Raw genomic sequence first — 144,179 nt, forward strand, 5'->3', positions numbered from 1 at the left:
TTACGAAGATCATGCCGCTTTTGCGAACCTGCCCCTCTTCGCATTTGCGAAGTTTTTGGTTGCATTTGCGAAGTTTTTGGTTGCATTTGCGACCATGGCAGAGATGGCTAGCCTTTGTATTTGCGATGGTTTTGTTGCATTTGCGACCTTCGCATTTGCGAACAAGACTTAGCTTTATGGTGCGAGAGCTTATTACTACGACACTTAACTTTATTTCCCTCATTTCCCACTTGGTCTTAGGCGATTTTTAGAGCATTTTGTGGAGGTATTTCTTCAACATCAAGAGGTAAGTGATCCCTATCAATTCTTTAGCTAAATACGTGAATCTTAGGTAGATTTAACACAGAAAAATGATGAAATTAATGGGGTTTTGAGGAAAGCCTATGGTTTTGGTAAAAAAATGAGATTTGACCACGAAATTGGTTATGTAATTAAGTAAAATTATATATTTGAGTTCGTGAGACTATGAGTGATATTATCTTCGAATATTTTTGGAAACTAGGCATATGGGCCCGAGGGCGAATTTTAAGAATCTTTCAATTTGGGTTGGGTAATAGCTAAATTATGAACATTTAAGAAAATATTGATTCAATTATATAATATTTGACTAGTTTCGGATTATTCAACATCAACTTGGGGCTTTTACAGCAGATTAGTGGACCGGAAGTGAGCTTGAAAACGAGGTAAATCCCTTGCCTAACTTTGCAAGAGGGAACTCATCCACTAAGGTGTATCTTTGTTATATATTACTTGTGTGGGAAACTACGTCCACATGAGGTGACGAGAGTCTGTGCATAGATATATTCCATGATATGTCCATGTAGACTTAAATCCACATCATGTTTTTAATTGTACTGTTGTGTTTATCATGCGTATTACGTATCTTTAATAGGGTTGAAACTAGTGATTTTAATGTTGCAATTATCAACTTAGCCTTCTTACTGTGGTAAATTGATGAATACTTAATAACTATGAAAAATCCATGTCCTCTCGCATCGGAAGTACTTTCGCGAGTGAAGTAAACTTCTATACTCTAATGGGATCGGGTCATTCACCTCGGCAGCAGAGTAACACCACTCTTATGGGATCGAGTCGTTCGCCTCGGCAATATGGTAACACCACTCTTATGGGATCAATCGTTCGCCTCACCAATATGTGTCACAACCCAAAACCATCCATTGTGATGGCGTCTATTATAGAACTAGGCAAGCACACTACTTAGACATTCCCAACACTTTAAAGATTTGAAAGATACGGAAGCAGATAAGTTTAAGAAAACCTTTTTAAAAGCAGAATAAGAAATCAAAACTCAATACAAAATCTCTCCCAAAACCAAGGCGTCACCGAGTATATGAGCATCTACATAAAGATATAATCTAGTACACCATCTAGAAAACAAAACTGAAACATAAAATTAAAGATAAGGGGGGAGAGTCAATGTCTGCGAATGCCAAGCAGCTACCTTGATGATCTCCAAAGGTCCGGACTCCATAACTCAGCAACCGCTGTGAACGGAAGCACCTGAATCTGCACACGAGGTGCATGGTGCAGCGTGAGTGCAACCAAATTAATAAGTAACAAATCTAACTTTTGGACTGAAAATAGTGACGAACTTAGCAGGTACAGTTCAATAAAAAAATAATAGTACAAGTCAACAGTTAAACCCAATACAAGATAGATCAATTGTGAATGATATGAGGAATATGACCTCTCTACATCTACATGCAAATGCACATGCTGTATGTGATGCACCACACTGAAAGTCTCGTGTACTCACACTCTCAGAATACTTATTCACTCAGTACCGTATATGGCCAATCCAGTCCAGGGAAGATCCATTCCAGATATATACACATCAACTAACAGTTAGTCACTCAGTACTGTATAAGGCCATTGAATCCCAGGGGAAGATCCATCCCCAAATATAAATGATTCGGGAAAAATACATGCTCAGGGAAGGTATATCCCTCAATAAAAATTAAGTGCGTTCACTCGGGTGTGTACAGACTCCGGATGGGCTCCTTCAGCCCAAGCGCTATAATAAGCCAGATCCAGGCATATATCTATAAAACCTATTGCAGCGTGTAGATCGATCCCATAAATGTCACTCACAATCAGTCCCTCGCCCTTACTCAATCATCAATCTCTCCAGTCTCTCTCTCTCTCTATCGGGCTCAATATATCGTGAAACTATCCCAAAAACATGATATGATGTATTAATAAATAGCAACATAGACTGAGATATGACATGCAATGAATAAATATGACCGAGTACAAAATTTCAATGTAATCAATAAGTCAACAGCAAGAAACGACCACTATGGGTCCCAATAGTAGCAGCATATAGCTTAAACATAATTTCTAGCATGATTGACAGCTCAATTACTTTATCAAATGATGAAAACATGTATATTAATAAGATAAATCCGCTATACAGTTCCATCTAATCGACAAACTCACAGTTCTTATAGTGCACGACCACCACTTTGCATGTACGTCACCTCAACACCAATCATATAACACATAATCCAGGGTTTCGTACCATTAGGACCAAGTTTAGAAGTGTTAATTACCTAAATCTGAGCAAATCTCTATTCCAACACACCTTTGCCTTGCAAAACGGCCTCTGAATCTAGCCACAAACAATGCGGTACAATCAAAATGGGCTAAAGAAATCAATTTCATAACGAAATACTAAGCTATTAATCACAAGTCAAAAGTCGACTTAGAATCCGCCTACCGGGTCTACAACTCAAAATCTGATAAAAGGCACAAAACCCGAAATCCCATTCAACCACGAGTCCAACCATATCAAATTTACCAAAATCTGACACCAAACCAAACTTTCCAAATCTCTAGCCTCATATTCCCAAATGTCACCTCAAAACCACACAATCTAGATGGTAAAATTAATGGGGAAACAAGATTATTGAATAAAATGAGCACAAGTTACTTACCTCAAGAAACCCCTCGGAAATCTCTTAAAAGTAGACTAATCCCAAGCTTGATATGTTAAAAATGGTGAAAAAGATAGAACCCACATTTTTAATATACTGCCCAGGCCTTCTCGCACCTGCGGCCACTTACCCGCTTCTGCAGTATCGCATAAGAGACAATTCTCCAGCTTCTTTAGTTTCCTCTGCTCCTGCGGCTGGGCTTCCATAAAGCTGCTTATGCGGACCCAGCTCCCATCTCCACAAGTAAGTGTGTGACTCCGTATGAGGACCTCTTTCTCTTCTGCCCACTCTCCGTTCACACGGTTCTCAAAGCAGAGGAGGAAGGGTGGGCAGCAGGTACCACGAGCCCTCTGTCCCATACATCTATCCAGAAGCAAGTGTAGTTCACCGGTTCCACCTAATGCTCCTATCTCTCGACAAAGATCGTGTGAGTGTGCAGTTATGCTTCGGATGCTTCACCATAGAATAGATCGATCCAGTTCCCGTTCTTTTCCGGTGCATTCACTTTATATCTCCGACACACAAAGAAGGATGCGGTGGGAAGGAAGTAGCCCTAGCCTCTGTCCGGCCGATCATTCCGCTGGCATCTTGCATTCATGCCCCCGTTTGATTGCCACTCGGGGATGTAGTTGTAGATAGGTTAGTCTTAGTGGGTCGTTGGCTCCACCTATTATCTCCTTCTATGACATGCTGTTATCGTCGCCATATTCCATATGTCACTTATTCATCTCTGCCTCGCTGCGGGTCAGCACCTCCGAAAGAAACGGAGGACTTCATTCAGTGACCTCGCGATCGCCCTCTGAACAATCAGAATAAGGTAAAGCTTGAAGATAAGTTTTGTACTGAATTAATTTCTCAGTACCTCTAACATTTCCGCTTCTGCGCTCCCATCACCATATCTGCAGCCACATAGGTGCGGTAATTCCCTCGCACCAGACATTTATGGTTTTGTATACAACCAAAAGCGAGGAGACAAATGTCTTAGAAAGATCAACATTAGACTTGGGATGATTCATCACGTTGTGAGGAAATGTGAGGCCAAAAGTATTTACGTTCTCGCTTGCCCTTTTGAGTGCCTCTTTAATTTCTTATTGAATTCTATCATATTGTCGAACGACAATAACTATGCCTCAATATCAAGCAGGTTGAGATTGGCTATATAAATTCTTACTATATAGCTCCATTTAGGCTTGTTCAATCTAATAACATATGGCCTAACTGTATTAGTTAAAAAATGAAAACACTAGGCTCTACTTTATCATAAACAACAACATACCACATATAAGGTCTCACAAATAAGGTCTAGAAGGATAGTGTGCACATAGCTTTATCCCTATTTTGTACAAGTAGAGAGGCTGTTTCCGATAGACCTTCGGTTCAATGCAAGCATGCATAATCACAACAGAATAGAGTAATAAAAAAATCAAAGAAGCAATAACATCATGAACATAATATAAAAACTAAAACAAAATCAACATCAAGTAATAATAGAAATCTAAGAATATGGAAAACTAGAATAACGTAACGTTAATACTACTGGAATGAAAGAGACGATGCTCGACTGCCTACTACTCTTCTACCCTAATTCTAGACCTTCACACCATCCTATCAAGGGCCATATGATCGGTAAACTGATGATGCACCAATGTGTCATAATTGTGTCCATGTTGTAGATCCACAACAATGTATTTTTCATTTTCCTCTTCATCATCTTAGACTTATTGTACATGTACAAAAATTATTTCTTGGAAAAATATTATTTCCACAAACACACATAAAAAAGATTTTTTTCGAAATAGTATCAGATATTCAGATGATACCCCTTACCAAATCGTCTTTGCCTCAAACATACATTTCTACAAATAAAATAGAAGTTGTAATCTAATAATCTCATAATGCAGATTGTCTACGACCAGATCCAAGAGCAATTGATTGGGATATTCCTCTTTGATTCTTCTTTTGGTTAAGTTGATAATACACTGAATTTTCATATTTTCCACCCCCACTTGTTGATCATATTATATGAATTATTACACAATGATATAATGTAAGGTAATTTTTGATGCAAAGAAGAACAATTTTGAATGCTTACAAATATGAACTCTTCTTTGTCTGGAATTTGGAGCACCAAATATTCTTTAAATGGCTTAAAAATCATGTTGAGTTTCTCATCTTTTACCTTCTCAAGAGTTGGAGGGTACCACTGACAACAAACTAAGTAGCAATATAACTTAGTTTAAGGTTCTTCTGTAATGATTTAAATAAAAAATTGGACTAAATCCATTCTAATGCACTTCTAGAGTAAAAAATCCATCAAACCATAGTTAGCATAATTCTATCATTTCTTTCTTATTTTTCCTGGAGCCGTATGATTGAAACTAATCTCTTTACTTTTTTAAGGTAAGGATAAGGTCTGCATAGACATTACTTTCCCCAAACTTTACTTATGAGATTACATTAGGTTTGTTTTTTGTTCTTTCTCATTTTCGTAAATCTTTGCACGACTCAATACTTCCTCCAGTCACGCAAATATCAGTTGTTTTGACAAATTGATTTTGTTCCAAAATATATGAAGTTTTAGAATAATAAGAAGTATTTGTTACTTTTCTTCTTCGAATTCCCGTTACTGTTTCAATTAGTGGAGTTTTAATTAAGTGAAAAATTTAAGAGAGACATCGGTCTAGTTCATATACTCTTATAATTAAGGCTATTAGATATCTTTCTTAAGTGTATACAATAACCTTATAATACAGATAACACGGACTAGATGTAGCATAATATATTTAAATTGGGTTGGTGATAATAACAAACATGAATGTGTGATGTGTAATGTGTGATGTAGACAGGGAACGCGATGCACGAAATATTCCGTTTTCACAAAGCATTCGGAGAAGGGCCACCCCCATAGGGGTTCGATGTAGACACCTACCCTAAAACAAGCATCAATGGTTGCTTCAACGACTCTAACCCATGATCTGCATGTTATACAAAAATACGTTACTGTTTCTTTAAGGCTCCCCTCAAGAGGAAGAGAAATATACCTTTGAAGAATTATCCTTGTCAATTGTGATAGCCCGTATGCCCTTATAAATGAAAAAATAAACTCAACCAATTAGATTCAAAAGGGAGATATTATTACAATTCAACTTTCTTAATACAAATTATTGAGAAATATGTACATATTTAATTACCTCATAGATATCGCTAGATATGAAAGTCTAAATTCTTGCTTGAGGCATTCAGACAACGTTAGTTTTCTTCCTTCTCGAATCTAAAATACTTGAGATTATACATAATTAGGTTACATATAAGATATTACATATAAATTTTTTGAATGAATGTGAGTGGTAACCTACACTAATATAGTGCAAAATATTTATATTGTCAATGTATATAATTAAATCCTTTGGTCTTCAAAATGAATAGAAGTCAAAGCAAGTATATTTTATTTTTGGAGCCCGGTACTGGTCTTATATGTGATTTAAGTTGAGCCTGTAAAATTTGGTAAGAAACAGAGGTCATATGACGTGATTCGGAACCTTAGTTGTAAAATTTGAAACTTTGAAAGTTTTTGCGCTTTTCTTTAATTTTGATGCTAAATTTATAGTTGTTGATGTTATTTTGGTGATTGAATTGCACGAGCAAGTCCGTATGATGTTTTTGGGTTTGTGTGCATGTTTGGTTTGGAGCCCCGATGGCTCGGGTGAGTTTTGGTTAGGCCACAAAGTAGAATTTGGACTTAGGAATTTCTAGTATGTTGCAGGTATGCAGGCTTCGCAAATGCGAGCCCGCAAATGCGAAGTCTTATCACAAATTTGAAGATGACGTGGGCTGCCATGGGTCGCAAATGCAACGTGTTTATCGCAAAAGCGATATCGCAAATGCGAAGGCCCCTTCGTAAATGTGAAAATGCCCTGAACTCCCCTGTGTAACAAATGCGACAACCCTATCGCAAAAGCGAGTTTGCAATTGCAAAAGTTAATCGCAAATGCGATGATAGAAATCTTCTAAAGGGTTCAAAATTTCGTACCCTGGTTGCAATTGCGACATCTGCAACCTGCAAATTCATAACTTAGCCGAAAATCTTTCATATTTCAAACCCTTTCAAAACCAAAACACTTTTGGGCGATTTTTCAAAGACAAGTACTCTTCCAAATCAATTGCAAGTCATTTCTAACTCGCTTTCTTCAATATTTAACATCTTTTCTTATGGTTTCAACTCAAATCAAAGGTTGTCATGGGGGGAAATTGGGTGTTTTGGGTAGAACCTAGGTTTTTTAAATATTGGGGATTTAGACCTCGATTAGAGGTTTAATTTCAAAACAAATTATATATTTGGATTCGTGGGGGAATGGGTAATCGGTTTTGGTTCGAACCTCAGGTTTTGACCATGTGGACCCGGGGGAAATTTTTGACTTTTTGGGGAAAACTTTAGAAAACCTATTTTCATGCATTAGAATTGATTCATTTAGCATTTATTAATATAGTTAGGTAACTTATGGCTAGATACGAGTGAATTGGTGGTGGAATCGAGAGGTAAAACGATAGTTGAAACTTGAATTGTGTTCATGGCATCGAGGTAAGTGTCTGGTCTAACCTTAGCTTGAGGAATTAGGAGTTGTGTCCTATTTGCCACGTGTTAATTGTTGAGTACGACGTATAGACACGGTGATGAGTATCTATACGTTGGTGTCAAGGATGCCCGTAAGTCTTATACTATGATTAATGTGACTCCGTTTGTATTATTCATAACTTATGTGATGATTTCTATTATTGAGCAAAGCTTGTGGAAGTAATATTGGTATTTGAATATTGAAGAGTGTTGGCTCAAGTTGTAAAATGAATTGTGGAAGTATAATTGATGATTGAACCTTATAAAGCATTGACTCAAGTTGTGAAGTAAATGTGAAAAAGAGAAGAGTATTATTATATTGTCTCCCTTGCCGGGATGTCGTTGCTTTTAATGCTATCTTCCTTGTCGGGATGTTATTGCTTTTGATATTGTTCCCTTGCCAGGATTCGATTGTTGTATCATTGTTCCCTTGTCGGGATTTTATTGTGATTTTATTTATTTCCTTGACCAAATTGCTTTGGAGTACTCACATTACTCCCTCCACCTCGTGTGCAGATTCAGGTATATCGGAACCCGGTAGCGTATGTTGATTGTTCAGGCACGAAGCCATCAAAGTTAGCAAGGTGGCTGCATGACATTTGCGCTTCCTTCCCCTCATTAGTGTTACTATGTTTAGTACATTTTTAGACTTTTGTTATACTCAGACCTTGATAGTTGCTCATGACTAGTGACACCCCGATGTTGGGCTGGTATTTTATTCCGCACTGTTATTTCAGGATTTTATTGTGAAACATTATTTAATTAAAGGCTTAAAATGACTCTTAAGGCTTAAGGGGTTAATGTGAGTGTGGTGTCGACTGGCCTTGTCTTCACGAGAGGCGCCATCACGACCGGGCCGATTTGGGGTCGTGACAAGTTGGTATCAGAGCCTAGGTTACATAGGTCTCACGAGTCATGAGCAGGTTTAGTAGAGTCTCGCGGATCGGTACGGAGACGTTTGTATTTATCCTCGAGAGGCTGCAGAACCTTTAGGAAAATTTTGAATTCTTAAATTCTTATCGTGCGTCCTTGATTCATCTTGAAAAGTAACTCTTGAAATTCCTTCCACGCATTCGTATATGCGCATGAGCGCTCAGTATCAGATATGCCTTGATGGTTTGTGATTACTGATCGAGGGGTGAGATATGATCTCTGTGAGTTTGATGTTGGGCCAGTCTAGAGGACTTGAGGCTGGATCTTTGCCTATGGCTTGAGCACCGAGGTGCTGATTGTGTGAGCAAGTGTTTTGAACTTATATGTGCGGTATTGTCCCTATTAGTAGAAGTGATGGCTGTCAACTATGCGATGAGTATGTTGGTACTGCGAGAGGTATCTATATGACTTGGAAGTGATGAGGAAGGTCTAATGGATGATAGATGAACTATTAAGTTTTTGATTTCTATTGTGGTTGGATGTGTAGCCCCGAGTTATGGGTGCGTGAAGAATTTTTTCATTTCTCCTAGTTGGAGTGAAGTAAATTTCATGTTGCGGTTTGAGTTCAGACTCAGGAAGATTAAGTGACTATGTAATGTGTATGACAGTGGAAGGTATATAGAAATGTTATATTGAGGCGAAGCAGGCGGGTTGTCTCCTGCGGTGTTCTGAGATTGTGTGATCCTTATTCTGTCTATTAGAAGATCTCATTCACAAGTGAAACATGTGTTGAAATTTAAATTTGGGTCACTTAATAGATTGGGCTTAACTGTTACGAGAGTGAATGCGAGATTTGCATAGAGTTAAAGTACCCAATGGTCGGTGTTCCAAGAGCTTATGAAGGACTGAGTCTAATCTCACTATGGTATTATGGAAGCAATAAAGTATGCGCGTTATAAGTTATGGTGTGTGTTTTGATCTATGGCTTTGAGCCAAGTGGGGGAGTCCGCTATTGAATAGTTGATTGCACGATTATGAGCTCTAATGGTTCTAGTTTGAGTCGTATTTGTGAATTAGTTATGGCTCGAGTAAAGGAAATTTCAATAAAGGTTATGTTATTCCTTATGGGTGTATGAGCTTCGGGGAATGACTTGAGTTGTGGTTGGTAAGGAATGCTCGGTGCATAGGGTAGGAAGTTGCTTGGTTATATTGAAATGAGGTCACATTCTGCAGTGTCGGAGCGCAAATGATGCACAGGTTGTTCGGTTTGTTTAATCAATCTAACTGCGGTTTGAGTAGAGCGGATGCCTCTAGATAATGGTCCTATTGTGTTCAAACTTTTAAATGCAATAATTGGAGGCTTTCAAGTTGTACTTATGGATTGAAATTGAGTTTTCCTTGGAAGAGGTCAAGACTTGTGGTGTTTTCTATATTAGTTGTGGGATTCTATGTATTAATATTAGTAAGTAACGGATTTAGATCCGAAGGAAGTTCTTTAGAGCGAAGTATTTCGAATGTAGTGCTTTTGGGAATATTTAAGAGAGAATATCAAGATGAAGATAAATCAGAAGGAAATTTAGATAGATGGGGTAGCTTGATAGTAGACCGAATCGGTATGGTAAGGATATGATTAATTCCTGGTGTGTATTCGAGGTAATAAGTTCTTTCAGGTATTTTGCGGCGATGCTCTTAAGTTTTGATGGCTTGCTTAGCTTGGTTGAGTTAGAAGGATTCAGTCCTGACCTGTCTGATTTGTGCAAAGGTAACTCGGAGAGTTCTTGATGGTTTTTACCATGGTTTGGAGATGTATATTTTCTGTGGGCATGTGGAGCATGGGATACATAGTGATTTTTCTTCTAGATTGGGACCAATAGAAAGTTCTTGACCAATTTAGTACGTAGATGTTTGTGTCTCGGAAGGTAGATGAAGTTCACATGTTATCCTGAGATGGTATGGCATATGTGGTAGGTTGTGGAGGATTGACAATTGCATGTGGATTTGGAGATGGAAGTTCTCATATTCAGGCTATGTTGTGGTTGTGGATCATATGTATCAGCACTGTTTAGCGACAATTGGGATTTGGAGGCCCGAGTGGATCTTTCTTTGCTTGGCATATTAGATTTTGGATGTGATGTTGGGGTTTAGACTGGTTGTCTCCGTGTTGGGTTATTCCGTACTATTGCGCTTGGGGCTATGCCGGAAATGCCACGGGTTGAGTGGCGAGGTGCGTCGGATTATGTTCTAGTGAAGTGGTTTATATTTCAAGGACCTAGCGGACGACTGGGAAGGATTGCCTTTCTTAATTGAGCCTTCGTGATGGATGTCAGTGTAGAGGATTCTACCACTGATTCAATTCTGGTGTTGAGGGACTCTACGGATGTGTTTCTTATGGTCGGGCATGTCGCCGGGTAGGGTTGTTGATTTCGGTATTGACTTGGTGTCGGGCACCGTATCATATGACTCCGATAGGAGTTATAGTAGTGGAAGGAGCAGCTTCAGGCTTCCTTGATAAGGAGTTTGTTGGCAGGCCAATGTGGATGCGTGTTCTAGCAGAATCGACTTAGTTGGCCCCAAACTATATTGTTGAGGGACAGGTTGATGCGACCGTTATTAAGCTTACTAGTGATCTGGGATATCTATAAGTTACCTTCCTGTGTTGCGAGACGTTATGATTTATTTTTGGTTATGGGAACATATGGTGCGGTTCTATTAGGGTACATAGTAGAAGTTGATCGGGAAAAAGTAATTGGTTGTTGCTCGGTGGATAATAACGTATCAGTTACGTCCTATCGGGTCTGTGTGGTGTATGTTATTTGCTTCACCGTGAGTATGATGAATTGCTTTGGTTCCAGATATCAAATTGTGCGTGGTTGTCGATTTCGAGCATAGTGACTTAAGGTGGTTCCATGTGGAGCAGTGTTTAAATAAGGTCGTGCATTGCAGTGAATATATGTGGAGGTATGACCTTGTAGGGTAGATTCGTGTGTTCTGTTCCTATGATATGAGATGGGTTCTTAGTCTTGTGTTGTGGTGGTATTGGTGATCTTGAGGTACAACGTTTTCATTTGAGTATGTTCGGACTGTTGCTTATTGGTGCGTGTATTATGCAAGTTGTGGCTTAGGCCTATATTGTTGTGTCATATCACCAGAGTGGTGTATTGGATTAGAGGAGATCCTCGGGAACATTAATGAATACAAACGGATTCGATTTCAGTATATCGGGAGGATAAATATAGAGGTTCGGCTCAGAAATTTGCTATGGTCCTTGCCAAAGGAGAAGTGGCCTTATGAATGATTGATCTGAGAAATGGTTATGGTTTATTGCATGTTTCATTTATCATTAGCAGTATATGGAAGTGTTAGAATGAGACTTTAGTTGATAAGATGTTTCCTATTGGTATTTGGTTGTTATGTACAACTGTTATGATTAGAAGTTATCGCTGCTGGTGTTTGAGTTATGTGGTATATCATGTGATTGCACCTGAGATAGCGGATATGGTTTGTTATGGCTTGTTTGGAGTTATTCACATATAGATGTGAGATTCTGATCTTGTGACTGATTTCAGAAGTAGAAATGTGGTTCTATGGCGTATGGGTTGGAATGGGTTTTGAAATTTTAGTTGCATGTGTTATCGGACCTATATGAGATAGGGTGACGTGGGATCACCCCCGGGTATATGCAAGGTGAGGTTATTCAGCGATTGGTTTGTTTTTAGAACAACTCCGGGCACGTTCTAGGACGAACGTATATTTAAGTGGGGGAGGATGTATCGACCCGACCGATCATTTTGAACTTTTGCACTTTGATCACCAGTCTTCGGGCATGACTTGCCTCGTGTATATATTATGCCTTATGTAAATCATTGGTTTTGATTTTTAGAGTAATCGGAATGAATTTGGAAGAACAGTTCTCAGTTTGAAGCCTTAAATTTGAAAGGTTTGACCAAGAGTTGACTTGTTTGTATATGATCTCGGAAGGGAATTTTTATGATTTGGTTAGCTCCGTTAGGTGATTTATGACTTAGGAGCGTGATCGAATTGTGTTTTTGAGGTCCATAGATAATTTTAAGCTTGAAATGTCGAAAGTCGGATGTTTGAAGTTTCCGGTCCGATAGTGAGATTTTTATTCAAGGGTCGGAATGAAATTTCGAAAGTTGGAGTAGCTCTACAGTGTTGAATATGACTTGCTTGCCAAATTTCAGGTCATTCGGACGAGATTTGATAGACTTGTTGAGCGAAAGCATAATTTAAGAGTTCTTGGAGTTCTTAGGCTTGAATCCTATGTTAAATTGGTGATTTGATGTTGTTGTGAGCATTCCGAAGTTTTGAGCAAGTTTGAACGATGTCATGTGATGTATTGGTACAATTGGTTTGAAGTTCCGGAAGTTCCGGGTAGGTTCCGGGATGTTTTAGTGCGAAAATCATAGTCGTAGCAGGTCCAGAAGGGTTACAGGCCCCGGAACTCACCCACGCGGTCCGCACAAAATGAAGTGCGCCCGAGATGAGTGCAGTGCGGACCGCACAAAAGCGGGCGTGGGCGCGGTAGGCTTCGCGTGGACCGCACAAAAGTGGGCGCGGCCGTGGTGAAGAACCTTCCCGCTGGTCCTACTTTGGAAGCTCATATCTTTTATCTACAAGGAATTTCGAGGTGATTCAAAAAGGAAAGTTGTAGATCTTTGTGAGTAGTTTCCATAAACGTACAGATATCATAATTTAGACATCTGTAGCGAAAGCTATGGCCAAAATACTAAATCTTGTCACTGCAAAGGAAGGCCTGTGCGGTCGCGATTGTTTTTGCGCGGACCGCACTGGATTGCGCGGAACGCGGTCGATTTGGTGTGGCCCGTGGAGGCTGAACCCTGAGAAATACTCTATAAATACAAGGTTTTGGAGTTTATTTAATATTTTGACCTAGAGAGTTCAGATATTGGCGATGTTTCGAAAGTTTTTCAAGAAATCCATCGGGGTAAGTGATTTTAACTCAGATTTGGCTAGAGTACATGAATCTATCATTGAATTCGTGATTTGGAATGGAATTTGGGAAAGAAATTGTGAAACCTTTCAAAAATATAAAATGATAATTTGAAGGACCAAATGGTATCGGAATTGGATAATTTTGGTATGGTTAGACTCGTGAGGGTATGAGGATTCTGAAAATGTAAATTTTACCCGATTCCGAGACATGGGCCCGAGGCTCGGGTTTTGGTAATTTCGGGAATCATGCCCTTTGTTGATCGTTTTCGCTTGGGCTTTGCTCCCTTGGCATATTGTGATGTACTCATTCTGATTTTGGATAGATTCAACGCGCGTGGAGGCCAATTTGAGGGGCAAAGGCGTCGCGAGCTAGAAATTTCGCCGGTTCGAGGTATGTAATGATTGCAAATATTGTCGTGAGGGTTTGAAACCCTGGATTAAACATCATTGTATTACTTTGAGGTAACTTACATGCTAGATGATGAGCGTGGGGTAGAGCACCGCTGTGAATTGTGACTTAGTCCATCCCGAATGATTAAATTAAATGCGCATTTGATAGTTAATTGTTTGATGTTATTATAACTGTTTTGGGCTGTATGCCATGTTTAAGGCCTTGTGCCGACTTGTTGAGACTTTTAGGGGCATTTTACTATTTTTTCTCACTCTATTTGTTTGAAAGCACAACCTCAGTCATGTTTTACCTACTTATTGCTCAAATCTAGCTTTATCACTACATTCTTAAAAATGTGGAAACTGTTTTGGGCTGAGTTCCCTGTTTTACTGATATAGACCGAGGGTCTGATTGTGAGATTGATGAGTGAGATATACCGAGAGTCTGATGGTGAGGTAAATGATTGAGAGAGGTCGAGGGCCAAGCTATGAGTATTATATATCTATGGATCGGGCTGCATGCCGCAACAATATACATACATATATATGGATACGGATCGGACTGCACGCTGCATCAATGCTTATATGGGTCAGGCTGCGCGCCACAGCAGTGTTATACTGACATTGATATAAGGCCGAGGGCCTAGATTTGATGCCACGAGATGGCTTTATATTGCTCTTGGGCCGTAAGGGGCCCCTCCCAGAGTCTGCACACCCCCAGTGAGCGTCGTCGACGAGATATATGGATCGGGCTGCAAGCCGCAGCGATATATGGATCGGGATGTATGCTGCAGCGGTTATTATATGGTACCTATTGAGTGTGAATACTGAGTGTGAGTATTTATTGGTAACAGTTGAGTCACGAGGGATAGAGAGGCTAGCCCGAGGGGCGATAGATATATATACTGCATATGAGTGATGCTTTGCCTGAGAGGCCTGTTTATGAACTCATTGATTTCGCTCCTCTTTAAAGTGAGTTTCTATCGAATATGTTGATTTGGTGACTGTTTTTCACTCATTTTTATATTAAGCCTCTGTCGAAATGTTGAACAAATATTTTAAAACACCTTTTATTTATACTAGGGTTTATGAGATGTTCAAAAATTAATCACTGATTTGGCATTGGTTATTTCCACTGAGATTTTCAAGTTAAGAAGTGTTTATGACTACTGTTTTGCCCGAGGGGTTGTTTTACGAACTATGCTTTGTCCAAGGGTGCCGATTATGGCTTTAATCACTATTTTTTTAAAGGGCATTGAACCCCTAGTGAAACTACTGGAAAGTATTTCAAAATAATTTGTACTAAAAGTTGGATTTTAAAAAGGGAAGATTGACTCATATTATGATTTAAAAGCCTGTTATGTTTATTGTGCCTAATGTGAATGTGGATTCATTGTTTCCTACTGCTCAGCCTTTATTTACTCTTATTACTTACTAGGTTGGAGTATTCACATTACTCCCTGCACTCGTGTGCAGATTCAGGTATATCGGAACCCGGTAGCAGGTGTTGATTGCTCAGGCGCGAAGTCATCAGAGTTAGCAAGGTGGCTGCATGACGTTCGCAGCATCGCTTCCTTCCCCTCATTAGTGTTACTGTGTTCAGTACATTTTTAGACTTTTGTTATACTCAGACCTTGATAGTTGCTCATGACTAGTGACACCCTGATGTCGGGCTAGTATTTTATTCCGCACTATTATTTCGGGATTTTATTGTGAAACATTGTTTAATTAAAGGATTAAAAATGACTCTTAAGGCTTAAGGGGTTAATGTGAGTGTGGTGTCGGCTGGCCTTGTCTTCACGAGAGGCGCCATCACGACCGGGCCGATTTGGGGTCGTGACAAAAATATTCCACATTCACATAGGGTTTGGAGAAGGGCCAACCCCTATGTAAACACCTACCCTAAAGCAAGCATCAGTGGTTGCTTCAACGACTCTGACTCATGTACAAAAATGACGTTACTGTTTCTCTAAGGCTCCCCTCGAGAGGAAGAGAAACATACCTTTAGAGAATTATCCTTGTCAATTGTGAAAGCCCGTATGTCCTTATAAATGGAAAAATAAACTCAACTAATTAGATTCAAAAGGGATATATTATTACAATTCAACTTTCTTAATACAAATTATTGAGAAATAAGTACATATTTAATTACCTCATAGATATCGCAAGATATGAGTTCTCAATATGTTTATTGAAAGTCTAAATTCTTGCTTGAGGCATTCAAACAACGTTAGTTTTCTTCCTTCTCGAATCTGAAATATTTGAGATTATACATAATTAGGTTACTTATAAGATATTACATATAAATTTTTTGAATGAATGTGAGTGGTAACCTACACTAATATAGTGCAAAATATTTATACTGTCAATGTATATAATTAAATCATTTGGTCTTCAAAATGTATAGAAGTCAAAGCAAGTTTATTTTGGTTATGAAGCCCGATACAGGTCTTATATGTGATTTAAATTGAGCCTGTAAAATTTGGTAAGAAACAGAGGTCATACGACGTGATTCGGAACGTTAGTTGTAAAATTTGAAGTTTGGAACTTTTTGAGATTTTCTTTAATTTTGCTGCTAAATTCAGAGTTGTTGATGTTATTTTGGTGATTGGATTGCACGAGCAAGTCCGTATGATGTTTTTGGGTTAGTGTGCATGTTTGGTTTTGATCTCCGAGGGCTAGGGTGAGTTTTGGGTAGGCCATGGATTGAAATTTGGACTTAGGAATTTCTGGTATGTTGCTGGTTTGCAGGCTTCGCAAATGCGAAGTCTTATCGAGAATGCGAAGACCACCTGGGATGCCATGGGTCACAAATGCAACGTGTTTATCGCAAAAGCGATATCGCAAATGCGAAAGTCCCTTTGCAAATGCGAAAATGCCTTGAACTCCCTAGTGTCGCAAATGCGACAATCCTATCGCAAAAGCGAGTTTGCAATTGCGCACGTTAATCGCAAATGCAATGATAGCAGTCTTCTGAAGGGTTCGCAATTGCGAACCCCGGTCGCAATTGCGACATCTGCAACCTACAAATTCATAACTTAGCCGAAAATGTTTCATTTTTCAAACTCTTTCAAAACCAAAACACCTTTGGGCGATTTTTCAAAGACATGTACTCTTCCAAATAGATTATAAGTCATTTCTAACTCGTTGTCTTCGATATTTAACATCTTTTCTTATGATTTCAACTTAAATCAAAGATTTTCATAGGGAAAAATTAGGTGTTTTTGGTAGAACCTAGGTTTTTAAAATTTTAGAGATTTGGACCTCGATTTGAGGTCCGATTTCAAAACAAATTATATATTTGGGTGAACGACCCGAATTTTCGTTCTATGAATTCGCATTTTCGTTCAACGGCTTAAGACCATGAGAAGCTTCGTAAGATGCATCATGACTCACATGTATGGTCGAGTTTGGTTTTCGTAAGATTCAGAGTTAAATTTAAAGAAAACAAATCTTATTTTTGAAGCTCAAATGGAAAGAGTTGACCAAAGAGTTGACTTTTGAGTAAATAACCCCGAAATGGAATTTTAATGGGGTTAATAGCTTCGTATGGTGATTTCAGACTTAGACGTGTGTCCGAATTTGGATTTGGAAATCCACATGACAATTCGGCACATTTCAGTGAAATAAGAAAGTTGGCGTGTTCTAATTATATTATCTTATATGTGGAAGAGATCTATTACCATGATGGATACCAATTGGATATTATAGCAAGTGCATGAGGCGTACTAAGATATATGGGGGCTAAGGAAAGTTCTAAGTCTAAGCCAAGTTGGAAAATTACATAATATACAATATTTTGCAAATGAGTACGCACAAGACCTCACTTTGGATGAGCATATATACGTGGATATAACGATATGCATGATGAATAACCTATCAAATTAAATCTCTGTGAGTCTAGTTTCTAGTGAATCAAACCGTTCATCATTTGGAAGTGTATACAGAAAGTTATGGCCATTTTACCGGACCTGTGTCATAACCACGACCACTGTGAATTAGAAGTTTTCTGCCTGTGAACGCGGCAGGAGTGCGGCAAAGCACGTAAAATCCCTGTAATACCCCTGGGCAGTATAAAACCGAAGGGGTCCGAAATTTCTTCCATTTTTGGTCATTCAAGCACGGATTTGGGCGATTCTAAAGGGGGTTTTCACGATTTCGACTTGGGTAAGTGTTCTATATCCGGAAGTGATTACATTTCATGAATCTATATCAATATTCATCGTTTATTTCGGATTTGGATGAAAGAAATTGTGGTTTTTGTAAAGATTTCCAAAAATGAAAATTTAGGATTTCAAAGTCCATTTGACATCGGAATTCGATAATTTTTGTATAGTTGAATTCGTATCGGAATGGGTTGTCGGATTTTATGAGTTTCGTCGGGTTCCGAGACATGGGCCAACGGGCAATTTTTTAGCTAAATTTCAGATTTTAATCCGGAAAATTTGTAAATTCATATAGAATTAGTTCATATGATTCGTGTTGAGTATTTTGAATTGTTTAGGACCAGATTTGAGAATTTCGGGCACAAATTTGTGAGGCAATGGCTTGTTGAAATTTTGAATTGGTTGCAAAGCGAGGTAAGTGTTTGGTCTAACCTTAGCTTGAGGGATTAGGAGTTGTGTCCTATTTTCTATGTGTTAATTGTTGAGTACGACGTATAGGCATGGTGACGAGTATCTATACGTTGGTGTCAAGCAACCCGTGAGTTTAATACTATGACTAATGTGACTCCGTTTAGTATTGTACATGCTCTATATGATAATTTCTATTGAGGAATATGACTTGTGAAAGTATTATTGTTAGTTGAACATGGTAGAGCGTTGGCTCAAGTTGAGATTTAATTGTTGAACATAGTAGAGGGTTGGCTCAAGTTGAGAATTGAATTGTTGAACATTGTAGAGCATTGTCTCAAGTTGAGAATTGAATTGTTGAACATTGTAGAGCATTGGCTCAAGTTAAGAATAGAATTGTTGAACATTATAGAGCATTGACTCAAGTTGTGAATTGAGTTGGAAAGTAAACGTGAAAGAAGAAAGGAGAGAGAGAATCATGATATTGTCTCCCTTTCCGAGATGTTATTGTTTTGATATTATTTCCCTTGTCGGGATTTGATTGTTGTACTATTGTTCCCTTGCCAGGATTTTATTGTTGTACTATTGTTCCCTTGACGAGATTTGATTGTTGTACTATTGTTTCCCTTGTCGGGATTTGATTGTTGTACTATTGTTCCCTTGCCTGGATTTTATTGTTGTACTATTGTTTCCCTTGCCGGGATTTGATTGTTGTACTATTGTTCCCTTGCCTGGATTTTATTGTTATACTATTGTTTCCCTTGCCAGGATTAGATTGTTGTACTATTGTTTCCTTGCCGGGATTTGATTGTTGTGCTATTGTTCCCTTGCCGGGATTTTATTGTGATTTCATTTATTTCCTTGCCCTTATTTCTTGTGATTGTTGTTTGGATGAGGAAGAGTGTTAAAGAACGAAAGGTGATGCCATGTATGATTTTGTGAGGAAGAGTGTAAAGCATGAAGGGTGATTCCGTGCTGCACGATGTATAATTCCGTGCTATTGTATGATTTTGTGAGGAAGAGTGTAAAGCCCGAAAGATAATGCTGTGCTGCACGATGTACAATTTCGTGCCAATTATATTGATTTCATGGTGAGGATGAGGGCAAAAGAACAAAGGGTGATGTCGTGTAGTTTATATTGATTCTTATGGTGAGGACGAGAGTAAAAGCACGAACGGTGATGTCGTGCACTTGTCCTTGATTTTTCCTGATTCTAGTTGAGCTATGTTGCCCTTTACGTTTATTTACTAATTTTCTGTTATTACTTGATTTTAGTTCGATGTTATAGATTCTCTTATCCTATTTGCCTTGTGTTTGTTTCTTAGGTGAGGAAGAGTGTAAAACACGAAGGGTGATGCTGTGTATTGTTTTGGTGAGAGAGTGTTAAAGCACGAAGAGTGATGCCATGTATTATTTTGGTGAGAGAGTGTTAAAGCACGAAGGGTGATGTCGTGCACTTTCTGTTTGATGTGTTTACTTGTTATTAACAATTCAAGTGTATTAACTGTTTAGATCCCTTTACTGTTGTGATCCTTTGTGTTGGAATCCATAGTGTTTACAATACCTCGCCTTATTTATACATATATATACATTCCATTACTTCAAACCTCAGAAATTGTTACATTTTTAACTCAATTGATTTCTCAACTAAAGTTTCCTTAAATCATTTGAGGTTGTACTTTACTTAAAAAGGAATTTCTAATATGTTCTGATCTATTGATTTCTCGTATTAAAGGTAATGATTCATTCGATATTGTAATTTAATTGAAAAGGGTATTTTCTTTATCAAATGATTTCTAAAAATAACTTTATCTTTTCTTGTTGATTTCCTAATTGGGTTGGAAGCTGTACTCTACTTTATATTAAGTAAATGAGGCTCTTTGAATATTATTAATTGCATTCAATTATGGACCCTATGAATTGAGTAACATGAGAATGTTGTTGCAAAATGCGAGACAGAAACATGTGGGCACAAGGTGCTGGGAAAAATATGATGATTTTTATTAATGACAGATTATGATATAGGCACGAGGTGCCGGGGAAAATATTATGATTTTATTTAATGACAGGTGAGTTATCCGTGCGGTTGTGATATAAATAAGGGCACGATGTGCCGTGAAAATATGAAAGTGGGCTGAGACCTATATTATTTATGATTGTGAAATGAGGCGTCACAAGGTGACCTTTACTCGAAAGAATTATATTCGAAAGATGCTTATTTGAAAGATATTTATTTGAAGGAAATATATTCGAAATATATTTATTGAAAAGCATATTATCTTAGAGATTATTACTTGAAGGATTTATAGGCAAAAGATTTATATTTGAAGGACTTGATTAATTGATCGCACTTGTATTTATTATTTGTTGAGAAACATTTATGGTGTTCTTGTTGCCTGCTATTTATATTAATGGTTGATCATTGTTGCCATCATTGTTATCTGTTTCTTATTATTTTTGTATGCTATATTGCACAGGTTTATTTGGTAGTCTGGTCCTAGCCTCGTCACTACTTTGCCGATGTTAGGCTAGGCACTTACCAGCACATGGGGTCGATTGTGCTGATACTACACTCTGCACTCTTTTGTGCAGATCCCAATGCTGTAGACTTCGGACCATAGTGGGATTGATGTTTCTTGTTCATCAGGCAACCCGAGGTAATCCTGCAGGCGTCCGCAGGCCTTGGCGTCTTCTTCTATCTATTATTCCTGTTTCTTTCATGTATTTCCAGAGACAGTGATGTATTTATCTTTTTTTTACTACTCCTAGAAAGGCTTATGACTTGTACTACCAATTTTGGGAATTGTAATTTGTTTAGAGTAATTTAATTTAAAGTTAGTAAATACCCATATTATTACAGTAAATGTTAGGCTTACCTAGTTTAGAGACTAGGTACTATCACGACTTCTTGGAGGGATTTTTAGGTCATGACATTGGGTTCGTGGGGGAATAGGTAATCGGGTTTTGGTTCGAACCTCGAGCTTTGACCATGTGGGCCGGGGGCGATTTTTGACTTTTTGGGGGAAAACTTTATAAAACCTATTTTCATGCATTGGAATTGATTTATTTAGCATTTATTGATATAGTAAAGTAACTTGTGGCTAGATACGAGTGAATTGGTGGTGCAATCGAGAGGTAAAGTGGTAGTTAAGACTTGAATTGTATTCATGGCATCGAGGTATGAGTTTGGTCTAACCTTAGCTTGAGGAATTAAGAGTTGTGTCTGATTTGCTATGTGTTAATTGTGGAGTACGACGTATAGGCATGGTGATGAGTATCTATACGTTGGTGTAAAGCATGCCCGTAAGTCTTATACTATGATTAATGTGACTCCGTTTGTATTGTTCATAACTTATGTGATGATTTCTATTGTTGAGCAAAGCTTGTGGAAGTAATATTGGTATTTGAATATTGAAGAGCGTTGGCTCAAGTTGTATAATAAATTGTGGAAGTATAATTAAAAATTGAACCTTATAGAGCATTGGCTCAAGTTGCGAAGTGAGTTGTGAAGTAAAAGTGAAAAAGAGAAGAGAATTATTATATTGTCTCCCTTGTCGGGATGTCGTTGCTTTTAATGCTATCTCCCTTGCCGGGATATTGATGTTTTTGATATTGTTCCCTTGCCGGGATTTTATTGTGATTTTATTTATTTCCTTGCCCAAATTGCTTTGTGATTGTTGCTTGGGTGAGGAAGAGTGTTAAAACATGAAGGGTAATGCCATGCATTGTTTTGGTAAGAGAGTGTTAAAGCACTAAGGGTAATGTCGTGTATGATTTTGTGAGGAAGAGTGTAAAAGCACGAAGGGTGATGTCATGACGCACGATGTACAATTCCGTGCCATTTATATTGATTTTATGGTGAGGACGAGAGTAAAAATACGAAGGGTGATGCCGTGCACTTGTCCTTGGTTTTCCTGATTTTTGCTGATAATTGAGTTATGTTATCCTTTACGTTTATTTACTGATTTTCTGTTGTTTCTTGATTTTATTTTGATGTTATTGATTCCCTGGCCCAAATTGCTTTGTGATTGTTGCTTGGGTGAGGAAGAGTGTAAAAGACCAAGGGTGATGCCTTGTACTATTTTGGTGAGAGAGTGTTAAAACATGAAGGGCGATGTCATGCATTGTTTTTGTGAGAGAGTGTTAAAGCAAGAAGGGTGATGCCGTGCACTTGTCTTGATTTCCTGACTTTTATTGATTACTGAGTTATGGCTTCTCCACGTTTAATTGTTGGTTTTTTGTTGATACTTGTTGTACCCCGCAGCATGATCCCCCCATCCTATCATCAATTGAGCTGTGGTAATCCTTATATTTATTTGTTGTTCTTATGTTATTATTCGATGTCCCCGCAACATGGTTCCCCCCTCCCATCCTTAATTGTACAATTCTGCTTTTATTTTCCGTTGTATATGATTTAACTGCACAGGTTTATTTGGTAATCTGGTGCTAGCCTCGTCACTACTTCACCGAGATTAGGCTAGGAACTTACCAACACATAGGGTCGGTTGTGCTGATACTACACTCTGCACTGTGTGCAGATCCCAGTGATGTAGCTTTTGGACCCAGTGAGATTTGCTGCCTTCAGTTCATTCGGAGATCCAAGGTAGTCCTGCAGGCGTCCGCAGGCCCTGACATCTCCATCTATCCTTTCATCCTCTTTCATTTATGTATTTCAGAAATAGTGTTGCATTTATTTCTCGGACCTTGTTCGTAGTATTCCTAGACCATCTGTGAAGTTGTGATACTAGTTTTGGGTAGTCTTTGTTTGAGAAATTGTATTGAAAATATTTAAATGGTTTTATTTGTTTCTTCCGGTTGTTTAAATTCCACTGTTTATAAACTGTTGGTTCATAATTGTTAAAGGATTAAAAATGAAAAAAGGTAGATAGTTCGAACGGTTGGCTTGCCTAGCTTTCACTAGTAGGTGCCATCACGACTCCTGAGGGTAAAAAATCCGGGTCGTGACACTTTTGCACATGTTTTTCGTGTGCAGATCTAGGTACCTCCTACCAGCCTCGCTTTTAGTTGCACAGTCGTTGCTGCTCCGGAGGCTTCAAGGTACATCTGCCGCGTCCGCAGACCTCGGAGTCCCCCTCTATCTCCTTGTGTTGATTCTTCCTTTACTTCTTTTAAACTGATATGTAGAACTGTAGAAAAATTCTTAGAAGCTTGTGACTTATGGTGTTCCGGGTCTTGGGAGAGTTTTGTGTTTATTTTTAGAGTTGGTTATTGTACATGCCGAGCAGCATTTCTATCAATATTTAATTACCTGTTGCAGTTAGCTATTAAATTTATGCTTTCATTTTTATTATTCCGCAAATGTTAGGCTTAGCTAGACGTAGAGACTAGGTTCCGTCACAACATCTTACGAAGGGAGATTTGGGTCATGACATTGTGTTTACATTGTAGATCCACAACAATGTATTTTCCATTTTACTCTTCACAATAACAAACATTTATCATCTTAGACCTATTGTACATGTACAAAAATTATTTCTTGGAAAAATATTATTTCCACAAACACGCATAAAAAGATTTTTTTTCTGATAGCAGTATCAGATATTCAGATGATACCCCTTACCAAATCGTCTTTGCCTCAAACATACATTTCTACAAATAAAATAGAAGTTGTTATCTAATAATCTCATAATGCAGATTGTCTACAACCAGTTCCAAGAGCAATTGATTGAGATATTCCTCTTTGATTCTTCTCTTGGTTAAGTTAATAATATACTGAATTTTCATATTTTCCATCCCACCTGTTGATCATATTATATGAATTATTACACAATAATATAATGTAAGGTAATTTTTGAAGCAAAAAAACAACAATTTTGAATGCTTAGAAATAGGAACTCTTCTTTGTATTGAATTTGGAGCTCCAAATGTTCTTCAAATGGCTTGAAAATCAAGTTGAGTTGCTCATCTTTCACCTTCTCAAGAGTTGGAGGATACCACTGATAGCAAATGAAGTAGCAACATAATTAGTTAGTTTAATTAGGTTCTTCTGTAATGGTTTAAATAAAAAATTGGACTAAATCCCTTCTAATGCACTTCTAGAGTAAAGAATCCATTAAACCATAGTTAACATAATCTGTCACTTCTTTCTCATTTTACCTTGAGCCGTGGGCCTATTGGAAATAACATCTCTACCTTCCCAAGGTATGGGTAAGGTCTGCCTGCACACAACCTCCCCCTCCCCTCCCCCAAAACCCACTTATGAGATTGCACCGGTTTGTTTGTTGTTCTTTCTTATTTTCGTAAATCTTTGTACGACTCAAAACTTCCTCCAGTCATGCAAATATTAGTTGTTTTGACAAATTGATTTTGTTCCAAAATATGTGACATTTTAGAATAATTAGAAGTATTTGTTACTTTTCTTCTTCGAATTCCCGCTACTGTTCCAATTAGCAGCGGAGTGTTAATTAAGTGAAGCATTTAATAGAGACAACGGTCTAGTTCATATACTCTTATAATTAAGGCTATTAGATATCTTTCTTAATTGTACGCGATAACCTTATAATACAGATAATATGGACCAGATGTAGCATAATATATTTAAATTTGGTTGGTGATAATGACAAACATGAATGTGATGTAAATAGGGAACGCGATGCACAAATTATTCCGCATTCACATAGGATTCGGAGAAGGGCCACCCCTATAGGGGTGCGATGTAAACACCTACCCTAAAGCAAGCTTCAACGACTCTAACTCATGATCTACATGTTATACAAAAATGACGTTACTGTTTCTCTAAGGATACCCTCGAGAGGAAGAGAAACATACCTTTGGAGAATTATCCTTCTCAATTGTGATAGCCCGTATGCCCTTATAAATGGAAAAATAAACTCAACTAATTAGATTCAAAAGGGAGATATTATTACAGTTCAACTTTCTTAATACAAATTATTGAGAAACATGTACCAATTTAATTACCTCATAGATATCGCTAGATATGATTGTTCTCAATATGTTTATTGAAAATCTAAATTCTTGCTTGAGGCATTAAGACAACGTTAGTTTTCTTCCTTCTCGAATCTGAAATATTTGAGATTATACATAATTAGGTTACTTATAAGATATTATACATAAATTTTTTGAATGAATATGAGTGGTAACCTACACTAATATAGTGCAAAATATTTATACTGTCAATATATATATATATTCAATGTTTATATAAAATCCTTTGGTCTTCAAAATGTATAGAAGTCAAAGCAAGTTTATTTTGGTAAAACGTAAAGAATTACCGATCTGAGTTTTATTTTCAATCTTGTTGGGGATGATCCTTTTAGGCTTCCAAGCACTGCTACAATCCAATCATTTCCTACCTTCCTTGCTTCAACTTCCTCAACATGAGATAAGCATTAAATAATTAGAGTCGTGGTAGAGTGGTTATCACTTGTGTTATAAGTGAATTCAGTGTTCCTAGGCCTAAAAACCTCCTTTTACCTTATCTTGATTTATGTACGTGGTCCAGATCTATATCCGAAAAGCATTCTATGTGAAAATATGAGTAATCGAAATTTTTAGAGTTAAAATTTGATTATGCTTGACTTTGGTCAATATTTTTAGCAAACGGACCCGGATCCATGTTCCGACGATCCTGGGAGGTCAGCAGTAAAATATTGGACTTGGGCATATGCCCGGAAATGAATTCCTAGTTCCCATGCCTTAGAAATCAATTTTTGAAAGAAATTATTTTACTGAATTATCTAAGAAATGAAGAAAAGAATTAATGTTTGAAACCATTGTTATCGGGCCCATATTTTGGTTTCAGAGCTCGGTACAAACTTGCTATCGTATTTGAAAGATTGTGAAATTTTGTGAAAACGGAGTTTATTTGACGTGAGTTGGACTTCCGGTTGAAGAGTTATGAACTTTGAGAGTTCTTGATAAAAATGTTGAGTTTTGAGGTTTAATTCATGATTTTACATGTTATTTTAATGATGTGATTGCACGAGTAGGTCCATATGATGTCTTTGAGTTAGTATGCACACTTGGTTTGGAGTTCCGAGGGCTCGGGTGAGTTTCGGGTAGGTTCCGGGATGTCTTAAGCTTAAAACAGGGATGTTGCAGGTTCAGAGAAGTGCAAATCTCTGAACCCGTCAGTGCTGACCGCATTGGTTTTAGTGTTGTCCGCGGTGGGGGCTGTGCGGCCGTACTCGATTTTGTGCGGTCCGCACAGGTTCACTGGTCCGACTTCAGAAGCCTATATCTTTTGATCTACAAGGAATATTGAGATGGTTCAAAAGGGAAAGTTATAGCACTTTGTGTCTAGTTCCACAAAGGTAAAGAAACCACAATTTGGACATCTGTAGAGAAAGTTATAGCCAAAATACTAAAGCATATCACTGCAGTCCACATGGAGAGTTGTGCAGCCGCACTCGATTTTGTGTGGTCCGCACAGGGGATCTGAGAGAGGTATATTAAAATGGAATTTTCAGTTATTTTACATTTTTCAAAACCCCAAAAACACAAGATGCAATTTTTCAAAGACAACTCTTCTTCCAAATCGATTGTAAGTGATTACTAACTAGTTTTCTTCAATCTTTAAAATCTTTTCACATGATTTCAACTCAAAATCAATGATTTTCATGGAGAAAATTGGGTGTTTTGGGTAGAACTTAGGTTTTTCAAAAATTGGGGTTTTGGACCTCGATTTGAGGTCCGATTTCAAAACAAATTATATATTTGAGTTCGTGGAGGAATAGGTAATCGGGTTTTGGTTCGAACCTCGGATTTTGACCATGTGGGCCCGGGGGCCATTTTTGACTTTTTGGGTAAAACTTTAGAAAACTCATTTCCATGCATTAGAATTGATTCATTTAGCATTTATTGATGTAATTAAGTAACTTGTGGCTAGATACGAGCAAATAAGTGGTGTAATCAAGACGTAAAGCGATAGTAGAGACTTCAATTGTGCTCATGACTTTGAGGTAAGTGTTTAGTCTAACTTTAGCTTGAGGGATTAGGAGTCGTGTCTTATTTTGCTACGTGTTAATTGTGGAGTATGATGTATAGGCATGGTACGAGTATCTATACATCGGTGTCAAGCATGCCCGTGAGTCTTGTATTGTAATTGTGATGACTCCGTTGTAAATTATTGCACTCCACATGTTATTGAAATATTATTGTTCCCTTGTGGGGATGTTGTTATATTACTCTTGTCGGGATGTGGTTATATTGCTCTTATTCCCTTTCCAAGATTCTTTGTGATTGTTTTTGATTTGAAATGGGAGCGGGTGGCATGCCTTCCACGAGATAAACGAAATGGGAGCGGGTGGCATGCCTGCCACAAGATAAATGAAATGGGAGCGGATGGCACGCCTACCGCGAGATAAATGAAATGGGAGTGGGTGGCACGCCTGCTACGAGATAAATGAAATGGGAGCGGGTGGCACGCCTGCCACGAGATAAACAAAATGGGAGCGAGTGGCACGCCTGCTACGAGATAAATGAAATGGGAACGGGTGGCACACCTGCCATGAGATATATGAAATGGGAGCGGGTTGCACGCCTGCAACAAGATGTGAAATGAAAGTGAATTTTGTCTTTGTTTCCCTTATCCTTGTTAGTAGTTGGATTTTGGTTCCTTTATAATTCTCTTGATATTCTATTTTTACCTATTATTCCCCGAAGCATGCTTTCCCCCTCCCCTCTTTACTTGTTTATTCCTGCTTTACTTTTCGCTTTGTATTATATAACTGCATAGGTTTATTTGGTAGTCTGGTCCTAACCTCGTCACTACTTCACCAAGGTTAGGCTAGGCACTTACCAGCACATGGAGTCAGTTGTGCTGATACTACACTCTGCACTATGTGCAGATCCTGGAGTAGCTCTTGGACCGTAGTATGGAGGCTACCTTCAGTCCACGTGGAGATCCAAGGTAGACCTACAGGTGTCCGCATGCCCTGGCGTTTCTTCTATCCTTTATTTCCTATTTTATCTCTTCACTTCAAAAACAATGTGTATTTTATTTTCAGACCTTGTATTTAGCAGTCTTAGACCGTCTGTGGTACTCTGACACCAGTTCTAGGTGATTAAGGTTTAAGCTGTTGTAATAGACACATGGTCATATATTTTATTGCTTTCTTCCGCTTATTCAAAATTTCTATTATTTACGCACTATTGTTTTATATAATGTTAAAAAGAATAAAAATTGGCAAAAGGGTAATTTGTCTAATAATTGGCTTGCCTAGCTCGCATTAGTAGGCGCAATCACGAATCCTGAGGGTGGAAAATCCGGGTTGTGACAAGTTGGTATCAGAGCTCTAGGTTACATAGGTCTCACAATTCACAGACAAGCTTAGTAGAGTCTGAGGGATCGGTACGGAGACGTATGTATTTATCCCCTAGAGGCTACAGAGTTAGGAAAAAAATTTCACATTCATTCTTTCCTGTTGTGCGGTTTGGTTTCTCAACGCTGATTGAATTTCTACTCTGTTCTTTCGCAGATGGCAAGAACACGCGCTTCCTTATCCACTGACCAGCAGCCTGAGCCCCAAGTAGCATCACTAGAGGTGGAGCCTCAGGTTGATTTTGATGATGAGGTTCTGGCCCCAGCAGTTCCAGTGGGCCCAACTCAGGTCCCAGAGGGGTTTATTGCTACCCCAGTTCTTCAGTATGCTCTGGTCCGTCTAGTGGGCCTTATGGAGAGCGTTACCCGGGAAGGTTTGCTTCCTGTAGCACCAACCGTCTCTTAGGCTGGAGGAGGAGCCCAAACTCCTGCTACTCACACCCTAGAGCAGGTAGCTCCCCAGATTCAGACTCCAACGGTTCAACCAGTTGCAGCAGTTTAGCCGGGAATGGTAGCTCAGACCGGTGATGGAGCTGTTATGTCTGCCGATGCTTTGTGGAGGCTGGATAGGTTCACCAATATCTTTAATACTACTTTTAGTTGTGCATCTACTGAGGATCCCCATGATTATTTAGACAACTGTTATAAGGTTCTCAGGAATATGGGGATAGTTGAGACCAATGGGGTCGATTTTGCCACTTTTCGATTGTCTGGATCCGCCAAAGACTTGGTGGAGGGATTTCTGTTTGGCTAGACCAGCCGGATTGCCAGCTTTGACTTGAGAGCCTTTTACTTAGCTATTTCTGAAGAAGTTTCTCCCCATCACTCAGAGAGAGGCCTATTGTAGGCAGTTTGAGTGTCTCCAACATGGTTCTATGACTGTTACCCAATATGAGACCAAATTCATCGACTAGGCTCGTCATGCTCTTATCATACTTCCCACTAAGAGAGGGAGGGTGAGGAGGTTCATTGATGGACGTATTCAGTCGATTCATCTTCAGATGGCTAGGGAGACTGGGAGTGAGATATCTTTCCAGGAGACGGCCAATGTGGCCAGGAGAGTTGAGATGGTTATATCGTAGGGAGGTGGTTAGGGGTCAGACAAGAGGCCTCGTCATTCAGGCCGATTCAGTGGTACCTCGTCTGGAGGTAGGGATTCATATGGTAGAGGCCATCCTCCTAGGCCTTTTCAGTCACCACTTCAGGCTTTTCACGGTGCTTCAGGTGGCTATGGTTCTCAGATGCAGTATTCTGATTAGCAATCCTATAGTGCACTACTAGCTCCTATCAGTGCACCACCGCTTCAGAGTTTCCTGGGTCATCAGCCCCAGTAGCCGAGGGCTTGTTTTACTTGTGGTGATATGAGGCACATTGCTATGTATTGCCCTCGAGCATCGAGCAACTCACAACATCAGGGTTCCCGTGCAATGGTTCAGGCACCGAGTGTTCCACATCCCGCCCATCCAGCTAGAGGTAGGGGTAGAGGTACTATAGGTAGAGGTATTAGAGGTGGATCTCAGGTAGCTAGAGGTGGAGGCCAGCCAGAAGCAGGTCGTCCCAAAGATGTAGTTCAGGGTGGTGCGGCCCAGCCCCGATGTTATGCTCTTCCAGCCAGGCCCGAGGCTGAGGCTTCCAATGTAGTTATCACAGATATGGTTTTGGTTTATAGTAGGGATGCATCGGTGTTATTTGATCTAGGGTCTACATACTCCTATGTGTCATCTTATTTTGCACCGTATCTAGTCATGCCTAGTGACTCTTTGAGTGCTTCTGTTTATGTGTCTACACCGGCGGGTGATTTTATTATGGTAGATCATGTCCATTGTTCTTGTATAGTTCTGATTGGGAGTTTTAAGACTCGTGTAGATTTGCTTCTTTTGGACATGGTTGATTTCGATGTCATATTGGGGATGGACTGGTTATCACCTTACCACGCTATCTTGGACTGTCATGCTAGGACTGTGACCTTAGCCTTATCGGGTTTACCTCGTTTAGAGTGGAGAGGGACTCCTGGTTATTTTACCTACAGTGTTATCTCGTATATGAAGGCTCGGTGTATGGTCAAGAAGGGGTGGTTGGCCTATTCTATGTTCGTGATTCTAGTGCTGAGGTTCCATCTATTGATTATGTGCCCGTTGTTCATGAGGTTCCTGAGGTATTTCCTTCAGACCTGCCGGGTATGCCACCCGATAGTGATATTGACTTTTGCATTGATTTGGCTCCAGGAACGCAACCCATTTCTATCCCGCCGTATCGTATGGCCCCGCCTAAGTTGAAAGAGTTGAAGGAGCAGTTGCAAGACTTGCTTGAGAAGGGTTTCATTAGGTCGAGTGTTTCACCTTGGGGTGCGCCAGTGTTGTTTGTTAAGAAGAAGGACGGATCGATGAGAATTTATATTGATTATCGGCAGTTGAACAAGGTTACAATCAAGAATAAGTATCCATTGCCGAGGATTGATAATTTGTTTGATCAGATTCAGGGTGCCAATGTATTTTCCAAGATTGACTTGAGATCTGTCTACCATCAGTTGAGGATTAGGGAATCCGATGTCCCTAAGACAGCTTTCCGCACTCGGTACAGACATTCTGAGTTCTTGGTGATATCATTCGGGTTGACAAATGCCCCAACAGATTTTATTGATTTGATGAACCGAGTGTTCAAGCTTTATTTGGATTCGTTCATGATAGTCTTCATTGATGACATTTTTGATATATTCCCACAGCCAGGAGGAGTACGAGTAGCATATTAGAGTGGACATTTAGACATTGAGGGATAGTCAGTTATATGCTAAGTTTTTGAAGTGTGAGTTCTAGTTGAGTTCAGTTGCATTCCTGGGTCATATTGTATCAACAGAGGGTATACAGTTTGATCTGAAAAAGATTGAGGAAGTCAAGAACTTGCCTAGACCAGCATCAACTACATAGTTTCAAAGTTTCTTAGGGTTGGCAAGCTACTATCGTCGGTTTGTGGAGGGGTTTTTATCTTTTGTAGCCCCGATGACCAGGTTGACCTAGAATGGTGCCCAGTTCAAGTGGCTGGACGAGTACGAGGTGAGATTTAAAAAGCTCAAGACAGCTCTAACTATGGTACCTGTGTTGGTTTTTCCCATAGGTTCAGGTCCATATACAGTTTATTGTGATGCATCTTGTATTGGGCTTGGTGTGGTGTTGATGTAGGATGGTAAGGTCATTGCTTATGTTTCACGGCAGTTGAAGATTCATGAGAAGAATTATCCGATTCATAATTTGAAGTTGGCAGCCATTGTTCACGCGTTGAAGAATTTGGAGGCATTATCTATATGGCGTGGAATGTAAGGTGTTCACAGATCACAAGAGCTTGCAATACTTGTTCAAGTAAAAGGAGTTAAATTTGAGGCAGAGAAGGTGGTTGGAGCTGTTAAAGGACTATGATATCGCCATCTTATATCATCCGGGAAGGCCAATGGGGTGGCCGATGCTTTAAGTAGGAAGTCAGCCAGTATGGGCAGCCTTGCTTATATTCCGGTCGGTGAGAGACCGCTTGCTTTGGATGTTCAGGATTTAGCCAATCAGTTTGTGAGGTTAGATATTTCTAAGCCCATCGGTGTGTTAGCTTGCACAGTCGCTCATTCTTTATTATTGGAGTGTATCCGTGATCAGTAGTATGATAATCTCCATTTGTGTGTCCTTAGAGACACGGTGCGGCACGGAGGTACCAAGCTGGTTACCTTAGGAGTTGATGAAGTCTTGAGGTTGCAGGGTCGAGTTTGTGTGCCTAATGTGGATGGGCTTCGAGAGTTGATTTTAGAGGAGGCCCATAGCTCTCGGTACTATATTCATCCGGGCTCCGCAAAGAGGTATCAGTATTTGCGGCAACATAATTGGTGGCGAAGAATGAAGAAGCATATCGTAGCATTTGTGGATTGGTGTGATGACCCGACCGTTCGTTTTGAGCTTTTGCACTTCGCTCGCCAGTTCTCGGGCATGACTTGCCCCGTGTGGTATATTATGACTTATGTAAATTGTTGGTGTTGGGTTTTAGGTTAACCAGAATGAATTTGGAAGAACAGTCTCAGTTGAAAGCTTAAAATTTGAAAGGTCTGACCAAGATTTGACTTTTGTTTATTTGATCTCGGATTGGAATTTTTATGGTTTGGTTAGCTCCGTTAGGTATTTTGGTACTTAGGAGCGTGATCAGAATGCATTTTGGAAGTTCGTGGAAGGTCTAGGCTTGAATTGGCAAAATTGAGATATCAACATTTTCCAAATTAATAGGTAAGATTTTAATATAGGGGTCGGAATGGAATTCAGAAAATGGGAGTAGGTCTGTTGTGTCATTTGTAATGTGTGTGCAAAATTTCAGGTCATTTGGACAAGATATGATAGATTTTTTGATCGAAAGCATAATTCGAAAGTTTTGGAATTCTTAGGCTTAAATCCGAGGGTTATATGATGTTGTATTGAGCATTCCGAAGTTGTAGCCCTTCGTTTCTAGTTTCCAGCAAGGTAAAGATATCGCAATTTGGACATCTGTAGCGAATGTTATGGCTAAAATACTAAAGCGTGTCACTGTAGATGAAAACCTGCGCGGCCGCAGTCGTTTTTGTTCGGACCGCACTGGTTTTGTGTAGACTGCGGTCATTTTTGTGCGGTCTGCAGAGGTGGAAATCTGTGGGGTACTCTATAAATATGAGGTTTTGGGTTTTATTTAATATTTTGACCTAGAAAGCTCGGATTTTGGCGATGTTTTGAATGTTTTTCAAGAAATTCATCGTGGTAAGTGATTCTAACTCAGATTTGGCTAGAGTACATGAATCTATCATTGAATTTATCATTTAATTCGTGATTTGGGATGGAATTTGGGAAGAAAACTTGTGGAATCTTCCAAAAATATAAAAGGATGATTTGAAGGACCAAATAGTACCGGAATTGGATAATTTTAGTATGGTTAGACTCGTAAGGGTATGAGGATTCTAAAAATATAAATTTTAGCCAATTTCGAGACATGGGGCCGGGGCTCGAGTTTGGTTATTTTGGGATCGTGCCCTTTGTTGTTTGTTTTCGCTTGAGCTTTGTTCCCTTAGCAAATTGTGACATATTAGTTGTGATTCTGGATAGATTCGATGTGTGTGGAGGCCGATTCGAGGGGCAAATACGTCGTGAGTTAGAGATTTAGCTGGTTCGAGGTAAGTAATGATTGTAAATGATGTTGTGATGGTTTGAAACCCTGGATTTGCACATCGTAGTGCTATATTGAGGTGAGACACACGCTTGATAACGAGCGTGGGTCGTGCACTCTTGGGGATTGTGACTTGGTCCGTCCAGATAGATGATTTTACCGCGTATTAACTGAAACCTATTTACTATCATCATGATTTGGGCTGATTGTCATATTTGGGCTTTGTGCCAATTATTTGAATCCTTCGAGGATTTTTATTACTATTTCCTCACTGTTTTGACTTATTACTTGAACTCAGTCATGTTATTTTCCACTGTTTTACTACTCATCCATTTTACTCAGTTTTGAGACTTAAATGATAATTTTAAATGATGTTTTGGGCTGAGAAATACTGTTTTACTATTGCCCGAGGGGCTTGTGATGATTTTTGGGCTGAGTAAGGCCGAGGGCCTAGTTGTGAGGATACATTGATACTAATATGAGGCCGAGGGCTTGAGATACATAAATATACCACGAGGTGGCTTGATCGATATAAGGCCGAGGGCCTAGATTTGATGCCACGAGATGGCTTGATATTGCACTTGTGCCGTAAGGAGCCCCTCCCAGAGTCTGTACACCCCCAGTGAGCGTGGGTACCCATTGTGATGTGAGATTGAGCCCGAGGGGTTGGTATTGTTCTGATATTTGAGCCCAAGGGGCTGATACTGTTCTAAGATGTTGCCCGAGTGGCTGATTTGTTGATACTGTGCCTGAGGGGCAAATTTCTATTTGTTTACTTACCTGTCAATTACTTGTTTTACTTGTTGAGAAAGGGATTTTCACTTGAATTTTCACTGTTTTACTATTTTAAATGATTTTACTGCTTCAGTATGGAATGCCTTGTGTTTTACGTGATTTCTTACTTTCATTCATTATTTACATTTGTTACTCACTGGGTTGGAGTACTCACTTTACTCCCTGCACCCTATGTGCAGATTCAGGCGTAGCTGGTACCGCTCCGGAGAGCTGATTCCTCTAGTTCCTGGCGGTTTTCGGAGACTACGAGGTAGCTGTTGACGTCTGCAACCCCGTGTCTCTACTTCTCTATCATTTATGTTTCCTTTCAAACACTTGTAGTAGTTTATGACATTAGTAGGCTAGTATTATGGTTTAGAGATGCTCGTGACTTGTGACACCCCGGTTAAGGCTGTGGCGGGTTGGACTTTTAGCATTGTTATCGATATTTCCGCAATTTAGTATTGTTTAAATCATGTTTAGAGTATTTTTATGTTGATTAACTGCTTTAATATTTGAGTTGGGTTGAACTCGCTGCCCTTGTCTTCATGAGATGAGCCATCACGACCGGGTTCGGGGTTAGGGTCGTGACAAGTTGGTATTAGAGCCTAGGTTACATAGGTCTCACGAGTCTCGCGGATACGGAGACGTCTGTATTTATCCTCGAGAGGCTACAAAACCTTTAGGAAAACTTCACATTCTTGAAATTCTTATCGTGCGTCCTTTGATTCAGCTTGAAATGTAACTCTTTGAATTCCTTCCGTGCATTCGTGTGCGCGCATGAGCGCTCAGTAGCATATGTGCATCGATGGTTTGTGATTCCCTGATCGAGGGGCGAGACATGATCTCTGTGATTAGATATTAGGCCAGTCTGGAGGACTTGAGGCTGGATCTTAGCTATAGCTTGAGCACCGAGGTGCTGATTGTGTAAGCAAGTGTCTTCGAACTGATATGGTCAGTAGTGTCCCTATTAGTGGAAGTGACGACTGCATAACTATGTGATGAGTATGTTAGTACTGCGAGATATATCCATATGATTTGGAAGCGATAAGAAGGGTCTGCTAGAGGATAGAAGAACTATTAGGTGCTTGATCTTCATCTTGATTGGAGGTATAGCACCGAGTTATGGGCGTGTGAAGAATCTTTTCAAGTTTCCCAGTTGTGAGTGAAGTAAATTTCATGTTGCGGTATGACTTCAAACTCAGGAAGACTAAGTGATTGTGTACAACTTATGATGGTGGAAGGTATACAAAAATGTCAGTTGGAGGCAAAGTAGGTGGGTTATCTCCTGTGAAGTGTTCTGAGGTTGTGCGATCCTTTTGTGTCTGTTAGAAGATCTCATTTGCAAGTGAAAGATATGTGTTGTAATTTAAATTGGATCGCTTAAAATAGTGGGCTTGACTGTTGCGAGGATGAATGCGAGATTTGCAGAAGAGTTAAATTCTATATGATCCGTGTTTTCACGAACTTATGAAGGTTTGAGTTTAATATCACTATGGTATTGTGGCAGTAATAGAGTATATGCGTTATGAGTTAATGTGTGTGTTTTGGTATACGACTCCAAGCCAAGTGGTGGAGTCTACTATTGATTAAGTGATTGCACGATTATGTGCTATGTTGGTTCCTATTTGAGACATTTGGGTTAATTAGTTATGGCCTACAGAGGTTAAGACCGAGGATGGATCGGGTAAAGGAAAATTTTCATCAAGATTATATTATGCTTCATAGGTGTGTGAGAATCATGGGATGTCTTGAGTTGTTGGTGGCAAGAATGCTCGGTGCATAGAGTAGGAAGTTGCTTGGTTGCATTGGGATGAGGTTACATTCTGCGATGTTGGAGTGCTAATGTGGCACCGGTCGTTCGGTTCATTTGATCAGACTAATTGCAGTTTGAATAAAGTGAATGACTCTCGAGAATGGTTCTAATGTGTTCAATATTCTACATATAATAATTGGGTATTTTAAAGTTGTATTTGTGGTTAGGAACTAAGTTTTCATTTGGAAGATGTCAAGACTTGTGGTACTTTCTACATTAACTATGGGATTCTATATATAAGTATTAGGAAGGTAATGGTTCCATATTCGCAGGAAGTCCCTTCGGAGTAGGTATTTTGATTGTGGTGCTTTTGGAAACATTTAAGAGAGTACTCAGCGGCTTATGAGCCTTAGACAGTGTGGTTTTATGCTTGAGGTCTCATGTGGTGAGTCTGGGTTGAGGAATTGTGGTGCTACAGCAAGAGGGAATGTCAAAGATGAATCAGAAGGAAACTTGGATAGATGGGATAGCTGGGTAGTAGGCCGAATCGGTATGGTAAGGATATGGGTGAGTTCCTACCGGTATTTTGCGGAAACACTCTTAGGTTTTGATGGCTTGCGTAGCTTGGTCGAGTTAGAGGGATTCAGTCCTGGCAGGTCTGGTTTGTGTAAGGGGAACTCGGAGAGTTCTTGATGGTTTCTACCTTGGTTGAAGATGTATATTTTCTATAGTCATGAGGAGCATGGGATGCATAGTTATTTCCTTCTATATGGGATCAATGGAAAGTTCTTGACTAGTGGAGTACGTAGATGTTTGTGGCTCGGAAGGGAGATGAAGTTCTCATGTTATCCTAGGATGGTATGGTATATGCGGTATGTTGTGGAGTATTGAGATTTGCGTGGGTAAGGTTACGGTTCAGTTTTGAATGGAGAGTCATAAAATTCTTAGGCAGCACAGACAGTTTTAGATGATTAGAGAAATGAGCTTAAGATGATTAGGGGGATGATCTCCAGATGATTAAGGAAATGGTATTGCTAAATGGGAGTGATTTGACGAGGGTATATGTTTCAGAAAAGGCAATGTGATTAAGTTGATAGTACTTTGGTAGAACTGTGGCGCTTTCTTGTTAGATCGACTACTAATATTCAAGTTTGCTTGGTGACACAGGGGAATTTTAGAGTATCTTTTGTGGAATGATTGGGTATTTGAGGTGCGGTATGCATTCAGACAGCAAAATTGGGATCAGGTATGTTGATTCATGTGCCATATGGATTTGGAGACATGGAAGTTCTCACATTCAGGCTATGTTGTGGTTGTGAGTCATATGTATCAGCATTGTTTAGTGATTATCGGGGTTTGGATACCCGAGCGGATCTTTTGTGCTTGGCATGTTAGATTTTAGATGTGATATTAGGTTCATACTGGTTGTCTCTGTGTTGTGTCATTGTTGACTATTGCGCTAAGGCGGCAATATTGGCTATGCCAGAAATGCCACAGATTAAGTGGCGAGGTCCGTAGGATTATGCCCTAGTGGAGTGGTTTTATATTTCGAAGACCCAGTGGACGGCTGGGAAGGATTGTCTTTTTTATTTGGGCTTTCGTGATGGATGACAGTGTAGGGGCTTCTACCTTTGATTCAGTTCCATTGATGAGGGACTTTTCAGATATGTTTCTTGTGGTCGGGCATGTCGCTGGGCAGGGTTATTGATTCGATATTGATTTGATACCGGGCACCGTATCGTATGGCACATGTAGAGTTAAAGGGGTGGAAAAAGCAGCTTCACCTTTATAAGGAGTTCATTGGCAGGCCAATATAGATGCGTGTTCTAACTTGAGTCGGTTTGGTTGGCTCTGAATTGTATTATTTATAGAGGTGTTGGATTCGTCGATTATTGAGCTTATTAGTAATCTGGGGAGGCCTATGAGTTACCTTTCCGTGTTGCGAGGCATTAGGATTTGTTGGTTATCGGCACATGTGGTGCGGTGTTATTGAGGTCTCTCAATAGGATTCGAGCGGGAGGAGTATTGGATATTGCTTGGTGGATTGTGCATCTATTATGCCTTTCAGGTTGTGCAGTGTTATGTACTTGCCTTACCGTGGTTATGATGATTTACTCTGATTCTAGACATCAATTGCGCGTGGTTGTCAAATCCGAGCATAGTTGACCTGACATGTTTCCTGTAGAGCAGTGTTTGGATAGGATCGCGCACCGCAGCGAAGTTATGTGGGGGTATGACCTTGCGGTTTAGATTTGTGTGTTCTGTTCCTATGATGTGAGACGGGTTCTCAGCCTTGTGTTGTGGTGGTACTGGTGAGCTTGAGGTACAGCTCTTTCATTTGAGTCATTTTCATGATTTGAGTATGTTCGGACCGTTGCTTATTGGTGCACGTATTATGCAAGTTGTGGCTTAGGCCTATATTGTTGTGTCATGTCACCAGAGTGGTGTGTTGGATTAAAGGAGATCGTTGGGAACATTAATGAATACGAACAGATTCGATTTCAGCATATTGGAAGGATAATATCAAGGTTCGGCTCGGAGATTTGCTATGGTATTTGCCAAAGGAGAAGTGGCTTCATGAATGGTTGATCTGAGAGATGGTTATGGTTTATTGCATGTTTCATTTATCTTTGGCAGTATATGAAAGTGTTGGAATGAGAATTTAGTTGATAAGAGGTTTTCTACCGGTATTCGGTTGTTGTAGGTAGCTGCTGCGAATAGAAGTTATCGCTACTAGCCTTTGAGTTACGTGGTTTATCATCTAATTGCACCTGAGGTTGCAGGTATGGGTTATTAGAGCTGGTTCGGGCTTATTCTAAATATAGATTTGAGATTCTGATCATGTGAATGATTTCGGAAGTGAAAATGGGGTTCTAAGGTTTATGGGCTAGGTTGGATTGTAAAATTTTAGTTGCATTGTGTTATCGGACCTGTATGAGATATGGTGATGTGGGATCACCCCCGGGTATATGCATGGCAAGGTTATTCAGTAATTGGTTTGCTTCTGGAACAACTCTGGGCATGTTCGAGGATGAACGTGTGTTTAAGTGGGGGAGAATGTAACGACCCGATCGGTCGTTTTGATCTTTTGAACTTCGCTCGCCAGTTCTCGGGCATGACTTGCCCCGTGTGGTGTATTATGACTTATGTAAATCGTTGGTGTTGTGTTTCAGGTTAATCAAAATGAATTTGGAAGAACAGTCTCAGTTGAAAGCTTAAAATTTGAAAGGTTTGACCAAGATTTGACTTCTGTGTATTTGATCTCGGATTGAAATTTTTATGGTTTGGTTAGCTCCATTAAGTGATTTGGGACATAGGAGCGTTATCGGAATGCATTTTGGAAGTCTGTTGAAGGTTTATGCTTGAAATGGCGAAATTGAGATTTTGGCGTTTTCCGATTGATAGGTGAGATTTTGATATCGGGGTCGGAATGGAATTCTGGAAATGGGAGTAGGTCCGTTGTGTCATTTGTGATGTATGTGCAAACTTTTAGGTCATTCGGATGAGATTTGTTAGACTTTTTGATCGAAAGCATAATTCGAAAGTTTTGGAATTCTTAGGCTTGAATCTGAGGGTGATTTGATGTTTTGATGTTGTTTTGAGCATTCCGAAGTTTTGAACAAGTTTGAACGATGTCATGGGATGTGTTGGTACAATTGGTTTGAAGTTCCAGGGGTTCCGGGTAGGTTCCGGGATCTTTTAGCCGAAAATCATAGCTATAGCAGGTCTAGAAGGGTTGCAGGCCTCGGAACCCACCAGCGCGGTCCGCACAAAATCAAGTGCATCTGCGGTAGGTGTTTTGCGGACCACACAAAATGCAGTGCGGCCGTAGTAGGGAATATTTCACTGGTCCTATTTCGGAAGCTCATATCTTTTGATCTACAACGAATTTTGAGATGATTCAAAAATAAAAGTTGTTGCCCTTCGTGTCTAGTTTTCAGAAAGGTAGATATATCGCAATTTGGACATTTGTAGCGAAGGTTGTGACCAATATAATAAAGTCTATCACTGCAGATGAAAACCTGTGTGGCCGCAGTCATTTTTGTGTGGACCGCACTAGTTTTGTGCGGACCGCGGTCGTTTTTGCGCTGTCCACAGAGGTGGAAATCTGTGGGGTACTCTATAAATATGAGGTTTTGGGTTTTATTTAATATTTTGACCTAGAGAGCTCGGATTTTGGTGATTTTTCGAAGGTTTTTCAAGAAATTCATCGGGGTAAGTGATTCTAACTCAGATTTGGCTAGAGTACATGAATCTATCATTGAATTCATCATTTAATTCGTGATTTGGGATGAAATTTGGGAAGAAAATTTGTGGAATCTTCCAAAAATATAAAAGGATGATTCGAAGGACCAAATGGTACCATAATTGGATAATGTTGGTATGGTTAGACTCGTGAGGGTATGAGGATTCTGAAAATGTAAATTTTACCCGGGGCTCGGGTTTTGGAAATTTCGGGAATCGTGCTCTTTGTTGATTGTTTTCGCTTGGGCTTTGTTCCCTTAGCATATTGTGACGTATTCTTTATAATTTTGGATAGATTCGACGCGCGTGGAGGCCGATTCGAGGGGCAAAGGCGTCGTGAGTTAGAGATTTAGCCGGTTCGAGGTGAGTAATGATTGTAAATGATGCTCTGAGGGTTTGAAACCCCGGATTTGCACATCATAGTGCTATATTGAGGTGAGACACAAGCTTGATGACGAGCGTGGGGTCGTGCACTATTGGGGATTGTGACTTGGTCCGACACGATTGATGATTTTACCGCGTATTTGACTGAAACCTATTTGTTATCATCATAATTTGAGTTGATTGCCATATTTGGGCTTTGTTCCAACTATTTAAACCCTTCGGGAATTTTTATTACTATTTCATCATTGTTTTGACTTATTACTTGAACTCAGACATGTTATTTTCCATTGTTTTACTACTCAGTTTTGAGACTTAAATGATAATTTTACATGATGTTTTGGGCTAAGAAATACTGTTTTACTATTGCCCGAGGGGCTTGTGATGATTTTTAGACTGGGTAAGACCGAGGGCCTAGTTGTGAGGATACATTGATACTGATATGAGGCCGAGGGCCTGAGAAACATAAATATGCCACGAGGTGGCTTGATTGATTTGAGGCCGAGGGCCTAGATTTGATGCCATGAGAAGGCTTGATATTGCGCTTGGGCCGTAAGGGGCCCCTCCCGAAGTCTGTACACCCCCAGTGAGCGTGGGTACCCATTGTGATGTGAGATTGAGCCCGAGGGGTTGGTATTGTTCTGAGATTTGAGCCCGAGGGGCTGGTACTGTACTGAGATATTGCCCGAGGGGCGGATTTGTTGATAATGTGCCCGAGGGGCAAATTTCTATTTGATTACTTACCTGTCAATTACTTGTTTTACTTGTTGAGAAAGGTATTTTCACTTGAATTTTCACTATTTTACTGTGTTAAATGATTTTACTGCTTCAGTATGGAATGCCTTGTGTTTTACGTGATTTCTTACTTTCAGTCATTATTTACATTTGTTACTCACTGGGTTGGAGTACTCACTTTACTCCCTGCACCCTGTGTGCAAATTCAGGCATAGCTGGTACCGCTCCGGAGAGTTGATTCCTCTAGTTCAAGGCAGTTTTCGGAGACTACGAGGTAGTTGTTGACATCCGCAGCCCCGTGTCTCTACTTCTCTATCATTTTCGTTTCCTTTCAAACACTTGTAGTAGTTATGACATTAGCAGGCTAGTATTATGGTTTAGAGATACTCGTGACTTGTGACACCCCGGTTAGGGCTGTGTCGGGTTGGACTTTCTGCATTATTATCGATATTTACGCAATTTAGTATTGTTTAAATCATGTTTAGAGTATTTTTATGTTGATTAACTACTTTAAAAGTTGAGTTGCTTTGAACTGGCTGGCCTTGTCTTCACGAGAGGAGCCATCACGACCGGGTTCGGGGTTAGGGTCGTGACAAGTTGGTATCAGAGCCTAGGTTACATAGGTCTCACGAGTCATGAGCAGGTTTAGTAGAGTCTCGCGGATCGGTACGGAGACGTTTGTATTTATCCTCGAGAGGCTACAGAACCTTTCGGAAAACTTCACATTCATGAAATTCTTATCGTGCGTCCTTTGATTCAACTTGAAATGTAACTCTTTGAATTCCTTCCATGAATTTATGTGCGCGCATGAGCGCTCAGTATCATATGTGCATCGATGACTTGTGATTCCCTGATCAAGGGGCGAGACGTGATATCTGTGAGTTGATGTTGGACCATTCCTAAGGACTTGAGACCGGATCTTTGTTATAGCTTGACCACCGAGGTGCTAATTGTGTGAGCAAGAGTCTTTGAACTGATATGTTCGGTAGTGTCCCTATTAGTGGAAGTGACGACTGCATAACTATGTGATGAGTATGTTAGTACTGCGAGATATATCCATATGATTTGGAAGCAACGAGAAGGGTCTGCTGGAAGATAGAAGAACTTTTAGGTTCTTGATCTTCATCTTGATTGGAGGTATAGCCCCGAGTTATGGGCGTATGAAGAATCTTTTCAAGTTTCGCAATTGTGAGTGAAGTAAATTTCATGTTGCGTTATGAGTTCAGACTCAGGTAGACTAAGTGATTGCGTACAGTGTATGACGGTGGAAGGTATATAGAAATGTTAGTTAGAGGCAAAGTAGGTGGGTTATCTCCTACGAAGTGTTATGAGGTTGTACGATCCTTATGTGTCTGTTAGAAGATCTCATTTGCAAGTGAAAGATATGTGTTGTAATTTAAATTGGATCGCTTAAAAGAGTGGGCTTGACTGTTGCGAGGATGAATGCGAGATTTGCAGAAGAGTTAAATTCTAGATGATCCGTGTTTTCACGAGCTTATGAAGGTTTTAGCTTAATCTCACTATGGTATTGTGGTAGCAATAGAGTATATGCGTTATGAGTTATTGTGTGTGTTTTGGTATACAGCTCCGAGCCAAGTGGGGGAGTCTTCTATTGATTAAGCGATTGCATGATTTTGTGCTATGTTGGTTCTGGTTTGAGACATTCGGGTGAATCAGTTATGGCCTACGGAGGTTGAGACCGAGGATGGCTCGGGTAAAGGAAAATTTTGACAAAGATTATATTATGCTTCATAGGTGTGTGAGAATCATGGGATGTCTTGAGTTGTTAGTGGCAAGAATGTTTGGTGCATAGAGCAGGAAGTTACTTGGTTGTATTGGGATGAGGTTACATTCTGCGGTGTCGGAGTGCCAATGAGGCACAGGTTATTCGATTCATTTGATTAGACTAATTGCAGTTTGAATAAAGTGAATGACTCTCGAGAATGTTTCTAATGTGTTCAAGATTCTACATATAACAATTGGGTATTTTAAAGTTGTATATGTGGTTATGAACTGAGATTTCATTTGGAAGATGTTAAGACTTGTGGTACTTTCTACATTAACTATGGGATTCTATATATAAGTAATAGGAAGGTAATGGTTCCAAATTCGCAGGAAGTCCCTTCGGGGTAGGTATTTTGATCGTGGTGCTTTTGGAAACATTTAAAAGAGTACTCTGTGGCTTATGAGCCTTAGACAGTGTGGTTTTATGCTTGGGTCTCGTGTGGTGAGTCTGGGTTGAGGAATTGCGGTGCTACAGCAAGAGGGAATATCAAGTTGAAGATGAATCAGAAGGAAATTTGGATAGATGGGATAGCTGGGTAGTAGGCTGGATCGGTATGGTAAGGATATGATTAGTTCCTTGGGTCTGTATAGGGTAATGAGTTCCTACCGGTATTTTGCGACAATGCTCTTAGGTTTTGATGGCTTGCATAGCTTGGTCGAGTTATTGACTAGTGGAGTACGTAGATGTTTGTGGCTCGGAAGGGAGATGATGTTCTCATGTTATCCTAGGATAGTATGGTATATGCGGTATGTTGTGGAGGATTGAGATTTGCGTGTGTAATATTACGGTTCAGTTTTGAATGGAAAGTCATAAAATTCTTAGGCAGTGATCACTACCTACTCCGCACTACTAAAAATTAGGAAGAGAGGGTCGCAATAGCTTTTACCTGATTTGTGGGTCGGGATCGATTTCCACAGGGAGCTAGGAATGGAGTCGAGTATCTATTTAGATTGGGATTATGTAGTTGTTCCAAATATCACTTCCAATCATTTTTGGGTTTTTCTTTAATAAGTTACTATTATCAACTACTAATTATAATTGCAACTAGATTATGCTAAACAAGAATTGCTAAAAGTTGTATCTAATGGATAAAAAGGCACTAGGGTAGTGGCATCCTCCTAGGTGGCCAATTGACGGGTAATTGCTTCTAAGGCACGATTGATATGATTGGGGAAATATTCTATAACCGTTGCGCGATTTTACCTACTCTCACACCTCTCGGTAGAGAGAGTGATTTTGACCAATTAACTTTCTCAAGACCAAATGGGTAGGCAAATTTGCTCAAGCAACTAGGGTTCAAGTCGGGTAATTACTCTCTCGAGGTTTAACCCTTTAATTGGGACTATCAATTCTCTTGAGTCCATACCAATTCCTTGTTGGGTCAATTTTGGAGACTTAGGCTCTCTTTCTAAAGAACAGCCAAGTCAACTTAGCACAAACCTGTGTTTGCAACCACCAATTCATAAATTAAACCATAAAATTGACCCAAATAACAAACACCCATAGTCAATCTAGCCCTACATCACAATACCCATCAATTATCCACACTAGGGTTGAGCCACAACCCTAGCGAATGGGTCTAGCTACTCATTCTTGAAGAGAAAAACAGAGAAATAAATGAAGATAAAGACATATTAATTAATTGCTAAGGTAAATACAAAATTTCAATGATAAAAACTAAGTAAAAATGCCCAAAATGTCTACAGATGGTCTTCTCACGAGCGCAGCTCAGTTCAGAAAATAGCTGATACCCTAAAAATGGAAAAAGGTTCTATTTATACTTAGCTAGAAAAACTGGACTAAAATTCTCCTGTGGGGTCAGTGCGGACTGCACAAAATAGTGTGCGGCCGCACTAGACTCTTGACTCTGAAATTTCAACTCTCTGAACTCAGGCTTCGCGAACCGCGTAGAATGGACCGCGGTCGTGGAGGCTTCCAATGCTGTTCGCGCAGAATGGGTTGCGACCGCACAGGCTTGAACCTTGACACTTGACATCTCTCTGATGTTTGCTTCCGCGGATCGCATAAAATGGTAGTGCAGACCGCACAATGTGTACTGCGGCCGCACTGCTTTGATGCATTCAAATCCAGCTCTCTAAATCTCCCTAGTGCGGACCGCACAAAGTGTAGTGCAACCGCACTAGGCCTGTTTGTCCTGAGTTGTCTTGTCTTTAGTACTTGTGCAGGTTTCACTCCTTTTGAGTCGATCTTTGACGTTTCGTCACTTTGTTGATCAAACGTGCAATCAAGTACAACTTATGAGCCTTTTTGGGACTATTTTGTAAGAATTTATAATCAAAGTGTAAGCAAGAAGGAGCATGAAACACGTCAAAATCCCTAGTTATCAACTCCCCCAAACATAAGCTTTTGCTTGTCCTCAAGCAAACAAAATAAGACCCACCCGTAAGGAAAAATCCAAGAATTTTCAGATATCCTAAAATAACCTCAACTAGCATCAATTGGGACTAACAATTGCCCTCAATATAAATGAATCATTAACAACATTTAACCTTTGAAAAACCATGGATCAAGTGTGACACAAGAGCATCAAGAGTTGACTCATTACGTCAAAGAACTCCCTAAGCAAACCTCACCTTTTAGAATATTGGCACACAAACCGAGGTTAATGGGAATTCACTCATCTCTCTCAAGAAAAGGTCACAAGTATGGCTCTAAATACCATAATCTTGCCCCTTATATAAGTATCCACTAATGTAAGCTTCATTCAACTCAAGATCATATAAGGCTTTTGTGGAGTCATTGTGAAGGCTTTTGGTTCAGGGTAGGAAATGTTTTGATCTAAGTAGGTTCCATCTTCCCTTAAGCACTTCTTTTGATTCATTTGGCACACATTCTCTTGACTCTTTGAGTCATCTCACTTCTTTTTAGGGGGTTAGAGGGACACGCTGTCAATCTTCCTTATGCAATTCAAACCGTTTCTCCTTTTTCAACTTTCCATACCTTTCATTCTTTTGCTTTTCTTGAATCCCTTTTTATTCTTTTTCACATTGAGTATTCTTTTTGTCTTTTGCTTTTCTTTCTTTTTCATTGTCTTTCCTTTTCTTCATTTTGTTCCTTTTACCACTTTGTTGCCACCCTCGTCTCTCCCCCCAAACTTATACTTTTGCCATATGCTCAAGGAAAGATCGGGTGCCAAGAAAGGGTATCTTTTAGAACGGGTATAGGCTTGTCTCATGGTTCTTGAAAGAAAAAGGTCTAAGGCTCGAAAGGGTTAACTAGGGATCATATCATTGGTAGACTATGGAATTTTTCAAGCTATTATTTGGATCAAGGAGGGCCTATAATCACGTCTCAAGTCAAATTTCACTTAAGATTTCGCCTCAACAAACATTCAGGGCAAGTTCTAGACCAATGGCTCGGGACTTGGACTCGCAATTCGATTTCTCACTATACAAGCTAAAGGATCGCTAAAGACATAGAGTCGAGGGCCCACAACGACCTTAGATATGATTTGAGCACATAATGGTCCCGAAAAACCACTTGATGATTATCGGTAACCACAAGAGTTTCAAGGTCACGACTTTCACCATCCTAACATAACATTTTGTCTTTGACCATGAGATCAAAGGCAAATGTGCTAGGCCCAAGTGAAGCTTTGCTTGAGGTATCCTTAACTATAAACTACTAAAAACATAAACAAAAACGGACTCAAACCCTTAAGAAGGTTGTCACGCCATCCATCATTGGGAAGAGCCACCCGGTTTACACAACACTCGACCTTTGGAAAGAACCATGGCATTAAGAAAATCAAAGGCTTATTGAAAACGTCCAACACAAAGCAAAAAGCTACGAAAATAAATAAGAAGCTAAAAATGGAAAAATTTTGCAAAAATAGAACGAATATATACAATAGGGGAATTGAATATACAATGGGGATGAATATATACAACGATGTAACTTTATATACACACCCAAAGAAAGATGAAAAATGCAATAAAAGTAGCTAAATATCAAATTATATACAGACCAAATGTGAAAATAAAGAAAGCATAAAATGAATTAATATATACAGTCATCCAAAATGTACGGCGCACCCCCTCAAATAAAAGCTGGCATTGTCCCCAATGCAAACTAATCCAAATAAGCATCAAAAATAATAAAAAAGGATATGAAGACTCCCTAAGTCGTGTCTGTCTGCATATGCTCATGGGTGGTCCTTGGGTCCTCTATGTGCTCGGGAACCTCAGACTGGTTCTCGGTGGTCTACTCTACTGCTACTGGGACCTGGGTCTGGACCTTGACAGTCTATGGAACTGGTACATCCTGTGGCTGACTGGAGGAAGCCTCCGGTGGATTCGCCAACTGGATGATGGCATCATCTGCTCTAGGGATCTTCCTCCTCTTCGGAGGCCTCTAGGTCTGCTCTGGCTGTAGATGAGCTGTTGATACTGGGTCATCGAGCAATAGGTCCAAAGGCAGCTGGTCTGCGTTCAGTCTATCTACATCTGCCCACAGCTCCTTCACGGACTCCTTGGAGGCCCGTGTCTTCCTAATCTTCTTATGCTCCCGAGCAAGCTCCTTGAGAGCCTTGTTGTGTGAATCGACTACCTTGGTCAATGTCTCCTGAGTAGTGAGGATTTTCTTCTGGTTCTCAAGTATCTCTTTCAAAGCATCCTCTATCGACTGGGGCACCTGTGGGTCTAGAGGAGCTTACTGAGCCTCTACTGTGGTAGTCAATGTGGACAACTTGGATGAGGCAGTCTGAATCCAGCTGTTTATACTTAGAAGGGCCTGGCTCAGCCGGTGGGCAGTGATGGGATGGGCCTGGGTAGATGGGATCTTCGGGCCTGCTGATGTGGAAGGGCCAGGAGAGGCATCTCAGTATGAGTGGAGACAGGCTCAACAGCGGTCTCTACCACAACTGGCTCTTCAGACTGGCCAGTTGGGGCAGAAGTAGGGGTTTTGTAGTTCTTGTCCTTAGGGTTGTCATTCCTCTTCAAGTTGTACCAGGAGAACGAGGTTGTCACCTTGACCTTGATGTCGTATGGCCTCTTGTCCACCTGCAAGTCCCGGAAGTACATAATAAGGGTGTTGGGGAAGGGATAGTTCTGGTCGCTCTCAGCACCCACTATAGAAATGATTCGGTACATCACATTCCCCACGTTAATGGGGTACCCCGCCATAATGTAAGCAACCAAAATAGCCCGGTGGAGAGGAAGTGTCTGGTCATGGGTAGTAAGGTCTAACCGGTTGCACACAAATGTCTCCCAGCCTCTCGCCTCAAAGTTTAGGGTCCTCCGTAGTATTTTGACCCCAACAGTCAACCACTCTGGAATGGTACCTGGGATTGCCAAGTACTGAGCTAACCATGGACGGACCTCCTATCCCATCTCCAGCTTTGCCATATAAAGAGACTCATCTTCCTCATTGAAACCAGGTATTCGTTGAGCGACTTCCCATCAAACAACACCTTAAGTTTCCGAACCTTAGTCACTTTGTAACCCTTTACGATGTGGGCTACATTACAGTATAACTCTTTGGCTAAGTGTTCATTGGCATGCATGTAGTCATCTAAAAAGTTCTCCCAACCCACTCTCGTTCTGAACTGTCTATGCACGTCAGGGTTGTGGGGTAAATGATCTCTATCAATGAAACTCCGCTCCGGTATCAATTTTCTCACCCGCCACCACTCCCTAAATTTGTGGTACGCCACCTGGCTCACGAACCTATCCTCCCAAACTTCGGGTTTTCTAGTTCGGGCAATTCCCCCAACCTGAGGCTCACCACCCTCAGCTACCTCCTCATCCCCTTGCACTTCCTCCTCAACTCCGTCTGCACCCTCCCCAGATAATGAAGATGTGGGGGAGGTGGAGTATTCACCACTACCGGTTGCTGAGCCCTCAGATGACTAAGTAGAAACAAGCCATGGTGCTTGGGCAGTGGGTGATGGTGGAGGAGTGTCATCTGTCAATCTGAAACTTGAGTAGAAATGTGTTGGTGCTGAGTCTGAAGAGATATCTTGGGAGGGCAGATACTCACTCCCCGTCTGATCACAGGCTCTATCAGCTGCCTTAATTGCCTTTCTCATCTTTTTTATGTTTTGACGAGCCTGGGGAGTGAGTTTAACCAATCTCTGCTTCCCTTCCTGGGAGGAATCACCTCTGTCGGGTTGTTTGGAGCCTTTTCCTCTTTGTTCAACCATTATCTTCAAACACAGTGAGCAATATTTCTACAGAAAGAATTGTAGACAGAATTGAAAAGTTGCAGCTAGGTTGCAGAAACAGCACAGTGCGGACCACACAAAATGGAGTGCGGCCGTAGAGGGACCATCATAGACCGCACAATAACGACCACGGTCTGCACAATGAAGGGGTTCAAACTACCCTTCCTCTGAATCTAACCAGTACGGTCCATACGAAATGGTACCGCAGCCGTACTGGGCCAGTACGGACCGCACAAAATGTAGTGCGGCCGCACTAGGCAAGGGTCACCTTGACACAAGATCATCAGTGTGGTCTGCACAAAGTGGTACTGCGGACCATACTAGGGAACCGCGGACCGCATAAAAATGACCGCAGTCCGCACAACGTGCCCAAAAGTGGGACTAAGTTAGGGTTCTTAGATTTACCTTAAAGTCCAATTTTCCACTAAATTATTGTCCCTAAACGATTTACCCAGTCCATAAAACTACTAAGTCCACAGAAATCAACCTTCAAACTAATCTAACCCAAGAGTAGAACTAATTATGGGAGGAAGAATAAAAAGTATAAGCTATGAAAAGGAAAATGAAAACAGAACAAAATTACAAAATTAAACATGGAAGAGATGAGTGTAATGTTACCAGATTATGAGGTGGAGTGAAGTTAATCAATGCAAAGCAAGTTTTCACAATCAATATCAGGGAGTGAACAGTAATAATATGCTCTGAGATTCAATTTTTTGCAAAAAGAGTAAAAAAGGGCCCCCCAGGGTCTATTTATAGAAAAGCCCCTGGCGCCCAGCCTCACCTACCAGTGCGGACCGTACAAAATGGACCGCGGTCCGCATTGGGCTGTTATGATCAAGCTTGGCCTAGTATCCCATTGCGGTCCACACAAAATAGATCGCGGCCGCAGTGGTCCACTGCATACCGCACAAAGTGTAGTGAGGCCGCAGTTACCAACTACAGAGAGGTATCACTTTGGCCTTCACCAGTGCAGACCACACAGAGTGTAGTGTGGCCGCACTGGAAACTTTAGAGACTAAAAATTTTCTTACTATGTCTTGCATTGCCTCAACACAATCCCTGCAACATCTCACAACCAGTTAGCCTAAAAATCAATCTTATACTACAAAGAAAATCAAATAAAACAAGAATAAAAACACATGGGTTGCCTCCTAAGAAGCGCCTGATTTAACGTTGCGACACGACGCATGTTACCACCACATCACTTGAGATGAAGGAGCGCCACCACGTGGTTGTCATAAAACTTTCCAAGATAATGCTTGACTCGGTACCCATTAACTACGAAGACTTCACCATTTTTGTTTTACAAATCAAGAGCACCAAAAGGGGTCACAAACATAACTTCAAACGGTCCACTCCATTTGGATTTGAGCTTTCCCGGAAACAGACGTAACCGAGAGTTGAACAAGAGAACCAAATCACCTACGTTAAACTCCTTTCCACGAGCATATTTGTCATGAAGGTACTTTATCATGTCCTTATACAAGGACGAACTGGAGTAGGCATGGATTCTAAATTCATCGAGTTCATTGAGTTGTTCAATACAAAGATTAGCTGCAACATCCCATTCAAGAATTAACTTCCTCAAAGCCCACATGGCCTTGTGCTCTAACTCAACCGGAAGATGGCATGCTATCCCAAACACCAACCAATGCGGAGACATCCCAATCGGAGTTTTGTAAGCCGTCTGATAAGCCCATAGAGCGTCATCCAACTTCTTCGACCAATCGGTCCTATTTGCATTGACCATCTTTGACAAGATACTTTTGATTTCTCTGTTGGAGACTTCCACTATACCACTAGCTTGAGGATGATAAGGGGTTGAAACCTTATGATTGACACCGTACTTGGAAAGCAATGTGTCGAAAGTTTTATTGCAAAAGTGAGACCCCTCATCACTAATAATCGCACAAAGAGTGCCAAACCTTGTGAAGATGCTCTTTTTAAGAAATGCAACAATACTCCGGTATTCATTGTTAGGAAAAGACACGGCTTCAACCTATTTTGATGCATAGTCAACCGTCACGAGAATGTAAGTATTCCCACAAGAGCTAACAAATGGACCCATGAAATCGATGCCCCAAACATCAAAGATATCCACTTCAAGAATGGTATTGAGAGGCATCTTATCCCTTTTTGAAATTTCACCCTCTCTTTGGCAATCGTCACACCTCTTCACAAAATCACTCGCATCTTTGAACAAGGTGGGCCAATAGAATCCACAACTAAGAACTTTTGAGGCGGTCCTCACCCCACCATGATGGCCATCATAGGGTGAAGAATGGTAAGCCTCTAAGATACTCAATTGTTCTTCCTCCGGGACACATCTACGAATCACACCGTCCGTGTAAATCTTGAACAAGTATGGCCCATCCCAATAGAAATCCAAACTATCTCGCTTGAGCTTCTTCTTTTGGTTAGAAGAGAGCTCACACGGGATTACTCCAGTCACAAGGTAATTGGCAACATCGGCAAACCATGCCATATCATTCATTAACACCGCAAGGAGTTGTTCGTTGGCAAATGAATCATTGATCTCAAGGCCATCACCAGGCCTCCCCTCCTCCTCCAAACGGGACAAGTGGTCTGCCACTTGATTCTCACTACCTTTCCAGTCCACAATTTCTAGATCAAACTCTTGAAGTAGTAACACCCATCTCATCAATCTTGCCTTGGAGTCTTTCTTTGTCATCAAGTACCTAAGGGCGGCATGATCGGTGTGCACTATAACTTTGGCCCCCATAAGATATGGTTAAAACTTTTCCATTGCAAACACTATAGCCAACAACTCTTTCTCGGTGACTGTATAGTTCCTTTGATCCTTATTCATGGTCTTGCTTGCATAGTACACCGGATGAAACATATTGTTAACCCTTTGACCCAAAATATCCCCAACCGCAATGTCACTTGCGTCACATATGAGCTCGAAAGGAAATGATGCAGTAATGATAGAGGTAGTGGTCAGCTTAAGCTTGAAAAGCTCAAATGCTTGCATACATCCCTCATCGAACACAAACTTTGCATCCTTTTCTAGTATCTTGCACAAGAGGTGTACCACTTTGAAAAATCTTTTATAAACCTTCGGTAAAAACCCACGTGCCCAAGAAAACTCTTCACCCCTTTGACAGAAATGGGGGGCAGGAAGCCTAGAAATCACCTCTATCTTAGCTTTGTCAACTTCAATTCCATGCTTTGAGATTTTGTGACCCAACACTTTACCCACTTCAACCATGAAATGGCATTTTTCCAAATTGAGTACAAGGTTTGTATCTTCACATCGGGCCAATACTCTATCGAAATTTCTCAAACATTCTTCAAGGGAATCACCAACCACGCTGAAATCATCCATGAAGACCTCCAATATATCTTCCAGCATGTCAGTGAAAATAGCCATCATGCATCTTTGGAATGTTGTCGGAGCATTACACAATCCAAACGGCATCTGAGGGAAAGCGAAGGTTCCATACGGACAAGTAAAAGTGGTCTTCTCTTGGCTCTGTAGGGAAATTGAGATTTGATTATACCCTGAGTACCCATCCAAAAAGCAATAAAAACACGTCCCGCGAGACGATCAAGCATTTGGTCAAGGAATGGCAATGGGAAATGGTCCTTTCGGGTCACCTTGTTTAGCTTCCGGTAGTCCATGAAAACTCTCCATCTGGTGACCGTCCGAGTAGGAATAAGTTCATTGTTGTCATTGGTCACCACAGTCATACCACCCTTCTTCGACATACATTGCACCGGAGAAGTCCACGAGCTATCAGAAATGGGGTACACAACCCCGGCATCTAACCATTTGATCACCTCTTTCTTCACCACTTCTTGCATAGCCTCATTCAATCTTCTTTGATGCTCCAAGGAAGGCTTTGTATCATCCTCCAAGATAATTCTGTGCATAAAGAATGCGGGGCTTATTCCCCGAATGTCAGCTAAAGTCCATCCAATTGCCCTTTTTCACTTTTGAAGCACCGCCAAAGTGGCCTCAACCTGCATGTTAGTGAGGCAAGAAGAAAGAATAACTGGTAAAGTAGAGTTTGAGCCCAAGAATTCATACCTGAGGTGTGGAGGAAGTGGTTTCAACTCCAACACCGGTGGCTCCTCAATTGATGGTTTAGTTGGTGGAGTTTTCCGGTTTTCAAGATCCAAAGACAAGTTTCTAGGCTCATAAGAATAAGAGTCCATCCCATGTAAGGCATTCAAGCACTCCACTCTACTTACATCATCATTGACATCCATATTTAATAGCACAACCTCAAGAGGATCCTCCACGTTGATCATAGAACTGGTATCATCCACAATCACAGCTATGACAAGGTCTATAAATGAGCACACCTTGGTTCTGTTGGGTTGTTTCATAGATTTTCAAAAATGGAAAATGACCTTTTCATCTCCCACTCGGAAAGTGAGCTCACCCACTTCAACATCAACCAATTCCTTCCCCATTGCAAGGAAAGGTCTGTCCAAGATAATAGGAAACTCATAGTCCACTTCACAATCCAAAATGACAAAGTTGGCCGGCAAAATGAATTTGTCCACCTGGACAAGCACGTTATCAATAATGCCCAAAGGTTGCTTCATCGATCGATCCGCCATTTGAAATATCATTGAGGTTGGCCTAGGTTGCCCGATACCCAAAGTTTTGAAAACCGAGTAGGGCATTACATTGATACTAGCTCCCAAGTCACATAGAGCCTTGGAAAAATCCGCACTCCTAATGGTTCAAGGAATGGTGAAAGCACAAGGATCTTCAAGCTTAGGGGCCATTGAATGCACTATAGCACTAACTTGGTGAGTCATCTTTATAGTTTTACAATCCATAGAACGCTTCTTTGTAACCAAGTCTTTCATGAATTTTGCATAACTCGACATTTATTCAAGTGCCTTCACCAAAGGCACATTAATAGATAAGCTCTTCATCATGTCAATGAACTTTTTAAACTGATTATCATTCTTCTGCTTCACGAGCCTTTGAGGATAAGGTGGAGGTGGCCTTGGCAAATGAGCCTTGGCTTTTGGCACAACCGGCTCCGGCATGTCAATTATGTGTTCCCTAGACAGGTTCACGTCATTTTGGGTTTCCATCTCGACTTCTTGAATATCAATCCTCACTTCATTCTTTACATTTTCATCAACCACATCTTCAACTACCAAAGGGACTTTATCATCTTCAAACTCAACATCATCATCCATGACTTGCTTTTGCTTAGAGGCATTCACATCAGCGCCTCTCCCACTTCTTGTTGTGACCACCATAACATGATTTTCCCACCCTTTGGGTTCACTACCGTACTACTTGGTAGAGCACCCTTCGGGCGAGTATTCCATGACTAAGAGATTTGGCCTAATTGCACCTCCAAGTTTCGGATAGAGGCGTTGTGAGAAGCTAATTATGCATCGGAATCCGCATTCCTCTTCATCATCTGCTCGAACATCATTTCAATTCTACCCATATCATTACTAGAAGAACTAGGACCTTGAGAAGGGAAAGGGGGTGGATTGTTTGGTTGTTGGTACATTGGGGGCCTTTGAAAGCCTTGCCCTCGGTTGCCTTAGTTTCCATTGTTGTTCGACCCGCCTTGATTTTTGTTGTTGCCCCAATTGTTGTTATTTCCATCCCAATTGCATGGGTTGTTTTTTTGATTACCCCAATTGTTGTTTTGGTTGTTGTTGTTCCAATTGCCACCACCTTATTGTTGATTGCCCCAATTTCCTTGGGGTCGCCATTGTTGGTTTGAAGAGTTGCCTCTATTGCCTTGATAGTTGTTAACATATTATACCTCTTCACTTTGGTCATCATAACCATTATTTTGATACCCATCATATTCATCAACAAATTACTCAGAATTTCCTTGATTTTGTTGCCTCATTTGCCTTCTCTTGTTGACAAGCATACTAACACCATCCATGGCATTCACTTGGCGAGGATTATGAACTTGTTGCAACTGCGCCTTAGCCAGTTGGTTCATAGTAGTAGTAAGCTCAGCTATCGCTTGCCCATGATCATGTAATTCCTTGTGGAAATGGATAACCGTAGGGTCACCTTAAGGTACATTTGCTCTACTCTGCCATGCTGAAGAAATGTCTGCCATTTCATCAAGTACTTCACATGCCTCATCATAAGAAAGCTTCATAAAATTGTCCCCGGTCAATTGGTTCACAATGCATTGATTTGTAGTATTTATGCCCCGGTAGAAGGTTTGTTGGATCATGACCTCGGTCATATCATTATTTGGTCATTCCTTCACCATCGTCCTATACCGCTCCCAAATTTCATGCAAAGGTTCTGTTAGCTCTTGCTTGAAGGCCAATATTTCATCCTGAAGTGCCGCCATATGATTCGGTGAGAATAATTTGGCAATAAACTTATCCGCCAACTCATCCCAAGTTGTGAAATGGTTGGGGAGTCTCTAGAGCCAATCTAATGCCTTCCCCCGAAGTGAGAACTGGAAAAGTCGCAATCTCAATACATCCTCGGACACATTCATCTGTTTTCTCCCCCAGCATATATATAGGAACCCCTTGAGATGTTTTTAGGCATTTTAATTTGCAGCGCCCGTGAAGTACTCACGCTGCTCAAGTAAGGCCAACATTACATTGGTTATCTGAAAGTTACCCGTTCGGATTCGTGGTGGGACAATAGCACTTGCGTAGCCTTGGTTCGGTAATACTTTGGGAGCCACTCTTGGGGGAACCGGGGGAGGGTCTATAATATTGTCATTTGGATTAGCATTGGCATTTCGGCCTCTCCGTTTACCTTGAGGTGCAAGAGGCACCTTATCTTGCTCAAGATCATCTACCTCCTCCCCCGCTATCACATTTCCAAGAGGGTCATTCGCATTGTTTATGCCGTGTTGGTACCTGAGTAATAACACAAACAAGTAAGTAACAAAGAAGGAAAGACTAACAATACACAAAACTAACTAAATAGATAGCCAAAACCGTTAGTTCCCCAGCAACGGCGCCAAAAAGTTGATCACTACCTACTCCGCACTAGTAAAAAGTAGGAAGAGAGGGTCGCAATAGCTTTTACTCGATTTGTGGGTCGGGATCGATTTTCACAAGGAGTTAGGAATGGAGTCGAGTATCTATTTAGATTGGGATTGTGTAGTTGTTCCAAATATCACTTCCAATCATTTTTGGGTTTTTCTTTAATAAGCTACTATTATCAACTACTAATTATAATTCCAACTAGATTATGCTAAACGAGAATTGCTAAAATTTATATCTAAAGGATAAAAAGGCACTAGGGTAGTGGCATCCTCCTAGGTGGCCAATGGACGGGTAATTGCTTATAAGGCACGGTTCACATGATTGGGGAAATATGCTATAACCGCTGCACGATTTTACCCACTCTAACACCTCTCGATAGAGAGAGTAATTTTGCCCAATTGACTTTCTCAAGACCAAATGGATAGGCAAATTTGCTTAAGCAACTAGGGTTCAAGTCGGGTAATTACTCTCTCGAGGTTTAACCCTTTAATTGGGACTATCAATTCTCTTGAGTTCATCCTAATTCCTTGTTAGGTCAATTTTGGAGACTTAGGCTCTCTTTCTCAAGAAGAGCCAAGTCAACTTAGCACAAACCAGTGTTTGCAACCATCAGTTCATAAATTAACCATAAAATTGACCCAAATAACAAACACACATAGTCAATATAGCCCTAAATCATAATACCCATCAATTACCCACACTAGGGTTGAGCCACAACCCTAGATAATGGGTCTAGCTACTCATGCTTGAAGAGAAAAACAGAGAAATAGATGAAGATAAAGACATATTAATTAATTGCTAAGGTAAATACAAAAATTCAATGATAAAAACTAAGTAAAAATTCCCAAAATGGCTACAGATGTTCTTCTCATGAGCGCATCTCAGTTTAGAAAATAGCGGATACCTAAAAATGAAAGTGTTCTATTTATACTAATCTGGAAAAACTAGACAAAAATGCCCCTGCGGGGTTAGTACGGACTGCACAAAATGGTGTGCGGCCGCACTAGGCTCTAGACTCTAAAATTTAAACTCTCTGAACCCAGGCTTGAACCTTGGCACTTGACATCTCTCTGAAGTTTGCTTCCGCGGACCGCATAAAATGGTAGTGCGGTCGCGAAGTCTTCAGTGCGGACCACACAATATGTACTGCGGCCGCGATGTCTTCAGTGCGGACCGCACAATATGTACTGCGGCCGCACTGCTTTGATGCCTTCAAATCCAACTCTCTGAATCTCCCTAGTGCGTACCGCACAAAGTGTAGTGTGGCCGCACTAGGCATGTTTGTTTTGAGTTGTCTTGTCTTTGGTACTTGTGCAGGTTTCACTCCTTTTGAGTCGATCTTTGACGTCTCGTCACTTTGTTGATCAAACCTGCAATCAAGTACAACTTATGAGCCTTTTTGGGACTATTTTGTAAGAATTTATAATCAAAGCGTAAGCAAGAAGGAGCATGAAACATATCAAAATCCCTAGTTATCAGGCAGCACGGGTAGTTTTAGATGATTAGAGAAATGAGCTTCAGATGATTAGGGGGATTATCTCCAGATGATTAAGGAAATGGTATTGCTAAATGGGAGTGATTTCACAAGGGTATATGTTTCAGAAAAGGAAATGTGATTAAGTTGTGGTACTTCGGTAGAACGGCGGCACTTTCTTGTTAGATCGACTACTGATATTCGAGTTTGCTTGGTGACACAAAGGAATTTTAGAGTATATTTCGTGGAATGACTAAGTATTTGAGGTGCGGTATGCATTCGGATGGCGGAATTGGGATCAAGTATGTTGATTCATGTGCCATATGGATTTGGAGACATGGAAGTTCTCACATTCAGGCTATGTTGTGGTTCTGAGTCATGTGTATCGACACTGTTTAATCACTATCGGGGTTTAGAGACACGAGCGGATCTTTTGTGCTTGGCATGTTAAATTTTGGATGGGATATAGGTTTAGACTGGTTGTCTCCGTGTTGTGTCATTCCGGACTATTGTGCTAAGGCGACACTGTTGGCTATGTCAGAAATGTCACAGATTAAGTGGCGAGGTCCGTAGGATTATGCCCTAGTGGAGTGGTTTTATATTTTGAAGACCCAGCGGACGGCTGGGAAGGATTGTCTTTCTTATTGGGGCTTTTGTGATGGATAACAGTGTAAGGGCTTTTACCATTGATTCAGTTCCGGTGATGAGGGAATTTTCGGATGTGTTTCTTATGGTCGGGTATGTCGTCGGCCAGGGTTGTTGATTTCAGTATTGATTTGATACCGGGCACCGTATCGTATGGCACCGATAGTTAAAGGGGTGGAAGGAGTAGCTTCACCTTGATAAGGAGTTCGTTGGCAGGCCAATGTGGATGCGTGTTCTAACTAAAGTCAGCTTGGTTGGCTCCGAATTGTATTATTGAGAGAGGTGTTGATTCATTGATTATTGAGCTTATTAGTAATCCGGTGAGGCCTATGAGTTACCTTTCCATGTTGCGAGGCATTAGTATTTGTTGGTAATCGACACATGTGGTGCGGTGTTATTGGGGTCTCTTAGCAGGATTCAAGCGGGAGGAGTATTGGATATTGCTTGGTGGATAGTGCATCTGTTAAGCCCTTTCGGGTTTTGCGCTGTTATGTACTTGCCTTACCGTGGTTATGATGATTTACTTTGATTCTAGACATCAATTACGCGTGGTCGTCAATTTCGAGCAGAGTGACTTGAGGTGTTCCATGTGGAGCAGTAATTGGATAAGGTCGCGCATTGTGGCGAATATATGTGGAGGTATGACCTTGCAGGTTAGATTAGTATGTTCTGTTCCTATGATGTGAGACGGGTTCTTAGCCTTGTGTTGTGGTGTTACTAGTGAGCTTGAGGTAGAGCTCTTTCATTTGAGTAATTTTCATGATTTGAGTATGTTCGGACCGTTGCTTATTGGTGCATGTATTATGCAAGTTATGGCTTAGGCCTATATTGAGGTGTCATGTCACCAGAGTTGATCTGAGAAATGGTTATGGCTTATTGTGTGTTTCATTTATCGTTGACAGTATATGAAAGTGTTGGAATAAGACTTTAGTTGATAAGAGGTTTTCTATCGGTATTCGGTTGTTATGGGTAGCTGCTGTGAATAGAAGTTATCGTTACGAGCATTTGAGTTACGTGGTTTATCATGTAATTGCACCTGAGGTTGCAGGTATGGGTTATTACAGCTGGTTTGGGCTTATTCTAAATATAGATGTGAGATCTGATCATGTGGATGATTTCAGAAGTGGAAATGGGGTTCTAAGGTTTATGGGCTAGGTTGGATTGTGTAATTTTAGTTGCATTGTTTTATCAGACCTGTATGAGATAGGGTGACATGGGATCACCCCCAGGTATATGCATGGTAAGGTTATTCAGCAATTGGTTGGCTTCTGGAACAACTCTGTTCACATTCAAGAACGAACATGTATTTAAGTGGGGGAGGATGTAACGACCCAACCGGTCGTTTTGAGCTTTTGTACTTCGCTTGCCAGTTCTCGGGCATGACTTTCCCCGTGTGGTGTATTATGACTTATGTAAATCATTGGTGTTGGGTTTCAGGTTAATTAGAATAAATTTGGAAGAACAGTCTTAGTTGAAAGTTTAAAATTTGAAATGTTTGACCAAGATTGACTTGTGTGTATTTGATCTCGGATTGGAATTTTTATTGTTTGGTTAGCTCAGTTAGGTGATTTGGGACTTAGGAGCGTGATCGGAATGCATTTTGGAAGTCCATGGAAGGTTTAGGCTTGAATTGGCGAAATTGAAATTTTGGCGTTTTCCGGTTGATAGGTGAGATTTTGATATCGGGGTCGGAATAGGATCCTGGAAATGGGAGAAGGTCTGTTGTGTCATTTGTGATGTGTGTGCAAAATTTCCGGTCATTCGGACGAGATTTGATAGACTTTTTGATCAAAAGCATAATTCAGAAATTTTGGAATTCTTAGGCCTGAATTCGAGGGTGATTTGATGTTTTGATGTTGTTTTGAGCGTTCCGAAGTTTTGAACAAGTTTGAACGATGTCATGGGATGTGTTGGTACAATTGGTTTGAAGTTCCAGGGGTTCCGGGTAGGTTCCGGGATGTTTTAGGCCAAAAATCATAGTTGTAGCAGGTTCAGAAGGGTTGCAAGCCTCATAACCCACCAGCGCGGTCCGCACAAAATGAAGTGCATCCACGGTAGGTGCTGTGCGGACCGCACAAAATGTAGTGCGGCCGTGGTGGGAACATTTCCGCTAGTCCTACTTCGGAAGCTCATATCTTTTGATATACAAGGAATTTTGAGATGATTCAAAAACAAAAGTTGTAGCTCTTCGTGTCTAGTTTCCAGAAAGATAATGATATTGCAATTTGGACATCTGTAATGAAAGGTATGACCAAAATACTAAAGCATGTCATTGCAGATAAAAACCTGTGCGGCCACAGTCATTTTTGTGCGGACCCTACTGGTTTTGTGCGGACCACAGTTGTTTTTGTGCGGTCCACAGAGGTGGAAATCTATGGGTACTCTATAAATATGAGGTTTTGGATTTTATTTAATATTTTGACCTAGAGAACTCGAATTTTGGCGATTTTTCGAAGGTTTTTAAAGAAATTCATAGAGGTAAGTGATTCTAACTCAGATTTGGTTAGAGTACATAAATTTATCATTGAATTCATCATTTAATTCGTGATTTGGGATGAAATTTGGGAAGAAAATTTGTGGAATCTTCCTAAAATATCAAAGGATGATTTGAAAGACCAAATGGTACCAAAATTGAATAATTTTGGTATGGTAAGACTCGTGAGTGTATGAGGATTCTGAAAATGTAAATTTTACCCGATTTCAAGACGTGGTCCCGGGGCTCGGGTTTTGGTAATTTTGGGAATTGTGCCCTTTGTTGATTGTTTTCGATTGGGCTTTGTTCCCTTAGCATATTGTGACGTGTTCGTTCTGATTTTGGATAGACTCGATGCGCGTAGAGGCCGATACGAGGGGCAAAGGCATCGCGAGTTAGAAATTTAGCCGATTCGAGGTGAGTAATGATTGTAAATGATGCTCTGAGGGTTTGAAACCTCAGATTTGCGCATCATAGTGCTATATTGAGCCGAGACACATATTTGATGACGAGCGTGGGGCCATGCACTTTTGGGGATTGTGACTTGGCCTGTCCCGATTGATGATTTTACCGCGTATTTGACTAAAACATATTTTCTATCATCATGATTTGGGCTGATTGCCATATTTGGGTTTTTTGCCAACTATTTGAACCATTCGGGGATTTTTATTACTATTTCCTCACTGTTTTGACTTATTACTTGAATCAGTCATGGTATTTTTTACTGTTTTACTACTCAGCCATTTTACTCAGTTTTTGAGATTTAAATAATAATTTTAAATGATGTTTTGGGCTGAGAAATACTATTTTACTATTGCTCGAGAGGCTTGTGATATTTTTGGACTAGGTAAGGCCATGGGCCTAGTTGTGAGGATGCATTGATACTGATATGAGGCCGAGGGCTTGAGATACATAAATATGCCATGAGGTGGCTTGATTGATATGAGGCCGAGGGCCTAGATTTGATGCCACGAGATGGCTTGATATTGCTTTTGGCCGTAAGGGGCCCCTCCTGGAGTCTGTACACCCCCAGTGAACTCGGGTACCCATTGTGATGTGAGATTGAGCCCGAGGGGCTGGTATTGTTCTGAGATTTGCACCCGAGGGGTTGGTACTGTTCTGAGATGTTGCCCGAGGGGCGGATTTGTTAATATTGTGCCCGAGGGGCAAATTTCTTTTTGTTTACTTACCTATCAATTACTTGTTTTAGTTGTTGAGAGAGGGATTTTCACTTGAATTTTCATTGTTTTACTATTTTAAGTGATTTTACTGCTTCAGTATGGAATGCCTTGTGTTTTACGTGATTTCTTACTTTCAGTCATTATTTATATTTGTTACTCACTGTGTCGGAGTACTCACTTTATTCCCTGCACCCTGTGTGCAGATTCAGACGTAGCTGGTACCGCTCCCGAGTGCTGATTCCTCCAGTTCCAGGCGGTTTTCGGAGACTACGAGGTAGCTATTGACGTCCGCAGCCCCGTGTCTCTACTTCTCTATCATTTCTGTTTCTTTTCAAACACTTGTAGTAGTTTATAACATTAGCATGCTAGTATTATGGTTTAAAGATGCTCGTGACTTGTGACACCCCGGTTAGGACTATGTCGGGTTGGACTTTCCGCATTGTTATCGATATTTCCGTTGTTTAGTATTGTTTAAATCATGTTTAGACTATTTTTATGTTGATTAAGTGCTTTAAAAGTTGAGTTGGGTTGAACTGGATGGCCTTGTCTTCACGAGAGGCGCCATTACGACCCGGTTTGGGGTTAGGGTCGTGACACTTGGTGTTTGAATTATTAGCAGGTTACGTATGAGCATTAGAGGTTTGGTGGTTTGTTCCAAAAGATTGAGATTCCTGAGTGGAAGTGGGAGCGGATCACTATGGACTTCGTTGTTGTACCCCCACGGACTCAGAGGAAGTTCGATGCAGTGTGGGTTATTGTTGATAGGCTGACCAAGTCAGCGTATTTCATTCCTGTGGCAGTCTCCTATTTTTCCGAGAGGTTAGCTGAGATCTATATCCGGGAGATTATTCATCTTCATGGTGTGCCCGAGTCTATCATTTCGGACCGAAGTATGTAGTTTACCTCACATTTCTAGAGAGTTGGGCACACGGGTCGAGTTGAGCACAGCATTTCATCCTCAGACGGACGGGCAGTCCGAGATGACCATTTAGATTTTGGAAGATATGCTCTAATCTTGTGTCATTGACTTTGGAGGCTTGTGGGATCAGTTTTTGCCTTTAGCAGAGTTTGCCTACAATAACAGCTACCAGTCGAGTATTTAGATGGCTCCTTATGAGGCTTTATATGATAGGCGGTGTAAGTCTCCTATTGGATGGTTTGAGCTGGGAGAGGCTCGGCTATTGGGTACGGATCTAGTTCAGGATGTCTTGGACAAGGTCAGGATCATTCAGGATAGGCTTCGTACAGCTCAGTCCAGGCAAAAGAGCTATGCCGACCGCAAGGTTCTAGATTTGGCTTTTTGGTCGGTGAGCGGGTATTGCTTCGAGTGTCGCCTATGAAAGGCGTGATTAGATTTAGGAAGAAAGGCAAGCTTAGCCCTAGGTTTATTAGCCTATTTGACATTCTTGATCGAGTGGGAGAGGTGGCTTACAGACTTGCGTTGCCGCCTAGCTTATCAGCCGTGCATCCAGTGTTTCATGTGTCCATGCTTCGGAAGTATCATGGCGATCCATCCCGCGTATTAGATTTCAGCACTGTCTAGTTGGACAAGGACTTGTCCTATAAGGAGGAGCCGGTAGCTATTCTGGACCGGCAAGTTCATCAGTTGAGGTCGAAGAATTTCCCTTCTGTTCATGTTCAGTGGAGAGGTCAGCTGCTGAGGCATCGACTTGGGAGTCCGAGTCCGATATGTGGAGCCATTATCCCCATCTTTTTCCCGACTCTTGTACTTCCTTCTTATGTTAATTCAAGGACGAACAGTTGTTTTAGAGGTAGAGAATGTGATGACCCCAAAGGTCATCACTTGTGTTGCAAGTGAATTCAGAGTTCTGAGGCCTAAAAACCTCCTTTTTACCTCATCTTGATTTACGTGCATGGTCCGGACCTATCTTCGAAAAGCCTTCTATGTGAAAATATGAGAAATAGAAATTTCAAGAGTTAAAATTTGATTATGGTTGACTTTGGTCAATATTTTGAGCAAACAGACCCGGATCCGTGTTCTGACAATCCCGAGAGGTCCGTAGTAAAATATGGGGCTTGGGCATATGCCCGAAAATGAATTCCGAGGTCCCAAGCCTTAGAAATTAATTTTTGAAAGAAATTATTTTACAGAATTATCTAAGAAATGAAGAAAATAATTAATGTTTGAAACCATTGTTATATGGACCGTATTTTGGTTCCAGAACCTGGTACAAACTTGTTATAGTATTGGAAAGATAACTGTGAAATTTGGTAAAAATGGCGGTTGAAGAGTTATGAACTTTGAGAGTTCTTGATGAAAAAGTTGAGTTTTGACGTTTAATTCATGATTTTACATGTTATTTTGATGATGTGATCGCACGAGTAGGTCCATAAGATGTCTTTGAGTTAGTATGCACACTTGGTTTGGAGTTCTGCGGGCTCGGGTGAGTTTCGAGTAGGTTCCGGGATGTCTTAGGCTTAAAACAGGGATGTTGCAGGTTCAAACAAGTGCAAATCTCTGAACCCGCTAGTGCTGACCGCATTGGTTATAGTGATTTCCACGGTGGGGGTAGTGCGACCGCACTTGATTTTGTGCGGTTCACACAAGTTCACTGGTCCGACTTCGGAAACCTATATCATTTTATCTACAGGGAATTTTGAGATGATTCAAAAGCGAAAGTTGTAGCCCTTCGTGTCTAGTTCCAGAAAGGTAAAGAAATCACAATTTGGACATATATAGAGAAAGTTATGGCCAAAATACTAAAGCATGTCACTGCAGTCCATATGGAGAGCTGTGCGGTCGCACTCGATTTTGTGTGGTCCGCACAGGGGGTTTGAGAGGGGTATATTAAAACGGGATTTTCAGTTATTTTTCATTTTTCAAAACCCCAAAAACATAAGAGGCGATTTTTCAAAGACAACTTTTCTTCCAAATCGATTGTAAGTGATTTCTAACTAGTTTTCTTCAATCTTTAACATCTTTTCACATGATTTCAACTCAAAATCAATGATTTTAATGGGGAAAATTGGATGTTTTGGGTAGAACCTAGGTTTTTCAAGAATTGGGGATTTGTACCTCGATTTGAGGTCCGATTTCAAAACAAATTATATATTTGAGTTCATGGGGGAATGGGTAATCGGGTTTTCGTTCGAATCTCAGGTATTGACCCTGTGGGCCTGGGGGCGATTTTTGACTTTTTGGGTAAAACTTTAGAAAACTCATTTTCTTGCATTAGAACTAATTCATTTAGCATTTATTGATGTAATTAAGTAACTTGTGGCTAGATACGAGCAAATTGATGGTGGAATCAAGAGGTAAAGCGATAGTAGAGACTTGAATTGTGCTCGTGGCTTTGAGGTAAGTGTTTAGTTTAACCTTAGCTTGAGGGATTAGGAGTTGTGCCTTATTTTGCTACGTGTTAATTGTGGAGTATGACGTATAGGCATGGTGACGAGTATCTATACGTCGGTGTCAAGCATGATCGTGAGCTTGTATTGTAATTGTTATGACTCCATTGTAAATTATTGCACTCCACATATTATTGAAATATTATTGTTCCCTTGTCGGGATGTGGTTATATTGCTCTTGTTCCCTTGCCGGGATTCTTTGTGATTGTTGTTGATTTGAAATGGGAGCGGGTGGCACGCCTGCCACGAGATAAATAAAATGGTAGAGGGTCGCACGCTTTCCAAGAGATAAATAAAATAGGAGTTGGTGGCACGCCTGCCACGAGACAAATGAAATGGGAGCGGGTGGCATGCCTGCCACGAGATAAATGAAATGGGAGCGGGTGGCACGCCTGCCACGAGATAAACGAAATGGGAGTGGGTGGCATGCCTGCCACGAGATAAATGAAATAGGAGCGGGTGGCACACTTGCCACGAGATATATGAAATGGGAGCGGGTTGCACGCCTGCAACAAGATGTGAAATGAAAGTGAATTGTTCATTTGTTTCCCTTATCCTTGTTAGTAGTTGGATTTTGGTTCCTTAATGTTTCTCTTGATATTCTCTTTTTACCTATTATTTCCCGAAGCATGCTTTCCCCCTCCCATCTTTACTTGTTTATTCCTGCTTTACTTTCCGATGTGTATTATATAACTGCACATGTTTATTTGGTAGTCTGGTCCTAGCCTCGTCACTACTTCGCCGAGGTTAGGCTAGGGACTTACCAGCACATGGGGTCGGTTGTGCTGATACTACACTCTACACTATGTGTAGATCCCTGTCACGACCCAGATTTCTCACCCTCGGGAGTCGTGATGGCGCCTACTAATGAGAGCTAGGCAACCCAATCCTTAACTACTTACTTCATTATCAAATTACTTCTTTTTAACACTTATAAAGAGATAACATGAAAACAACGGAACTTTAAATAATTAAGCGAAAGGTAACAATTAAACATCTGAATTCTACGTCTATTACAATTACTTAAGTCTCAACCTCCCAAAATCTGGTGTCATAGTGTCACAGACGGTCTAAGATTTTCTACATACAAAGTCTGAAGAAATAATAACACACTGTTCCAGAATATAAGGGAAATGAAACAGGAATAGTAGGTAGAAGAAGACGCCAAGGCATGCGGACGCCTGCAGGACTACTTCGGGTCGCCTGATAAGCAAGAATCAGCAATCCCACCGCGGTCCGAAGTCTACAACCCTGGGGTCTACACAAAAGAGTGTAGAGTGTAGTATCAACACAACCGACCCCATGTGTTAGTAAGTGCCTAGCCTAACCTCAGCGAAGTAGTGACGAGGCTAGGACCAGATTACCAAATAAACCTGTACAATTTAACTATATACATCAGAAAAGAAGTACGGAAAGAAACGGTCACATACAGTCAAGTATGGGAGGGGGAAACATGTTGCGGGGAAACATCAAATAGTAACAGAAAAGCAACAAATAAGTATGAGGATCACCACTGTTCAATTGAAAACAGAAGGGGAAATCATGCTACGGGGTACAACAAGTATCAACAGGAAGCCAGCAATTTAGTGTAGAGAAACCGTAAAACGGTTATAAATAATAAAATTAGGGAAATCAAAGACAAGTGCACGGCATCACCCTTCGTGCTTTTACTCTCTCTCACCAAGACAATACACGGCATCACCCTTCGTGCTTTAACACTTTCTCACCAAAACAACACACGGCATCACCCTTCGTGCTTTACGCTCTTCCTCACCCAAACAACAATCACAAGGCAAATAGGGTAAGGGAATCTATAACCTCGAAGTAAAATCAAATAACAACAAGTAATGAAAGAAACAACATAACTCGGATATCAACAAAGAATCAGAAATCAACAAATACACGGCATCACCCTTCGTGCTTTTACTCTCGTCCTCACCAAAGCAATCATATAATAAAAATGTGCAGGGTATCACCCTTCGTTCTTTTACTCTCTTTACTCACCATATAATCAATAAAATCAGCATAGAATGGTACATCGTGCAGCACGGCATCACCCTTCGTACTTTACACTCTTTCCTCACAATAACAAACAATGCACGGCATCACCCTTCATGCTTTAACACTCTTCCTCACCCAAACAACAATCACAAAAAGGGGCAAGGGAATAAACAAAATCATAATAGGAATCTCGGCAAGGGAACAACAATTAAACAATTAAATCCCCGCAAGGGAACAACATCAATAATATCAACATCCTAGCAAGGGAGATAACCAACAAAGCAACAATATCCCGACAAGGGACAATTTAGTAACACTTTCTTTTTCTTTCATTTTTATTTCATAATTCACTTCACAACTCGAGCCAATACTCTAGAGTTTTTACTTCACAACTCATTTCACAACTCGAGCCAATGCTCTAAAAGTTCAATTGTCACTTATATTTTCACAATTTTGCTATACAACTTTATCCAACGCTCCTCAATGTTCATAGTTCACAAATTTTTCCACAAACTTTATACAACAATTAGAAATGTTCACCAAGGCATGAATAATACAACGAAATCATGAAAATTCACAATATAAGACTCACGGTCATGCTCGACACCAATGTATAGATACTCATCACCATGACTATGTGTCGTACTCAACAAGAAGCAAATAGCAAGTAGGACACAACTCCTAATCCGTCAAGCTAAGGTTAGACCAAACACTTACCTCGAACTTCCACAGCCAACTCAAGCCTCAAACACCACTTTTCCTTTCAAATTTGGCTCCAACTCAATCGTATCTATACACGATTGACTTAATAACATCAATAAATGCTAAACAATCCAATTCCAATGTTTAATTATAGCGTTCTAATCATTCTTCCCAAAAATTAAAAAAATCGACTCCGGGCACGCTTTGTCAAAACACGACGTTCGGGCCAAAACCCAATTACCCACGAGCACGAATATATAATTTGTTTTTAAATCCGACCCCAAAACGAGGTCTAAATCATACTTAATCAAAAAGCCCTAATTCTACCCAAATCCCTAATTTCTACCCTTAATTACATGTTTTAGGCCTAGAAATCTAGTGGGTGTTAATGGAAAATGAAGAAAACAAGTTAAAGATTACTTACCCAAAAGGTTATGGTGAAGAAAGGCTTCAAAAATCGCCTAAGAGCTTTGGAGAAGAAGGGGTTTATGAAATTTTGCAATAATCTCGTAAGGCTATTGTTCTGGATTTTAAAAATTATCTGGGCGAATTTACTCTACGCGTTCACGACAGGCTCATCGCGTTCGCGATGAGTCAGACCTGCTAGGCCTTCGCGATCGCGTGAAAAGGCTCGTGTTCGCGGAGCTTTGGCTCCTCAAGCCTACGCGTTCACGTGCCAGTGGTCGCGTTCGCGATGAATAATTTGGTGACCCCTCCCCAGCACCTTATGTGTTCGCGAGTGGAGGGACGCGTTCGCGAAAGGTCTCCCCCGTCAGCTTCGCGTTTGCGTCACAACCTTCGCGTTCGCAAAGAAAAATTTGGGCACCTGGGATTTTTGCCTTACGCGTTCGCGAGAGGGACCACGCGAACGCAAAGGGTTAAATCCCTAGGTACTAACAGCAGAAATCTGCAACTTTTCCACAAGTTCAAAACTTCCCGAATCACAACCGAGCCCTCAGGGATCCTAACCAAAAACACGTACTAACTCAACAACATCTTACGAACTTATCTGTGCGATCAAATTGCCAAAGTAACCTTAATAACAATGAATTAAACGTCAAAATCAAAAGATTTTTCTCAAACTTCATCAACTATCAACTTTAGCAATTTAGGTCCGAATCACGTCAAATGATATCCGTTTTTCATCAAATTTCACATAAACATCTTAAATCACATATAAGACCTATACCGGGCACCGGAACCAAAATACGGGCCCGATACTAACTTGTTCTAATCAATTTTTATTTCAAATTTCCTCAAACAATTTCAGAAAACAATTTTCTTTAAAAATTCATTTCTGGGGCTTGGGACCTCGGAATTCGATTCCGAGCATACGCCAAAATCCCATATTTTCCTACGGACCCTCCGGGGACATCAAATTACGGGTCCGGGTCCGTTTACCCAAAACGTTGACCAAAGTCAAATTAGCTCACTTTATAACCAAATTTTATCATTTTTCACAGAATTTCATATCTAAGCTTTCTGGCTACACGCCTGGACTGCGCACGCAAATTGAGGTGACTCTAAATGAGATTTTCAAGGCTTCAGAACACAGAATTTCGTTTTAAGGTAGTTTAGAGGCTACCTTCAGTCCACGCGGAGATCCAAGGTAGACCTTCAGGCGTCCGCAGGCCCTGGCGTCTCCTTTATCCTTTATTTCCTGTTTCATCTCTTTGCTTCATAAACAGTGTGTCTTTTATTTTTAGACATTGTATTTAGCAGTCTTAGACCATCTGTGGTACTATGACACCAGTTCTGGGTAATTAAAGTTTAAGCTATTGTAATAGACACATATTCAGATATTTTATTGCTTTATTCCGCTTATTCTAAATTTTTGTTGTTCATACATTATTGTTTTATATAATATTAAAGAGAATAAAAATTGATAAAAGGGTAATTTGTCTAATAATTGGCTTGTCTAACTCACATTAGTAGGAGCCATCACGACTCCCGAGGGTGAAAAATCCGGGTCGTGACAGTGGTGAGTACTCCTTTATCTTTAATCATAGGTCTCGGGTTTGAGCCCTGGGTATGAAGTTGCCTTTGTTAGAGAGAGCTTTACCCCTCAATATGAGACTTCCCAGCACGAATCCGGATTTAGTCGAACCGCAATGCGGGTATCGGACCAGATGAAAAATAAAAATAATTACTACATTTTTTATCATCATAACGTGCATTAAGACTGAAGAATTATCTTACAAATGATTTCATAATGTCCTCCGATCCATGGAAAAGCACTCATTGATTATGGAAAGCCTAAATATATATAATCCATATATATCTCAGTTCATATCAAAAGATTATATAAATAAAGATTGCATTAAATTAATATAAATGTGTTACTTGTTCATGATACTTCTTTCATCTATCTCAACTTCTGTTGAGAATTCTTGAATGGCTGATCTGATAGCCTTCTCTTCTCCAAGCAAACCAATTTCTAACATTCATAGAAACACAAAATACTTAAAGATGACTAAGAAATTAAATTAATATAGATTTTATGTTCTTTGTATTGGCTATCAGGTTAAGTTGACCTACATAACGCGTGTAATTTTTCATATCAAGCCTAATATGCATGATAACCAAAATAACGGCAGTCTGGTGCACAAAGTATCCTGTGTTTATATATGCAGGGTTCAGGGAAGGGTCGCACCCAAAGGGAGTGCGATGTAGGCAGTCTATCCTGATTCAAGTATCAGTGGCTGATTCAATGACTCGAACTCGTGAGACAACTTTACCGTTGCTCCAAGACTCCCCTTATAACATGCTATAAATTACACTGATAGTGTAAATTCTTTACACTCTTCGTGCATATAACTTAAATACATCCATGTATACTCAAAGAAGGAGCAAAAAGTATGTACTACAAAGTCAAGGCTAACAAACATCTCTATTTTGGTTATCAGTTGAAACTAGAAAAGAAAAAGTTTAGAGAAAAATGATCTTGAACTGACATCGGAAGGAACAAAATGAGTGGCAAGTCCAGCACTAACAATTTCTTTACCCTTCAGTTTTGCCCCTGTTAAGCCCAAGTATTCTCCTACGTATACACATTGTCACTTGAATATATCAACAATCCCTCCTTAGTTCATCATATAAGAAATACAAAATAGTCAAAAATACTAGTATCTCATTATACAAATATCTTAATTTTATCGTCCGTTATATTTTAGGTTCATTCATATCTTTGTTATTAGCAAATTCTCATTTTTGCCTCATACCTTAACAATATTTGAAAGTAGATGGGCAAATTTGGACCGTTTTTCTAGAGTTTTTTGACACGTGAAATCGATCTATCTAGTCCATGTTGGTCATCTATTAAGGTCAAGGAAAAATACAAGAGGATTTGCTAAATTTAAGTGATTGAGTAACCCTTAAGGGATCATTTGGTTGGATGCATTAGAGAAAATAATGCATGTATTAGCTTTGATATTACTAATCCCTTATTTGGTACACGTTTTTAACAAACCTATATATTACTAATACAAGTATTAGTTATACAACCTATTTGGTATTATCCTATACTTAACTAATACGTAGCAAACTATGGTATTAGCAATGCCAAGGCTATTAATGCATGCATTAGCATGGTTAAGGATAAAATTGTCCTTAAAGTCCCTTAAAACTAAAGAATATGGAGGGCATTTTTGTAAACAATTAATTTTTAAAAAAATTATGCAATGTATTTTAATTTTTAATGCACAACACTACATAGTGGTTAAGAAATAATCTCTGCATTAGTACTGCTTGTATTACTAACCCATACATTATTAATCTGTACATTACTAATACACGTTATTCAACACTATTCTTATACACTCTACCAAATGAACCCTAAGTATATATAATAGAGGATAAATTAAGTTTTTCATATAGTAGATCGGTAAATTTGGACCTTTTTCCTAGAAGAAAAAGGGATTATTTTATAATCACTTTAAACACACACATATACAATGGCAGATCTATGTATTTAGTTATGGGTGCATGAGCACCCATTACTTTTGCAGCCACACACTATTTACTTATATAGAAAAATTAATAATTAATATAAATATATTAATTGAGCACCCACAGTAGTAATTTTCAAATTAAATATAATTAAGTGCCCATAATTTAAAAATTCTTGATATATATGTGTGTGACACGCGCGCGCTATTTGAATGCTTACCAAGTCGACCAGGAAGTCGTGAAAGCATATATGAGAAGCCACAGTCTGGATGGTATCCTAATCTTGTTTCAGGAGTCGAAAAATACTATGGTATCAATGAAATAAAATTTGGATACTATGAAAATCTCCTCCATATGATATTAAAGTCAGAATTGCATGTATGTGTATACTAACAGATTTTTCAGTGACAACAGAGAACTTCATTGACACCATTAAAGATCCACCTCCCCCGTACACATTCCATGAACAAGAGCAACATATAGTATATCAACAGTTAGAAAGGGAAAATTCTCTATGACGGATTAATTTTACATATGATCATTCGACTTTTACTATTTATAACAATAAATTGATAAAATTACATTTGTTACATTAAAATAACTAATCTTTATTAACTATTTGTAAACTGATCAACAAATCTTACCCAGTAATAGTAAAGTCAAAACTGTGTTTTCTCACATTAAAGTAACTCATGGATTTTTTCTACCAATAAAATAACTAAACTTTATCCACTAACTATATATGACAGACTGTCAACAAACCTATCCATCAAGGTAACATTATTGTTGTAGTGGATAAATTTACTACTATTATAATGCGTAAAATTATTAAAAAAAATTATGACAAAAAATAATTTTGTGACCTTACAATTATAATGGGGTAATGTTTAGTTCCTTTGATGTGATAAAAAATAATTTGTGACGCTACTATCATAATGGATAATATTCAATTACTTAGTATGATAAAAAATTATTTTACAACTTTACTATTATGGTAAATAAAGTTAAATAACCATATGTGAAATTAACCTAATCGATGATATCTCCATTTTTTTTCCATATCATATACTACTAATTAATGAATTGTAGAGGAGCAACACGCAATCTGTACCTGTGGTTTCTTGTATGTATGAATGTGGTAGCAAAGCCAATACATTCTATAAATACCTTCAATGCAAGAATCCGCTAAGAGATTGTACAGTGAATAATTTAATAGTTTTAGAGTATACAACTAAACATATTTTGTCACCCCAAAAAATTGAAAAAAAGAAGATAGTTACTTGTCTTTCTGCCATCATAAAAATATTTCAAGTTCCCACTAGCAGAAAAAGCTCTGGCAGCTCCCTATATATTTTGCATCATGAAACCCAATATTAAAAAATGGCTAAATATGACAATTTGAAAATTTCAAACTCAGTTGTAGACAAAAAAATTGATATTAGTTAAGTAAAGAAGGGTAAAGCGGTGTACCCATTAGAAATTGAGTTTCAAATCGTAAATCACTAACCTCTGACTAAAAAGACAGCCTAGTGCACGAAGTATCCCATAAGCCTATTCTGATACAAGTATCAATGGCTAATTTCACGGTCGAACCCCTGACCTATAGATCACACGGAGATAACTTTACCGTTGCTCCAAGGTCCCCTTCATAAGTCACTAACTTCTAACCTATTATAGAAAAAGAAAAAGAAAAATGATTAAAGGAAAAAAAAAAGATACTTACCTTGATGATAACAAGTTGTGCATTGTCATCTTTCTCAATTTTCTCGAGTTTTTGTCCTAGAACCAATGCCTTGTACAAGGAAATTAAAATGTGTTTTTGTGAATGTGAAAGACGCCATTTAAAACAATTCTTAAATTAAATAATCAGATTTAATTTACTTCTTGCTATTTTGTAAAACTTATCACTTTTGTAGAGATGACATTTAATTGGTTAGGACTATTTAAAGTGTGCACTCTAACACGACCAACTTCCTCAGCAATAACAGCCTGGTGAAAAGTTACTTGTCTTTAGTCATGCTATATAAGTTGAATATTTACTATAGTGCACACGAACATCTTAGATATATTTCACCTATGGTCACCTATTTTGTTCACTAATAAACTTACAAAATAATTTTTTATCATATTAAAGTAACAAAATTTTTGCATGACGATGATATGAGTTGAGTTTGAAAAAAAAAAAAGAAGTGAGAATTTATATTGCAGAGCATAACTTTATTTGGGGCTGATGCGTAATTATTGTTGTATTGTAAAGTATCAGACTTTAATCTATATTACAAAAATATTTTTTTGTCTGTTGAAATATATTACGTTATTATTTAAAAATTTAAGTTGTTAAAGAAGGCACGAAATTGCTTACTTAATTATATTTTCAACATACCGGGGTAACAATTATCCCTTGTACTGATTGTAAAAAGGCTTTTCAAAGGGGTTTATATATGGCGTCTTAGACCATTCCACCCATCACCTTAAGAATTTGGTTGGATGCTCAAATTTTTTCACATAGTATCAAAATCAAACTTTTGTGTCGTTTGCAACTTTGCATAATTGATTTCTCTTTATTTATCGCTCTCGGCTTCTCTCTCTTAATTCAACCTGTCGAGTCATAACAATCAGGGGCGAATGCAACAAGCGAGTGCCGGATTCAGCTGAATTCAGTACTTTCAACGCGGAGCATAAATTTATATGTAAAACAAAATTTTCACATGTAAACACTAGAATTAGCTAGGTTACACATGCGAGAGTGCATTAATTAGAGAAATGCATTTGTCCCTCATTAATTGTAAAAAAATTTCCAAAAGAGTTTATCATATCTTAGATCACTTCAACTAATATCTTAAGATTTTGAACTGAATTCTCAAAATTTCACATAAATAAAAAATTACCTCTTGATTTGGTTTTAGCATTGCTTGAGCCATTGGATACTTAACAGGCAGGGAGTATTATTTGCTGACCCAAACAACGTTGTTGAGATTTAGTTATATAATAGAGTTAAAATTAAAACAAACCAAAAATGGCACTAGTCCACTTACAAATATGAGAACTCCAAATAGGATGGTAAAACAACGAAGAAAGGCACAAAAGAAAGATGTATAATATAGTAGAGGGATTATTTAGCTGAGTTTTTTATGCACACAGAAGAGGACCTTATATATATATATTAGTATTTACCCGCGCTTCGCGCGGTTATAAAAATATAAAAAAATGATAAAAGAGTAATGCTATAATTTCTATAACCAAATAAAGTTTACTAATCAACTATGTTTACATGATTTTACCATCTTTTCTCTCTTTTCATGATTCTCTTAAAATACTGCTATATGAGATTTTTTGACAGTAAAATCTTTTCATGATTTATTTTTAGATCTTATATATTAAAAAATTAACGGGACAAATTGTGAATATCCCTGGTTTTGAAATAATACATTTAAAATCATTTATATCAATATATGTAACTTGAAATAGAAAAACACAATCTTTTTTGAAACAAGGAACTAATGAAAAAAGAGAAAAAATGATAAGACAAAAATCTGGGAATGTAAATCTAAAATATCGATTGCTTTCTTTTCTTTATCTAAGGCCTTGTTTCTTAAATTTTTTTAACTGTTAATTACTCATACATATATTGTATAAAGTTGACAGTTTTTTTTAATTCTCTCAAATAAAAATTAATAAAAAAAGTAATAAGAGAATGATAGAAAAATGAAAAAACAAATTGAAGAAAAAAAGAATCAACTAAATGTATCTCTCTTTTACTTGAGTACTTATTCATCCGACCCTTCTTCCTTTTTAGAACTTTAAAATATGGAGTTTTCTGTTCCTCTCTCTCTCTTCTTTTTCTTCACTCTCGCTTTAACACAATTTATTGGCCTTGACTCATAATCAAATACTGCGCCAAACATACATGTTGTGAAATTCTTCTTAGATAACAAAGGCAGACACTTAAAGTAGGTTAAACCTCATAAGAATAGGACCCTTTTTATGAAGACACTTATAGCCAATCTTCTACAATATTTCGCGCATAATAGGCATCAAATGGGGGGAGTTAACTAATGAACAAAAGCTTTGCTAGGTAGCAATATATTTTTAAATCGAAAAGTAGCTATGTGAAATAATTGGAAAAGAAGAATAAAATTAGGGAAGCAACAGAAGATTAACTACAAATGGCATAAAATTTTAATTCAATTTACATAAATAACGAATATAAATAATTCCTAACCGGCAAACCTGAACATTAAATTATTTATCTTTCAGCATCTAAAAAATAATGCAACAAAAAAATATAATTTTAACAATATAACCTTAGTGTAATTATTCTCTCCACTCCATATATAGCCCTTTACAAATAATCCAAATATTGCAGGCAGAACAAAGTTGTTGCAAGAGTAAGTTACTCTATTGACTTGGTAAAGTTCCTTGCTACTACATCTCTCACGATATCATATTTATTAATTATCGGGTTTGCATCGTCTATAGATGTTTGATGACAGTGTCAACATATTTGCAATATCTTCCATAGAGTAGGATATTAAAAAATAAGTAACCAAATATTATCGACATATTCAATTGTCAAAAAAAAAAATCAAATCAATAAAATGATACATTATTACCTCTATATTATTATAGTTCCATAAACTGCTCGTTGGTGAAGTACTGATGAGGGTAAAATATAGAACAACTCATAACAGTCTTACATTTGGATTTATAAACAAAACGCTGCACTAAAAATAGATGTAGATGATGTAGTAAGTAAACCCATGTCAATTTCGCTCCAGTTGTCTTTTTTCTGCTAAGCAGGCGACTTACTATAAGAAAGCGCCTTCTTTTCTTTAGCTCTTGCCTTATCTTCTTCCAATTTTTCAGATCTTCAAATGTAGATTTTTTCTCAAGAAATGCAGTGAGTTGTTTTAGACTTTTAGATGCATTTGACTCAACAGAATAATGTACAAACTATCGGATAAAAAAAATTTGTGGGAGTTAAAACTTAAGCTTGGAATATGAAAAGACTATTCTGCAATCCAAAAGGCACTTATGCAACTTTAATGACCCATTTTAACATCAATTCAATCGTTGTAACCGTTAGTTGAATTGTTGCAACGTTTTACATTGTTCATATTCGAAATATATTTATTGGAAAGGATTATATTCTAGAGATTTTTATTAAAAAACTTATAGATGAAATGTGTATATTTTGAAGGGCTTGATTATTGATTGTACTTGTGTCCATTATCTGTTTGAGCAATATTTATGGAATTCTTGCTGCTTTGCTGTTTACATCACTAGTTGATTATTGTTGCTATTACTGCTATTTGTTTTCTACTCCCTCCATTCCAGTTTATGTGGAATTGTTTTCTGTTTGAGCAATGAGAATCCTTTATAACCACACAAATACTCTGGGCCCTTTTTGAATTGTTTAGGACCACAAATTTGGATGGTAAAACAACGAAGAAAAGGCACAAAAAAAAGATGTATAGTATGGGTTTTTTATGCACACAGAAGAGGACCTTATATAATATATGGGTTAGCAGCTTACAAGTAGTAAATACACGATCTTTATTTTCATCAACCTAATTTAAGAAAGTCAGTTATCTACCTACATAACCTATTAACTAATAGGAAAAAATTTAATTTTATTATATTTTTTTAACAAGTTTCATAAATGAAGAGTTATGCTGTTAAGGCTTTCTCAAGTAATAGTACTTCATTTGATATTTTCTCTACAAGAGAAAAATAGCATTCTTAGGTATAATAAAACTTTGCATATCTAATATTGTTTATACCTCAACTATTATTAATGTATACAAATATCTGGAAAGTTAGAAATATTACTCTGATATTATCAAATTGGCAACTCAGTGCAATATAATGCCTAATCAATGTTTTTGCTAGGCCTATCCAATTTAACACCAAATATTATAGGGACCAACTAGAGTTTTGAGGCTGGACCACCTATCTCTGCCAAACTACAAGCCTTTAATTTTTATTTTAGAAGAATTAGCCAAAATAACCTTCCATCCAACCACTTAAGTGAATACATAATATAGGTACAATTCTTGTATAATATATATATATATAATACTGTATAATCTGTATATACTTATTAGAAAAAATAAATAATGAATTCGGCGAGCTATTTGCATTGTAACGACCCGACCGATCATTTTGCTTTTTAGATCCCCATTCCCCTAATTAAGTGTCACGACCTGGATTTCCCACCCTCGAGAGCCGTGATGGTGCCTACTGGTGAAAACTATGCAAGCCAAATTATTCTAATTACTTAACCTTTTCCAGTTTTAAACCATTATCAGTGATGGGTAGATATCATGCAAATAGCGAAAATAATTAAGCGGAAGACAAAATCTGACAATTTATCTTAATACAAAGCCGCGGAAGTCTAAATACAACTCTACCCAGAATTTGGTGTCACAGCTTCACATGCGGTCTAAGAATACTACATGCAAAGTCTGAAAGATAAAATATACACTGTTTCTGAAATGAGTAAAGGAAACAAGATAAAGGAAAAGATAGGAGGTGATGCCAAGGCCCGCGGACGTCTGCACGACTACCTCGTGTCGCCTGTGTGGGCTGAAGAAACAACAATCTCACTACAGTCTGAAGTCTACAGCACTGGGATCTTCACAAAAGAGTGCAGAGTATAGTATCAGCACAACCGACCTCATATGCTGGTAAGTGCCTAGCCTAACTTCGGCGAAGTAGTGACGATGCTAGGACCAGACTACCAAATAAACCTGTGCAATATAGCGTACAAAAATAATAGGAAGCAGATAACAATGATGGCAACAATGATCAACCAGTGATATAAATAGCAAGCAACAAGAAGACCATAAATGTTCTTCAATAGATAATTAATACAAGTGCAATCAATTAATCAAGTCCTTCAAATATAAATCTTTCGAATAAGCATTTTTTGAATATAATTCATTCGAGTAAAGGTCACCTTGTGATGTCTCATTTCATAATCATAAATAATATAGGTCTCAGCCCACTTTCATATTTTCACGGCACCTCGTGCCCATATATTTCTGTCTAACATTGCACAATCATATTCTCATGTTACTCAGTTCATAGGTTCCATAACCCAATACAATTAAGAATGTTCAAGAAGCCTCATCCACTTAACATAAAGTGGAGTATAGCTTCCAACCCAATTAGGAAATCAACAAGAAAAGATGAAGTTATTTTTTAGAAATCATTTGATAAAGAAAATACCCTTTTCAATAAAAGTAAAATATCGAATGAATGATTACTTTTAATACGAGAAATCAATAAATCAAAAATAGTAGAAATTCCTTTTTAAGTAAAGTACAATCTCAAATAGTTTAAGAAAATTTTTTGTTAAGAAATCAATTGAGTTAAAAATGTAACAATTGTTGAAATTTGGAGTATTGAACCTATAAAAAAAATATGGCGAGGTATTGTAAACACTATGGATTCCAACACAAAGGACCACAACAGTAAAGGGATCTAAATAGTTAATACACTTGAATTGTTAATAACAAGTAAACACAGCAAACAGAAAGTGCACGGCATCACCCTTCGTGCTTTAACGCTCTCTCACCAAAACAATACACGGCATCACCCTTTGTGCTTTAATACTCTCTCACCGAAATAATACACGGCATCACCCTTCGTGCTTTACACTCTTCCTCGCCCAAACAACAAACACAAGGAAAATAGGTAAGGGAATCTATAACATCGAAATAAAATCAAGTAACAACAGAAAATCGGTAAATAAACGTAAATGACAACATAACCCAATTAGAATCAGGAAAAATCAAGGGCAAGTGCACGGCATCACCCTTCGTGCTTTTACTCTCGTCCTCACCATAAGAATCAATATAAACTGCACGGCATCACCCTTCGTTCTTTTACTCTCATCCTCACCATAAAATCAATATAATCGGCACAGAACTGTACATCGTGCGGCATGACATCACCCTTCGTGCTTTACACTCTTCCTCACAAAATCATACACGACATCACCCTTCATGCTTTAATACTCTTCCTCACCCAAACAACAATCACAAGAAATAAGGGCAAGGAAATAAGTGAAATCACAATAAAATCCCGGCAAGGGAACAATAGTACAACAGTCAAATCCCGGCAAGGGAAACAATATCAAAACAATGACATCCCTGCAAGGGAGACAATATCATGATTCTCTCTCTCGTTTCTTCTTTCACGTTTACTTCACTACTCAATTCACAACTTGAGCCAATGCTCTACAATGTTCAATAATTCAATTTTCAACTTGAGTCAATGCTCTATAATATTCAACAATTAAATTCTCAACTTGAGTCAATGCTCTACCATGTTCAATTAACAATAATACTTCCACAAGTCATATTCCTTAATAGAAATTATCATATAGAGCATATACAATACGAAACGGAGTCACATTAATCAAAGTATAAGACTCATGTGTATGCTTGACACCAACGTATAGATACTCGTCACCTTGCCTATATGTCATACTCAATAAATAACACATAACAAATAGGACACAACTCCTAATCCCTCAAACTAAGGTTAGACCAAACATTTACCTCGCTTTGCAACCAATTCAAAATTCCAACAAGCCCTTGCCTCGCGAATTCGTGCCCAAAATTCTCAAATCTAGTCATAAACAATTCGATTCAGTCAATAAAAATTGTAGGAATTAGTTCCATATGAAATTCTACATTTTCCATTAAAATCCGAAATAGCACTAAAAATTTGCCCGTGGGGCCCACATCTAGGAATTCGACGAAAGTTGCGAAATATGAAACCTCATCCAACCCCGAGTCTAACCACACCAAAATTACTAAATTTCGATAATATTTCGACCCTCAAATCCTCAAATCTATTCGAGAGGGTTTTCAAACTCTTCCAACTAAATTCACAGATTTAATACCAAAACTAATAATAGATTCGGGTAATCTAACCAAAATTAAGTTAAGAACACTTACCCCGTTGTTTTCTCTGAAAATCTCCCGAAAATCAGCAGTTGTCCAAAGAGAAAATTCAACAGTCTTTTTATATCTGTTAACCTTCCGAAATCCACCCTAGGCCCTCGGGACTTCAACAAAATACACCAATAAGTCCTAAAACATGATACAGACTTAGTCAAAATCTCAAATCACATCAAATAATGCTAAAACCGTGAATCACACCCAATTCAAGCCTAATGAAACTAAGAACATCCAACTTCTATATTAGATTCAAAAACCTATCAAATCAAGTCCGGTTGACTTCAAATTTTGCAACAAGTCATAAATGACATAATGAAGCTATGAAAATTCTCAGAACTGGATTGTGACCCCGATATCCAAAAGTCAAATCTCCGGTCAAACTTAAGAAATCTTTAGCCTTAGATTTCTAGTTTCCATTAAATGGCGATAATTTGATCTAGGGACCTCTAAATTTGATTTCGGGCATATGACCAAGTACCAAATTACGATACGGAACTACCGGAATAGTCAAAACTTTTATCCAGGTTCGTTTGCTTAAAATAATGACCGAAGTCAACTTAGTTGACTTTTTATAGCTCTAGTTCATAATTTAATCCATTTTTTTACATAAAAACGTTCCAGAAAATTATACGAATTGCGCACGCAAGTCGAGGAATTATTGATAGCGCTTTTCAAGGTCTTAAAATATCGGTATGATTATTTAATTTAAATATGAGATTTTGTCCATCACATTAAGACTCCCCATATGTGCTTTTAATTTTTTATGACCTGGGAGCGTTTCGACGCTTAATATTGAAATTTGGCGCATTGAAGGTTTTCCAAGTTCTTTAAGTTTGTTTTGAGTAGACTTTGGTGTTATCGAGGTCTGTTTGGGATTCCAAACCTGGGAGTAGTTCGGTATAGTGATTTATGACTTACACGCAAATTTTGGCATCATTCCGAGTTGATTTGATCTGAATCGGACGCGCGGAAGCGTTTTAGAAGTTTTTGAGTTTCATGATTTAATTCATGCATTTTGGCCTCCGATTCGTGATTCTAGTTGTTATTTCGGTGTTTTGATCATGCGAGCGAGTTCGTTTGATGTTTTTAGACTTGTGTGGACGTTTGGCGTAGAGCCCCGATGGCTCGGGTGAGTTTCAGACGCGTTTGGAGGGGTGGAAGGACTTCAGTTTTATGTTTTTTTTTGTTTTTTTGGGGTTGGTTCCTCAATGCAAATGTGAAGTTTTGTTTGCATTTGTGAGGAACCTTTCGCATTTGCGAAGTTGGGAAGGCACTGAGAATTTCGCATTTACGAAGATCATGCCGCTTTTGCGAACCTGCCCCTCTTCGCATTTGCTAAATTTTTGGTCGCATTTGCGATGGTTTTGTTGCATTTTCGACCTTCGCATTTGCGAACAAGACTTAGCTTTATGGTGCGAGAGCTTTTTTATTACGAGACTTAACTTTATTTCCCTCATTTCCCACTTGGTCTTAGGCGATTTTTAGAGCATTTTGTGGAGGGATTTCTTCACAATAACTATTGGTGAACAGTACTATCACTATTAATAAATAGTACTTCACTATTGTGAATAGTGTTAGTATTGATGATCAATAGTGTCACACTATTCTTGTGAATAGTACCTGAACCAATACGATACTTTTTTTTACCAAATGTGACGACTCGGCCAGTCGTCTCATGAGTTACCGCTCTGTTTCCCCAATTTTTACTTCTTTATGCTTCGTTATCTGTGTTTTATGTGGTCAAGTTGATTGGTTTGCGTTTGATGTGGTTTTAGTAAGAAATGAGATACTTAGTCTCTATTAAGAAGGCTTAAGCTGGAAAAGTCAACCGGATGTTGACTTATGAGTTAGAGGGCTTGGATGTGAGTTCTGATGGTTCGTTTAGATTCGGGAGCTGATTTGTGACTTAGGAGTGCGATCAGAATGGGTTTTGGAGTTGTAGAGAAGATTTAGGCTTGAATTGGCAAAATTGATATTTTGGCAATTTCTGGTTGATAGGAGAGATTTTCATATAAGGGTCGGAATGGAATTCCGAGAGTTGTGGTAGCTTTGTTGTGTCATTTGGGATGTGTGTGCAAAATTTCAACTCATTTGGACGAGATTTGATGGACTTTTTGAGCGAAAGCATAATTTAAGGGTTCTTGGAGTTCTTAGGCTTGAATCCTATATTAAATTGGTGATTTGATGTTTTTATAAGCATTCCGAAGTGTTGACCAAGTTTGAACGATGTCATGGGATGTGTTGGTACAATTAGTTTGAAGTTTCGGGGGTCCCGGGTAGGTTCCGGGATGTTTTAGGGCGAAAATCATAGTTGTAGCAGGTCCAGGAGGGTTGCAGGCTTCGGAAACCACCCGTGCGGTCCATACAAAAAGAAGTGCAGCCGTGGTATGTTCTGTGCGGACCGCACAAAAAGAAGTGCGGCCACGGTAGGTGTCATGCGGACCGCACAAATGGTGTGCGGCCGCGGTGGGGAACGATTCGCTGGTCCTACTTTGAAAGCTCATATCTTTTGATATACAAAGAATTTCGAGATGATTCAAAAACAGAAGTTGTAGACCTTTGTGTCTTGTTTTCAGAAAGATAAAGATATTGCAATTTGGACATTTGTAAAAAACATTATGGCCAAAATACTAAAGGCTGTCACTGCAGAGGAAGGCCTGTGCGGCCGCGGTTGTTTTTGCGCGGACCGCACTGGCTTGTGCGGACCGTGATCGATTTGGTGTGGCCCGCGGAGGCTGAAATATGAGGGGTACTCTATAAATACGAGGTTTTGGGTTTTATTTAATATTTTGACCTAGAGAGCTCGGATTTTGGTGATTCTTTGAAGGTTTTTCAAGAAATTCATCGAGGTAAGTGATTTTAACTCAGATTTTGGCTAGAATACATGAATCTATCACTGAATTCATCATTTAATTCGTGATTTGGGATGGAAATTGGGAAGGAAATTGTGAAACCTTTCAAAAATGTAAAATGATGATTTGAAGGACCAAATGGTATCGGAATTGGATAATTTTGGTGTGGGTTAGACTCATGAGGGTATGAGGATTCTGAAAATGTAAATTTTACCCGATTCCTAGATGTGGGCACGGGAGTCGGGTTTTGCTAATTTCGGGATTTTTGATATTTTTCGAATGTTTTCGATTGGGCTTTGTTCCCTTAGCATATTGTGATGTATTCGTTCTGATTTTGGATAGATTCGACACGCGTGGAGGCCAATTCGAGGAGCAAAGGCGTCGCGAGCTAGAGAATTAGCCGGTTCGAGGTGAGTAATGATTGTAAATGATGTCCTGAGGGTTTGAAACCCCGGATTGTACATCGTAGTGCTATATTGAGGCAAGATACGTGCTGGATGATGAGCGTGGGGTCTTTTACTACTGGGGATTGTGACTTGGTCCGTCCCGATTGATGATTTTACCGCGTATTTAACTGAAATTCATTTGTTATCATCATGATTTAGGCTGATTGCCATATTTGGGCTTCGTTCCAACTATTTGAACCCTTCGGGGATTTTTATTATTGTTTCCTCACTACTTGACTTATTATTTGAACTCAGTCTTGTTAATATCTATTGTTTTACAAACTCAACCACTTTTACTCATATTTGAAACTTAAATGATATTTCTACATCATGTTTTGGGTTGAGAACTAATGTTTTACTAATGCCCAAGGGGCTTGTGATGATTTTTAGACTAAGTAAGGTCGAGGGCCATATGTGAGGATATGCTGAGTGATGTGAGGCCGAGGGCCTGAGATACTTTATATGCCATGAGGTGGCTTGAGTGATGTGATGCCGAGTGCCGAGTGATGTGAGGCCGAGTGCCGAGTGATGATGTCACGAGGTGGCTTGATATAGCGCTTGGGCCGTAAGGGGCCCCTCCGGAGTCTGCACACCCACAGTGAGCACGGGTACCCATTATGATCTAAGAGTGAGCCTGAGGGGCTGATACTGTTCTGAGTGATTGATACTGAGCCCGAGGGGCTGATACTATACTTAGAGTGAGCCCGATGGGCTAATACTGTTCTGAGCGATTGATACTATGCCCGAGGGGCGGATTTTTTATTTGTTATTTACTTGTTAAATTACCTGTTTTACTTGTTTTAAAAATGAATATCATTTGATTTCTTCACTGATTTACTGTTTTAAGTGATTTTACTGCTTGATATGGAATTGCTTTGTACCTTTACGTGTTTTCATACTTTCAGCCATTATTTATAATTATTATTCACTGAGTCGGAGTACTCACATTACTCCCTGAACCATGTGTGCAGATTCAGGCATCACAGAGTCCGCTCCTGAGTGTTGATTCTCCCAATTCAGGCAGTGATTCGGAGACTACGAGGTAGTTGTTGGCGTTCGCAGCCCCAAGCCTTCCTTATCTTATCATTTTCATGTTTTTAGAACTATTGTATCGGAATTAGTGTTCAGTGGACTTGTATCCAGATTTCTTAGTTGCTCATGACTTGTGACACCCCGGTTTGGGCTGTGTCGGAATGGTTCTTACTGAGGTTATCATTAATTCCGCAAATTATGGATATTATATCATGCTTTAGCACTATTTATGATATTTAACTGTTTAAAAGAGGTGTTCTGTTTGGTTTGGTTGGCCTTGCCTTCACGAGAGGCGCCATTACGACCGGGTTCGGGAATTGGGTTGTGACAAGTTGGTATCATGGCCTAGGTTACATAGGTCTCACAAGTCATGAGCGGGTTTAGTAGAGTCTCGCGGATCGGTACGGAGACGTCTATATTTATCCTCGAGAGGCTATAGAACCTTTTTAGGAAAAAACTTCATATTCTTGAAACTCTTGTCGTGCGAACTTGTTGGTCTGAGTACTAAACTTCTGTTATTCCATTCTCTCACAGATGGTGAGGAAGCGAGCTACCGTACGAGGTAGACGACCACCAGTTCCACCCACTGAGGCCACCCGAGGCCGTAGATGCGGTCGTGGCAGAGGCAGAGCAGCGAGGGAACTACCTGTAGGTCCACTAGCTGCCCTAGATCCAGATCAGGCTCCAGCTATGGATGCTCCAGCAGCACTAGTTCAGGCACCAGTTGTGCCCATCGTGATTCCTGGTCTTCAGGAGGTCTTGGCACAGATCTTATCAGTTTGCACTGGCTTGACTCATGAAGTTTTAGCCACTACAACCACAGCTACTTCACAGGCCGGGGGAGGCAGTCAGACCCCTACTACTCGCACACTTGAGCAGGTAGTGCAGGGACTACAGACACCGGTGGCACTTCCAGCTCAGCCGGCTGCACTAGCTCAGGAGTTTGTTGTGCCAGTTATGCCGGATGATGAGCACTGTCGTCTTGAGAGGTTTGGTAGACTCTAGCCTCCGTTATTCAGTGGTGTTGTGGGTGAGGATGCCTAGGGTTTTTTTGATAAGTGTCAGCGGATGCTCCGTACAGCAGGGATTCTTAAGACTAGTGGTGTGGCATTTACCACCTTTCAGTTTACTGGGGCTGCCTTCACATGGTGGGAGGCGTATGAGAGGCATAGGCCGGTTGGAGCAGCGCCCCTTACTTGGCATGAGTTCTCCACTCTATTCTTGGAGAAGTATATACCGCGGTCTCGCAGAGAGGAGCTGCGTAGGCAGTTTGAGTGGTTGCGACAAGGGGATATGACTGTGTCACAGTAGGAGTCGAGGTTTTCTGAGTTGGCTCATCATGCCGTCTGGATGGTTCCGATAGATCGTGAGAGGATCAGGAGATTTGTTGAAGGTCTTAACTGCCATCTCCATATTCTGATGACTAGAGAGAGAGTGTTGGGTGCTACGTTCGAGGAGGTGGTTGATATCACTCGCTATATTGAGACGGTTCGCCTTTAGGATCGGGAGGAGAGGGAGGCCAAGAGGCCTTGAGGATCTGGCAGTTATAGTAGTGCTCCTTCGAGGGGCCAGTTTAAGCATGGTAGAGGCCATTCTTTCAGGCCTGCTCAACCAGCTCGCCCAGGTTATCGTGGGGCATCTTCGGGTCATGGTTATCACAGTACTCAGTAGGGCCAGTCATCATTTAGTGCCCTTCCATCCCAGAGTTCATCTCGTGCCCCGTCAGCTCAAGGTTCTTCTTTGCTGAGTGTATCAGCTGGTCACTCCGGTGCGAGGGGTTCCCTTCAGTCCCCTTCTCCAGCACTTGGGAGTTATTTTGAGTGTGGAGAGTTTGTACATGTGTGGAGGTAGTATCCTCGTCGTATTGCTAGTTTATCTCAGCAGAGGGGTCAACCCTCGACTTCTACTCCAGTTACCTCACCACCCGCCGAGCCAGCTAGGGGTGGAGGTTAGGCAGCCAGGGGTCGCCCCAGAATGGGAGGTCGATCAGGGGTGGTCAGGCCCGTTTCTATGTACTTCGAGGCAGGCCAGATGCTATTACTTCAGATGTTGTCATTACATGTATTGTTTCAGTCTGCCACAGAGATGCCTCTGTATTATTTGATCCCGGTTCCACCTTTTCTTATGTGTCCTCATACTTTGCTCGTTATTTGGGTATGCCCCGTGAGTTTCTTGCTTTACCTATTCATGTATCTACCCCGATGGGCGATACTGTTGTTGTATACCGTGTGTACTGGTCATGTGTGGTAACTATTGGGGGTTTAGAGACCCGAGTAGATCTATTGCTATTGAGCATGATGGATTTTGATGTCATTTGGGGCATGGATTGGCTATCTCCTTGTCGTGCTATTCTAGACTGTCATGCTAAGACAGTCACTTTGACTATGCCAGGTGTACTGCGGATCGAGTGGCGTGGTGTGACTGATTATGTTCCTAGTAGAGTGATATCTTTCTTGAAGGCCCAACGTATGGTTGGGAAGGGTTGTCTTTCATATCTAGCGTTTGTGAGGGATGTTGGAGCTGAGACCCCTAGTATCGATTTTGTCCTAATTGTGAGGGATTTTCCCGATGTGTTTCTTGCAAACCTGCCGAGCATGCCACCGGACAGGGATATTGATTTTGATATTGACCTGGTGCTGGGTACTCAGCCCATTTCTATTCTGCCATATCGTATGGCACCAGCAGAGTTGAAGGAATTGAAGAACAGCTTCAGGAACTCCTAAATAAAGGGTTCATTCGGCCTAGTGTTTCACCTTGGGGTGCACCAGTTTTGTTTGTGAAGAAGAAGGATGGCACGATGAGAATGTGCATTGATTATAGGCAATTGAACAAAGTAACAATTAAGAACAAGTATCATTTGCCTCGCATTGATGATTTATTTGATCAACTTCAGGGTGCCAGGGCGTTCTCCAAGATTGATCTCCGTTCCGGTTATCACCATTTGAAGGTTAGGGATTTAGATATTCTTAACACTGCCTTCAGGACCATATATGGTCATTATGAGTTCCTTGTGATGTCTTCCGGCTAACCAGTGCCCTAGCAGCATTCATGCATTTGATGAACTGTGTGTTCCAGCCTTATCTGGATTCGTTCGTTATTGTATTCATTGATGATATTCTGGTGTACTCTCGTAGCCAGGAGAAGCACACGGAGCATTTGAAAGTTGTGTTGCAGAGATTGAGGGAGGAGAAGCTTTATGCAAAATTCTCCAAGTGTGAGTTTTGGCTCAATTCAGTGGCTTTCTTGGATCACGTGGTGTCCAGCGAGGGTATTCAGGTTGAACCAAAGAAGATAGAGGCGGTTCAAAGTTGGCCTAGACCGTTCTCAGCCACAGAGATTCGTAGCTTTCTTGGGTTGGCAGGCTATTATCGCCGGTTTATTCAGGGATTCTCATCTATCGCATCGCCTTGACCAAGTTGACTTAGAAGGGTGTTCCATTTGTATGGTCGGACGAGTGTGAGGAGAGCTTTTAGAAATTCAAGACAGCCTTGACCACAACTCCAGTGTTGGTTTTGCCATCAGCTTCAGGTTCATATACCGTGTATTGTGATGCTTCGAGAGTTGGGATTGGTTGTGTATTGATGCAGGAGGGTAGAGTTATTACTTATGCTTCTCGTCAGTTGAAGCCCCATGAGAAGAACTACCCTGTTCATGATTTGGAGTTGGCTTCCATAGTTCATGCATTGAAGATTTGGAGGCATTACTTGTATGGTATATCTTGTGAGGTATTCACCGATTATCACAGTCTTCAGCATTAGTTCAAGCAAAAGGATCTTAATTTGAGGCAGCGGATATGGTTGGAATTGCTTAAGAATTATGATATCACTATATTGTACCATCCGGGAAAAACCAATGTGGTGGCCCATGCGTTGAGCTGAAAGGTAGTGAGCATGGGGAGTTTGGCATATATTCCAGTTGGGGAGAGACCCCTTGCAGTTGATGTTCAGGCCTTGGCCAATCAGTTCATGATATTGGATATTTTGGATCCCAGTCGGGTGTTGGCATGTGTGGTTTATCGGTCTTCCTTAGATAATCGCATCAGAGAGAGCCAGTATGATGATCCGCATTTGCTTGTCCTTAAGGACAGTGTTCAGCATGATGATGCCAGAGATGTGACCATCGGTGATGATGGTGTGTTGAGGATGCAGGGCCGGATTTGTGTGCCCAATGTGGATGGGCTTAGAGATTTGATTCTAGAGGAGGCCCATAGGTCGCGGTATTCTATCCATCCGGGTGCCGCGAAGATGTAACAGGATTTGAGGTGGCACTATTGGTGGTGAAGAATGAAGAAAGATATTGTGGGATTTGTAGCTCGGTGTCTCAACTACCAGCAGGTAAAATATGATCATCAGCGACCGGGTGGCTTGCTTCAGTAGATGGTTATTCCTGAGTGGAAGTGGGAGAGAATCACTATAGACTTTGTGGTTGGACTTCCTCAGACTTTGAAGAAGTTTGATGCTATTTGGGTGATTATGGATCGGCTGACCAAGTCTGCGCACTATTCCTGTCTGTACTACCTATTTTTCAGAGTGGTTGACAGGGATTTATATCCGGGAGATTGTTCGGTTGCATGGTATGCCGGTTTCCATCATCTTAGATAGAGGTACTCAGTTTACATCGCAGTTTTGGAGAGCTGTGCAGAGAGAGTTGGGTACTCAGGTGGAGTTGAGCACATCATTTCATCTCAAACGGATGGACAATTCGAGCGTACTATTCAGATATTGGAAGACATGTTGCGTGATTGTGTTATTGATTTTGGAGGTTCATGGGATGAGTTTTTGCCGCTTGCAGAGTTTGCCTACAACAACAGCTACTAGTCGAGTATTCAGATGGCTCTGTATGAGGCTTTGTATGGGAGGCGGTGTAGATCTCCAATTGGTTGGTTCGAGCCTGGCGAGGCTAGGTTATTGGGGACAAATTTGGTTCAGGATGCCTTAAAGAAGGTGAAGATGATTTAGGAGAGACTCCATACAGCGCAGTCGTGTTAGAAGAGTTACGCGGACTGGAAGGTTCGAGTTGTGTCCTACATGGTTGGTGAGAAGGTCTTGCTAAAGGTTTCACCCATGAAGGGTGTTATGAGGTTTGGTAAGAAGGGAAAGTTAATTCCGCAGTTCATTGGGACTTTTGAGGTGCTTCGGAGGATGGGGAAGGTGACTTATGAGCTTGCCTTGCCACCCAGCTTGTCGAGTGTGCATCCGGCATTTCATGTTTCTATGCTCCTAAAGTATATTGGGGATCCGTCTCATGTTTTGGACTTCAGCACGGTTCAGTTGGATGATGATTTGACCTTTGATGTGGAGCTAGTAGCTATTTTGGGTCACTAGGTTTGGAAGTTGAGGTCAAAGAATATAGCTTCAGTGAAAGTGCAGTGGAGAGGTCGGCCCTTGGAGGAGGCTACCTGGGAGACCAAGCGGGAGATACGGAGCAAATATCCTCATCTGTTTAAGGCTTCAGGTATGTTTCTTGACTCGTTCGAGGACGAACATTTGTTTAAGTTGGGGAGGATATGACAACGCGGCCAGTCATCTCATGATTTACCGCTCCGTTTCCCCCATTTCTGCTTCTTTATGCTTCGTTATCCATGTTTTATGTGGTCGAGTTGATTGGTTTGCGTTTGGTGTGGTTTTAATAAGAAGTGAAACACTTAGTCTCTTTTAAGAAGGCTTAAGCTGGAAAAGTCAACTGGATGTTGACTTATGAGTTAGAGGGCTCGGATGTGCGTTCCGATGGTTCAGTTAGCTTCGGGAAGTGATTTGTGACTTAGGAGCGCGATCGGAATGATTTTTGGAGTTGTAGAGAAGATTTAGGCTTGAATTGGCAAAATTGATATTTTGGAAATTTCTGGTTGATAGGTGAGATTTTGATATAAGGGTCGGAATGGAATTTCGAGAGTTGCAGTAGCTTCGTTGTGTCATTTGGGATATGTGTGCAAAATTTCAGGTCATTCGGACGAGATTGAAAGACTTTTTGAGCGAAAGCATAATTTAAGAGTTCTTGGAGTTCTTAGGCTTGAATCCTATGTTAAATTGGTGATTTGATGTTGTTGTAAGCATTACGGAGTGTTGAGCAAGTTTGAACGATGTCATGGGATGTGTTGGTACAATTAGTTTGAAGTTTCAGGGGTCCCGGGTAGGTTTCGGGATGTTTTAGGCCGAAAATCATAGATGTAGCAGGTCCAGGAGGGTTGCAGACCTTAGAAACCACCTGCGCGGTCCACACAAAAAGAAGTGTGGCCGCGGTATGTGCTGTGCGGACCACACAAAAAGAAGTGCGGCCGCAGTAGGTGTCATGTGGACCGCACAAAATGGTGTGCGGCCGCGGTGGGGAACGATTCGCTGGTCCTACTTTGGAAGCTCATACCGTTTGATTTACAAGGAATTTCGAGATGATTCAAAAACAAAAGTTGTAGCCCTTCGTATCTAGTTTCCATAAAGATAAAGATATTACCATTTGGACATCTGTAGAAAAAGTTAATGCCACAATACTAAAGTCTGTCACTGTAGAGGAAGGCTTGTGCGGCCGTGGTTGTTTTTGCGCGGATCGCACTGGCTTGTGCGGACCGCGGTCGATTTGGTGCGGCCCGCGGAGGCTGAAATCTGAGAGGTACTCTGTAAATACGAGGTTTTGAGTTTTATTTAATATTTTGACCAAGAGAGCTCGGATTTTGGCGATTTTTCGAAGGTTTTTCAAGAAATTCATCGAGGTAAGTGATTTTAACTCAGATTTGTCTAGAATACATGAATCTATCACTTAATTCATCATTTAATTCGTGATTTGGGATGGAAATTGGGAAGAAAATTGTGAAACATTTCAAAATATAAAATGATGATTTGAAGGACCAATAGTATCGAAATTGGATAATTTTGGTATGGTTAGACTCGTGAGGGTATGAGGATTCTGAAAATGTAAATTTGACCCGATTCCAAGACGTGAGCCCAGGGCTCGGGTTTTGCTAATTTCGGGATTTTTGATATTTTTCAAATGTTTTTTGCTTGGGCTTTGTTCCCTTAGCATATTGTGACGTATTCATTCTGATTTTGGACAGATTCGACACGCGTGGAGGCCAATTCGAGGGGCAAGGGCGTCGTGATCTATAGAATTAGCCGGTTCGAGGTGAGTAATGATTGTAAATGATATCCTGAGGGTTTGAAACCCTTGATTGTACATTGTAGTGCTATATTGAGGCAAGATACGCGCTGGATGATGAGCGTGGGGTCTTTTCCTACTGGGGATTGTTACTTGGTCCGTCCCGATTGATGATTTTACCGCGTATTTGACTGAAATTCATTTATTATCATCATGCTTTGGGTTGATTGCCATATTTGGGCTTCGTGCCAACTATTTGAACCCTTCGGGATTTTTATCACTATTTCCTCACTGCTTGACTTATTATTTGAACTCAGTCCTTTTGATATCTATTGTTTTACAAACTCAGCCACATTTACTCAGATTTGAAACTTAAATGATATTTCTACATCATGTTTTGGGCTGAGAACTACTGTTTTACTAATGCCCAAGGGGCTTGTGATAATTTTTGGACTGAGTGAGGCCGAGGGACATATGTGAGGATATGCTGAGTAATATGAGGCCGAGGGCCTGGGATACTTTATATGTCACGAGGTGGCTTGAGTGATGTGAGGCCGAATACCGAGTGATGTGAGGCCGAATGCCGAGTGATGATGCCACGAGGTGGCTTGATATAGCGCTTGGGCCGTAAGGGGCCCCTCCAAAGTCTGCACACCCATAGTGAGCGCGGGAACCCATTATGATCTGAGAGTGAGCCCGAGGGGCTGATACTGTTCTGAGTGATTGATACTAAGCCCGAGGGGCTGATACTGTACTCAGAGTAAGCCCGAGGGGTTGATACCTTTTTGAGCGATTGATACTGTGCCCGAGGGGCGGATTTTCTACTTGTTATTTACTTGTTAAATTACCTATTTTACTTGTTTTAAAAATGAATATCATTTGATTTCTTCACTGATTTACTTCTTTAAGTGATTTTACTGCTTGATATGGAATTGCTTTGTGCCTTTATATGTTTTCATACTTTCAGCCATTATTTATAATTATTATTCACTGAGTCGGAGTACTCACATTACTCCCTGTACCATGTGTGCAGATTCAAGCATCGCAGAGTTCGCTCCTGAGTGCTTATTCTCCTAATTCAGGTAGTGATTCGGAGACTACGAGGTAGTTGTTGGCGTTCGCAGCCCCATGCCTACCTTATCTTATCATTTTCATGTTTTTAGAACTATTGTATCGGAATTAGTGTTCATTAGACTTATATCCTGATTTCTTAGTTGCTCATGACTTGTGACACCTCGATTTGGGCTGTGTCGGAATGGTTCTTACTAAGGTTATCTTTAATTCTGCACATTATGGATATTATATCATGCTTTAGAACTATTTATGATATTTAACTGTTTAAAAGAGGTGTTCTGTTTGGTCTGGTTGGCCTTGTCTTCACGAGAGGCACCATTACTACCGGGTTCGAGAATTGGGTCGTGACAAGTTGGTATCAGAGCCTAGGTTACATAGGTTTCACGAGTCATGAGCGATTTTAGTAGAGTCTCACGGATCGGTACGGAGATGTCTGTATTTATCCTCGAGAGGCTGTAGAACCTTTTTAGGAAAAAACTTCATATTCTTGAAACTCTTGTCGTGCGAACTTGTTGGTCCGAGTACTAAACTTCTGTTATTCCATTCTCTCACAGATGGTGAGGACGCGAGCTACCGGACAAGGTGGATGACCACCAGTTCCACCCACTGAGGCCACCCAAGGTCGTGGACGTGGTCGTGGTCGTGGTAGAGGCAGAGCAGCGAGGGCAGCACCTATAGATCCACTAGTTGCCCTAGCTCCGGATCAGGCTCCAGCTATGGATGCTCCAGCAGCACCAGTTCAGGCACCAGTTGTGCCCATCGTGATTCCGGGTCTTCAGGAGGTCTTGGAACAGATCTTATCAGTTTGCACTAGCTTGGCTCAGGTAGTTTCAACCACTACAACAACACCTACTTCACAGGCCATGGGAGGATGTCAGACCCCTGCTACTCGCACACCTGAGCAGGCAGTGCAGGCACTACAGATACCGGGGGCACCTCCAGCTCAGTCGGTTGCACCAACTTAGTAGTTTGTTGTGCCAGTTATGCCGGATGATGAGCACCGTCGTCTTGAGAGGTTTGGTAGACTCTAGCCTCCGTTATTCAGTGGTGCTGAGGCGAGGATGCCCAGGGTTTTCTTGATAAGTGTCAGCGGATGCTCCATATAGCAGGGATTCTTGAGACTAGTGGTGTGGCATTTACCACCTTTCAGTTTACTGGGGCTGCCTTCACATGGTGGGAGGTGTATGAGAGGCGTAGGCCGGTTGGAGTAGCGCCCCTTACTTGGCATGAGTTCTCCACTCTCTTCTTGGAGAAGTATATACCGCAGTCTCGCAGAGAGGAGCTGCGTAGACAGTTTGAGTGGCTGCGACAGGGGGATATGACTGTCACAGTATGAGTCGAGGTTTTTTGAGTTGGCTTATCATGCCGTCTGGATGGTTCTGATAGATCATGAGAGGATCAGGAGATTTGTTGATGACCTTAACTACCATCTCCATATTCTGATGACTAGAGATAGTGTGTTGGGTGCTACGTTCGAGGAGGTGGTTGACATCGCTCGCGAGATTGAGACAGTTCCCCGTCAGGATCGGAAGTAGAGGGAGGCCAAGAGGCCTTGAGGATCTGGCAGTTATAGTGGTTCTCCTTCAAGGTGCCAGTTTCAGCATGGTAGAGGCCATTCTTTCAAGCCTGCTCAGGCAGCTCGCCCAGGTTATCGTGGGGCATCTTTGGGTCATGGTTATCACGGTACTCAGTAGGGCCAGTCATCACTTAGTTCCTTTCCAGCCTAGAGTTCATCTCGTGCCCCGTCAGCTCAGGGTTCTTCTATGCTGAGTGTATTAGCTGGTCACTCCGGTGCGAGGGGTTCCCTTCAGTCCCCTTCTCCAGCACCTGGGAGTTGTTTTGAGTGTGGAGAGTTTGGACATGTGTGGAGGCACTATCCTCGTCGTATTGCTAGTTCATCTTAGCAGAGGGGTCAGCCTCAACTTCTACTCTAGTTACCTCACCACCTGTCGAGCCAGCTAAGGGCAGAGGTCAGGTAGCTAGGGGTCGCCCCAGAGGGGGAGGTTGATCAGGGGGCGGTCAAGCCCGTTTCTATGCACTTCCAGGCAGGCCAGATGCTATTTCTTCAGATGTTGTCATTACATGTGTTGTTTCAGTCTGCCATAGAGATACCTCTGTATTATTTGATCCCGGTTCCACCTTTTCTTATGTGTCCTCATACTTTTCTCGTTATTTGGGTATGCCCCGTGAGTTTCTTGCTTTATCTGTTCATGTATCTACCTCGGTGGGAGATACTGTTATTGTAGACCGTGTGTACTAGTCATGTGTGGTGACAATTGGGGGTCTAGAGACCCGAGTAGATCTATTGCTATTGAGCATTATGGATTTTGATGTCATTTTGGGCATGGATTGGCTATCTCCGTGTCGTGCTATTCTAGACTGTCATGCTAAGACAGTCACTTTGGCTATGCCGGGTGTACCGCGGATCAAGTGGCGTAGTGTGACTGATTATGTTCCTATTAGAGTGATATCTTTCTTGAAGGCCCAATGTATGGTTGGGAAGGGTTGTCTTTCATATCTAGCGTTTATGAGGGATGTTGGAGCTGAGACTCCTAGTATCGATTCTGTCTTAGTTGTGAGGGATTTTCCCGATGTGTTTCCTGCAAACCTGCCGGGCATGCCACCGGACAGGGATCTTGATTTTGGTATTGACCTGGTGCCGGGCACTCAGCCCATTTTTATTCCGCCATATCGTATGACACCAGCAGAGTTGAAGGAATTGAAAGAACAGCTTCAGGAACTCCTAAATAAGGGGTTCATTCGGCCTAGTGTGTCACCTTGGGGTGCACCGGTTTTGTTTGTGAAGAAGAAGGATGGCACGATGAGAATGTGCATTGATTATAGGCAATTGAACAAAGTAACAATTAAGAACAAGTATCCTTTGCCTCGCATTGATGATTTATTTGATAAACTTCAGGGAGCGAGGGTGTTCTCCAAGATTGATCTCCTTTCCGGTTATCACTAGTTGAAGTTTAGGGATTGAGATATTCTTAAGACTGCCTTCAAGACCAGATATGGTCATTATGAGTTCCTTGTGATGTCTTTCGGGTTAACCAATGCCCTAGCAGCATTCATGCATTTGATAAACAGCGTGTTCCAGCCTTATCTGGATTCGTTCTTTATTGTATTCATTGATGATATTCTGGTGTACTCGCGTAGTCAGGAGAAGCACACAAATCATTTGAAAGTTGTGTTGTAGAGATTGAGGGAGGAGAAGTTTTATGCAAAATTCTCCAAGTGTGAGTTTTGGCTCAGTTCAGTGGCTTTCTTGGTACACGTGGTGTCCAACGAGGGTATTCAGGTTGATCCAAAGAAGATAGAGGGGGTTCAAAGTTGGCCTAGACCGTCCTCAGCCATAGAGATTCGTAGCTTTCTTGGGTTGGCAGGCTATTATTGCCGGTTTGTTCAGGAATTCTCATCTATCGCATCGCCTTGACCAAGTTGACTTAGAAGGGTGTTCCATTTGTATGGTCGGACGAGTGTAGGGAGAGCTTTTAGAAATTCAAGACAGCCTTGACCACAGCTCCAGTGTTGGTTTTGCCATCAGCTTCAGGTTCATATACCATGTATTGTGATGCTTTGAGAGTTGGGATTGATTGTGTATTGATGTAGGAGGGTAGAGTTATTATTTATGCTTCTCATCAGTTGAAGCCCCATGAGAAGAACTACCCTGTTCATGATTTGGAGTTGGCTACCATAGTTCATGCATTGAAGATTTGGAGGCATTACTTGTATGGTGTGTCTTGTGAGGTATTCACCGATCATCGCAGTCTTCAGCATTTGTTCAACCAAAAGGATCTTAATTTGAGGTAGCGGAGATGGTTGGAATTGCTTAAGGATTATGATATCACTATATTGTACCATCCGAGAAAGGCCAATGTGGTGGCCGATGCGTTCAGCGGAAAGGTAGTGAGCATGGGGAGTTTGGCATATATGCCAGTTGGGGAGAGACCCCTTGCAGTTGATGTTCAGGCCTTGGCCAATCAGTTCATGATATTGGATATTTCGGAGCCCAGTCAGGTGTTGGCATGTGTGGTTTATCGGTGTTCCTTAGATGATCGCATCAGAGAGAGCCAGTATGATGATCCGCATTTGCTTGTCCTTAAGGACAGAGTTCAGCATGATGATGCCAGAGATGTGACCATCGGTGATGATGGTGTGTTGAGGATGCAGGGCCGGATTTGTGTGCCCAATATGGATGGGCTTAGAGAGTTGATTCTGGAGGAGGCCCATAACTCGCGGTATTCTATCCATATGGGTGCCGCAAAGATGTACCAGGATTTGAGGCAACACTATTGGTGGAGAAGAATGAAGAAAGATATTATGGGATTTGTAGCTCGGTGTCTTAACTGCCAGCAGGTAAAATATGAGCATCAGAGACCGGGTGGCTTGCTTCAGCAGATGGTTATTCCCGAGTGGAAGTGGGAGAGAATCACTATAGACTTTGTGGTTGGACTTCCTCAGACTTTGAAGAAGTTTGATACTATTTGGGTGATTGTGGATCGGTTGACCAAGTCCGTGCACTTTATTCCTGTGTGTACTACCTATTCTTCAGAGTGGTTGGCAGGGATTTATATCCGGGAGATTGTTCGGTTGCATGTGTGTCGGTTTCTATCAGATAGAGGTACTCAGTTTACTTCGCATTTTTGGAGAGTTGTGCACAGAGAGTTAGGTACTCAGGTGGAGTTAAGCACAACATTTCATCCTCAAATGGACGGATAGTCCGAGCGTATTATTCAGATATTGGAGGACATGTTACGTGCTTGTGTTATTGATTTTGGAGGTTCATGGGATGAGTTTTTTCCGCTTGCAGAGTTTTCCTGAAACAACAGCTACCAGTCGAGTATTCAGATGGCTCTGTATGAGGCTTTGTATGAGAGGCGGTGTAGATCTCCAATTGGTTGGTTCGAGCCTGGAAAGGCTAGGTTATTGGGGACAGATTTGGTTCAGGATGCCTTAGAGAAGGTTAAGATGATTCAGGAGAGACTCCGTACAGCGCAGTTATGTCAGAAGAGTTATGCGGACTGGAAGGTTTGATTTGTGTCCTACATGGTTGGTGAGAAGGTCGTGCTGAAGGTTTCACCCATGAAGGGTGTTATGAGGTTTGGGAAGAACGGAAAGTTGATTCCGCGGTTCATTGGGCTTTTTGAGGTGCTTCAGAGGATGGGGGAGGTGGCTTATGAGCTTGCCTTGCCACCCAGCTTGTCGAGTCTGCATCCGACATTTCATGTTTCTATGCTCATAAAGTATATTGGGGATCCGTCTCATGTTTTGGACTTCAGAACGGTTCAGTTGGATGTTGATTTGACCTTTGATGTGGATCCAGTAGCTATTTTGGGTCACCAGATTCAGAAGTTGAGGTCAAAGATTATAGCTTCAGTTAGCTTCGGGAGGTTATTTGTGACTTAGGAGCGCGATCGGAATGGTTTTTGGAGTTGTAAAGAAGATTTAGGCTTGAATTGGCGAAATTGATATTTTGGAAATTTCTGGTTGATAGGTGAGATTTTGATATAAGGGTCGGAATGGAATTCCGAGAATTGCAGTAGCTTTGTTGTGTCATTTGGGATATGTGTGCAAAATTTCAGGTCACTCGGACGATATTTAAAAGACTTTTTGAGCGAAAGCATAATTTAAGAGTTCTTGGAGTTCTTAGGCTTGAATCCTATGTTAAATTGGTGATTTGATATTGTTGTAAGCGTTCCGAAGTGTTTAGCAAGTTTGAACGATGTCATGGGATGTGTTGGTACAATTAGTTTGAAGTTTCGGGGGTCCCGGGTAGGTTTCGGGATGTTTTAGGCCGAAAATCATAGCTGTAGCAGGTCCAGGAGGGTTGCAGGCCTCAGAAACCACCCGCGCAGTCCGCACAAAAAGAAGAGCGGCCGCGGTATGTGCTGTGCGGACTACACAAAAAGAAGTGCGGCCGCAGTAGGTGTCATGCGGACCGCACAAAATGGTGTGCGGCCGCGGTGGGGAACGATTCGTTGGTCCTACTTCAGAAGATCATATCTTTTGATCTACAAGGAATTTCGAGATGATTCAAAAACAAAGTTGTAGCCCTTCATATCTAATTTCCAGAAAGGTAAAGATATTGCCATTTGGACATGTGTAGAAAACGTTAAGGCCAAAATACTAAAGTTTGTCACTGCAGAGGAAGGCTTGTGTGGTCGTGGTTGTTTTTGCGCGGACCGCACTGGCTTGTGCGGACCGCGGTCGATTTGGTGCAGCCCGCGGAGGCTGAAATCTGAGAGGTACTCTGTAAATATGAGGTTTTGGGTTTTATTTAATATTTTGACCAAGAGAGCTCAGATTTTGGCGATTTTTCAAAGTTTTTTCAAGAAATTCATCGGGGTAAGTGATTTTAACTCACATTTGGCTAGAATACATGAATTTATCACTTAATTCATCATTTAACTCGTGATTTGGGATGGAAATTGGGAAGAAAATTGTGAAACCTTTCAAAAATGTAAAATGATGATTTGAAGGACCAATAGTATCGAAATTGGATAATTTTGGTATGGTTAGACTCGTGAGGGTATGAGGAGTCTGAAAATGTAATATTGACCTGATTCCGAGTCGTGAGCCCAGGGCTCGGTTTTTGCTAATTTTGGGATTTTTGATATTTTTCGAATGTTTTCGCTTGGGCTTTATTCCCTTAGCATATTATGACGTATTCGTTCTGATTTTGGACAGATTCGACGCGCGTGGAGGCCAATTCGAGGGGCAAGGGCATCGCGATCTAGAGAATTAGCCGGTTCGAGGTAAGTAATGATTGTAAATGATGTCCTGAGGGTTTGAAACCCCGAATTATACATCGTAGTGCTATATTGAGGCAAGATACGCGCTGGATGATGAGCGTGGGGTTTTTTACTACTGGGGATTGTGACTTGGTCAGTCCCGATTGATGATTTTACCGCGTATTTGATTGAAATTCATTTGTTATCATCATGATTTGGGCTGATTGCCATATTTGGGCTTCGTGCCAACTATTTGAACCCTTCGGGGATTTTTATCACTGTTTCCTTACTGCTTGACTTATTATTTGAGCTCAGTCTCGTTGATATCTACTGTTTTACAAGCTCTAACACTTTTACTCAGATTTGAAACTTAAATGATATTTCCACATCATGTTTTGGGCTGAGAACTACTGTTTTACTAATGCCCAAGGGGCTTGTGATGATTTTTGGACTGAGTGAGGCCGAGGGACATATGTGAGGATATGCTGAGTGACATGAGGCCGAGGGCCTGAGATACTTTATATGCCACGAGGTGGCTTGAGTGATGTGAGGCCGAGTGTCGAGTGATGTGAGGCTAAGTGCCGAGTGATGATGCCACGAGGTGGCTTGATATAGCGTTTGGGTCGTAAGGGGCCCCTCCAGAGTCTGCACACCCACAGTGAGCGTGGGTACCCATTATGATCTGAGAGTGAGCCCGAGGGGCTGATACTGTTCTGAGTGATTGATACTAAGCCCGAGGGGTTGATACTTTTTTGAGCGATTGATACTGTGCCCGAGGGGCGAATTTTCTACTTGTTATTTACCTGTTAAATTACCTATTTTACTTGTTTTAAAAAGGAATATTATTTTATTTCTTTACTGATTTACTGCTTTAAGTGATTTTACTGCTTGATATGGAATTGCTTTGTGCATTTACGTGTTTTCATACTTTCAACCATTATTTATAATTATTACTCACTGAGTCGGAGTACTCACATTACTCCCTGCACCATGTGTGTAGATTTAGGCATCGCAGAATCCGCTCCTGAGTGCTGATTCTCCTAGTTCAGGTAGTGATTCGAAGACTACGAGGTAGTTGTTGGCGTTTGCAGCCTCGTGCCTCCCTTATCTTATCATTTTCATGTTTTTAGAACTATTGTATCGGAATTAGTGTTCAGTAGACTTGTATCCGGATTTCTTAGTTGCTCATGACTTGTAATACCTCGGTTTGGGTTGTGTCGGAATGGTTCTTACTGAGGTTATCGATAATTCCGCAAATTATGGATGTTATATCATACTTTAGAACTATATATCATATTTAATTGTTTAAAAGATGTGTTCTGTTTGGTTTGGTTGGCCTTGTCTTCACGAGAGGCGTCATCACGGCCGAATTCGGGAATTGGGTCGTGACAGTAGAATTACACTATCTATGCTCTGATACCAGTTGTTGGGAAGCGTGTCAGGCTAATAGAAGGGAAAAAATATTTAAAAGAGAAAAGCAATAAATTGCACAAGATAAGACAAGATTTACGTGGTTCGATAATTTTTTTTTACTTCACGGTCACACAAAAATAACTCTTTATTAATTGAAGAGAAAAAAGGGTTGAGGGATAATTTACATCTTAAGAAGGAGATGCCTATTTATAAGAAGAACGTCTGCTAAAAGGTTTTTCAGCGAATGTGAATACAAAGAGAATGACACCGCAAACTGCGCTCTCAATTCTTCTTTCACATTTGTAGCCTACCTTTCGTGACTTATTTTTTTTGTGTCTTTCTATCTTTCCTTTCTTTCTTTTTCTTTGAATTTTTCAATTTGCTCACATAGGTTTGTCCCATCAATTTTTGCCTTGAGCATCTAAGTATGTATTGATATCAAGTCCTTTTTTTCCTCGTAGAAAACACATGTACTCCAATTGAAGTTTCATGCTTTTCTCCAAGTAGTCATAATTATAAATTGTTTTGTTTGATTCATTTGTCTATATAAATTAAAAGATGAATAACCCGAAATTGAAACTCAAATAGCTTAAACCGACTAAATGTATATCTTATTTGGACCATGTAAATTATCATATGTTTATGTTTATATATAAGTAGTATGGCACCCGAATCCTCCTAATTCTGGATCCACCTATGATCAGATGATACCCCTTATTGAATCGTCTTTGCCACTGATCTCAAACATATATTTGTACAAATAAAATAGAAGTAGTTATCTAATAATCTCATAATGCAGATTGTTTACGATCAGTTCCAAGAGCAATTGATTGGGATATTCCTCTTTGATTCCTCTCTTGGTTAAGTTGATAATATACTGAATTTTCATATTTTCCATCCCACCTATTGATCATATTATATGAATTATTACATAATCATATAATGTAAGGTAATTTTTGAAGCAAAAAAGAACAATTTTGAATGCTTACAAACCTGAACTCTTCTTTGTCTGGAATTTGGAGCTCCAAATGTTCTTCAAATGGCTTGAAAATCATGTTGAGTTGCTCATCTTTCACCTTCTCAAGAGTTGGAAGGTACCACTGAGAACAAATGAAATAGCAACATTAAGTTAGTTTAAGTTCGCATAATTCTGTCATTTCTTTCTCATTTTTCCTTGAGTCGTGAGCTTATTGGAAACAATCTCTCTACCTTCTCAAGATAACGATAAGGTCAGCATACATATTACTCTCCCCAGACTTTACTTATGAGATTACATTGGGTTTGTTTGTTGTTCTTTCTCATTTTCGTAAATCGCTGCATGACTCAAAACTTCCTCCAGTCACGCAAATATTAGTTATTTTGACAAATTGATTTTGTTTCAAAATATCTGACGACTTAGAAAAATAAGTATTTGTTACTTTTTTTTTCGAATTCCCGTTACTGCTCCAATGAACGAGTGTTAATTAAGTGAAACGTTTAAGAAAGAGACAAAAGGTGGTCTAGTTCATATACTCTTATAATTAAGGCTATTAGATATCTTTCTTAAGTGTACGCGATGACCTTATAATACAGATAATACGGACCGGATGTAGAATAATATATTTAAATTGGGTTGGTGATTATATCAAACATGGATGTGTGATGTAGACAGGGAGCGCGATGCACAAAATATTCTGCATTCATACAGGGTTCGAGGAAGCGCACCCCCAAAGGGGTGTGATGTAGACACCTACCCTAAAGCAAGCATCCGTGGCTGGTTGCTTCAACGACTCTAACTCATGGTCTACATATCATACAAAATAACTTTATCGTTGTTTTGAGGTTCCCTTCAAGAGGAAAAGAAACATACCTTTGGAGAATTATCCTTGTCAATTGTGATAGCCCGTATGCCCTTATAAATAGAAAAATAAACTCAACTTAGATTCAAAAGGGAGATATTATTGCAGTTCAACTTTTTTAATACAAATGATTGAGAAATATGTACATATTTAATTACCTCATAGATATCGCTAGATATGATTGTTCCGAATATGTTTATTGAAAGTCTAAATTCTTGCTTGAGGCATTCAGACAATGTTAGTTTTCTTCCTTCTCGAATCTGAAATATTTGAAATTATACACAATTAGGTTACTTATAAGATATTACATATAAATTTTTTGAATGAATGTGAGTTGTAACCTACACTAAAATAGTGAAAAATATTTATACTGTCAGTGTATATAATTAAATTCTTTGGTTTTCAAAATGTATAGAAGTCAAAGCAAGTTTATATTGGTAAAGGATAAAGAATTACCGATCTGAGTGTTATTTTCAATCCGGTTGGGGATGATCTTTTTAGGCTTCCGAGCACTGCTACAATCCAATCATTTCCTACCTTCCTTGCTTCAACTTCCTGAACATGAGATAAGCATTAAATAATAAGAGTTAGTGGTAGAGTGGTAAGTACTGCTTCATCCTTAACCAAAGGTCTCGGGTTTGAGCCTTGGTATGAAGTCGCGTTTTGTTAGAGAGCGCTTTATCCCTCAATATGGGGCTCTCCGGCACGAATTCGAATTTTATCGGACCCCAATGCAGGTATCAGACATCAAGTGGGAAACAAAAAAAATACTACAGTACTCCCTCCGTTTCAATTTAGATGAGGTAGTTTGACTCGGTATGAAGTTTAAATAAAAAGAAGAAAACTTTTGAAACTTGTGGTCTCAAAAGCTTAAGGGATAAAAGTTTTGTGGGACCATGATATTTATGTGATTATAAAAGCTTCTCATTAAGGGTAAAATGGGTAAAATGAAGAGTTTAAAGTTAAATTATTTCCAAATTTAAAAATGTGTCATTTATTTTGAAACAGACTAAAAAGGAAAGTAACTCATCTAATTTGAAACGAAGGGTGTATATTTTTTGATCACCATAATGTGCATTAAGACTGAAGAATTATCTTACAAGTGATTTCATAATGTCCTCCATGGAATCCTTGGAAAAGCAGTCATTGATTATGGAAAGCCTAAATATATATAATGCATATATATCTCAGTTCATATCAAAAGATTATATAAATAAAGATTGCATTAAATTAATATAAATGTGTTACTTGTTCAAGATACTTCTTTCATCTATCTCAACTTCTGTTGAGAATTCTTCAATGGCTGATCTGATAGCCTTCTCTTCTCCAGTTGTTAAGCTCAACAAGCTCTTCTCCAAGCAAACCAATTTCTAACATTCATAGAAACACAAAATACTTAAAGATGACTAAGAAATTAAATTAATATAGATTTTATGTTCTTTGTACTGACTATCAGGTTAAGTTGACCTACATAACGTGTGTAATTTTTCATATCAAGCCTGATATGCATGATCACTAAAAAAAGGCAGTCCGATGTATGAAGTATCCTGTGTTTATATATGCAGGGTCCGGAGAAGGGTCGCACCCCAAGGGAGTGTGATGTAGGCAGTCTACCCTGATGCAAGCATCAATGGCTAATTTAATGGCGTGAACTCGTGACCTATAGATCACACGGAGACAACTTTACCGTTGCTCCAAGATTCCCCTTATAACATGCTATAAATTACACTGATAGTGTAAATTCTTTACACTCTTCGTGCATATAACTAAAATACATCCATGTATACACAAAGATGGAACAAAAAGTATATACTACAAAGTCAAGACTAACAAACACCTTTATTTTGGTTATCAGTTGAAACTAGAAAAGAAAAAGTTAAGAGAAAAACGAAGTTTGAACTGACATCAAAAGGAACAAAATGAGTGGCAAGTCCAGCAGCAACAATTTCTTTACCCTTCAGCTTTGCACCTGTTAAGCCCAAGTATTCTCCTACATATACACTTTGTCACTTGAATATATCAACAATCCCTCCTTAGTTCATCATAGAAGAAACACAAAATAGTCAATAATACTCTCCCACTATATAAATATCTTAATTTTATCCTCCGTTATACTTTAGGTTCATTCATATCTTTGTTATTAGCAAATTCTCATTTTTGCCTCATACCTTAATAATGTTCAAAAGTAGATGGGCAAATTTGGACCATTTTTCGAGAGTATTTTGACACGTGAAATCGATCTATCTAGTCCATAATTGGTCATCTATTAAGGTCAAGGAAAAATACAAGAGGATTTGCTAACTTTAAGTGATTGAGTAACCCTTAAGGGGCCGTTCGGTTGGATGCATTAGAGAAAATAATGGATGCATTAGTTTTGGTATTACTAATCCCTTATTTGGTAAACGTTTTTAACAAACCTATATATTACTAATACAAGTATCAGTTATACTACCTATTTGGTATTATCCTATATTAACTAATACGTAGTAAACCATGGTATTAGCAATGCCAAGACTATTAATGCATGCATTAGCATGGTTAAGAATAAAATTGTCCTTAAAGTCCCTTAAAACTAAAGAATATGGAGGGCATTTTTGTAAACAATTAATTTTCTTAAAAATTATGCAATGTATTTTAATTTTTAATGCACAACACCACATAGTGGTTAAGAAATAATCTCTGCATTAGTACTGCTTGTATTACTAACCGATACATTATTAATCCGTACATTACTAGTACACGTTATTCAACACTATTCTTATATACTCTACCAAATGACTCCTAAGTATATATAATAGAGGATAAATTAAGTTTTTCATATAGTAGATCCGTAAATTTGGACCTTTTTCCTAGAAGAAAAAGAGATTATTTTATAATCACTTTAAACACACACATATACAATAGCGGATCTATGTATTTAGTTATGGGTGCTTGAGCACCCATTACTTTTGTAGCCATACACTATTACTTATATAGAAAAATTAATAATTAATATAAATATGTTAATTGAGCATCCACAGTAGTAATTTTCAATTTAAAGATAATTAAGTACGCATAATTTAAAAATTCAGGATATATATGTGTGTGACACGCACACGCTATTTGAATGCTTACCAAGTCGACCAGGAAGTCGTGAAAGCATATATGAGAAGCCACAGTCTGGATGGTATCCAAATCTTGTTTCAGGAGTCGAAAAATACTATAATACCAATGAAATAAAAGTTAGATACTATGATAAGTCTCCTCTTACATATGAGATTAAAGTCAGAATTACATGTATGTGTATACTAACTGATTTTTCAGTGACAACAGAGAACTTCATTGGCACCATTAAAGATCCACCTCCCCCCATACACATTCCATGAACAAGAGCAACCTGTAGTATATCAACAGTTAGAAAGGGCAAATTCTTTATGACGGGTTAATTTTACATATGATCATTAAACTTTATCTATTTATAACAATAAAATGGTAAATAAAGTTAAATAACCATACGTAAAATTAACCTAATCTATGATCTCTCCTTTTTTTTTCCATATCATATACTACTAATAATTGAATTGTAGAGGAGCAACACACAATTTGTACCTGTGGTTTCTTGTATGTATGAATGTGGTAGCAAAGCCAATGCATTCTATAAATACCTTCAATGCAAGAATCCCCTAAGAAATTATACAGTCAATAATTTAATAGTTTTAGATTATACAACTAAACATTTTTTGTCTCCCCAAAAAATTGGAAAAAAGAAGATAGTCACTTGTCTTTCTGCCATCATAAATATGTTTCAAGTTCCCACCAACAGATAAAGCTCGGCCGACTCCCTATATATTTTGCATTACATAAAACCCAGTATTAAAAAAGGCTAAATATTGTATTCACAAGACCTAATTTTAATAGGGGGACACATTAATTTTATTAGGGGTGTGTGTCCCCCCTGTGTTAAAACCCATTTGGGTTATAGGTCAAATCACATTAAGGGAAAAACGGATCTAAATTTCAGATTTTTATCATTAAACTTTATGCCATGTCATATTTATGTTAGGAGTTTGAGCCAAAATGACTTTTAAGTGACAATGTGAAAATTTAGTTATTTTTAAGTGACAAAAAATAGTTAAGTGACTTTAGTGAAATTGAAACATAGTTGAATGACCATCATCAAAATTAACCCTTCAATATGGTGAGGTTTGGGAGTTAGAAATTTGAATGCACAGAACGAAAGCCTTCTCAAGAAATGACATTGAAGATTCAACTCTGAAGTAAATTCTCTTTTGAGGAAGGTCATCTCTTCTATAGTTAACATTCAATATGGATGGACTACTCAGGCTAATAATTTCTCATCACGGTTCTGGACTATGGAAACACATTCAAACTCAGTTGTAGACAAAAAATTTGATATTAGTTAAGTAAAGAAGGGCGGTGTACCCATTAGAAATTGAGTTTCAAATCGGTAAATCACTAACCTCTGACTAAACAGGCAGCCTAGTGCATGAAGCATTCCATAAGCCTATTCTGATGCAAGTATCAGTGGCTAATTTCACGGTCGAACCCGTGATCTATAGGTCACACGGAGACAACTTTACCGTTGCTCCAAGATCCCCTTCATAAGTCACTAACTTCTAAACTATTATAGAAAAAGAAAAAGAAAAATGATTAAAGGAAAAAAAAAGATACTTACCTTGATGATAACAAGTTGTGCATTGTCATCTTTCTCAATTTTCTCGAGTTTTTGTCCTAGTACCAATGCCTTGTCCAAGGAAATTAAAATGTGTTTTTGTGAATGGGAAAGACGCCATTTAAAACAATTCTTGAATTAAATAATCAGATTTAATTTCCTTGCTATTTTGTAAAACTTACCACTTTTATAGAGATGACATTTAATTGGTTAGGACTATTTAAAGTGAGCACTCTAACACGACCAACTTCCTCAGCAATAACAACCTGGTGAAAAGTTACTTGTCTTTAGTCATGCTATATAAGTTGAATATTTACTATAGTGCACACGAACATCTTAGATATATTTCACCTATGGTCACCTATTTTGTTCACTAATAAACTTACAAAATAATTTTTTATCATATTAAAGTAACAAAATTTTTGCATGACGATGATATGAGTTGAGTTTGAAAAAAAAAAAGAAGTGAGAATTTATATTGCAGAGCACAACTTTATTTGGGGCTAAAGCGTAATTATTGTTGTATTGTAAAGTATCATACTTTAATCTATATTACAAAGATATTTTTTTTGTCTGTTGAAATATATTACGTTATTATTTAAAAATTTAAGTTGTTAAAGAAAGTACGAAATTGCTTACTTAATTATATTTTCAACATATCGGGGTTACAGTTATCCCTTGTATTGATTATAAAAAGGCTTTTCAAAGGGGTTTATATATGGCGTCTTAGACCATTCCACCCATCACCTTAAGAATTTGGTTGGATGCTCAAATTTTTTCACATAGTATCAGAATCAAACTTTTGTGCCGCTTGCAACTTTGCATAATCGATTTCTCTTTATTTATCGTTCTCGGCTTCTCTCTCTTAATTCAAGCCGTCGAGTCATAACAATCAGGGGCAGATGCAGCAAGCGAGTGCCGGGTTAAACTAAATCCAGTAGTTTCAACACGGAGCATAAATTTATATGTAAAACAAAAAGTTCACATGTAAACCCTAGAATTAGCTAGGTTACACATGCGAGAGGGCATTAATTAATTAGAGAAATGCATTTGTCCCTCATTAGTTGTAAAAAAATTTCCAAAAGAGTTTATCATATCTTAGATCACTTCAACTAATATCTTAATATTTTGAACTGAATTCTCAAAATTTCACACACATAAAAAATTACCTCTTGATTTGGTTTTAGCATTGCTTGAGCCATTGGATACTTAACAGGCAGGGAGTTTTATTTGCTGACCCCAAAATAAATATGAGAACATCAAAATTGGATGGTAAAACAACGAAGAAAAGGCACAAAAAAAAGATGTATAGTATGGGTTTTTTATGCACACAGAAGAGGACCTTATATAATATATGGGTTAGCAGCTTACAAGTAGTAAATACACGATCTTTATTTTCATCAACCTAATTTAAGAAAGTCAGTTATCTACCTACATAACCTATTAACTAATAGGAAAAAAATTAATTTTATTATATTTTTTTTACAAGTTTCACAAATGAAGAGTTATGCTGTTAAGGCTTTCTCAAGTAATAGTATTTCATTTGATATTTTCTCTACAAGAGAAAAATAGCATTCTTAGGTATAATAAAACTTTGCATATCTAATATTGTTTATACCTCAACTATTATTAATGTATACAGTTTTCCGGAAAGTTAGAAATATTACTTTGATATTATCAAATTGGCAACTCAGCGCAATATAATGCCTAATCAAATCTTTTTGCTAGGCCTGCCCAATTTAACACCAAATATTATAGGGACCAACTAGAGTTTTGAGGCTGGACCACCTATCTCTGCCAAACTACAAGCCTTTAATTTTTATTTTAGAAGAATTAGCCAAAATAACCTTCCATCCAACCACTTAAGTGAATACATGACTACATTTCTAAAACCAGATAAATATATTAAGTAAGTCTGAAGGTCAGCGTCACGATCCAAAATCCACTAGTCGTGATGGCACCTAACCCAACCCGCTAGGTAAGCCAACTAATAACTATCCAATTCCACTAATATTAATAGGACAATTAAACAAAAAAAATTATCTAAATCTTATACATTCCCCAAGTACTGATAGTATAAATTATGAGCGGTTCTAAGAATAGAATTTACAAAGTTAATATGAAATAAATACATTTTCTGATTGAAAAGTACATGAACAGATTTTTTATATCTAAGGTGTGACACCCCAATAATTTTCGTGATTTGTTTTAGAACTATGATGGTCCATTATTAGGATTTGCTTCAGTGATCAACAGAAAAAGGAAAAAAAAAGAAAAGAAAAAAAAAAGAGAATTAAAATAATCCCATGTGAAACAATTCAAATTGATGAGTTCCCTGCAAACATAAGAAATCAAAGAGGAATGGGAGGGTAGAGTGCTTGGCTCTAGCAGAAGCAGTGAACAGAGAAACCAACAAAGGGGGAAAGAAAAGCTGACGCAATGTTTTAAATCAGATTACGGATTACAAACGGAGAGATCTGAAGTACTTACTGAAAATTTCGGGTAATTACTTAAAACTCCAAATCTGAGTTTTCCAGTAGAATTCTTTTAATTTTGCTTAGTGTGTTATAGGATTTCATTGTGTATAATAAGTTACTACTGATTTGGATGCTAGAATAAATATGGAAAAAAAAAAGAACATAAGAAGTAACAAACTAATCGTTTTGGATCTGAATTTTATTCCAAATTATTTGGGTGGGACGGCAAAGATGCCAAATTCATATGTTGTATTCATGTAAACGTAATATTGAATTATCATTGAATTTTCCGACTAGTTTACAAGGTTTTGAGAATTTTGGCCTAGAGATTTAAGAATAAAAGTTGAGGATTTGGAGGTCGAGTTGATGTCGGATTTTGATAAATTATGGTTAGACTCGTGAAATGGGCTTTCGAGTTTTGTAACTTTTGTCGGATTTTGAGACGTGGGCTCGGGAGCCGGATTGAGCCAATATTGGATTTTTGGTTCTAATCTGATAGTTTTCATGTGGAATTGATCCCTTTAGCCTCTACTAATTGTATTGTACGGTTTGTGGGTAGATTTGGGATATTCGGAGGCTGACTCGCGAGGCAAGGACATTTTAGAGTAGAGTTTCGCTCGGATTGAGGTAAGTAACGATTGTAAATTTGGACCTGAGGATATGAAACCCCGGTATTTCGTACTGTTTTGATAAATAAGATGATGCACATGCTAGGTGACGAGCGCGTGGGCGTGCACCGGTAGAGATTGTGATTTGGTCCATCCCGTAGCGACTATTAAGCCGCGTATTTTAATTTAAAATCTTATGATATTCCGTGTTTTAGTGATTGATACTATACGTTGGGTTGTACGCCGTGTTTGGGGCCTTGTGCCGACCTGTTTAGACTCTTAGGGGTATTTTTACTACTTTCCTCACTCTGTTTGATTTGAAAGTATATCATCAGTCATATTTTACCTGTTACTTGTTTAAAACCTGTTTCATCACTCTATTTCTTATATATAAAAACTGTTTGGGCTGAGTTCCCTAGTTTTTATTGATATGCCCGAGTGGCCGTGAGGTTAATGACTGAGAGAGGTTTAGGACCTAATGGTGAGGATTATATATATATATGGATCGGGCCGCGCTCCGTAACAATATGACGCTTGGGCTGTAGGAGCCCCTCTGAAGTCTGTACACCTCCAGTGAGCGTAGTCGACTATATATTATGAATCGGGCTGCACGCCGCAACGATTATGATTATTATTATTATGAGATATTTATTGAGTTGGAGTGCGGAGTGTGAGTACTGTGTGACGAGAGCTGAGTCATGAGTGACTGAGAAGCTTGCCCGATGGGCTATATTTACGAGTGATACTTGGCTCAAGGGGCTTGTTTTTGATATTTTGTTGCTTTTACTCTTCTTTTATATACTGAGCCTCTATTGAAAAATGTTAAATAAATGTTTTAAAGGATTTTGAATTGAAATTGGAGTTTACGAGATAACTGGCTATTGAACTGCAGATTTGTTTTGTTATTTCTGTTAAGATTTCTTATATGATTTTAAATGCTCGTCACTGCACTCAGACTTTATTTACTTTAGTTACTTACTGAGTTGGCGTACTCATGTTACTCCCTGCACCTTGTGTGCAGATTCAGGTGCCCGAGCAGCAGAGTGAGAGCTTCCAGCACTCTCAGAGTTTATCCGGAGATCGCAAGGTAGCTGCACGGCGTTCGCAGCCTTGCCTTCCTCCTTCCTATCTTAGTATTTTGTTATTTCAGACTAGTTGTATTATTCAGACAGTGTTTTGGTTATACTTAGAGGCTCATGACTAGTGATACCAGATTCGGGTTGTGTTTGAGTATTTTTGTATTGGTTTCCGCATATTTCTGTTAGTTTCTATATTACATATGAAGAATTTGAGACCTAATCGGTTTTAGAAAAAGATTTTATAAAAAGAATTCGATGTGGTAAGAGTTGGGTTGGCTTGCCTAATTCTGTGATAGGCGCCATCACGACCGGAGTATTTGGGGTCGTGACATAAGGCTACCATGAATAAGAGGCAGCTACAACAGGAACGCAGGTACATCTTCAAATCCGGCAACCATCGAGTACAACAACAACAATAGCCAACATCTGCACGCAATGTGCAGAAGTGTAGTATCAGTACAACCGAACACATAAAGCTTGTACATGCGATCAAAGCTCCGTAGGTGCGATTACACCACCAGACTCCCTGCTTTAGCAATGCACCAAGTCTCATTTTCGATCCGTTAGCCATCCGAAATCAACCCGAGGCCCCCGGGACCTCAACTAAACATACCAACAAGTATTAAAATATCATACGAACTTAGACACGCCCTCAAATCACACCAAACAACATCAAAAACATGAATTGCATCCCCAATACAAGCCTATTGAAACTTAGAAAATCCAACTTCTACAAACAACGCCGAAACCTAACAAATCAAGTCCGATTGACCCCAAATTTTCACACAAGTCACAAAGGATACCACAGACCTAGTCCAACTCCCGAAACTCCAATTCGATCCGCGTATCAACAAAGTCCACTCTCGGTCAAACTTTTAGCTTTTCAATTTTTGCCATTTCAAGCCTAAGTCCACTACGGACCCCAAAATCTCAATCCGGACACGCTCTTAAGTACAAAATCACCCAATGGAGCTAACAGAACCTACAAACCTCACTATATCATTCTTCATCCTCCTCCACCAACAATACTGCCTCAAGTCCTGGTACATTTTTGCGGTGCACGAATGAATGGAATATCGCGTACTGTAGGTCTCCTAAAGAATCAACTGACGTAGCCCATCTACATCAAGCACACATATCCGGCCATACATCCTCAACACCCCATCATCCCTAATAGTAACATTTCTGGCATCACCGTGCTGAACCATATCCCTAAAGAAAAGCAAATGAGGATCATCATACTAGCACTCTCTGATGCGATCAAATAAAGAAGACCGAGAAACTACACAAGCAAGCACCCAACTGGAATCCAAAATATCTAATCTCACGAATTGGTTGGCCAAGGACTGAACATCAACTGCAAGCGGTCTCTCACCAACATGAATGAATGCAAGGCTACCCATACATACTACCTTCCTACTCAAGGCATCGACCACCACATTGGCCTTTCCGGAATGATACAAAATTGTAATATCATAGTTCTTTAGCATCTCCAACCATCCCCGCTACCTCAAATTTAGATCCTTCTATTTGAATAAGTGCTGGAAACTCCGATGATCTGTAAATATCTCGCAAGACACACCATAGGGATAATGTCTCCAAATCTTCAATACATGAACGATGACAGCCAACTCCAAATCATGGACAAGGTAGTTCTTCTCACGGGGCTTCAACTGGCGTGAAACATAAGCAATCATTCTATCCTCATGCATTAAGACACACTCAATACCAATCCAGGAAGCATCACAATACACTGTATACGAGCCTAAAACTAAAGGCAAAACTAGAACTGGAGCCGTGGTCAAGGCAGTCTTGAGCTTCTGAAAGCTCTCCTCACACTCATCCAACCACCTGAAAGGAGCACCCTTTTGGGTCAATTTGGTCAAGGGCAATGCAATAGACGAGAAACCCTCCATGAAGCGATGATAATAACCGACCAAACCAAGAAACCTCTGAATCTCCGTAGATGAGTGTGAGCATGTGATTTTTTCCCCATATGAAATACTCCTATAAAATCCAAGAAAATAGATTTTCTCCAATTATTTGACATTTTATAGGATTTTTATTAATTGCTTGCATTTTTGTGCATGTTTAATTTTTATTAAAATCTTGAAAAATGTCAAAAATATCATGCATTGCATTTAGGTTTTCTTTTTACATTTTAGAATTAATTAGTTAATTATTTATTTTATTGAAAATGAAAATCACAAAAATGGCTCATTTTTACTTGTTTTGTTTTTAATTCATAGATTAGTGATTTTCTCTTTTAGTTTAGGATCAAGTAATTGCTTAAAATTAATAATTAGATATTTGGCTTAATTTTAAAATTTAGATTAATTTAGGAATTTAATATAGGATTTTTAATTAAAAAAGAAAAACAAAAGAAAAAAGAAAAAAAGTAATTGGACAAAAGGTTTTGAACTTGAAATTGGGTTGTTTTGACCCCAAACCCGTTCCCAAACCAACCTTACTCGGTCCAAATCCCCCACCCTCCAAATGACACCGTTTTTGCCCCAAATAATCCCAGCCGTTGATCATCACAAATCAAACGGTTGGGAACTGGTTATGCATTTAATATAAAACTGTCGGAACCCACCCCCAAAACCCTAAAAACCCGCTCACTTTCTTCTCTCAAACTCAGAGACTGAAACCCTAGCCATCCTGAATTACTTCATCGTCTCCGCCGTGGTCCGACGACCGAAAATCGCCTTACGGCGGCGGACCACCTCCAAACACCACCAAATTAACACCCTATGACCTCCCTGCCCTCCCCTTTTCAAATCTCTAACCCGTTTCCCTCAAATCATCACCAAACGTTTCGAATCTTAAATCTAAGATTGAAACCTAAAAACCCCAAATCACCCGAACGACCTCAAACTCACACTATGCAATCCCTAGCCTTCCCTCACCACTGTCTTCCCATTGATTTCCCAAATATCCCAACCAAACTTCTCGAATTTTAAATTTCAGGTTCATTGAACCTTAATATTTTTCCCCTTTCTGATTTTCCGGTCAATTGTTGGTCAAGTGAACCCAAAACATCCATTAGTCGACTGTTCTTATTAAGAACAGTCGATCAATGATAGTTCAAGTTCATTCTGCCTTGATAAAGTTTGGTCGAGTTCATAGTGGGTCCAGTATTGAAAAAAAGCTTAGGTAAATTTTCCTTCTTTTCCTTCTTTTTGTTTGGTTTTATTTCTTGTTCTTCTTATGCATGTTAATTGTTTGATTTTGACAGCATGTTTTAATTTTACAATCTTAGGCTTTCTTTCTTGTTGTTCATAGCTTTTTGGTTTGCCTATCTGTTTTGTTCATTAGGTTAATTGAAACCTCAACATTTTACTATTTGAGATTTATCTTCAATGGCATGAAATTAGTCTAGTTAGGGTTCATATGTATTTTTGTTTACCATCCACGTTTATTTAAATTCATGCTCTTGTTAGATTTATTTAGGTAAATGCTTCTATTTGCTGATTAATTTAGTTTTTATGTTTGATTTCCAGCATGATTCCGTTAGGTATTTTACTTTGAAATTTTGATCTTTTCTGATTTTTGTTTTGTTTGCCTTAGTCTGTTAACCTTTAGAACTTACAGGACTTAATTGAATTAAAAGAGACTTAGGACAATTTTCAGAAAATATTTGGGAAGAGAAGTTTCTAGAAAGTGTACAACTGTCCTAGTTGTTGTAAAAGATGCTGAAAAAATAGGATAAAAGGGACAACTGTACCAGGGCTGTGGAAAAAAGGACAGTTCTATTTTCAGCTATAGGATAAGGAATATTCCTAAAGAATACCTATCCTAGGCAGCTTATATATAGATACCATTCCCTAAAGATAGGATAAGATTTTAGAAACCCTAGAAAATACTCTCAAGTTCAGCTACTGTTTTGAAAAAAAAAGAGTTGATTTCCTGGGCTTTTGATTTCGACAAAAACATTCAAAACCTTTTATTTCTGGTCTTTGTAAGTTGAGAAATATGGTTCGAAGTTGAGGTCTTCTTGGTTTTTCTTGGGTATACTGGTTTTAGCTGTTGTAGCTGGTTGTGGAAGTCTGGTCTTTGTCAAAGTTGGTCTCGTCCTATCATAGCGGTCGAGATAAGGAGTTTCTTGGGGTTAGCAGGTTATTATTGTCGGTTCGTAGAGAGCTTCTCATTTATTTCTGCACCTTTGACTAGATTGACCTAGAAGGGTGCTCCATTCCGATGGTCTGATGATTGGGAGGTGAGCTTTTAGAAGCTGAAGATAACTTTGACTACAACACCAGTGTTAGTGTTGCCTTCCAGTTCAGGGATGTATACTGTGTAGTGTGTCACTTCACGCGTTGGCTTGGGTTTTGTATTGATGCAGGAGGGGCGAGTTATTGTATATGGTTCATGTCAGCTGAAGCCTCATGAGAAGAATTACCCCTACAAAAATTTGGAGTTGGTCGAGATAGTTCATGTTCTCAAGATCTGGAGGCATTATCTTTATGGGGTGTCCTGTAAGTTTTACATCGATCATTGCAGCTTGAAGCATTTGTTCAAACAGAAGGATCTTAATTTGAGGCAGTGCAGCTGGCTTGAGCTACTAAAGGACTATGATATTACCTTCTTTTATCATTCGAGCAAGGCAAACGTGGTTGCGGATGCCTTGAGCAGAAAGGCTGAGAGGATGGGCAGTTTGGCATTCATTTCAGCAGAGGAGAGGCCATTGGCTTTGGACATTCAGTCCTTAGCTAATAGACTAGTGAGGTTGGATATTTCAGAGCCTAGTTGGATTCTTGCATGTGTCGTAGCTCAGTCTTTATTACTCGAGCGTATCAAGGCTCATCAGTACGATGATTCACACTTGTTGGTTCTCAGAGAGACGGTACTGTAGGGTGGTGCCAATGAGGTTACTATTGGTGAGGATGGTTTTTTGTGGCTCGAGGGTTGCTGATGTGTTCCTAATGTTGATGATTTTAGGGAGAATATTTTAGGGGAGGCAGACAGTTCTCGATTCTATTCATCCAGGGGCCACGAAGATATATCCCGACCTAAGGCAACATTATTGGTAGCCGAGGATGAATAAGGACATAGTGGAGTATGTGGAGAGATGTCTAAATTTCATGCAGGTCAAGTATTCAATAGATGGTTATACCTGAGTAGAAATGGGAGCACATCACTATGGACTTCGTTATTGGGTTGCCACAAACATTAAAGAAGTTTGATGTCGTTTGGGTCATTGTTGACAAGAGGTTGGCCCATATTTACATTTAGTAGATTGTCCAGTTGCATAGTGTGTATGTTTCCATCATATCAGATAGAGGCCCTTGGTTCACTTTGCACTTTTGGAGAGCAGTTTAGAGCGAGTTGGGTACCTGGGTAGAGCTCAATACTGTCACACATCCTCTTTACCGCGCCCGCGGGGCGCGTGGGGAGTTTTCTCCAATTGAAGGACAGTCGAAACGGGATTTATTTAATTATTTCAGAGTCGCCACCTGGGAATTTTAAGGCGTCCCAAGTCACCGGTTTTAATTCCTGAATCGAGGAGAATATGACTCTGTTTGTTATTCTGCGAACCAGAAATCCTGAGTAAGGAATTCTGTTAATCCGGAAGAAGGTGTTAGGCATTTCCGAATTCCGTGGTTCTAGCATGGTCGCTTAACTGTTTTTATTATTGGCTTAATTATCTTGATTTTTATTAAATACGTTTTTATTGCATGATTTTACTACCGCTTTTACTTATTGTTTACAAATATATAAACGAATTACGCGTACGTATATTCGTATTATATATCTTTTATAATTACCGGGAATCGTGCCACGCGTACGTGTACACAATAAAATTTGACCATATTATCTTTATTACAAATTCATATGTGCGTGATTTAAAATAAAATTTATGAACGTCATCACCCTTATATATAGACAATGAACTGCACGTCTCGGGTTATATGAAACTATTTTGACATACTCGAAGAAATCCCTTATATTAAATATTCGCTCGAAATTGCGCGTACGCATAATTCGAATTGCTTTTATCGGTATAATCAGGTTACGCGAACGTATCCCTAATTACACCAAATATTCTTAATGGTATTATGAATTTTCACAAATTGTTTGTTATATCTACACATTTTATATGAGAATACTGAGAAATTCATATTTAAGGGATGTCTTTGAATTCTTTTAAAAGAAATTCACAATTTATTAAATGTTGCCCGTCGATTATAATTTCCGGATATAAATTATATTCAACCCAACTATTCAAATTCAAAGAAAGAATAAAAATATGATTTTAGCAAATACAACATATATATGCCAAAGAATGAATTGTATATGAAACTAACAAAAATGATTTATGAAGGGAAGAAGTATTTTTGAACAATTTTTTTATTATTTATTTAGTGCAAATTCTATTTCTAATTGTCATTGATATAAAGTATTGCAATTTGTATATCTCATCTTATTCTCATATACTTGCTTTTAATCTAATAGGCCTAATTATTTTGTTAATTCTGCTTATGGTTAAACGTAAGATGTATATAATCGTCGAACCGATTGGATTCTTAATTTATGTGAACCATTGTTACTAACTTTCACATTATAACATTCCTAGGCCATTTGTTATTTTAAAAAAAAGAACAAATCTACCTAATTGACTTAATAAAGTGATATTGCATACAACATTATTCGCCATATTTTGACGTTTGCGAACATAGTGAAGGATACTAATGCAACTTCCGACTATTGATGTTAACCATAATCACTATTACACCATATATGAATAAAATGCAACCAATCATTATCTAGCCTTAAACAACAATTAACTAACAAAATAAACTAATAGCATATTTTCCTTGATATTTCCATATTATGCTACACCTAGCTAACAATACCATAAAGTTTAAATAATGGCCAACTTTACGCCAAGTTTCCTACCTTGACAGTTCGAATATAACTAAACTAATGAGATTTCAGAACGGCTAACATTATTACAAAGCTTTATATGAATTTCAAAATAAGACAATTAACCCATAGCTACCAAATTGAATTCACTACTAGTTAACTAACATGAAACAAAAAATGAAATTTAAACTAATGAACTTGGACAAATGGAAAACAGAATTGCAATTCAAGCTTCATTGATTTGTCATGCTGAATCTTTTTCCAACATAGAACTCAAGAGATAAGTACCTGGAAATGAAGGTAGAAGAAGTAAATTTTCAGCAGTTGCAGCAGTAACAAAACCAGCAAAATATACCAATAACACAGCAAGTCTGAACAAGACCCGTTAACCCAGATGAACAGTGACAGAAACTTGAGGGAAAGATTTCAAATTCAGACTGAATAATATCCACAAAACAAACAACGGACAGTTTCTAGAAGGATAACATTTTTTTTTTTAGATTTTTCAGTTTCTTCCTGTTTCGGATTCCTATTTATGATTTTTTCTGTTTCTGTTTTCTTTTCAAATTTCTGTTTCTGATTCTATTTCTATCTCTTTATTTCTTTCTGTTTTTCTCAAATGTATCTCTCTGAAAACTGATCTTTAAATCTGATTTTTCTCTCAATCTCACACTCTCTTTTTCTTCCTGAAAGGCTCCTGTTAAAATCTGATTTCTTTTTCTTTTCAAATTAGATTTTTCTCTTCCTATTTTTCTTCTTCCTATTTTTCTTCTGAAAGGCTCTCCTCTTCAAATCTGATTTTTTCTCTCCTCTCCAAAATCTGATGGCTTCCTGTACTTATACAGGACTGGTCCTATTTTTTAAGTGCTTCTTGGACCCTTTCCTCTTTTTAAAAATCAGAAAAGTTCCATTAAAACTGCTTTTGAATACTTTAAATCCTATTGAGTGCTCTTATCCTGATTTTTAGCAGCCCCATTATCCCTTGTTCCCCATTAGTATCTTAAATTATAGCCAACCAACATTCCATTAAAAGCACACTATCATATTACCCTACTGTTTCATTCTAAAATAAACTTGAAATCCTTCTGTAATTACAGCTTTTAAACTAAAATCAGAATCTGTTGCAAAACAGATTTTAAAGTCTGTTTTAACAGTTATAACCAGTCCTAGGATTAACCTCCTAATACAATTGTATTTAACCAACCTTTGTAAGCTTGAATTCAAAACTAACATCATAACACTATTATACTGAATTCAACCTAATAATTCAACTGCATTGCACCATCGGACTAAAATCAAACAAACACAGGAGCATTGTCAATATACTGACAATGCCCTGTTCAGAAAACAATATATACACACCATTGACAAACTTTCTGAATTATTAAACGAGAATCAATTAATTGGGAAGAACTAATTGACTGAGTTCAATGACAATAATCAATTCCAAACAGATAAACAGGGTATTACAAACAGCATTAATGGCAATAAGAATTTACAAAGCAACTAATCGACGAACTTAATCGAGTCGATTACACATATTATGAACACTCATAAACAACAGAAACAATAGTATAATTCTGATCAAATAGACGAGTATGAGACAGTATAACAGAATTGACTAGAAAATCATGAAATGTTAAACAGACTAATGAAACAAACATAGAATACATGTAGAATACACATAAGAAACAGAAAAAATACCTTTGAATCCTTCAATTTTATTCCGACTCGGACTCAACTTGGATTCGGACTTTGTTTGAAATCAAACCGACCTTAGTCGAAGTATTTTCCACTGAAAATACTTCGACTAAGGTCGATTAAACCTCAATCTTTATTTAATTTGGACATAATCCAAAAGTCTGGTATTTCTAGGGTTCTTGAAGGTTCGATTTGGGACTTAACCATTTCTGGTCAGATTCGAGAGGGTCCAAATAAGACACAAGGGTGAGGGTAGCCTAGGGGTCATTTGGTGTCAGTTTGGAATAGATCTTAGTTTGTTCTTGTTTGGTCCGAATCTTCAAAAGAAGATTCGAGAAGCTCGAAAATGATTCGAGCCAAACAAACATCAGATCCATAACGAGGCATGTTAGGGGGTACTATGGTGTTAACTAAGGGTTGTTTGGTTTAGATCTAAGCTCGGCTCGAATCTTCAAATGAAGATTCGAGAACCTTCAGGAAGATTCGAGCCAAGTGACTAGCATACCTGGATAGAGAATGTTCAGAGGGTTCTAGGGTGTTATTTTGGTGACCGGCGGCGTTGTTGCCGTCGGGTTTCAGGCGGTGGGATTCTAGGGAGGCTAGGGTTAGGGGTTTGGTTTGGGAACGATGATGAACAGTGAGAGGATGGGGGGTGTTAAGTTAGGGGCCGGGGTAGGGGTTTGATCCTTATATAGGGGTGGGGTGGATTGATCTCATCCGTTGGATCAATTAAGATGCACGGATGAGATCAATCCACTTATCCAAACGACATCGTTTGATTTAAGTTGGGGAAAGGGGTCAACCCGGGGTTGAAACGGATCGGGTTTGGGTGAGTTTTTAAGACCGTGGGGTCAAGATGGATGAACGGTTCAGATCTAGTTGCCCTAAACGTCGTCGTTTCATTTATGCAGGAGTTGAACTGGACCATTTGATTGCAATGAATCAACGGCCCAGATTAAAAATCCAGAAGCGACGTCGTTTGAGTCCTGTATGGGACTGGTTGACATGGACCGGGTCCTTTGAGTATTTGGGCCTGATTTTTGTTTAAAAAATCTTTGGCCCAGGTCCGTTTTTATCATTTCCCATTCTTTTAATTTCTAATTAAATTTCTAATTATTAAATTCATAATTAAAATTATAAAAATAAAATTACCCTTACAAAGATAAATTACCTATTAATACATAGACAATACATTAATCACACATTGAAATATTAAAACTAGAACAGACACATATTTTTGTGATTTTATTTTTTGAATCAATTATTAAATGCATAATCAAATCCTAGATATGCATGCAACATATATTTTTATTTTTATTTTTATTTTGTTATGACAAAGTAAACATTTACGGATATAAGACAAATATTTAACAAACATCACGCAAATTCAAAAATTGCACAGTAAAAGAAATTTAATTTATTTTTTGATTTATTTTGGAGTAGTTTTTTCGTAAGGCAAAAATCACGTGCTCACAGCTGCCCCTCTTTGTGCGGAAACTCGAAGAGTTTTCGTGCAAAGATAAAGTGAGCGGATAAGAGCGATTTTTGCCCATTCAAATACTCCATGGGAAGCATTTTTTGAAAGATTTGACCGAACCTCTGCTTCAAAGGTTTCCTACATATCCTTGGCTATAAAGGAATCAGGTCAATGTAGTTCGGGAAGTTTTGGGTAGCTGGGACTACAGTGGGACTGTGATGTTACTGCTACTTCATGCTGTTTTTACTGCTTGCTGACCTCCTTATTACACCTTACTTCAAAGGTAATACAAAAGCTAAACTAGACTATGGTACATGAATTATAAAATCTTATCTAGATCATGCCCTTGCGTTTCTTGTTATCTTGATATCTCGGTGACTCTTGTGCATTTGGCTTATTCCGTATTCCTTTTCGTTGTGTCCCTTATTTCTTTATCTGTTTGGGACTCTTGTTGTTTCCTGCTGGGGACTTTGTAGGACTCCTCTGCTTTATTGACTCTTAATGTGCTCCTTTCTCATATGAGCGGTTTTTTGATTTCAACATTTCAATTGTACTCCCTTGTTCTCCAGGTGGGTGCCTGACTGCGGATTCATCCTCATTCTCCAGGTGGACGCCTGACTTCTTCAATTCCTCATCCTCATTCTCCAGGTGGACGCCTGACTTCTTCAATTCTTATCCTCATTCTCCAGGTGGACGCCTGACTTCTTTAATTCTTATCCTCATTCTCCAGGTGGACGCCTGACTTCTTTAATTCTCATCCTCATTCTCTAGGTGGACGCCTGACTTCTTCTTTTCTCATCCTCATTCTCCAGGTGGACGCCTGACTTTTTTAATTCTTATCCTCATTCTTCAGGTGGACGCCTGACTTCTTTAATTCTTCATCCTCGTTCTCCAGGTGGACGCCTGACTTCTTTAATTCTTTATCCTCATTCTCCAAGTGGACACCTGACTTCTTCAATTCTTTGTCCTCATTCTCCAGGTGGACGCCTGACTTCTTTAATTCTCATCCTCATTCTCCAGGTGGACACCTGACTTCTTCTTTTCTCTTCCTCATTCTCCAGGTGGATGCCTGACTTCTTCAATTCTTCATCCTCATTCTCCAGGTGGACGCCTGACTTCTTTAATTCTCATCCTCATTCTCTAGGTGGACGCCTGACTTCTTTAATTCTTCATCCTCATTCTCCAGGTGGACGCCTGACTTCTTCAATTCTTTGTCCTCATTCTCCAGGTGGACGCCTGACTTCTTTAATTCTCATCCTCATTCTCCAGGTGGACGCCTGACTTCTTTTAATTCTTTGTCCTCGTTCTCCAGGTGGACGCCTGACTTCTTCAATTCTTTGTCCTCATTCTCCAGGTGGACGCCTGACTTCTTTTTAACTTCTTCATCCTCATTCTCCAGGTGGACGCCTGACTTCTTCTTTTCTCATCCTCATTCTCCAGGTGGACGCCTGACTTCTTTAATTCTCATCCTCATTCTCCAGGTGGACGCCTGATTTCTTTAATTCTCATCCTCATTCTCCAGGTGGACGCCTGATTTCTTTAATTCTCATCCTCATTCTCCAGGTGGACGCCTGATTTCTTCTTCAATTCTCATCCTCATTTTCCAGGTGGACGCCTGACTTCTTCAATTCTCATCCTCATTCTCCAGGTGGACGCCTGACTTCTTCTTTTCTTATCCTCATTTTCCAGGTGGATGCCTGACTTCTTTAATTCTTACCCTCATTCTCCAGGTGGATGCCTGACTTCTTCTTTTCTTATCCTCATTCTCCAGGTGGACGGCTGACTTCTTTAATTCTTACCCTCATTCTCTAGGTGGACGCCTGATTTCTTCAATTCTTCATCCTCATTCTCCAGGTGGACGCCTGACTTCTTCAATTCTCATCCTCATTCTCCAGGTGGACGCCTGATTTCTTTCTTTAATTCTTCATCCTCGTTCTCCAGGTGGACGCCTGACTTCTTCTTTTCTCATCCTCATTCTCCAGGTGGACGCCTGATTTCTTTAATTCTCATCCTCATTCTCCAGGTGGACGCCTGACTTCTTCAATTCTCATCCTCATTCTCCAGGTGGACGCCTGATTTCTTCAATTCTCATCCTCATTCTCCAGGTGGATGCCTGATTTCTTCAATTCTCATCCTCATTCTCCAGGTGGACGCCTGACTTCTTCTTTTCTTTATCCTCATTCTCCAGGTGGACGCCTCATTTCTTTTTAACTTCTTCATCCTTATTCTCCAGGTGGACGCCTTATTTCTTTAATTCTTTGTCCTCATTCTCCAGGTGGACGCCTGACTTCTTTCTCTTTTCATCGGGTTTCTCCTGACACAAACGTTGTTTTTGCCCCTGCTTTAAAATCAAAAGAAAACTTTGTTAGTTTCAAACCAGGAGGGTTAACTGGGCATTCTCGCCGACGGTGGGGCTTCTCTGTCTTGTTTCGTTGCCTTGAAATGGTTGAAAGACTGTTTGTCCTTGTAATTAATCCTTAACTATAGGATTCCTCTCTGTATGTTTTCCTTCAAACCCTTTTAACCGTAATCATATGTTCTCCTGACATTGCTGATCCGTTTTTGATTCCATTTTTCTTACACCCACATCTTATTATTTTATCTGCCTCCTTTCATGGCCGTATTTTGCATCATGTAACTTTGAATCTTGGTAGTATACCTTGACATTCCTTCTTTTTTGTTTGGAATAAAATTTATCTCAAAGCTTTAGAAAAGTAAGATTATTAGTGACGAGACACGCTGATTTCGACAATTATAGAATGAAAAGAAAAATCCAAATTTGGATGACTGTTGGAAAAGGAATAAACTTATCTGATTGGAGTCACTGGCGCCAATGATCAGGGTATGCATTTTGGATTAATCAACCCAGTCTTTTAATCAATCTCCTTTCAATTGTCTCATTTTTGTTTTCCCCAGAATTTTCGTAATCCAACTTCATTTTCATTTTACAGGCCCGTTGGACTGGCCACATCTCAAAGAGTTTTCACCGATAAACCTTCCTCATTTGTTCATTTCTTACTTCCTTTTCGCCCTATGGTGCCTACGAAGGTTTTCACCAATAAGACTCTCTCATTTTACTTTTCTCTCAACTTCCGTCGCCTTATGGTGCCCGTCTGGGTTTTCACCTATAAGACTATCTCATTTTTACTTTCTTTTCTTGTTTGTACCAGAGTGTTATGAACCATCTTCATTTGCTTGTCTCAGTATTTTTCTAAGATTGATCGAAAGGTCTTTTTGGTATGGGGTTAGAAATGGAAAAGGTATTAAAAGCTAAATAGCTTTGGTATGGGTTTAAAATTACAACTCTTGGAATCTTTTTCTTATTTCCAATACAATTCTTTGCCCCAGTTTCTTGATTGGGATCGCTTGATGTTTCTTTTTGTGCACATTATGTATATTGTGCACCCTATGACCGAGCCGTGAGGCACCTACGTATCCTTCTTTGAGGAATCAGGTCAAACGTAGTTCACTACATAATAGTGAAGATTTTGATCTTTCTTCTTTGAGGAATCAGGTCAAACGTAGTTCACCAAATGATAGTGATTTTTTTTTATTGCTTCCAAGAGGGGGTAGGAAAGAAACAAGTATGGCTCAAAGGGGGGAAACAAAGGGTATAGTGTTTGGATAGCAGAATAAATTGCCTTTGTCATTCCAATCTTCGAAATAATGCTAAATACAAACATTCAAAAATTTTATGCATAATATCTCTTTACCGCATCAGAATTGATCGCCATATCTATGCATTTGCCTTCAATATCTTTTAAACATAGTGCACCATTTGATAATACTCTGGTCACAATGAATGGTCCTTGCCAATTCGGGGCAAATTTGCCTTTTGCCTCGACCTGATGTGGAAGAATACGTTTCAGCACATGCTGACCTACTTCAAACTTCCGGGGACGCACCTTTTTGTTGTATGCTCTTTCTATTCTTATTTGATATAATTGACCATGACATACTGCGGCCAATCGTTTTTCATCAATCAAGTTTAACTGTTCCAGACGAGTTTTGACCCATTCATCATCATCAATCTTTGCTTCGGCGATAATCCGAAGGGAAGGAATCTCAACTTCTACAGGAATTACTGCTTCAGTGCCGTATATCAACAAATAAGGAGTTGCTCCTACTGAAGTGCGAATAGTAGTGCGGTATCCCAATAATGCAAATGGTAATTTTTCATGCCACTGTTTTGAACCTTCTACCATTTTCCGAAGTATCTTCTTTATGTTTTTGTTGGCTGCTTCTACTGCTCCATTCGCCTTGGGCCGATATGGGGTAGAGTTACGATGTGTAATCTTAAACTGTTGACATACTTCCTTCATTAAATTGTTGTTATGATTAGCACCGTTATCTGTGATGATCACCTTCGGGATTCCGAATCGACATATGATATTTGAGTGTACAAAATCGACAACAGCTTTCTTGGTCACTGATTTGAATGTCTTGGCCTCAACCCATTTGGTAAAATAATCAATAGCTACCAGAATGAACCTGTGCCCATTGGATGCTGCCGGCTCAATTGGTACAATCACATCCATGCCCCAGGCAACGAAGGGCCATGGTGCCGACATTGTGTGCAACTCGGATGGTGGAGAATGAATCAAATCTCCGTGTATTTGGCATTGATGACACTTGCGCACAAAACTGATACAATCTCGCTCCATGGTAAGCCAATAGTAACCGGCTCGGAGGATTTTCTTTGCCAACACATATCCACTCATGTGGGGTCCGCAAACTCCTGAATGTACTTCAAACATGACAGTTGCAGCTTGTCTGGCATCTATGCATCTTAATAATCCAAGATCTGGTGTTCTTTTATACAAAACTCCTCCGCTCAAGAAGAATCCATTTGCCAATCGCCTAATGGTCCTCTTTTGATCTCCTGTGGCTTGTGCGGGATATATCCCCATCCTGATATACTCCTTGATGTCGTGGAACCATGGTTCACCATCAAATTCTTCTTCAACCATATTGCAATAAGCGTGCTGATCGTGGACTTGAATATGTATTGGATCTACATAAGCTTTGTCCGGATGGTGCAACATTGATGCCAGGGTAGCCAATGCATCGGCAACATCATTATGGATTCTTGGAATATGTTGGAATTCCACTGATTGAAACCGCTGACAAAGATCATGTAGACATTGTCGGTATGGTATGAGCTTCAAGTCTCGGGTTTCCCATTCTCCTTGAATTTGATGTACCAAAAGATCCGAATCTCCCATGACTAAGATTTCTCGGATACCCATGTCTGCGGCTAGCCTTAACCCCAAAATGCAAGCTTCATATTCAGCCATATTATTGGTGCAATAAAATTGCAATTGAGCCGTAACAGGATAGTGATGTCCTGTTTCAGAAATGATTACAGCTCCTATCCCGACTCCTTTCATGTTAGCGGCTCCATCAAAGAAAAGTTTCCAGCCAGGCTTTTCAATTCGCTCTACCTCGTCGATATGCATTGTTTCTTCATCAGGAAAATAAGTTTTCAACGGCTCATATTCCTCATCGACCGGGTTTTCGGCTAAATGATCGGCCAGTGCTTGAGCCTTCATTGCAGTTCGAGTCACATAGATGATGTCGAATTCTGTGAGCAATATCTGCCACTTTGCAAGTCTTCCCGTTGGCATAGGCTTTTGAAAAATGTATTTCAATGGATCCAACCGAGAAATGAGGTAAGTAGTGTAGGATGACAAATAGTGTTTCAATTTTTGAGCTACCCATGTTAGGGCGCAACATGTCTTTTCCAGATGAGTATACTTAACCTCATAAGCTGTGAACTTCTTGCTAAGGTAGTAGATGGCCTGTTCTTTTCTGCCAGTGAGGTCATGTTGCCCCAATACACAACCAAATGAATTTTCCAAAACCGTCAAGTAAAGAATCAAAGGTCTTTCTGGCTCTGGCGGGACCAACACAGGTGGGTTTGACAAGTACCTTTTTATTTTATCGAACACTTCTTGACACTCATCGGTCCATTTTGACCTCAGCATCCTTTTTTAACAATTTGAAAATTGGCTCACAGGTTGTTGTGAGCTGAGCAATAAACCTGCTGATGTAATTTAACCTTCCCAACAAACTCATTACTTCAGTTTTGTTTCTTGGAGGTGGCAGTTCTTGGATGGCTTTGATCTTTGATGGGTCTAGCTCGATGCCTCGTCGACTGACTATGAATCCCAGCAACTTTCCAGATGGAACTCCAAATGCACACTTGGCAGGGTTAAGCTTGAGGTTGTACCTGCAAAGTCTTAAGAAGAACTTCCTCAAATCCCCAACGTGGTCGGCCTGATGCTTTGATTTTATGATCACATCGTCCACGTATACCTCAATCTCCTTGTGTATCATATCATGAAACACTGTGGTCATTGCTCTCATATAGGTTGCTCCGGCATTCTTTAAACCGAATGGCATTACCCGGTAGCAATAAGTTCCCCATGGTGTGATGAATGCCGTCATTTCTGCATCTTCTTCATCCATTAGAATTTGATGATACCCGGCATAACAATCCACGAAAGACCCTATATCATGCTTGGCACAATTGTCGATCAAAATATGGATATTGGGTAATGGGAAATTATCCTTTGGACTTGCTTTGTTGAGATTGCGATAGTCGACACATACTCTAATTTTGCCGTCTTTCTTTGGTACAGGAACGATATTAGCCAACCAAACAGGATATCGAGTAACTCGAATGACCTTTGCTTCCAATTGTTTGGTGATTTCTTCCTTAATTCTCACACTCATGTCAGGCTTGAATTTTCTCAGCCTCTGCTTGACAGGAGGCACCGTTGGATCGGTGGGCAATTTGTGAACCACTAAATCAGTGCTCAGGCTCGGCATGTCGTCATACGACCATGCAAAAACATCTTTGAATTCTATGAGCGCTTTAATTAATTCCTCTCGGATCTTTGGCTCAAGATGGACACTTATTTTAGTTTCCCGGACATTACTCGTGTCCCCTATATTGATGTCCTCGGTATCACTCAAGTTAGATTTGATTTTTTCCTCAAAGTGAATTAACTCTTTACTAATCTCTTCAAAAACCTCATCTTCATCATATTCTGATTCATAATCACAATATATTTCTTGAATTATTACTTCGGAACCAGATTGATTTTTAAGACTGGGCTGAGGATTCCTCATGCATGCCATATCACTAGAGCCAGCGTAAAAAGAACTGTACAGGAAAGAAGAAAAAGAAAAGAAAACTATTAGGAATGATAATAAAAAAGGAAACTGCTTTTTATTGGATGATGAAAGATAACAAGGTTTTGCACACTTCAAACAAACTGTAAGATAAGCTTTGGGATTACAACCCTGAAGTAACCCAAACAGACTGAAAGAAAATCAAAATAAACTACCAAGACTCCTTTCGAATTGGGAGATGAGTGGCTTTCCAATTACTGAGCTTTGTTTCGGGCCCAACGAATTGAACTTTTGCGTTGCTACAGCCTTCTCCGCTTTCCAACATATTCACATCACTAAACAATTTCTAAAATCTTTCAATTAATTCTTCCTCAGGATTGACCTGGGACTTAGGAATTGTTGTTATCGAGCGATTTTTAGCACCGGTCTTGACAAAAGACTTTGACAGATGTGGGACTGGTTTTGGAAGAACCCATGCTTGGTGTTTCAGCTTCCTATCCCTTATCACGTCATTGGCAGTGGGTATGAATCCCAAACCGAATGTTCCCCAGTTCTCGGAGAGAGATACTGGTTGTATAATTCCTTGCAAAGATAAACCCAGACCTTTGTCGGGTATAAAGCCATTCTTTAACATTTCATAAGCTACCATGACTGATGCAGAGGATATCTTTGGATTTGGAAGGTATTTCCCCTCTGGAATTTTCTCTATCGACACTGTGTCGGTCACTTGGTATACCCATGGTCCCTGGTCATTTTCTATTCCCTCGACCGGTACAATGGTACTGCTGTGAGCATTTAAACTTTCTTCTCCATACACGACTACTTCTTGATGATCCCATTCAAACTTGACAGCCTGATGTAGTGTTGACGGGACTGCTTTAGCAGCATGGATCCATGGTCGACCCAACAACAAGTTGTAAGAAACAGTTATGTCCAACACTTGGAATTCCATTGTGAATTCAACTGGCCCTATTGTTAGTTCCAACACTATGTCGCCAAATGAATCTCTGCTTCTACCGTCAAATCCCCGTACGCAAATACTATTCTTCTGGATCCTCTCCTCTTTAATTTTTAATTTGCTTAAAGTGGAGAGAGGGCAGATATTTGCACTTGACCCATTGTCAACCAATACTCGGGTTACTACGGAGTTTTCACATTTCACGGTGAGGTAAAGAGCTCTGTTGTGCTCAGTACCTTCCACAGGTAATTCGTCATCAGCAAATGTAATTCTGTTTGTCTCAAAGATTCTGTTGGCTATTTTTCCCAAATGATTTACAGAGATCTTTTCAGGAACATGAGCCTCATTCAGGATTTTCATTAAAGCCAGACGGTGCTCCTCTAAATGGATCAGTAATGACAATAATGAAATTTGAGCGGGGGTCTTCTTTAATTGATCCACAACAGAATAACCGTGGAGTTTCATTTTTCTTAAAAAATCTTCCGCCTCTTCTTCCGTCACAGCTCTCTTTGTTGGCGTTGGATTGTTTTTAGTTTTTCTTAATTCTTCGGGAGTAAAACATCTTCCCGAACGAGTCAAGCCTTGCACCTCACACACTTCTTCCTTGATTTCTTTGCCCTTCTACATTACAGTCACCCGTTCATAGTTCCATGGGATGGCTTTGTTGTTGATGACCGGCAGCTGGATTACAGGTGCAATAATAACCCGATCTGTACGGGCTCCTTCCACGAATACAATGGGTTTGTTAGCAACCCCTGGTACTATCACTTTCGGCCTTTCTTGTTTTGCAGCAACTTTGCTCGATGATCCCTCATCGACTATCATAGATGGTTCATCACCATTTTTGTTCTACTTAGACACCGGCTTCTCCTCTATTAACTGCTTATCTGGCTTGGTTTCATGAGACTTGATCATCATGACAGTTTGTGACGGCTTCTTTGTCTCCCCATCAGCTTGTATGATTTCTATCATATTAGCCTCTTGATGGGCTGGCATTGGATTTCTATTGATATTTGCGGCTTCGGGGGTTTGAACCTCGATTTTATTAGTATCAATCAGCTCTTGTATTGCATTTTTCAAATGCCAGCATTTCTCCATATCATGGCTTGGTGCACCGGAGCAATATTCACAGCTAATGGTGTAATCCAGATTCTTTGGAGGAGGATTGGGTAGTTTGGATTGTATTGGTCTCAGCATGTCTAGCTGTCTCAGCCTGTGGAGTAGACTAGTGTAAGACTCTCCCAATGGAGTGTAAGTTTTATTTTTCTGTTCCCTTTCTCCCCTGAATGCTGGCCTAGGCCTGAAACCTGGTCCGGGATAGGCTCGTGGGTAAGTATTTGGTGTGACAGGAGCACGCCAATTGGTGTGAACAGGTGGCTGATTGTATGTTTGAGCATGGTTAATGGAAAAATGAGGCTCTGAAGGGTGATAGTAGTGTTGGGATGAATCATGGTGGTAAGCTGATTGGTGATGTCGTTGTTGATTATAGTAAAGCGGTGAACCTCTGGGTCCCGGCCAAATTCCTGACTCAACTACTGCTACTTCCTCCCTCTTCTTTCTTCCGATTCCTCCTACCCCGCCTTGAATAGCTTGAGTAGTTGCCTTAATTGCTGAATAGCTCATGATTTTATTTGTCTTGAGGCCTTCTTCCACCATACCTCCCATCTTCACTACTTCGTTGAATGATTTCCCAACCGCTGAAACCAAATGGGCATAGTAAGTCGGTTCCAAGGCTTGGAGGAAGTAGTCTACCATTTCGCTCTCCTTCATAGGAGGATCCACTCTTGCTGCCTGTTCTCTCCACCGAAAACCATACTCTCTGAAACTTTCATTGTGTTTCTTCTCAAATTTTGTCAAAGAATCGATCTGGGATGATTTCCAGATTGTATTGGAAATGGTATGCGAATGCCTGTGCCAGGTCATCCCGGTGTACCATCTCCCATGGTCCTGGCGTGTATACCACTCCAAAGCTGATCCGCTTAAACTTTGACTGAAGTAAGCCATCAATAATTCATCCTTTCCCCCAGCTCCTCGCATCTTGCTACAGAAACCCCTTAAGTGGGCTACTGGGTCGTCGTGCCCGCTGTTATAGGTCAAATTTGGGCATCTTGAAGCCAACTGGCAATTGTACATTGGGGAATAAGCATAAATCTTTGTATGCTACACTGACTTGCCCGCCTAATCCTCGCATGTCTCTGAACGATTGTTCTAGACTCTTGACCTTCCTGAACATCTCTTCTTGTTCAACATTTTTAGCTGGCTTGTCAATTTCGGTTGGGAGATCAAAACGAGGAGTAGTTGAATGAATTTCGGAAGCTTTGAGGGTGGGCTCCGGGGGGCAATATTGGTTGTCCTGGGCCTGGAATGTAGGCTCACTAGGAGATTTATGAAATGTAGCAGGGGGAGGTGCTACGAAAACAGGAGTCATAGGTGGAGGAAAGTACGGAACTGGTTTCGGGGGTGGAGACTGTGGTGTCTGAGAGGTGGTGCCTCGGTAGTGCTGGTAAATGGGGAAATTTGGGGATAATTCAGTGGTAATATTATCCTGTGTTTGGGTCATTGATGGAGCAGGGTTATTTGGGTAAGATGGGGGTAGCTGTCCTGTAGACCAGGCTTGGTACATCTCAGCCATTTGCTGCTTGAGCTTAAACATCTCTTCTTTCATTTTCCCGACATCCATCTCCTCTAGCTCCATACCTGTGTCAACATCTGGGATAGACATACTTTCGGGTATTGGTCCTTTTGATCTTGTGTGATAGTGATAATATGCCAGTATACTCTTTAGAGAAACTAACTGCTTTGAATTCTGGAAATGAACAAACTTGTTAGTTCTGAGAGTTTAACACATATATAATCACACGTTGAGATGCAATGCTCCTAGACAAATAATCCCTTTCTATTATGCATTTGCTCGGCTGCCTGTGTCGTCCCAGCTTTCTTGAAATTTATATTGTTATTCACTTTTATATATCTTTTATCGTGGTGGTCGAATCTTAAAGATTGCCTACGTACCATGCCCTTACATGAATCAAACCTTGCGTAGTTCGGACTAAAGGCAATCACTTTTATTCATTATACAAAGATGGAATTACATTTGAAAACTTTAAGAAAATGATTTGAAACACACACTTAAATCAAAATAAAAGATACAATTCTTAACATCTCACAACGTTCCCCACTTTCCACTTGTGTTGTAAATTAATAGATTATTTGCTCAATGTGGGGCTTGACCTGGATGACCTCCCAGCGTACGATACATCCTTTCCAACTCCATTGCTAGATGACGGGCAAAAGTGGGTGCATGCTCTGTAAACCTTTCATAATCCATTCCTTGGCAGTTTACATAACTTTGAGATGTGTAGACCGCCAGGTCGTGGATTTGTGCCCTGAAACCTTGGAGACGTTGGTCTTGGTCCTGCAATTGCTGCTGGCGAGTGGTGGCTATATCTCTGACACGGTTTTCACGATCTAGAGCTGATTCTAATAGAGCTCGGAGTCTGGCCTGCTCTAATCTTGCTTGCGCTCTTTCCCTGTCGAGGTCTGCTTGTTGATGTTCTCTGTTGCATCTTCTTGCCTCTTCTAGTTGTGCACGAAGCTGGTCTTCTGATCGTATCCAATGGTCTTTTTCCTTTTTGAATTGTGCCCTGTCTTTTTCGGATTGCCTATCTTGGCGTTCCTTATTAGATCTGGCTTCTTCGTTTAATTGTTGGATCCTTTCCTTTGCTTTGCTCAACGCCCTTTCGTTTTCCGCAAGAATGGAGTCATAATCTTGCATTCTTTCAAAAAGATTGGCGATAGTTTTTTGATCCTTCCAGCTCCTCTTTGGCGTTTCAGAAACTCTTTTCATTTTTTGGAATCGAGCATGAAGATTTTCATTCTCACAAGCTAGACTCTTCTTCTCACCTTCGGCTTCTTGTGCTTGCAAATCTTTCTCCAAACTGAGGCTTCTCAGATTTTCTTTTAGGGCATGGATAGTTGTTTTGTACCCTTTTTCCTTTTCTCCCCAGATCAACTGCTCTTGGATTTTATCATTGAAGTTTTGAACATGGGGTCTTTTTGTTGGCCTTCTTAGCTCAGGTTCTGGTACATCATCCACGCGAGACCGTTTTTCAAACCATCTTGCATATCCAGGATTTATCTCACCCTTTGTAGTGTCTGGGACTTGAGTATCACTTTTCAAGTATCGACATCCATTCCACATCTGCTGAAGTAGAGCCTCGGGGATAGTGGCTTCTGGGTGTAATTCGATTACTTGCATACTCAAATCTTCATCATCAGGAACTACTTGATATCTCCCTAGTTGTCTTAGGACTCTTAGTGGCGCATACGGCTGAATGCTTCTCAATCCCAATAGTAGTAGATAACTATTTGAGGTTGACATGTGTATTACTTCCCTCATCGGGAGCCATCCCAAAGTCCATTCAATTTGATTTGCCGTTAAAGCCCTTGGATGAGATACCCATGCTTCTATTCCTTCTGGAGCCTGATAATTTTTTATTCTTTCCTCATAACTCTCAATGCAATTATCATTGTTTGGCCCATACTGTATGATCTTGGGCTGTTGTTGGAGATGTTCAATCACCCACATTTGCAACAAAATTTTGCATCTTTCGAAGACTTTTGCTCCTGATTTACATAAAGTCAAAGCCCGATAAATGTCTGATAGAATGATGGGGACAAGGGTGTGATTTTCTTTGGTGGTGAGGACCTGTACAACTTTTGTCGTGCGAATATCAATTGTTCGCTCTTTGTTTGGGAAAATCATGATTCCTAGAAAAGCCACCATGAAGGCAAAGCGACGGTGGATCTGCCAAGTGTCTTTGTTTTGCTTGTTAGTAAGGCCTTTCTCATGAATTTCGAACCCATCTGACTTTCCGAACCTTGAATACAAAAAGTTGAAGGAACAACATCTATTGACGACATTGCTTTTCCTGATTTGACTGCTGATGTTCAGAAGACCGAAGAATCGATGTATCGAGGGAGCCTTTGTGAATATCAGGCTTTGATTTCTTAGACTTCCGTCAAAACCAGCATAGCCAGCTATCTCCTCTAATGTAGGAGTAAGCTCGAAGTCAGAGAAACGAAAGACATTGTGAACAGGGTCCCAAAAAGTTACTAACGCCGCAATCAGATCATCACGGGGTTTAACCTTCATAATGTCCGTGAGATTTCCCAAATGCTTGACGACCCATTTTTGACCATCTTTGCCTAAATCATACCACCACATTTGAAGCTGAAATAGAAACTCTTCTGTATTCGTGGATGGGGGTTTTTGCGTGGTGCTCATTTTGTATCTGAAATTTAATTTAATAAAGTCAAGACTTATTTCGAAAATATACACTAAAAAAAATCATTTTTAATTTTTTTTTATTTATTAAAACCTTTATTTCAAGATTTAAAACTATTTTTTTTTTGAAATTTATTTTAAAAACAACCCATTTTATCCCTTGGTTCTCACCATGATTTCATTTAAGCTGGTCAACAAGCATGCTCGAGGCAAATGAATGCACAGGTAGCAAGTAGGATGCATCAGGATGGTTTTTTTTTTGTTTCGGGTTCACCTGTCCTAGACAGACCCAACCCCTGTGTTGAGTCTCCAAGGCCAAATGTACATGATGCAAATATACGTTCCTACTAGGGATCCGGTTCATGGCTGAGTTATTCTAGGCAAAAACCTGAGGTTGATTGTTCTAAACCTGGCTTACCCAAACAGACAGTTTGAGCCGAAGAGGGGGCAACGTACCGGGAGCACGAAAGTCTACCCGGCCTAGTTACTTGTCCCAACTCCGTCTTATTTGGTATGACTTTAATAGAAAGGTGGGTCACGCGCACGTGTACACCATAAATTCAGAAGACTCAGAAAGAAGGGGGTTTCGTAGCAGTTGTATATATTCACAATTCAAATAATATTAAAGCGGTAAAAAAAACATTTAGCATGTTAAGCATATAAACAGTTGAAAATCATATAGTAAATGAAGCCAATTATCGCAGTTATTTTAAGCTCGAATTCTTTAAACCCTGAACCAGTGGTTCTGGGTTGCAGTAACACTTTTGTCCCCAGCAGAGTCGCCAGAGCTGTCACACCTCCTCTTTACCGCGCCCGCGGGGCGCGTGGGGAGTTTTCTCCAATTGAAGGACAGTCGAAACGGGATTTATTTAATTATTTCAGAGTCGCCACCTGGGAATTTTAAGGCGTCCCAAGTCACCGGTTTTAATTCCTGAATCGAGGAGAATATGACTCTGTTTGTTATTCTGCGAACCAGAAATCCTGAGTAAGGAATTCTGTTAATCCGGAAGAAGGTGTTAGGCATTTCCGAATTCCGTGGTTCTAGCATGGTCGCTTAACTGTTTTTATTATTGGCTTAATTATCTTGATTTTTATTAAATACGTTTTTATTGCATGATTTTACTACCGCTTTTACTTATTGTTTACAAATATATAAACGAATTACGCGTACGTATATTCGTATTATATATCTTTTATAATTACCAGGAATCGTGCCACGCGTACGTGTACACAATAAAATTTGACCATATTATCTTTATTACAAATTCATATGTGCGTGATTTAAAATAAAATTTATGAACGTCATCACCCTTATATTTAGACAATGAACTGCACGTCTCGGTTTATATGAAACTATTTTGACATACTCGAAGAAATCCCTTATATTAAATATTCGCTCGAAATTGCGCGTACGCATAATTCGAATTGCTTTTATTGGTATAATCAGGTTACGCGAACGTATCCCTAATTACACCAAATATTCTTAATGGTATTATGAATTTTCACAAATTGTTTGTTATATCTACACATTTTATATGAGAATACTGAGAAATTCATATTTAAGGGATGTCTTTGAATTCTTTTAAAAAAAATTCACAATTTATTAAATGTTGCCCGTCGATTATAATTTCCAGATATAAATTATATTCAGCCCAACTATTCAAATTCAAAGAAAGAATAAAAATATGATTTTAGCAAATACAACATATATATGCCAAAGAATGAATTGTATATGAAATTAACAAAAATGATTTATGAAGGGAAGAAGTATTTTTGAACAATTCTTTTTATTATTTATTTAGTGCAAATTCTATTTCTAATTGTCATTGATATAAAGTATTGCAATTTGTATATCTCATCTTATTCTCATATACTTGCTTTTAATCTAATAGGCCTAATTATTTTGTTAATTCTGCTTATGGTTAAACGTAAGATGTATATAATCGTCGAACCGATTGGATTCTTAATTTATGTGAACCATTGTTACTAACTTTCACATTATAACATTCCTAGGCCATTTGTTATTTTAAAAAAAAGAACAAATCTACCTAATTGACTTAATAAAGTGATATTGCATACAACATTATTCGCCATATTTTGACGTTTGCGAACATAGTGAAGGATACTAATGCAACTTCCGACTATTGATGTTAACCATAATCACTATTACACCATATATGAATAAAATGCAACCAATCATTATCTAGCCTGAAACAACAATTAACTAACAAAATAAACTAATAGCATATTTTCCTTGATATTTCCATATTATGCTACACCTAGCTAACAATACCATAAAGTTTAAATAATGGCCAACTTTACGCCAAGTTTCCTACCTTGACAGTTCGATTATAGCTAAACTAATGAGATTTCAGAACGGCTAACATTATTACAAAGCTTTATATGAATTTCAAAATAAGACAATTAACTCATAGCTACCAAATTGAATTCACTACTAGTTAACTAACATGAAACAAAAAATTAAATTTAAACTAATGAACTTGGACAAATGGAAAACAGAATTGCAATTCAAGCTTCATTGATTTGTCATGCTGAATCTTTTTCCAACATAGAACTCAAGAGATAAGTACCTGAAAATGAAGGTAGAAGAAGTAAATTTTCAGCAGTTGCAGCAGTAACAAAACCAGCAGAATATACCAATAACACAGCAAGTCTGAACAAGACCCGTTAACCCAGATGAACAGTGACACAAACTTGAGGGAAAGATTTCAAATTCAGACTGAATAATATCCACAAAACAAACAACGGACATTTTCTAGAAGGATAACATTTTTTTTTAGATTTTTCAGTTTCTTCCTGTTTCGGATTCCTATTTCTGATTTTTTCTGTTTCTGTTTTCTTTTCAAATTTCTGTTTCTTATTCTATTTCTATCTATTTATTTCTTTCTGTTTTTCTCAAATGTATCTCTTTGAAAACTGATCTTTAAATCTGATTTTTCTCTCAATCTCACACTCTCTTTTTCTTCCTGAAAGGCTCCTGTTAAAATCTGATTTCTTTTTCTTTTCAAATCAGATTTTTCTCTTCCTATTTTTCTTCTTCCTATTTTTCTTCTGAAAGGCTCTCCTCTTCAAATCTGATTTTTTCTCTCCTCTCCAAAATCTGATGGCTTCCTGTACTTATACAGGTCTGGTCCTATTTCTTAAGTGCTTCTTGGTCCCTTACCTCTTTTTAAAAATCAGAAAAGTTCCATTAAAACTGCTTTTGAATACTTTAAATCCTATTGAGTGCTCTTATCCTGATTTTTAGCAGCCCCATTATCCCTTGTTCCCCATTAGTATCTTAAATTATAGCCAACCAACATTCCATTAAAAGCACACTATCATATTACCCTACTGTTTCATTCCAAAATAAACCTGAAATCCTTCTGTAATTACAGCCTTTAAACTAAAATCAGAATCTGTTGCAAAACAGATTTTAAAGTCTTTTTTAAAAGTTATAACCAGTCCTAGGATTAACCTCCTAATACAATTGTATTTAACCAACCTTTGTAAGCTTGAATTCAAAACTAACATCATAACACTATTATACTGAATTCAACCTAATAATTCAACTGCATTGCACCATCGGACTAAAATCAAACAAACACAGGAGCATTGTCAATATACTGACAATGCCCTGTTCAGAAAACAATATATACACACCATTGACAAACTTTCTGAATTATTAAACGAGAATCAATTAATTGGGAAGAACTAATTGACTGAGTTCAATGACAATAATCAATTCCAAACAGATAAACAGGGTATTACAAACAGCATTAATGGCAATAAGAATTTACAAAACAACTAATCGACGAACTTAATCGAGTCGATTACACATATTATGAACACTCATAAACAATAGAAACAATAGTATAATTCTGATCAAATAGACGAGTATGAGACAGTATAACAGAATTGACTAGAAAATCATGAAAAGTTAAACAGACTAATGAAACAAACATAGAATACATGTAGAATACACATAAGAAACATAAAAAATACCTTTGAATCCTTCAATTTTATTCCGACTCGGACTCAACTTGGATTCGGACTTTGTTTGAAATCAAACAGACCTTAGTCGAAGTATTTTCCACTGAAAATACTTCGACTAAGGTCGATTAAACCTCAATCTTTATTTAATTTGGACAGAATCCAAAAGTCTGGTATTTCTAGGGTTCTTGAAGGTTCGATTTGGGACTTAACCATTTCTGGTCAGATTCGAGGGGGTCCAAATACGACACAAGGGTGAGGGTAGCCTAGGGGTCATTTGGTGTCAGTTTGGAATAGATCTGAGTTTGTTCTTGTTTGGTCCGAATCTTCAAAAGAAGATTCGAGAAGCTCGAAAATGATTCGAGCCAAACAAACATCAGATCCATAACGAGGCATGTTAGGGGGTACTATTGTGTTAACTAAGAGTTGTTTGGTTTAGATCTAAGCTCGGCTCGAATCTTCAAATGAAGATTCGAGAACCTTCAGGAAGATTCGAGCCAAGTGACTAGCATATCTGGATAGAGGATGTTCAGGGGGTTCTAGGGTGTTATTTTGGTGACCGGCGGCATTGTTGCCGCCGGGTTTCAGGCGGTGGGATTCTAGGGCGGCTAGGGTTAGGGGTTTGGTTTTGGAACGATGATGAACAGTGAGAGGAGGGGGGGTGTTAAGTTAGGGGCCGGGGTAGGGGTTTGATCCTTATATAGGGGTGGGGTGGATTGATCTCATCCGTTGGATCAATTAAGATGCACGGATGAGATCAATCCACTTATCCAAACGACATCGTTTGATTTAAGTTGGAGAAAGGGGTCAACCCGGGGTTGAAACGGATCGGGTTTGGGTGAGTTTTTAAGACCGTGGGATCAAGATGGATGAACGGTTCAGATCTAGTTGCCCTAAACATCGTCGTTTCATTTATGCAGGAGCTGAACTGGACCTTTTGATTGCAATGAATTAACGGCCTAGATTAAAAATCCAGAAGCGACGTCGTTTGAGTCCTGTATGGGACTGGTTGACATGGACCGGGTCCTTTGAGTATTTAGGCCTGATTTTTGTTTAAAAAATCTTTGGCCCAAGTCCGTTTTTATCATTTCCCATTCTTTTAATTTCTAATTAAATTCCTAATTATTAAATTCATAATTAAAATTATAAAAATAAAATTACCCTTACAAAGATAAATTACCTATTAATACATAGACAACACATTAATCACACATTGAAATATTAAAACTAGAACAGACACATATTTTTGTGATTTTATTTTTTGAATCAATTATTAAATGCATAATCAAATCCTAGATATGCATGCAACATATATTTTTATTTTTATTTTCATTTTTTTATGACAAAGTAAACATTTACGGATATAAGAAAAATATTTAACAAACATCACGCAAATTCAAAAATTGCACAGTAAAAGAAATTTAATTTATTTTTTGATTTATTTTGGAGTAGTTTTTTCGTAAGGCAAAAATCACGTGCTCACAAATACAACTTTTCATTCGCAGACCGATGGGCAGTCAGAGTGGACAATTCAGATTCTGGAGGATATGCTTAGAGTATGTGTCATTGACTTTGGAGGTCAGTAGGATAGATTCTTTCCCTTGGACGATTTTGCTTACAGTAACAGTTATCAGTCTAGCATCGAGATGACCCCATTTGAGGCTTTATATGGTCGGCGATGTCTTTCGTCCAATGGATGGTTTGAGCTCTTCGAGGCTAAGTTATATGGTACTAATTTGGTGAGAGATGTCTTGGAAAATGTAAAGTTGATTCAGGAGCAACTTTACACAGCACAGTCCAGACAGAAGAGTTACGCAGATCAGAAGGCGCGTGATCTATCATTCATGGTGGGCGAGAAGGTTCTCTTGAAATTTTTGCCGATAAAAGGGATCATGAGGTTCGGGAAGAAGGGAAAGCTGAGCCCAAGGTTTATTGGCCCATTTGAAGTGTTGAGGCGAGTTGGGGAGGCTGCTTATGAGCTTGCTTTACCTCCCAGTCCATCAGAAGTTCATTCGGTCTTCCATGTGTCTATGCTCTGGAGGTATCATACCGACATGTCGCACGTACTAGATTACAACAAAGTTCAACTAGATGAGAATTTGGGTTATAAAGAGGAGCTAGTTACTATTGTTGACAAGTAGGTTCGCCGGTTGTGGTCTAAGAGGATTGTTGCGGTGAAGGTCAAGTGGAGCAGTCAACCAGTCGTGGAAGTGACTTGGAAGTGCTTTTACTAATTTATGACCCGTAGGGATGGTTGGTTTAGGTTTGGAATGGTTTGGGTTGAAATCGCAACACTTAGTTCCTTAACAGTAGCCTATAATAGTTAAGTTTGACTTGAGTAAACGACCTCGGAACTAGGATTTGACGGTCCTAATAGGTTTGTATGATGATTTTGTACTTGGACATATGTTTGGATAGGGTTTTGGATGACCCAAGAGCGTTTCGACACTTAATATTGAAAGTTGGCGCATTGAAGTTTTCCCAAGTTCTTTAAGTTTGGTTTGGAGTAGACTTTGGTGTTATCGAGGTTCGTTTGGAATTCTGAGCCTGGAAGTAGTTCCATATGGTGATTTATGACTTACACACAAAATTTAGCATCATTCTGAGTTGATTTGATAGGAATCAGATGCGCGAAAGTAGTTTTAGAATCTTTTGATTTTCAGCATTTAATTCATGCGTTTTAGCATCCGATTCGTGATTCTAGATGTTATTTTAGTGTTTCGATCATGCAAGAAAGTTCATATGATGTTTTTAGACTTGTGTGGATGTTTGGTGTGGATCCCCGAGGGATCGGCTGAGTTTCGAACGCGTTCGGATGGGTGGAAGGACATTAATTTTCTGGATTATTTTGCTGGGGCCTCAGGTATTGCAAATGCAAAGTTTTGTTCACATTTTTGAGGAACCTTTTGCATTTTCAAAGTTGGTAAGGCACTGAGGCTTTCACATTTGCGAAGATCTTACCGCTTTTGCAAACCTGCTCCTCTTCGCATTTGCGACCATGGCAGAGATGGCCAGCCCTTGCATTTGCGATAATTTTGTCGCATTTTCGACCTTCGCATTTGCGAACAAGATGTCGCAAATCATTTGCAACTGGTGCAAAAGTTTTTTATTATGGGACTTAGTTTTATTTCCCTTATTTCCCACTTGGTCTTAGGCGATTTTGAGAGAATTTTGTGAAGGGATTTCATCAACATCAAGAGGTAAGTGATTGTCAAGACCCAAATCCTAACCTGTCGTGATGGCACCTATCATTGTATTAAGCAAGCCGACATTTACGAAAAACTCCAACACTTTAACAAAAATGGATTTTAAAGCAGTTTAAATAGAAACTTCACAAAAATATGATAAAAAGATCCAAACACACACAGAAAACTCCCAAATCGGGGTATCACAGAGTACATGAGCATCTATGTGTCACAAGTCTGGGGTACACTGTCTAAGATAGTCTGAAACTAGATACAATGAAAGGAAAGATAGGAAAGGAGAAAACAAGGACTGTGAACGTCGGGCAGCTACCTCGAAGTCTCCCAAGGATCAACTGTGCAGAATATCAAAACCCGCCGTGTCCTGAAACACCTGGATCTGCACATGAAGTGCAGGATGTAGCATGAGTACAACCAACTCAGTAAGTAACAATACTAAATAAATAACTGAAAGTAGCGACGAGATCTACAATTATAGTTCAATTTCAGTAATTTCAACATAGGAAAATAGGCATTCTTCCAAGTTCAACAATTTAGGCCAAATCAGTTACCTCATATCGAATTCAAGTAAACAGAATATAGCCACTTTCAGAAAACTTTCAGACAATGATATATGGTAGCTAAGTGCAACAATAATAAAATCAAGAGCCTTTCAGAGCAACAGTCACTCAATCTTTCTCAATAGCTCAACACTCGGCACTCAGCACTCCCACTCAATAGGTACTTGCACTCGCTGGGGGTGTGTACAGACTCCCGAGGGCTCCTATAGCCCAAGTGTTA

At 39.5% G+C, this 144,179-nt stretch overlaps 1 protein-coding gene and 2 pseudogenes across 2 annotated transcripts; 1 reads left to right on the forward strand and 2 right to left on the reverse strand.

Annotated features, from left to right (window-relative positions):
* Nucleotides 1-1,928: 1,928 nt before the first annotated feature.
* LOC142163480 (uncharacterized) lies at nucleotides 1,929-3,773 on the forward strand (annotated as a pseudogene).
* Nucleotides 3,774-24,011: 20,238 nt separating this feature from the next.
* On the reverse strand, nucleotides 24,012-75,408 carry LOC107824449 (3-hydroxyisobutyryl-CoA hydrolase-like protein 5; annotated as a pseudogene).
* Nucleotides 75,409-102,688: 27,280 nt separating this feature from the next.
* On the reverse strand, nucleotides 102,689-109,932 carry LOC107824450 (3-hydroxyisobutyryl-CoA hydrolase-like protein 5). 2 transcript variants are annotated; one of them, XM_016651207.2, is made up of 15 exons: nucleotides 109,779-109,932; nucleotides 108,792-108,875; nucleotides 108,613-108,681; nucleotides 107,695-107,758; nucleotides 107,526-107,599; nucleotides 107,230-107,313; nucleotides 107,052-107,136; nucleotides 105,842-105,927; nucleotides 105,186-105,307; nucleotides 105,038-105,098; nucleotides 104,394-104,492; nucleotides 104,096-104,197; nucleotides 103,949-103,990; nucleotides 103,093-103,199; nucleotides 102,689-103,002 (listed from the first exon to the last, which is right to left on the reverse strand). In XM_016651207.2, the coding sequence occupies exons 1-15, from the start codon at nucleotides 109,809-109,811 to the stop codon at nucleotides 102,888-102,890; spliced, it is 1,227 nt and encodes a 408-aa protein (XP_016506693.2). In that variant the 5' UTR covers nucleotides 109,812-109,932; the 3' UTR covers nucleotides 102,689-102,887. The 2 variants fall into 2 exon arrangements, with proteins under 2 accessions (XP_016506693.2, XP_016506692.2); XM_016651206.2 differs by having other exon boundaries at nucleotides 107,212-107,313.
* Between the last annotated feature and the right edge of the window lie 34,247 nt (nucleotides 109,933-144,179).

Source organism: Nicotiana tabacum, chromosome 8 (assembly GCF_000715075.1).
Source record: "Nicotiana tabacum cultivar K326 chromosome 8, ASM71507v2, whole genome shotgun sequence".
NCBI lineage: Eukaryota > Viridiplantae > Streptophyta > Magnoliopsida > Solanales > Solanaceae > Nicotiana > Nicotiana tabacum.

Coding starts and splice junctions, on each gene's coding strand:
- LOC107824450 (XM_016651206.2), bottom strand. CDS start 109,811: ATGGCTCAAGCAATGCTAAAACCAAATCAAGAG. Junction 107,600..107,694: donor TTATGATGGCAGAAAGACAA/GTGACTATCTTC, acceptor ATAATTTCTTAG/GGGATTCTTGCATTGAAGGT. Junction 104,493..105,037: donor AGGACATTATGAAATCACTT/GTAAGATAATTC, acceptor TCTCATGTTCAG/GAAGTTGAAGCAAGGAAGGT.